This window comes from Electrona antarctica (genome assembly GCF_951216825.1).
Source record: "Electrona antarctica genome assembly, chromosome: 3".
Lineage (NCBI taxonomy): Eukaryota > Metazoa > Chordata > Actinopteri > Myctophiformes > Myctophidae > Electrona > Electrona antarctica.
In genome coordinates, this window is record NC_136808.1 from 14,795,210 (window position 1) to 14,939,388 (window position 144,179).

The following is a 144,179-nucleotide window of genomic DNA, read 5'->3' on the forward strand; positions in this document are numbered from 1 at the left end:
TCCATGTCTGACTGCTTGTTTCCACTGTTTGGAAAGTACATTTACTCAAGTACTGCCCTAAAGTACAATCTTAAGTACTTTTATTTTACTTGACTACGGTATTTACATATTCCAATACTTACCTAACTCAGGGGAAGATATTTATTGTCAAAATCTCCAGAGTCGTACTGGGAAAGGCATCGGAAATGTACTGGAATTGTATAACTCTGAAAGTGCACAAGTTACGCGTTCATTTGGTTAAATTGTGTTACACGGTCAGAGTTACTAATGGATCATTTTTTACTGTGTACTGTGATGTCATCATGTCACAGAAGACAGTAGTCTATGTTGGGTGATTACACAATTTGGGACTTTGAAATGGATGGCTGGATGGATGGATGGATGCAGGCAGGCAGGCAGGCAGGCAGGCAGGCAGGCAGGCAGGCAGGCAGGCAGGCAGGCAGGCAGGCAGGCAGGCAGGCAGGCAGACAGACAGACAGACAGACAGACAGACAGACAGACAGACAGACAGACAGACAGACAGACAGACAGACAGACAGACTGGGGTTCAAACTCTACAAAGTACTATCAGTGATTTAACTCTGAGATCATAATTAGATTTTCATAAAGTGAAATTACAATAGACTTTATTTCTCTGCCAGAGAACTGTCTACTGTGTACAAAACAAATATGTATAGCTCCAGTCCCGTATCATTGGCTGGATGAATGGATCAGTGCACACTGCACAGTGCCCAGAGCTCTGTGCAGAGTGGACTTGTTGCTCTGGGCAATGGGCACCAATACTGCATGCAGGGTCACCACCTGGCTGCAACACTGCCCCCTTCTGACTGCACCTAGGTACTGCATACAGACCACTAGTTACACTTTCACATTAATGTTCTCTCTCTCTCTCTCTCTCTCTCTCTCTCTCTCTCTCTCTCTCTCTCTCTCTCTCTCTCTCTCTCACATACCATCGGAGTGATCAGACTGGACAAAAGTGATCTTAACAACTGGAGGGGCATCACACTTCTTTCTGTTCCCAGCAAAATATTCTGCAAATTCATCATACACGGTATTACACCAGTTGACAAAGTAGGCCTATACTCCGCGATGAACAAGCCGGTTTTAGGAAAGGAAACCGATGCGTGCCGTTGACCAGATATATCACTCTCACATTGGCCCCTTTTCCACCGGTTGGGAACCGGTTCAGTTCAGAACCAGTTTTTAGTCCATGAGCCAGACCTCCAAAATTGGAACGTTAATTATACCTATATTAAATTGTTTATAGGATCAATATAAGTAAATTAATATATGATAACCCCATTACACATTTTGAAATTTTCATACAGTACAGTAGGCCTATACGTGATAGGTGAACGGTAAAAATGTAATTAATAGTTATCACCATGAATCTTCCCCAGTTGATTACTTACACGAAGACAATCATTTATTGTATTACACATACCAAGACCATCTCAAACAATAACCTCCCTCAACATCACCCAACAAGATGACATGCACATAGTATAATCGATAAACGTAGGTGGACCTGGATTGGCCATGTCCTCAGAAAGGACATCAACGCGGACCCCCCAGAAGGCAGAAGAGAAAGAAAGGGAGGCCTAAAATGACATGGCGTAGGAGTCGGACGATGGAGAAGGAGCTCCAGCAACAACATCAGAGCTGGGGGACCATAGAGAAGATGGCCAAAGACAGATGCAAGTAGAGAACGTTTGTTGCTATGCGCCAGCCAGCGTAATGGGGATAAGTAAGTAAGTTAAAGTAAGTATGTTGTCTGATAAGGGATATATTGGTTGAAGGGGAACGAGGGGTCTGCCTTTGATAGCCTGGCTAATAAGCCAGACTCATATCACACTGTCCGCCGGCAGGCAATGTTTTTTGTCAACGGCTGATTCGCGTCTGTCTTATTAGCCAGGCTAGGCCTTTAATATCAAGCCCTGATCAAAAGCATACCCATCATCAATTTTAAAATGGGTCCATAATTTACAAAAACAGATATAATGCTGTGTGAAAGAAGACTTGAAATTAGAGATTGAAAATATAAAGCCGTTATGAAAAGGTTTACTCAACTGAAGGCCACGCTTGAGGATTATTAGTCCAATGGCAGGCAGTCTTTATGGACATTCTTACCAACGTTTCTACAGTACCGGTGTGGATACTCGGCAGAAGTTCAATGGAATGACTTGCCTCAAGTTGATCAGTTCCTTTGAATTTTTTTAATTCGCATTAAAAAGGTGATTGGCTGATAACATGACCTAATTTTAACCCATGTACTACTGACCTTTTAGAGTAGAATAGATACAAAAACTAAACAAAATCGTTTTGTTATGTTTTTCTTGACCCCTGCGGGGGCTACCCTTAAGTCAGACTTCCCGTTAGTCCGACCTGTGCTGCGGGTTACAAATCACCCGTGCTGCGGGTTGCAAATCACCCGTGGCTTCCTGTTAGCTCGGACTGGGCTGAGTTGGCTCTACCGAACTTCACAACGCGGGAACACGCATGCTTTAGTGCGCTTGGTGGTGTCTCTCATGGCTCACGTTCGGTAGAGACGGTGCCCCTCCGTCACAGTCTATGGGGAGGATTTCAGTGTAATATGTACAGATTTTGGGGTTTTAGGCGTGTATGTACGGAAATGTCAATCTGTGCTATTTCACTATGTTTGGGTGAGACCGGGTTGTTTGTATTGTTGCTCTGTGTCCCCTTTCCCCAAAAGGACCTCAATGGAAACAAGCCAGCTAGCTGTCTTGTGTCTGTATCCTTTTAAATTAATTAATTTTAATTTTAATTAATTTTACGGAAATGTCAATCTGTGCTATTTCACTATGTTTGGGTGAGACCGGGTTGTTTGTATTGTTGCTCTGTGTCCCCTTTCCCCAAAAGGACCTCAATGGAAACAAGCCAGCTAGCTGTCTTGTGTCTGTATCCTTTTAAATTAATTTTCAATAAAGTGTTCAATCAATCAATCAATCAATCACTAAATCAGGCTTAAAGGAGTAGTTCACCCCATGAAGCCTTGAATTCGTGACGATTTTGAATGTTGTGCTCATCAGTTGATTGGCTGAGCACGGAATGTGACGTATGATGATGTATGATGATAAGAGCGCCACTCACTTCACATAAGTGTGATTTTTATGTTTTTGTCGCATTCTGAAGCCAATCATTTGATGACCAGGTCATCAGTAGGAGACTCAGTATAGGAGACTGCAAGTCTCCTGCTACCAGAGACTCCGCCAGTCATAAAATGATTGGCTTCGGAATGCAATAACAAAAACAAAATCCATGAATTCAAGGCTTCATGGGGTGTATAATTGATAGAAAATCATTTTTTTAATTATACTCCTTTAAGTATATAGGGCGACTAAACGACAGCGACACACATCTGCGACAATCTTTTTTATTAGCACTGTGTAGTTGGCTGACACAAAAAGGGCATATAAATGCTGACATGGTAGATGATTGATACAGTGACCTCACAGCAACATGTAGCAACATGAACAATTTGCATCAGAGCCAGCAATTCACTAAATAAAAAATCACACCCGTGTGAACTGAGTGGTGCAGTGACGTCACACACTAACCATAGCAACCATGCTCACTGGTTGCGTGGCCCCACGTACAGGTACACACAGGTACACACATACATAGACACATACATAGACACATACATAGATACAGACAAAGCTGGTTGTTGGAGTGTTTTGCACCACTCAAAAATATATGTATTTATGATATCGTCGTCATCATCATCTTCATCATCCTATCTAGTAAAACAAATAAATAATAATTGGTAAAAAAACGTACTTTTACTAACATAAAAGGTCATATAGTTTTATTTAATGTAAATAAAAAATCGCTGGTGAAAGGTGAAATACAATAATAATGTTTTTCCCCAAAATATTGTCTGGTCCAGAATTATCGTTGTGTTTACCTCTGTAATCTGACAGCCTCCATCATCTAAATGATGTGTTTCTGTTTCCATTGGGTAAAGGACATTTTCCCTTAAAGAGATGCTCTGAGACATGCAGCCTTTGCACCACTACGTTGCAAACAAAAATACTGCTGCCTTATAGACTTTAATTAGGGAGAATAACTAACCTTATGCAAGAGTTGTTGACATCCAATGGCCAAGTGTTGCACCTTTAACAATTTGTGTGTGGAAAGAAAACAAAATAAATTAAAATAGAAAGTGGCACCACTACTTCTGGTATTAATTAATACGAGAAAAAACAAGGACCCTATCATCACAATCCTTGACACTTATAAAAAGGATCAATTCAAATGATTAAAAAAATCCTATCAATAAAAGATAATCTAGGTCTAGTTGGTACAGTTTTGGAATGATTTTGAACACAATAGCATATGGCTAATAAACCTGATACCATTTAACGTAGCTATGTAAATTGAAATATTTGGACACATTTCCTTTGTAGGGGAATTCTAATGGTGTTCACAGACCTATCTTAACTTCTAACTACACAGAAAATTGGGAAAATATGAGTGAACAAAACAAGAAAAATAAGTCCATTGTGAACAGGTTAAAATTAGTTCAGGAATGTCCGGGGAAGTGTGTAAAGTCCTAGACACAAAGGAGCATGCAACAACGATAAAGAGCTTGTAGTCTGGTCATGTCAGCCCAAAATTGGTCACAGACAGTAGACCAGCTACAGTGTAGCAATATATAACCTGAAGGTAAGCTGGATGCAGCAAGGCAAATTGTCATGCCCACTTCAAAAATAATGATAATTGTTACTTACTTACTTACACCTACTACCCCTTCTAGGGCATATAGGCTGTCAACAAGCGATCTCCAGTCATCTCTGTCTTGAGCTGTTCTCTCCAGCTGGTTCCAGGTCATCTTCAATGATGTTGTCTAATGATGGTGCTTGCGGGCTTTCGTAGGGTGTGGCCTATCCATCGCCATCGGCGTTTCCTTATCTCTTCTTCCGCGGGCAGCTGGTTTGTTCTATGCCAGAGTTCCATGTTACTGATGGTGTCTGGCCATCGGATGTGGAGGATCTTCCGCAGGCAGCTGTTAATGAAGATGATAATTGTGCAAGAGACATAATAAAATGGTATGAAAGGATACAAATGTGCAAGAAAATAAATGTTTTTAAAAAGCATAAAAGTTTTGCAAGAAACAGAATAAAAGAGGATACAAATATGAAAGAAAGATAATAAAAACCATCCCCTGGAAACACTGGAAACGGACGACAAATGATCTGGGCCTGGCAGAACTCCCTGTCCAGTTTAGGGCGGGGCGACACGGCTATGGAAGGGTGTTAAAAGTATCACGTTTGTCAAGAAGGAATTCCAGTTGGGTCCTGCTAACCTTGGTCAGTGTTCCTTGCCAGATTCTTCTGGTCGGTCAGTCGCATCCACATCCACCATTGTCAATGAAGATAGTTTGCTGGCCACGTGACCTTGTATTTCTATTTCGGTTTGTTTCGAAACGGAATTCCGAACTTCCTTCCTTGATGTTTTCATCTCCTCCACATTGAGATGCCAGTTACCACGGAACAGTATGGGCCTATTATTGAGTATATGCTGTACCGGTTCAGAGTCGTCAAACACCACAAAGCCAAAGTTAGAGACCTTCCCACCACTCCTGATGTTGACCTCCAGGACCTTACCAAATTGCTGAAAGAACTCTGTGAGCTCAGCCTTGTCCACGTCATGAGGAATGTTTCCCACAAACAGTTTTTTTGTTTTCATCACCTCCACATTGAGATAGTTAACGCGGAACTTTATGGGCCGCTTACTGAGGATCTGCTGTATAGGTTTTGAGTCGTCAAACACCACAAAGCCAAAGTTAGGGAGCTTCCCACCACTCTTGATAATGAGCTCCAGGACTGTACCGAATTGCTCAAAGAACTCAGTGAGCTCAGCCTTGTCTACGTTATGAGGGATTTGTCCCACAAACAGTTGGTGGTCAGAGTGTATCCTGACCTGAGCCTCCCCCTGCTTCCCTTCACACACGAGCCTGGGTTCTCTATGTACAGGTGGAGTTCCAGGTCGCTTATCTTTCTGTGTTTTGGGAACAGGGATGTCCAGCATGTCCTCTCTCACCACATTCTCCCTCTCCAGCACTGTCAAATTCCTCTTCTCCACCTCCATTACCATGGCTTTAGCTTTCTCCTCTTTATCAGCAAGAATAATTTCCACCTCCCTCAACGCCATCTCCCACTCATCTAGATTGTGTCCCCAATCCTTCAGTCTCTTTTCTTCCATGGACGCAGGCTTTGTCACCTTCTCTGCCTCCACTGAGGATCCAGGACTGGCAGCCGCCGCAGAATTCAACTCCTCCTGACCAGCACCCTGTTTGGTGTCACAGCTAGGTGTCTGTGCATGGGTTGATGAACCCTGTAGAGCTCTATTCATTGTTGACCTAGGTTTCATCTCCTCCACATTGAGACGCCAGTTACCACGGAACTTTATGGGCCTATTACTGAGGATCTGCTGAACAGGTTCAGAGCCGTCAAACACCACAAATGCAAAGTTGGGGAGCTTTCCACCACTCCTGATAATGACCTCCAGAACTCTACCAAATTGTTTAAAGAACTCAATGAGCTCTGCCTTTTCCACGTTGTGAGGGATGTTTCCCACAAACAGTTGGTGGGAGGTGGGTTTCATGTCTTCCGAGTCCCCGCATGCTGGCCTGGGTCCTCTATGTACAGGTGGAGTTCCCGGGTTCTGGTTTCTCCGTGTTTTGGATTCAGGGGTGTCCAGCATGTCCTTCTCCCTCATTTTCTCCTCCCTTTCTTCCAAATTCTGCTTCCGCTTATCTACCTCCGTTATCATGGCTTTAGCTGTCTCCTCCCTCTCCTCGAGGTTCACTGCCAGCTCCCTCAGTGCCATCTCCCGTGCATCTAAATTGTGTCCCCAAGCCGTCAGTCGCTTCCCCTCCTCTAGGATTTTCTCCTCTTCCTCCATCTTACTCTCCAACTCCGGTTCCTCTTTGACTTTGCCGTTCTGACTGGTCATGATGGCATAATCCCAGTACACTTCCATTGCATTTATCAGTTAGTTCTTCTTCTGAGTTGACACTCTTTTCTCGTGTTATCCTTCCACTTAGCTTTGATGCAGGGTGGGTGGGGGCTATATACAGATAAATTGTGACGTGCAATGACACGTCACCAGCTGTACCTATTACAGAGTTACGAGTTTCCATTGTACAACACATTATCACCAGTGGTGAAAGAGGTAGACCTACTCCATTATACTGATAAATGTACTTTGTACAGTAACTGTCCACCACTACTGGTGACGTAACATTATACATCACAAATGATCTGTATATGTACAGCCCCTGAGCCTTCAACTTGCATTCACACAACACAGAATTACGTATCACATGAGAGTTTCCAGGCATTGTCCGAATCTGGCACGGCACTTTCTACGGTTACAATTAGCAATCACTTGCTAAGCGTTGTCCTGCAGACTGGCACGGTGACGGCACTTTCAACGGAATCGAAGATTGGAAAAATTGGTCTACAATATCTTCAAACAGATGAGGAGGACCAAGAATGGCATGCGGCAAAAGCCTTCTTCGATACCCTCAAAACAAAACTCCCGCTGCCACCCAACCCGCAACATGCTGTTACTATATCCATCTCCCCTCAAACCCTGTTCAACATGGAGGCAGAGAGCAGAGTTTATGAGATGGAAGGGCTGGAGAGATACTTAGACTACCAGGTGGAGCACGAAGACAACCCTTTATTGCCAGGAGATGCTTTCCCATTTGTCAAGGCATTGATGTCGGTCAACGTACGGCTGAGGGAGATCTACCCAGACAGTGAAGAGTTGTTTGACATTGTCCTCCTGTCTAGCAGCTATTCCCAAGTGGGAGTCCGATTCATTAACAGCATTAGTCATTACAATTTGGCCATCGAGAGAATCTGCATGACTGGAGGGCAGAATCATATTGACTACCTGAGGGCTTACAATACCAACCTTTACCTCACCAAGGACCCAGAGAGAGTCACTGAGGCTATTCAAGAGGGCATTGCCGCTGCCACAGTCATGTCTCATGACCCTGATTTCGAGTTGAGTGACGTCCAGCTGAGAGTAGCCTTTGACGGAGATGCTTTACTCTCAGATGATTCTGAGATCACTGTGAGAAAAGCAGGTTTGGACAAGTCCTTTAAGCACAAGAATGAAAACGAGAACACGACACTGGCCCAGAGTCCCCTGATGGGTTTCCTGGACGCCCTGGGGAAACTCCAGAAGAGGTTCTATGTCAAGGACGAGCGTGAATTCAGTCCCATCCGCACCTTCCTGGTCACAGCCTGCAGTGCCTCCAGCTCGGGGAACCGTGTCCTGAAAACACTGCGAAGCTGGGGCGTGGAAATCGACGAGGCTCTCATCACGGGTGGGGCCCCCAAGGGAGTGCTCCTTCAGAACATAAAACCTCACATCTACTTCAATGACCTAATGATGCACATTCGGGGTGCCAAGGTACAGGAAAACCTTACTACGCTGGGATTGGACAGATTGCAAATTACAGATTGGGGAACCCCATCGAGCAGCCAAAGAAGGAGTGATTTTTCACTGGGGAAAGACCAAATTAAACAAAGCAATCTAAATGTACAGGGATTACGTGGTAGCTGAGAACAGCACCGTCGAGGAATCATGGTACTTGGAAAAGGATCTTACAATTTTTTTAACATTGCCCTTTAATGGGCTGTTTTTGTTGACATTTTTAGCACTTTATCTACTTTGTTTAAGAAGGTTGAAAGAAACAGATGTTTAACACTGAAACATGAAGTTATATCCTTTCATAAGTTTTGTGGTTCCTCAACGTCAACATGTAGAAGACGATCTGTGAGTCTGTATGTAAGTCACGTTGAGTGTGTCCACGATCTATGAAGTACTCCACACATTTTTGTTGACGTATTGTAAATGGCTTCTTTTTCATTTTTGTTATACTTTTTTGAGTGGTGTAAACCACTCCTACAACTGGCTTTGTTAGTCTGTGCTCAAAAAATGAGCATGGTTGCTATGTTCACCCTGTTCACCCGGGTGTGATTTAATTACGCCAGACATGATTTCATTACGTCAGACAGGCTATATAAGACCTTACACCACTCAGTTCACACAGGTGTGATTTTTAGACTACATTTAGTACTGGAAATAACTGGCAGTCTAATAGAGCTGAAAACTGCCCAGATATCGAGATGAGTGATGTCATAGACCAGGTGAAGTCCGCCGCCCCACAATAACTATTGCATAGCAAACATTCATGAAGATGAATTACAATGGAGAGATCTGTTTTTGCAATTAACATATATATCATGTCTTCATTTGCACTTATACATATTTGTGTTTCTTCCATTTACATTTTTTTAGGTTGGTTCAAAGCAATTAACCTTAGGGCACCCAAAGCAGCAGCCCTTACGGTGGAATACAAATACTGTATGTATCTTTTCATGTCCTCGAATCAAGTTAGTAATATGCCAGTTTCCCATTCGCTACACTGTCAATTACTGAAAGAGCTGCCCGGGTTGGGTAGGGTTGAGGGCAGACAAGGCAGTGCTGCATCATGTGGTTGGGTCAATGAGGCACTATAGTGCTGCATCGTATGGTCTGTACGGGACAGGTGGTTGGGTCAATGAGGCGCTATAGTGCTGCATCGTATGGTCTGTATGGGACAGGTGGTTGGGTCAATGAGGCGCTATAGTGCTGCATCGTATGGTCTGTATGGGACAGGTGGTTGGGTCAATGAGGCGCTATAGTGCTGCATCGAATGGTCTGTACGGGACAGGTGGTTGGGTCAATGAGGCGCTATAGCCCCTCTTATGCCCATCTTTGTGTGTCTTTGTGTGTATCACGGAAATGATTGATTGGCTGAATGTGATGTATGATATATGACGATGTATGATAAGAGCGCCCCTCATTTCACACAAGTGGGATTTTATTTTTGAGTGGTGCAAACCACTCCAACAACTGGCTTTGTACCTGTGTTTGTTCGTACCAAAAAAACGAGCATGGTTGCTATGGTAAGCACGAGCATGGTTGCTATGGTTAGTATGGTTAGTATGTGACGTCACTGACAGATGCACCACTCAGTTCACACGGGTGTGATTTTTTTATGTCCGCCAGGGCCCAAACAAGGGGGGAGGTTATGTTTCCGCTGTTGTCTGTGTGCAGGGCTAACTAATACAAACCGCTGGACCGATGAGTGGCATAATTATTGTACACACTGCCAGGCAGCATTTTTGAGGGGCTCCTTCAACATCTGGCTTTTGGGAATTACGTCATATGGCAGCCAAGTCTATGGACATTTAATGAAGTAAAAAAGATGAGCACCCCACGTGACGTCATGTGGCAGCCACGTCTATAGAGTTTTAATGTTTGTTTAGACTTTAGAGCATGATATTTGTAAAAGTAGGTAGGACATGTTTGTTTGAGGCGCCCCTCACTTCACATTTGTTTAGTTTGTTTTGTATTTTTTTAAATATTTATATTTTTAAAACTTAAAATTTAGGCTAGATATAATCTGATCATTTATGCATGGACACCGCCAGTGCAGGTCACGGTACCTCCACAAATTTGTATTTAACATACATTTGTACAATGGAAGTCAATATGGCTGTGATTGTGCTGGCATCTTGTATGGAGTCATGTCATATGTCAATAAACCATATACTGTGAATAGCAACACACAATGGATGCACAAGGCAAACCCATTTTTATGAGTGGTATTGTGCATATAATAAATTAAGCAAATAGTTTGCTAGTTACTTTGCAGATTTTGATTATTATTATTACATGAACCAATTAAGCCGTTTAACATATGAACATTTGTATGAAATGTATACAGTAGGTGATGGTGACTGGGTTGGTTGTTTCACCACCAGGTGGAGTCATACATCAAGATTGAATAAAGTAAAATCAGTACAGGGCTTATGAATGTGTCTAAATCAACATAAATCAACAGAGTAACTTATGAAATGCTTAGTTTAAAGCTCTGATATACATATTTGATATGCATAATTGCATATCCTATATCTACCTTTTTCTTATTGGATGAACATGGGGGGAATGCACGTGACATCATCATACCCGGAAATTATGCAGGAACGCCTACTGAATGGCCTTGACAGCCCATACATCCAAACAGAAAAGTCTTATCTGATTGTATTAAACAATGTTAAACAACATTAAACTCACTTTATGCATGCGCATACCCTCTATTGGTATAGCAATTACCGTCTACACTAGTCTATAACTATATAGCATAGAAGGTGTGGCTGAAGGATACAATTCAGGTTTGAAATAGATTTTTTATCAATATATCACGTTCCAGGCTTCAATTTGCTGGGATGATCGGGAAGTCCATGACCTAGATCCTAGAAGTAAAAGGCTCTCATGGCATCTACAAGAATCCAACACACTAAGCACTAAAAGAGAAGAACCTAAACGTATTGTTCATCAGCTGTCCCTACAGCCACATTCTTTTCTCTTTGAGGGGCCTATACACAGGTTTAAGTTTGTCTTTAGTTCAATGTTTGTTTTGTAAACGCCATTGACAGTGAAGGGAAAATGTACGTCATAATGTGCCTCATTACGTCATATTGTCTCTTTATTGTTAATGGCGTTTAATGTTTGTGTTGGCACATTGTTGTGTTTGTTTTACATCACCATTACATCACCTAATCAACATGAGTTAGACTTTAATATATTAGCGCCCCTCACTTCACACGGGTGTAATGTTTTAAATTAGAGGTTCAACATTTAGAGTTCAGGCTGCTACGCGACCCTCACACCTACATAGTACTGTTGTTCCAACTGATATGAGCATGACATCCGAGGCAGTGGTGCCGCCGGCACGTAAAAAGTGGGGGGACAATATACGAGATAGAGAGTTGAGACTAGAGAGCAACTGCAGTTACTGCACGTAGGGTAGGTTATATAGCCAGAATGGCACAAAAAGCACTAAATAATATACATATAGGTCCAGTGCTGGTTGATGTGTCTGTAAAGCGTTATACTATTAGTATTTATTATAGAGCGCCAAAGTCCTGACGTCACTCGTTCATCCCCTGGTTCTCTCTATGGAGAATAACATGGAGTCATCTTAAATCGTCTCATATAAGAATTGTGGTCCAAAAATAAACAAACTGTCTCTGTATTGTTTACGATAGTCAGTCATTCATATTGTTGGGGAGGTGTCTCTTTATCGTTTACTATAGTCAGTCATTCATATTGTTGGGGAGGTGTCTCTGTATCGTTTACGATAGTCAGTCATTCATATTGTTGGGGAGGTGTCTCTGTATCGTTTACGATAGTCAGTCATTCATATTGTTGGGGAGGTGTCTCTGTATCGTTTACGATAGTCAGTCATTCATATTGTTGGGGAGGTGTCTCTGTATCGTTTACGATAGTCAGTCATCCATATTGTTGGGGAGGTGTCTCTGTATCGTTTACGATAGTCAGTCATTCATATTGTTGGGGAGGTGTCTGTATCGTTTACGATAGTCAGTCATTCATATTGTTGGGGAGGTGTCTCTGTATCGTTTACGATAGTCAGTCATTCATATTGTTGGGGAGGTGTCTCTGTATCGTTTACGATAGTCAGTCATTCATATTGTTGGGGAGGTGTCTCTGTATCGTTTACGATAGTCAGTCATTCATATTGTTGGGGAGGTGTCTCTGTATCGTTTACGATAATCAGTCATTCATATTGTTGGGGAGGTGTCTCTGTATCGTTTACGATAGTCAGTCATTCATATTGTTGGGGAGGTGTCTCTGTATTGTTTACGATAGTCAGTCATTCATATTGTTGGGGAGGTGTCTCTGTATTGTTTACGATAGTCAGTCATTTATATTTGATACAGTCTGTCGCGTGGTCGCGACCAGAGGAGCGGGGATGTGGGTGAGCGCGGGGGAGCCCACGGCAACTGGTACGAGAATTAGTGAGTCGCCATTCAGACCCAAATGATCTGAGGTCCACCTGCCGTCCAGCCATCCCTTTAGCCAATTTTAATATAGGATAACTGTCTGATATGTCCATATTTGGAGATCTTTGTGTTATAACCACGCCACGCTTCTGTGGCCAACGCGGAAGTGCCTCTCACCTAGCTACAACTGCAGACTGTTTTTTGGTCGCTAAAGTTGCGAGCAAGTTGTCGTGCCGAACGTTGCAAAGTTTGATTGAACCGACTCAGTGCCGTTCGAGTGGCGACCCGATAGGGACAGAATAGTAAATCATGTTCTGGCGGGAACTGCTATACAAAGTGGCTACTGGCCAATCACAAAGCTTCCTGGCACAAGCCGTGTAGAGTTTCGAATGACACATACCTGTGAGTAACGTAAGTAAAAGTAAAGTAACAGTTTTGGACATACAAGGTTTCCACTCGACAGAGACGATATTAATCAGAGTTCAATGCAGTTCTTGTCACTGATTCTGAAAAAGTAAATCTGTTTTTTCAATTTCACCACCAGCGAACCATGGTGCCCTGAAATATGCAACCACCACAAAGAATGAAGCCAGAGCCGACTGTAATTGTTTTCAGTTGTGGAGAAAACAAAGGACACTTTCACAGCACAGTGATTTGTTAATAATGAATACCAAATTAGCTTCTCTGCTCTTCATCAGACGGGTGGTGACAGCTGATGAGCTGCTGCTGATGTAGAAAGGTAATGGGATATCTGCCACATGACGCTACGTCAGCACACACGCGCACGCACACGCGCACACACACGCACGCACGCACGCACGCACGCACGCACACACACACACACACACACACACACACACACACACACACACACACACACACACACACACACACACACACACACACACACACACACACACACACACACACACACACACACACACACACACACACACACACAGAGCAGAGAGGGGTGAAAAGGACAATATAACAAGAAATATCATATCACAATAGACAAAAGTCATCAAACAGTAAAACCTCTATAGGAAAATATTGTATGGACACCAGGCTAATTAATTAATTAATTAATTAAAGACTGTATGGGAAGTATTTGATGGTTAGAAGCGATTTTAGAACCTTCTTGAATTGATGAGAAGACAATTGCCATAGATGTAAAGGAAGGGAGTTCCATATTTTAGACCCTCTGAAGCACTATATTAAACTGAGTTTGAGACATACAGGCCTTAGGAGGTCTGAGGTGATTTGAGCTACGTGTTGGATAATTATGGACCTTATAGAATTATACCCAAATAGATTATGGAAAAAGGTGGGAAGGGTTTTCCCCAGTGAGCCATGAACAAATAGACCAATTTGAAGATGGTTCACTTTGTAAACACTGAGGACACCTCAGGATCGACTAAATAAAGCCTGAGAAGAATTCTCACAGCACCTCAGTTCAGAATGGCATATCATTAGCTGTGATTGGATTAATGAATATGTAACATCCTGGAGGGCCTTTTCAAACAAGTTTGCGAAAAACTGACACTGAATTCCTGTGTCAGATTTAAATTATTACAAAACATACATCTACCATTTTTATACTTCAGTGATTAGAAAATAGCTGATCTAATAAGTTCACATCATGACATGGTGGGAGCTTGTAGATAACTTATGAATAATTTTGAAATAATAGTTGCTGCGAGAGTGAGGTCTAGCCAACACCAACTCGGGATTCCTGGATCGCTGCCCTGTAGTGTTGTTAGCCAAGCTGTCGCGCCGCAGCACGTCTACATAGGTGGTACGCTTCTTTCCCCTCCTGGCTTTGCCCTGGGTTGGCTCCCATAGGGTCAATTTACTTGCCTCAAGTTCTGGGTGCCTGACGCAGTGCCCATGCAAGCCTCATCCTTCTCTCTCTGACTTTGTCCGTGACGCGTGGTAGGTGCCCATAGAGGTCCACATTTCTGATGCGGTCCGTCCATGTGACACCTAGTGCCATTCGTAGCATTCTTGTGGAGACTCCATCCAGGGCTTTTTCCTGTTGTACTGTGAGGGTCCATGTCTCGGCCCCATACAGCAGTACTGACTCCACAGTAGCTATATGAACAGCCGCCTCTTAAGGTCTTCTCCCGTGTCTGATTTCCACACTCTACTCATCCCGTGCAAGGCTTTCCAGGCAAGTGCTCTCCGAACCTTCAGATCCTGTTCAGTTGAGGCAGTCCAGGCCCAGAGGTACTTGAAGTCCTCGACTTGCTCGAGCACCGTCCTGTCTGCAGTGGCAATGGTTTTGTCCTCGGTGTTGACTGTCATTACCTTTGTTTTCTTGGCATTGAGCTTGAGGCCGATCTTCCTGCACTGCGCTCCCTTCCTTTCTCGACTGTATCTGCGATTAGGGCGATGTCGTCTTCATAGTCGAGGTCAGTGACCATGATGGGGTCACCCCATCATGGTCACTGACCTCGACTATGAATTGGATTGGATTGGATCCCGAGGAAGTCAAGGCGAGTACACCCCATTGGGGTGTACTCGCCTTGACTTCCTCGGGACCAGAGTGAACCCCAGTGCCTCAATATAATAATAATTTGAAAAAGTGAAATGGGACAGTCTGAATGATGAGCATTTTTACTTTTCCTACTTTAAGAACATGAAAAAGTTTGTGGGGAAAAAAAGAGAATAAAAACACACCCGTGTGACGTGAGGGGCACTCTTATGATCATAAATCATCTCAGTCCTCACCTTTATCTTCAATATGGTGTTGGAGTGGCTAGCGCCCCTCAAAAAAACAAATTATTATTCTTTTTTTTACACTTCTGAGCACTTTTTCCAACACTGCTTGAACGTATAAACCCCAGCAGCCTGCCTGTCTTATGTGTTTTGCCTCCAATGTCTAGCTTTCGTTAATACGTCATATAACAGCCAAGTCTATGGCTTTTTTAATGTTTGTTTTTTTGTCTGGCAATGTTTGTTTAAAGCACTTTAAACAAACAGAGTGGCAGCCAAGTCTATGGACTTTTAATGTTTATTTAGGGCACCTTTGTTTGTTTAGAGCATGTGGGGGTCACTAGACATCAAGCCAGGTCAGCGCTAGCCTCGGTCCCAGGCTTACTTATCTGCGAAAAGAAAAGCCTGGTCACAACGTAAGGCAGAGAAGCTATCGGCGGATGTATCGTCCGGAACATCCGTCAGATGTATTTCCCCCGGGTACGATATTTTCCTGACCAATCACAACACTTGTTTCATTCGCGGAGAATGTAAACTGATTTGTAAAGCATCAACGTCATTTCCTTGGGCGATACTTCCGCTAAAATCCCGCAACTTCCGCCCAAACAAATGATAGCCTCTACAGCGTAGGTCTTGCCCAGGGTGGGTCAGCGCCACCCCAAGGGGAGACAGTGGAGCCGCGGAGACAGAGCGCACGCAGCCCAGAAGACCACACCCCCACCGCGGCCACGTCATTGAGGAGCGCTACCTACCTACTTGCCTGCCCGTTAACCCAACTGTGTGTGAAATATTGAATAAATGCCCACTTGCGGCTTTCACAAATCTGCCTCCGTGTTTGGTGTTGTTAATTTCTCTACAAGCACTTTAAACAGAGCTAGAGTGGCAGCCAAGTCTATAGACGTTTAATGTTTGTTTAGACTGCACTTTAAACAAACTTTACCAGGGGCCCCTCACTTCACACAAGTGTGATTATTTCCCTCACAAGAGATGTAACCTGACACGGCCAAACAAGCTCATTTCTTCGGCTTCAACTCCTCAGCGGCATTTCGAAGGAAGATCTGGGGCTTGTCCTGGGGCTTATAGTACTCGTGTCCCTTGGACCAATCATAGCTGGAGGCGTAGGCAAATATCTTTCCGTTGCTGTTGAAACAGCTGGCAGTGATTGGCTGGTGTAGTGGGTCCGACATCTTCAGTTTGACGCGCTTGTCTTTGTCCCAGAAGTAGAAGCGTCCGTCTGAGCCCACGGTGGCTAGCGTACCGTGTTCAGGGTGGAAGGAGATGCCGTTTACAGCATAGATGTCCTGGATCAAGGAGTTGTTTGTTCCCTCAGGCGACCTGTGGCATTTGAAGGTGAAGTTATCATTCTGTGGGTTGGGAGTATCCATGTAGTGGATGGCAACGCGACCCTCGATGCTTCCCAGGGCAAAGCCTGAAGGGTTATTATTCTGCTTATCCTTGAAGATGGCGACGCATCGGTGCTGGAACTTGAGAGGGGGGTCTATTTTGCGCAATAAAGTGGGCTCATGCTGTAGCTGGTAGACGGACAGCCCTCTATCGGCTGTAGCCACTACTGCCATGGGGTAAACCACGTCGGCATAGTAGCATCGCTCCGGGAGCGACAGTGACAACATGGGTTTGGAGGTGCGGGTGTCCCAGAACTTGAGCGTTCTGTCCCAGCTGCCAGTCATGACGCAGCTGTAGTTGGGGGCTTTGATCCAGTGGATGGATTTGATGGGTGCGTCGTGTTGTGCAATCTGTATCGCCGTGTTGCTGTTCAGGTCCCACATCTTAGCCGTCTTGTCGCAAGAGGCCGTGAACACTTTGCTCCCGTCGTCGCTCCAGCAGACGTCCAGCACGGGGCCAGCGTGCATCTGATGGGCTTTGGGGACGGTCTGGCCGTTGTTCAGTACCTCCCAGCACCGCACGTCGTTGGCCCATGACCCGCCGATGAGGAAATCCCCTTGCGTGGATGCGGGACTGAACTCCAGGCAGCTGATGCTGTCGGTCGGGGGTGCAGTCACTTCGTGAACGACATCTGCTGTTGATGGGCGCTGGGGAAACAGGTTGGGCGCTGGGGATCGAAAGCCAGTATTTGACCCGAACCCAAAACTCATGGTGTAGCAAACTTAGTAGTTACCCCACAGTGCGTGTATATATTCCAACAACCGCACGATGTGTTCACATGTCTTACATAAATAGCACAATTATCTGACACTCTTATGACATGTTGATGGTGTCAGTCATCTCCATTTTTGAGCAAAAAAAAAACCTCTATAAAATCAATTAATGTGTATATGAGTGTGTATGGCTGACCTTTGCCATATATGGAGGTCTATTGCTGAGCGATGTTCTTGGACAACTCCGATCTCACCCACACCACTCCCTCGGGTTCCTGGACAACTCTGGTCTCACCCACACCACTCCCTCGGGTTCCTGGACAACTCCGATCTCACCCACACCACTCCTTCGGGTTCCTGGACAACTCCGATCTCACCCACACCACTCCTTCGGGTTCCTGGACAACTCCGATCTCATCCACACCACTCCCTCGGGTTCCTGGACAACTCCGGTCTCACCCACACCACTCCCTCGGGTTCCTGGACAACTCCGATCTCACCCACACCACTCCTTCGGGTTCCTGGACAACTCCGATCTCACCCACACCACTCCCTCGGGTTCTCGCCGATAAGCAAGGTGAGTTTGAGGTTGATCGGTCTGATGGTGGGGGGTGGGCGAACACAAAAATGTCGCACTTGGGAACGATGCAAGTTGGGAATTCATGCCGCATCCATGAGTTATGCAATACCCATCTGGCTTCCAGTGTCCCTTTTATCTCCATATATGGAGATCTCTGTATGGTCCATCTGTCCTTGTCCCTTTCTGCCCATGTATGGACATCACCATTGTCATCAGTATGTCATCAGTATGCAGATGCACATATATGGGCATATCGGTCGGTTTGGCAGTTCTAGTCAACTGGATCTCCATTTATGCCTATATATGAGCATATCAGTCGGATCTGCAGTTGTGGAGTCCAATCCAACCGACGTGTCCTTGGCAATACTCTGCACACACAGTTTGAAGTCGATCAGTCAGATAGGTGAAGGACAGATTTGCACACTGACTATTTAGATGTTGTCATCACGCATTTATAAATGTAGCCTAGTCTGGTTGCCAAGGCAACCACACTATAGTAATTGACTGACCTTATTATATGTTTAGGACAAATATCCTATTCCTTCCCTAACTGGGGCGTGGCTATGAGATCCAACTCCATCACAGCTGGTGATGTCACAGCATGTCACGTTTTATCCATATTTAACAGCCTCCACACATCACAGCTTTAAGTATTTTATGGGAAATTCAGAACGAGTTTCTCCAGTCCGATTACACATGGACGACTTTCAGACAGAACCGGTGGATTCTAAAGTGACACAATTCCAAGATGATCTGACAGAACAGACGCAGCATGTCAACATAGAAAAAGGAATGGGAGAATCATTCACACCCGACACCACAAAGAGTGAACAGATTTCTCTTGCTCCCTCGTCTGCTGAGGAGAGCCTGTTAGGAGAGGGGGATGAAGGATCAAAGGTGGACCTTCCCCGGGTGGGGAAGGGAGCAAAGATACGTAAGGATGAAGAATGGGAAAGGATGTTAGATGGAAACTATAAGTGTAAGTATTGCAGTTACACCAACAAGAAGGCTCGTCTGAAAGAGCACATCCGAATCCACACAGGAGAAAAACCCCACTGCTGCCACCTGTGTTCGTTCTCCTCGGCATACGAGCGCAACATCTCTCGCCACCACCAACGCTGCCACAAGCTTCTGCGCTCCCTGCCCTCCAAACGGAAGGGGGAGGTCAAGCTCATTGTCAAATTTACACCTCCAAAGAAGAAGCGAGTGCCAAAGTCAGATGACCTGATTGACCTCTTTAGCGATCTGCACCACCCGTTGAATAATGATGAGGACATGGCCCAAAAATCCCTTGAAAGCAGTTTAAGCACCAACACCAACGGTGTTTCAAGCCACGACCCACCAGCCCAGATGTCGACAATCACTTGCCCAGACGGGGTCTCTGAGGATGAGAAGCCCCCCATCGTCACACAGCATCAGGACTTGGGCTCACCGCTCGCTGTGGGGGTCCAGACACCTCCGGCTGAGGACTCCTGTTACCCAGAGGACAGGAAGTACAGCCCCTCCGGGGCGGGGCTCCTCCGCTTTGAACTCATTGAGCAAACTTCTCATATTTCACACAGCCAGCCTGGCACGCCCGCCCAAGACCAACCTCAGAAATGCCTCCACTGTGATGTTGATTTCGGTGATGACATCCTCTATACCATTCACATGGGCTGCCATGGATATGAACACCCGTTCCAGTGCAACATCTGCGGTTACACGTGCAGAGACAAGTATAATTTTGCCTGTCATTTTGCTCGTGGACATCATGTAAAGTGACACTCACCACATAGCATAATCGTCGCTCGGATATCAGTTACTATGACATCAGGGATACCTACAAGGGGTGGGAAACTGATGATGGAGAGGGCCAGATTTTGGTGCCATGTCATTATTATTTCCGACCTCCCATAATTCCGAACAAACACTATCCCAAACCCTAACCTCACTCTTAACCGGCCGCGTGGCCGGTTTTAAATGGCCCACATGTAGGTCGCTAACCCCATAGACATATATAAAGGCTAGATGGCTCAAGGCGGAGTTTCTGACGTAGTTCACCCGGCGGCCATCTTGCTTCGGGGCTACAGTACAGTATGTTCAATGGCAGCTCAAACAAAAATAGTCAACGTGGCTATGATTCAGGACGCTTATCTGCTTCATTTTATTTTTTATATGAACGTTGTATAAAATAAGTATGCGGACGTCTCTGACGTTTATAACAAACCAAACCGTTTGAAAATCGGTTGAAAATTTAGCAAGTTATGGTTATTTAAAAGTTAGTATTTAAAGGTTATTTAAAATGCCCCATTAGTCCGGGAGCCATGGGGGTGAACGTGGTTTCGTCAGATAAAGTTTTTTTTTCAACTGATTCTTGTAGCTTGGGGTCACATGTTAAAGGACCACTTCACCAATTTTCAACATCTCTTCATATAATTGGTCCTCACTAATGTTCATGATAAAATACCACCATTTTTTCCTACTCAGTCTGTGTCTCATAGGAGGGCTTTGGGCAGTTCGGACACCCGTCCACCAGTGACATCATCATTAGGCAGATTTTTTTTTAAATGGTGGTATTTTATCATGAACATTAGTTAGGACCAATTATAGGAAGAGAAGTTGAAAAGTGGTCCTTTAAGAATTCAAGAGGGTGCCTGGTGATATCCCTTGGGCATTTTTAGTTATTAACCCCTTAATGTCCAAAACACAACAAATACACCCAAATTAGAGTGTTATGGTATTTCATGCAAGATAATTGGTCTGAATGCATCAAATTAGCTTTCTACAGTGTTCATGAATGTGGAGATGCACAGTGTATTTCATTTATGATGAATGCATTATTAATTAATGCATAATAACCCCTTCATGCCCGAAAACCCTCAAATCCCATAAAATCGATATCTTTTGAGATCTAAATGCATCAAATTTACTTTCTGGAGTGTTTATCCATGAATGTGGATATGTACAATATTTGATTTCAGAATAGGGCATTTTTTACATTAGCCCCTTCATGCTTAAAACAGCAAAATCCCATAAGATACAATAATCAATGCAAATACATTCTAAAAAAATGCTTATTTGGAAGTGTCTGAAATTTGGTCATGTCCACCACATCTTCTTTCTTATGAATTAATTCTTTCAGGCCTGTCATGAGCATTTTACATGACCAAAACATCAACAGAACATTATGTGAATGACTATGTACACAGGTTTTCACTCTTACTTACAGCCACACTTTATAATTGCACAAATGTCATCTGGGGCAGGTTTATAATAGGGCAGGTACATTGGTAGGGCTCAGTGACCTGATAGATCTGTGTATTTCCATTCAAACTACTATGGGTCCCATGCTGGTGGAAGATGCCCATCAACATTTTACCACAAAGCTTACTTAAAAGTGGGCCCTCTTAACATTCTCAATGAATGATTGATGTGTTAGTGGTAGTAGTGCAGCTATAGGTTTGAAGTAGATGCATGTCCCTTCCCATTCTTTTCTCCCAGGCTAGTAGTCTAGTTTCCTCCATAGTGGAATAACGGAACAGGACCTGAAGGTCCAAGTAGCACTTGCCTGGAATGCCTATAGCACAAGATGAGGAGTGTGGAAATCAGACATGGGAGAAGACTTTGCAGTATCCCTGTCCTCCTGTTCCATCTCTTTCATGTCTGTCTCAATCTTGGAGCAGGTCCAAGGTCTTCAGGGTCTCTTGCTTCAAGGTTATTCAAATAAGTAACCCATCCTGCACTGTGGCCGTACCTCATGAAGGTGAACTGTTGGTCCACTGACCATTCCATGCTCCAGCAATGGGTGGTGTCACATAAAAATACCTTTGAACATATAGAGGTAGCTTTTCATATAGTAGAGGCCATAACATCAGGTGGAGAAGGCAGTCATCTCATGTTCAGACTAGATGTATGACATCAGCAATTGTAATCTGATTCTGACCCAAGGCTCACATTAGGTCCTCTGCCGCTGGAGCCTCCATCATAGATGGAGCCTCCATCTACGATCACTCTGTAGAACATGCTCAGCCATCAACTGCAGGGCACCCACACACATTCTGAAGGAACTTCTTTCCCATTCAACATCTTGGCAAAAACATCTGACAGTCACAGAACACCAGAAAGCCCACTTTCAGGTAACAGTGAACCTACTGTATAGGCATAACAAAATCATCAAGGCATGCATAGCAGGAAAATGTTACACATGTATGAATTGTGGTTATTATCTGTAGCCTATTGAATTGATAATATTCATAGCTGTAATAATATTTAATAATGATTTAAAAATGCTACTTTTTCAGCTGAGTATGTTTATTAATTTCAGTGGAATAATATTTGTGTTCTATAAACCAGTATTATTTAATGGGGTTAAAGTACTCTGTCAGTTCAAAACATTGAACATGACCACATTGATGAATACATCTTGGAGAAAGTAAATTTGATGGTTTGGATTTAAGTAACGTTGCATGAAATAGGCTATCATAACCCTATTTTTGGGGGAAATGTTCGGTGGATGTTTGGTGCAAGATGTTCAAGATAGATGGCCTGAAAAGGTTAATATGCCACCACCTGAAAATAAATATGCTACAGTTTCATTAATACAGATTGTAGAATGCAGATTTGATACATTTCACTTGATTATTGTGCATACAATCTCAAAAATACTCCACATGTCCCAAACTCTTCTCCCTTCTGGCTCCAAAACTATGGAATGCACTTCCCATCACAATCAGAACTGCAGCCTCACCCCCAATCTTCCACCGTAGTCTGAAAACCCACCTTTTCAGACTCCACCATGGCCCGTAGCACTTGCCCTAGCCCCTTAGATGTAGCACTTTATGTAGACTTAGATAGCATTTTAAACAGACTTATAGCAGGTTACGTAGACAGCACTAAAATTGCATTTTATGTAGTCATAGCACTTTATAGTACATATGTATAATATATAATATAGTATAGTTTACATATAGTTTCATGATAGATACTCCACTGTTACGTTCTTAGCTTACGCATGTTTCATGATAACTACTTTTTATATATGTGATGTATGCGATGCTTTTTGTTATTGCTTAATGTAAATCGCTCTGGATTAAGAGCGTCTGCTAAATGCCTTAATTGTAAATTGTAATTAATATAAGAGTTATTTTTTACATTTCCAGAAAAATAAAGCTTTTGGACATACAAGGTTTCCACCCCATAGCAACGATATTGATGATGCAGCAACTTGGGAGAGTATCCTTCCACCACTGAATGAAACACCCACACACGAGCTTGAAAACACGTAATTCATTTATTAAAAAAATTAAAATAAAGTGCTTTTATGTACAATATAATAAAAACAACAGTCACAATATTAATGTATGATACAAAAAAATACAGTTCACGACATATTTTTGTACACAACCGATTGATAAAAAAAAAAACATTTTCATGCAAGCATACAAGACCACATTTGTAATAGCTGTTCAGTCAACTAAACTCATGGTGATTTAGTGTGATGAGGATGATGCGGAGACAACGCTAACACTGTCTCTTGTCTGATCAGGAACATTTTAGAGCTGTGCTGCACAAATCAGTCATTTTCGGAAATACACTGGGAAAGATTCATAGTGCTCTGGTTTTGACGTCTAGAGCGCTCTGAATTAATGTTTCATGTTTAAGAATTCATTAAATTCAGCCCATGCATAAACAGGATTATTAACGTTTTCTTACATATGTTGAATACTGTCCAGACAAGAGTACCTAACAAACTGCAGCCAGCGTATTTTCCAGAAAACTTCGGGACACGATCCGGAGTGTACACACCGAGTTCTCCATGAATTTCCAACAGACCAGAGAGCACATCGGCACTCTCTGAGCGTATTTCCGACAGCACCCAAATTGGTTGTTTACTTGCAGTGCTAGAAAGTCCTCTAAAATGTTGCTGCAACATGGTTCTTGGTTTTGCATTTGTACGAAAATATACAGCCGTTATAGGCCATATCCATATATCCTTGCAGATGTTAGGCAAAATATGTGATATACAGAATATCTATATTGTAACCGACTTGGCTACATTCGTTACAGACAGTACAGTATTACGCTGTGGGAACTGCACAAGTATGTAATAGCATCACACAAAGCTTTATTGTTTTGTCTTTATCAGATGCGTCTTTGATTAAAGTCTTAGATATAATAAATTAAACCTTTAGTCCATATCTAAGAACTCATTTGGAATACAAAGAGTTGTAGCTTCAGCGTTTTTATAATAAGACTAGCCGGTAAAAGTTGAATTATCTACTAACCACTGTCTGTTCTGAAGGCCATTAACATTTCTGACACAAGCGCTTTTGAGAAATGAGACACTATTTTGGAGCAGCATTTTAAGCTCTTGGTTGGCAGGCAAAGTCGCACCCATTCCGGTGTCGCCCCAATGGAGAGCTACTACAATCAAGCCTTCTACCACACTGCCCCCCCGCTGGTGATTGGGCTTCAGTGGTGGACAGTAATGATTTAGAAGCTTGTGACTTTCACACCACTACATTCCAAAGACAAATTTACTTTTGACTTCACTACTATTATTTCGAGGAAGGGACCCCCGGGACCAAAACTTACAAATGTAATCACTTAAGCCCCATTAAAAAAAATAATCTTTGTTTTGAATACAAGAGTGTAAGACCACTTTGGTAGAGGTTTGGATTGTGTAGTTACCTTGCCATGATGTAACTCCAAATGTGGACAAGAAATTTAAAAAAATTGCTCCAGTGATTAGAAATTGATAATTCAAAAACTTCTACTCATTGACTTACATTGTACGCTGAAACAGCTGTCAAAGTCACTCTTTCAGTATGTTAACAACACAAAGTTGATTCAGACAATATAGAACATCACCAAACCTTGGTGATGTTCTATGCTGTACTGTTTTGTACCGGATCTTTAGTAAAATCAACAGGAAGTTAACATTTGTATTAAAAAAAAACACACGCGTGTAAAGCGAGGGGCACTCGTATCATCGTAAATTCTCCATTCATTGTCAATGGCATTTAATATTTGTGTAGCTGATGTTGACCTGGCTCTTAGGCCAGGTCATAACACTGAATATAGGAGGGTCAAAAAACAAACAGTACGAGGTTTGGTGATGCTCACTATATTGTCTTTATCAACTTTGTGTTTGTTTACGTACTAAAAGAGTGACTTTGAGAGCTGTCTCAGCATACAATGTAAGTCAATGAGGAGCATATTTGGAATTATCAATATCTAATCACTGGAGCAATTACTTTTGATTTCTTGTCCACATTTGAAGTTGCATCATGGCAAGGTAACTACACAACCCAAAACCTACCAAAGTTGTCTTGCACTTTAAGTTTTCAAACAGACATGAAGTACTGAAATGCAAATTTGACAGAGCAACTTTCATTTGTTGTCGAGTAATATTTGACAGGGAGTATATATACTTTGACAGAAGTACTGGGCTTGGGTACTTTGAGTACTTTCCACCACTGGTGTGGACACTGGCGCGTGAGCGAACAATGTGGCACATGGCAAAAGGCAAAAATGACACCTAAAAAGTCATTGTGAAAATGTGTTATGGTCCTCATCTATCAAGCATCTCAGAATAGGTGTGTTAAGTGGCATCAAACACATATTAACCCTGTTTTGGGCATGTCATTATGGGCAAACAATTGTAAAAAGAAAAAAGTCACAAACAACAAAATCACATGCGCTGTGATGCATTGTAGATCTGCCATTTCGGTGTGCAACACCAGATCTGCCATTTCGGTGTGCAACACCAGATCTGCCATTTCGGTGTGCAACACCAGATCTGCCATTTCGGTGTGCAACACCATCATATGACAAAGTATTAATCCTGCCTAAAGCCACAATCTGTAACTCTTATGTCCTACCCGGGATTTGAATCCGGGTCCCCGTGCAAACGACAACATTTATACTGCGGAGATAATACAGAAAACCTGTTCGGGTGGAGGATCTTCTGCGTTTTGAGCTTTGTGCAATACCACTAGTCAACCAGTATAATGTCCTATCTGACCGGAGGATCTACATTTATTAACTAGATTGCCTGACAATAACGGTTCTCAAACATTTTCCCCATGGACACCCGAGTTATATATCTGGCCGCAGACCCCCATTTGAAAAGGTTTTGTGTTAGGGACCTCCATAAGACATGTCAACATTTTTGGGAAATTGTGTTTAAACCACCTGGAATCCCCTCAAGGACTCCTGGGGGTCTCTGGACCCCACTTTGAGAACCAGTGCTCTGGTACAGCTAGGACATTTCTATTATTTGAATAGCAAATGGTTGTGTGGTAAAAGTCTGTCGCCTGTCGTTAACACATTATACGACCAAGGTTATTCACTGTGACAAAAGGCAAAGCTGGTGGCACTACTTTGAAATGCTTGATAAATACTAGCAACCTGGACAATCAATAAAGGGGCACTTAACCCATTTTCAACCATATCTGCATATAATTGGTTCTCACTAAAGCTCATTCTAAGATGGCATTTGTGGGCTGTGGGCGTATCATCATCGATGGGAATTCAGCCTCTCTCTTCATGGAAAGTTAGCATGCTAACATTTAAGCTATTGTTCTTGCACTAATAAAACAATAAAATACAAAGTTTGAAATGGTTTGAAATGACCAAAACTTGCCTATACCGACGATGTCACTGGTAGGCAGGTTTCCGAAATACCCACAGCCCTCTGAGCAGACAGAAATGGCCCAATATTTAGCATTAGAGAGGACCAATTATATGAAGATGAGGTTGAAAATGGGTAAAGTGTTCCTTTAAGAACATACTGATAAGTGTGCAGTGCTTTGTGCAACGGGAGTAATGTATGGTGTTGTACGCAATAAAGCACTATGAAAAAATAATAATTAAGAATCAGCAGTGTGCACTCTCTAGTTTCAAAACTATTTCTACAAGACATCTTGCACAAGGTCCCTTAAAACACGCAATATTAACTACACATTTATACACACACACACACAAATAAACATTGACCACTGTTGCGCAGTATGCTTTCTGTGCAATTACTTTGTCAAAATTGTAGCAGAGACACAGCGTTATGTCATCTCCTCAGTGTTTGATATACTGTAGCAAAATACTGATATTTTATATTGGACTCTGGAATAAATATTGATCTAATCAATACACTAAACTGGTGATACATTCCACAACATTAATGCTGCCATGTTGTCTTTATGGCGCTGGAAATGCGAGTTATATCAGAAGTAGGGGCCGTATCCACAGAAAGTGTTTTTCTTGAGCTGCTATGCATTCCTATGGTAAAGAAACACCGGAGCACTCTGGGGCGCTTCAAGCAGAAATACCGTAGTTCTACTTTTGGGGAGGAGCTCCCTCATCAATATCACGTTTGATCCTCATGGCTAGCTAGGCTATTTGTGGTAATAATGCAGATGACACAATAGTTTGAGCACAGCAGCGGTTGATTGGTTTGAACGTTGCGGGGCATCAATAAGCGTTCTGTGTGTTTAGTACTAAGCACTCTGGACATGACATCCAAAGCACTGCTACACTCAAACTAGCGTTCTGTGGACACGCCCCCTTACAGAATACTATAAATACAGTTTCCTACATCTTTGGAAAGTCTGTGTTTTAAGTCTCTACAAAATCTGAGCGATGTGGTTGCAATAGTGTTATATTGGCTGCAATGGTCCCTGTCATAAGAATTGATTTGATCGTAATCTTTTTTTTTTTTCTTCTTTTTTTTTCTTGATCAGTCAAACCCTCAGTAGTCGTGTTTCATCTTGTTAATTTTATTGAAATGTGCAAACCTGAATATATTCAACACCCCTGATCATCACTTGTGCTTTCGCATTACGGTCATGGCCTGGCAATTTAAATGATTCTGCTGAATGTACGGTATGTGGGCCTATGCATGTATTTATGTATATGAAACAGAACTAGGAATACCTGTGTTAAGGTATTATTCTATACCCCTGCATAAGGTACTAGCAGTCTAGGCTAAATAGATGAATAAATTACCCTTCTATCTGAACTGGATTGGGTTTAAAAAAAAAAAAAAAAAAAAAAAAACTTAAGCTATGTTCAGATTGGCAACATGCTTTTAACCAATCCAGAAAACCACATTGAAACCGATTTCCGCTAATCTGATTTTAACCACATTCCTGGGTGGTTTGCAATGTGATTCAAATCTGATTTCAAAGAAGATGCCAGATTTACACTTTGTTGATGGTGTCACGTGCGGAGAATAGTTGATCCACAAGCTCAATGTGTCACATTGTGTTAAGAGTTGCATCGCAAAACACATTGTGAGCTTGTAGGTCTGATATTTCCATCGAGTGACACGTGAGACAGAATATCATTCCTTCTAAGTCGTTTCGTTACGCTGTTACATTGGTTGCTGTGGTAACTTACTACAGCAACCAACGCAGACAGGTCAACAACCTGTGATAACAGTGTGGACAGTCAGTCATAAAGTAAAGATAAGATTTGAGAAACTAGTTGGATTTGCCTACAGTCTGAACAAGGCCTCAGATGAAATTACTAGAGATACAGTATGTCCATACATGCCACACATTTCCATAAGTTTGGAAGAGTGACCTTTATGAAGATGATTTTGTGAAAGCCGGTTCTGATCAAACTCCAACATGTGCTGATGGTGGCCAACTGGCCAGTGATCAGTGCCAACAGAAGGCGAGGCGTGAAGTGGTTGTGAGGAAATGGCACTATTTCAGTCAGATAAGAGTAAGACAATCAAAGATATTTTTGGCACAGTGTGCATAATGCTTTTGGTGTGATAATAACAGATGTGGGCATTCCGTCGTGTCTTGGCTTGTCTGTACGTCTCCCATAGCCTCCTAAGATCCTGTTTAAAGGAATGAGTCTCACTGTTAACGTAACGTCGTTTCCTTGGCTAATTTTTTGCTTTGAAGAGACGGTACCGCAGTCATTTCAATTCCATGATGACAAATGGTCTTATTGCCTCTACAGCTCAATGCTGAAGAACGTGGCTGGTTTCAGATGAGTGAACGTGCGCTCTGCAGACAAATCATCCTTTATTTCCGTCCGTAAGTCCATGGCACAGTTAACAGACGTCTGAGAAAGTCTGACTTGTATCATCAGTGTGCATTCAGGTCCTGAAGCCTCAGAACACCGTTCTTTGAGCAGATTTGACTACTCTGACCTGTTTTCATGCGACGGGTAGAGCCAGACCGATATCTGCGATCATTTGACTGTTTTTGACATTGGTATCGCTAAAGCAGATGTGTACAGAAATGTTGTTGGTTTTTTTACCACTTTCAACCTGGGGTCGAAAAGGTTTTAAAAAATACAACATTTTTGTAAATCTTTGTGTCTAAATAAATAAATTAAAAGTTCCAATTTATGTGTGTATTTTATATTTACTGGTTAACAGATTTAACTGGCTCGTTCACCAAAGATATCGGTCAAAACATTGGTAATCGGTGGTCTCTGACTCACCCAAGAATCTGGCATCGGTCGGGTCAGGTTCTAGAGACGGTCCTCTTCACTCCCACAGGATGGTGAGAGCTCCATCTATCCAATATGTGCTTTTTTCACTTGGGTGGCTTGATCTGATTCAGCTTCATGTTTGACCACCAAACTCATACAATCACAATGTGCGTCTGACTCCATCCCACTGTCAGCATAATGTGATGCTTCCGTGTCTCAGTGATTAGCAGATGCTCTTCCGTTATTCTAGTGGTATGCTGAACAATAGTAGACATTGTCAGCGGACTTCTCACGCACAGACACACAGACACACACACACACACACACACACACACACACACACACACACACACACACACAGGCTATGAGAAGGACTCGAGAAAATGAATCAGCTGCTGTTGGCTCAGTGATGCTGGGAGGAGCCACATCGCCGTTCTTGCGTCCTTTTCCACGCCAACACAACTTCTCCCACCCTCACACCATACGACCACACACACACACCACTGGTTTGGAGCAGAAACGGTTCCAGAAAAAGTCCTCCTCCGTGCACTGATCACACAACTAAAAGATGATGACAAACTAAAGAGATGTGCTGTAATGTGTGTGTGGGGGGGTCCCCTCTCCTCTACATCCGTGTCCCCGGTACAGATTCGGTGTCAGCATTTTTTAACCACATGAACCCTATCGTGTCCCTATTCTGGGGGAACAGTCGGCAAAAAGAACAGGTGAACATTCGGCAAAAAAGCTGATCGGCGAAGAGATTTGGTGTAGAGGGAAAGGGGTGAAAAAAGGAGTGGGGCAGAGTACTGACCCCTGAGGGAGCAAGTGTTCCCCCACCCCCCTCAACAAAGTACATAGGGTTTAAGTGGTTAACAATGCATCGTTCATACGATGGAGTCCTTGATCTCGGAGCCCAGCCTGACGCGTGGCCGCGGGCAGGTGGGGGAGTATTCCACGTGACTCTCCTTCAGGTTCAGCGGCCGCCGCTCCGACGACTCGGAGAAGCTCTTGCTGTTGTCGGGCGAGGACTCGTGTGTGGGTGTGCTGCAGATGTAATTGTCGTTGAGCGTCTGGTAGCCCTTGTGGTCCGAGGTGGACACGGGAACGGTGTTCCCGTTAAGTGGCAGGCTCTCGGCGGGCTTCCCCCCCACAGCGAGCCGCGGCTTCTTCTGTTGCATGCTGGGACATTCACCCTGCTTCAGCATAGACTTCATGCGGTCCCGGTTCCTGCAAGGGAGGTTTATGTTAAAACTTCTAAAAATAATGGGTTTTGGGTAAATTTTTGGGTCATGGGTAAATATCATTTACATTTTCAGAAGGTCAATATAGACCGAGAGCTTGCAAATAAATCTATTGATTGTGCACAGATCTGAGTGTGCGGAGCTTCCCTTTATTCTTTTCAAAGAAACATTTTCAAAAATCCCCCCACAAAACAAATACATTTTCAAAAGTATTTCTGCATCTTTTGGATCTCGAGATGAAAAGGTTTGGAAAATCCTGGCATGTTTTCAACAAGGCATTTCTTTTCTTTTATTTCAACCCAAGATCCCATTTTTGTTACCTAATGTCAATATTGTCTAAAATCATCCTGGGCGCTACACTCCCTCTGCCAACGTGGGGACGGACTGGCCTCATGCTTCCTCACAACAACAAGGCAATTCAATGTGCTTTTCATAATTCACATTAAGCAAAAGAAAAACATTATAAAAGCACATAAAAGGAAGGAAAAAAAGACAAGTTGAAATAAAAAAAGGTACTGTAATATAGTGCAGAAGAATAATTTAAAACATCTAAATAAAAGGCAGCGGCAAACAGAAAGGGTTTTAGCTATGATTTTAAAGAACAGAGAGTTGTAGCTGACCTGTAGACGACAAACAGCGAGAACACGACCAGCGAGAATGCCAGGAGACCGCACACCACGATCAGCTCGTTCCAGTAGGTCTTGGTGTGGATCTGCGTGGAACGAGACTCCCCGGGCAAGATGATGGGCTCCTCCCGCTCCACGTGTGGCGTCCGCGAGTGTCCAGTCAGAGTGGTGCTCTCCTGCCGCGGCTCTGCCCTCACGCAGTAATTAGCCAGCAGCTGGCGGAAGCCCTCCTCCTCCGACCAGCACTCGTATGTGTCCAGCCTATTGGACCAGGGTTGTCATATAGTTAACTCAAACTAGAATCGAAACAAAAACTGCATTTTGGTTAACTGAAATAAAAATATAACTAATAACTATAACGAATTGTTAAGGTGGTTGTAAAACTAACTAAAATAATAGAGAAGAATAATTAAGTTTTTACTCTGTCAATGTATTCCACATGAGCCTAGTATATCGGTTGCATGTTAAATCTTCCATTTGTTTAACTGTACCAGCTTTAACTTTAATACTTTTTCATGGTACGTTTTTAATGACTTCGGAATTAATTCAGTTTCAGTTTATTTTTATTTATAGTGCAACATCACCCCAAGGGGTCTCTGTGCACTTCACAACAATACACAGCAAAAAACACAATAACACAATAGCATGGAAACACAGTAAAGCATAATACAATGTGCCAATACACATGACTGACATAAGTACCATGCGATAGGACACAGCTATAGATCATCAACAGATAGGTGTAAAAATGCGTTCAGAAAATCCATTAATATAACAGGGTTTTAAAACCACAGGGCAGAGCAAGGTGAATATAGTGATTTCAGTGAAACTAGGGGGAACCATAATGCAGGGAAGAAATATGGGGTTTAAGTCCAGATTTAAAAATGTCTAGTGAGTTGGCATCTCTAACTGCTTGTGGGAGAGCATCCCAGAGACAGGGGGCACGATGTGTGAATGCTCTGCCCCCAACCGTTATTTGACCTTTTCTGACCTTTTTGAATATCGCCCTGGGCCCTGACAAAATACCCCATGTTATGATACAAAAAAGAAAATCTAAAACTAACACTAAAACTAATACAAATGAAAACTAAGCATTTTCACAAAATAAAAAGTAAAAACTAAAACTAGCAAACCCGCTAGTAAACTAATCAAAAAATAACATTTATTGATAAACAAAACTAAAAACAAAATAAGAATAAAAACTAATACTAAAACTAATAAAAACTTAGTGAACTGCTGTACCTTGTGTCAGACTGCGGTGGCGCTACAACAACAAGGTCTCCCTCAGCGGTGGCGTAAATGAACTGGCTGGTGTTGTCCCTGTAGTGCCACCTCCTGGTTGCCAGGTTGGAGCGCAGCTTGCAGGGCAGGACTCTGAAGGTGCTGGCTGGGATGGTGATGTGCTGGCAATGAGACAGAGCTGCAGGAAAGAAACAAAAACTATGAGAACTTTTTCCAAGAGTTAAATGGTCCATATTCTGGTCTAAATTTGACTCACGGGAGGGTTTGGGTCTCCATCTGGAGCTTTGAAAGGTTCTGTTACATATGGCTGAAGTGTCGGCTTCTTCTACATCCTGCTGCCAGTGGCTGAAACAACAACAAATAAGACGGCAGGTTTAACAACTGTAATAAAAGGAACTTTCAACATGCAAGGGATAATGAACAGTCAGCCGGTAATTATTGAGAAATTAACCCTGACAGGGTTTTAATCACCCCTCTTAATAAATTAAAGAATTGATAAAGTGTAATAATTAAACCATTAAACGTATTTAAATCGGATTGAACTGCTTATGGTGAAGAACACGGTCGGCTCGCAATATTCTAGAAGGAAGTGTTGATCAAATAGGAATCAATATTCTGTTACTGGTTTGCCTACTTCTATCAAATGTTTTCAAGAACATTCTTAAGTGTACTGTTTAGGCAGGGCCAAAAATTGCAGGGCCCCCCTGGGCTGTGCGGTGCATTTTGTTCTAATTTCGCTGTCATTTTGGGGTACCCAGCCCCCCCAAAAGAGAAAGGCAGGCAGGCAGACAGACTAGTCGCTGCCATGCACAGCAACATTGGCAGGGGTTTCTACAGCTACCCCACAACACAGCGTCACTGTCTGAGCAGAAGCTCTCAATGTTTTAACCATAATACTAAATGTACAATAACTAAACATAAATCTCACTTGAATTGGATTGCAATACTTTACAATTTCAAATCATTTTTTTGGAGGGCACCCCCCTGTCGGGGGCCCCCGGGCTGTAGCCCACCCTAGCCCAATGGTAAGTCCCCCTCTGTGTTTAGGTGTAAAATGACATTGTGTTTTCCATGTTCAACATGGTAAAAACCAAGCACTGCAGAATGATGATTGAATGATTCACTGATTGGTTGAGGCCCATTCATTGTAAGAATATGTTCATCACATTTCTGCTATCCAGAAATAACAGGACTGCTGAATGCCATGATTGACCAATCAGAATTGAGCACTCAACAAGCCGTATAATAAACATGCTCACATCAAACCTTCCATTTGCAACGCATACAGTACAAGTAAACACTATTTTGAGTGAGTGCTAATTTGAAATGTTTCAATTAACACTCTTACCTGCCAAAACGGAGGTCTCCGTCCTATCAAATAGTTAGTTACGCTCCACGCCCCGGATGGAGATTAATCAAAAGACGGAACATTAATCATTTCCTAACCCAGCGCACCAGTCTACAGGCTGGGAGCGTCGATTGGGCAACATTCAATGTCATTTGCGGTTAGGACGTCAAAAATCTTAAAAACGTGAATAACTCTTGATCTAAATCAATGCTTCCAATTCTGACCAAAGATTATGTTTTTGACGGCCCACCGCGGTCCCGTCGCTTGTCGCGTTAGAGAAGTAATCATACCTCCCGTTGTTGTCGATCCCCTCGGGGGTGTTTTGGCTACATCTAGCTACTTCTAGCTCCTTCCAAGATGGCGCGGAGCAACCTTGAAATAGGCTCTGAAGCTGCAAATCACTGATTTAATGGTTCCAAATACCCCGGGCGTTAATGGTGTTAACTATTGCCGAACCCTGTTCCACACAGGCTGGCGCCTCCGGGGCCACTCTGTAAAAATGTAAATACAAAACAACCCCCCTAACTCACCTGTCAGGCGGAGCCATTCTGACGTCGCGGCACAGCCTCCCTGTCCAGGCGCAGTAAGGGTCTCTGGACAGCACACACTCCCCACAGCTCAGATAGTTAGAACAGTTAGCTACAGGTACCTCCACCAGGCCAGAGTGGGACGATACGAACAGCAAGCCCTGTGCCCGAGACACAGAGACACAGGCAGAGACACAGACAGACAGACAGACAGACAGACAGACAGACAGACAGACAGACAGACAGACAGACAGACAGACACGTCAGTAAAGTGTGTAGGACAAAGTTTGTGCACATACACCAAAAGCTGGACATAGGAGGGGCTAGAGCCCCTCAAAAATGAAATGAAACGTGTGAAAACAAACAAATTGATACAAAAAAAACACAAATTGATGCAAAAAATTATAATTTAAAAAAGCACTTTATGAAGTTATTAAAAGTAATCCAAAGTTTAAATCATGACAATAAATATGCAAACTAACTGCGGTAATATAAACTGTCATCTGTTACCTGTTGTGAGTCATTGAGAGTTACATAGATTATGTTGCGGTCGTGTATTACATAATGGTAGATAAGAATGCGGTATGATTGTTTTTGGCCTGGCGAGGTTCTGCTTACGTAAGAGAGAGAGAGAGAGAGAGAGAGAGAGAGAGAGAGAGAGAGAGAGAAGAGAGAGAGAGACGGCCGCGGTGGAATTTAATTTCACTGGCCTCTAGACGATAATAGAACTTCCAGGAACATCTGATGGAATTCTTCCTAGAGAACAGAGGACGTCTGGAACTGTTCCCCACTTTGATAAATGACAGTGGTGGAAGAAGTGCTCAGATTTTTGTAATGAATGCATGTTTTGTAATAATAACCTAATAAGTTCTATAACTTGTATCTAGTTTCCATATAATTGCAGCGGAGAGATGCAGTGGCATATTAGTAAAAGGTATAAACATTTTAAATACTCAAGTAAAGTAAAAGCATCTCAAATTGTACTTATGTACAGTACTCGAGTAAAGATAATTAGTTACTCTCCACCACTGCATTTGATTGAGTGTTCCCTAGAGGACAGAGCACATCTGGAACCATTTTCCACTTTAATACATTTCCTTCCCACTTCCATAACCTTAGTGACAAATTAATAACTATGAAGTAATGTAGATTGTAGCACTATGAATGATGCTGCGAGTACACATGAAATAAGTTAATAACCAATACAGATTTATACTTCAGCTGTTTGTGATGATCTGCAAGATCACAATGTGTTGTGATGCGAGCCATTGTGAGCTTGCAGATCTATAAAACAAACAAACAAAAAACATATATATAATTATAACGTATATATTTGGAAATATTAGGAAAGGTTTTTGATGTACCCTCTGTGGGTCCAGTTCGATGTGTTGCACAGGCTCCGGCTCGGAGAACAGAATCATTTCTTCTATGATGTGCATCTTATCGTTGGTGTTGATGGCCTTATGCAGCTTTCCATCATCTGGGAAAACAGGTGGAACCATATATACCTTTTAATCATGCAAAACAATAACTGGCATGCCATTTACGTACTGTATATAAATTATTCTAACAATCTAAAAATGGCATTCTCCAACTTTTGTGTCCTGCCTTCGGTCTCCTACTGTGCACAAGAATGCTACGCACACCAAAGTCCTTGTAGTGGTGCCAGTCCACGGGAGAATAAATAATAGAAATTTGTTCTCCGCATTTGACCCATCTCTTGGAGCGGTGAGCTGCAGCGTGCGCCGCGCTCGGGAATCATATAGTTGATTTGACCTCCAATCCAACCCATTGATGCTGAATGGCAAGCAGGTTGGCATTCGGTCCCATTTTTACAGTCTTTGGTATGACCCAGCCAGGGATCGAACCCCCGACCTTCCAGTTTCAGGGCGGACACCACAATTTACAATTTAGGCATTTAGCAGACTTAATCCAGAGCGATTTACATTAAAGGAGCAGTCCACTCATTTTCAACATTTTACTATGTCATTAATATACCTTAGAGCTGCTGTGTGGAAATACAGAATGGGGGACGTTTTTTATTATTTTCACACAACAGCTCTAAGGTATATTAATGACATAGTAAAATGTTGAAAATGAGTGGAATGCCCCTTTAAGCACCACAAGAGAGAGACAATATTTTGCGATCACAGAATGAACTGTACCTGTTCCAATGAAGAGGACATCGTAGGCTCTCTCCATGCCCTGGATCTTATGCACGGCGATCTGTGTGTAGCGCACGCTGCGTTTCAGCAGCAGGGGGGCGCTGCGGATCACGCTGTCCATCAGGAAATGGTCCTTCACGAAGTTGAGCACCTTGTCAGGCATATGCAAGGACGACTGTATGCCCATCTGTCTGGCATGGTTGGTTACACACTGCATGAAAGGGGAAGAAACTCAATATCTTGGTTTCATTTATACAAGTAAACACTACAACTTACTTTACTTTAGTAATGGGACAAACACTGCCGCTGAATACAAGAGAAAGTGTAAGCATTAAAAACATTAACCATGACACATTAACGATACAGTATTTGGAGTGGGCATGGGAAATTCTTCTAAATTAGCTGTGATGCTTTGTGAGATTTGTACTGTAGATCAGGCACGTTATGTTTTCAGAATACATTTTATGTTGACAGTAAAAACTACTAAGAATTCCTAACTTTGATTAGGATTGTCAGTTATTGTAAATATATATATATGTTGGCAAAACTGATTTTTGCAAAGACAAGACAATAGTCTTGGCAGATGTAGTAAATTCTTATGCTTTGTGTTGGATTTTGGTTAATGTGCCCCGGCCAAAAAAGACAAAGAAAACATTAAGAGATCATGTTGGCCCCTCATCTGACCTGCAGTTAGACGTTTGAAAAGCACATCTAGAATGTAGGGCTCTTATCACAAAAGCATGTTAATGCAAGCAAAACATTTTTAATGTGTTGCATCAGTGATGTTGGCTTTCATAAGCCAGTGGTTGACAGCAGGCATGTGATCCTCATCCACGGGTCAAACAACACTTACAGTATACACGACTACACGTGTACTAAAATAGTTGTCGGGTAGAAACCTCATACTGTATGTCCAAAACTGTTACTTTTCAGTATTCAAATTCAAAAATAGCAAAGTAGGGTTTTAATCTTTTGTGTGACGTAGTATGAAGTAGGGAATTAACTAAACGATAAAAGAAAGTTAAAATATGGAAATAAGATGTTTCTGCCCGACATTAACAATTTAACAAAATGCTTGCATTTGTTGATTTAGTGGAGGGGACAGACAGAAAGACGGACAGACAGACAGACTCACAGCTCCGGGTCGTGGTTCAGGTACAGGGTGGTTGTAGGTGTACCACTGCTGGGTCTCTCTGTTCACCTCTCTGTAGCGTCCGCTGAACGCTCTCTCCACCTGGGCCATAGTGAACGCACACACTGCTGAACTGCCCGACGCTCCTTTATACCTGTTATGACACAATAACACACACTGCTGAACTGCCCGACGCTCCTTTATACCTGTTATGACACAATAACACACACTGCTGAACTGCCTGATGCTCCTTTATACCTGTTATGACACAATAACACACACTGCTGAACTGCCGACGCTCCTTTATACCTGTTATGACACAATAACACACACTGCTGAACTGCCGACGCTCCTTTATACCCGTTATGACACAATAACACACACTGCTGAACTGCCTGATGCTCCTTTATACCTGTTATGACACAATAACACACACTGCTGAACTGCCCGACGCTCCTTTATACCCGTTATGACACAATAACACACACTGCTGAACTGCCTGATGCTCCTTTATACCTGTTATGACACAATAACACACACTGCTGAACTGCCCGATGCTCCTTTAAACCCGTTATGACACAATAACACACACTGCTGAACTGCCTGATGCTCCTTTATACCCGTTATGACACAATAACACACACTGCTGAACTGCCCGACGCTCCTTTATACCTGTTATGACACAATAACACACACTGCTGAACTGCCTGAAGCTCATTTATACCCGTTATGACACAATAACACACACTGCTGAACTGCCCGAAGCTCATTTTTCTTTTTAGTAGAAGTTAGGCACAAAATCAGTGTCGGTTCACTTATTCAGGTACACATGCAACGACAACTTTGCATCATCAACTCAAGAACGTTTGCCTTGCCTACTTCCTTAAATCTTTTCACTTTTTTTATGTTCCCTTAAATGTTATTTTATTTCTGTTGCTCCTTTATACCTGCACATTGCAGGAGAGATGATTTTACTTCAGGTTTTAACTCATTTCAACAATCCAAGTATAATGTGCTTATCTAGATTCGAAGATTTATTTCTCCAGCTGAGCAGTTTGAAAATGTATTGTCAAGTTGTGTTCATTGTCAACCTTTTTCCAGTGTGTGCAATGCATACAGTAGGCTATTCATTGTCTGGGTTCTATGATAGCAGCCACACTACTGTAGGGCAGAAAGACATTGAAACTGTACACACTGTACAGGTATTTGCAGTGGCGTGCACAGACATTTAAAGGGGCAGGTGCTCAAGTGAAAAAAGGGCACCTAGTGCAGCGCGTGGAACCAGCCGGTTGCCTTAATAGTGTGAGATTTATAGAATTTGGGGCCTAAATAATATATTAGAAGCTTAGAAGCCACTGTACAAAAAAAAGTTATTATTATTTATTTTTTTTCAAAAGGGCACATTACCAAAAGGGCAGGGGGTGCTCTAGCACCCCCTAGTGTCTATCTGTGCACGCCACTGGGTATTTGTTTACTTATCACGGGACATATCGTTATCGGTATTCAACAATCTTATGGCATATGGCCCGTATTCCTAATATGGTGTAGTCCTAATGCTTACCACTGGGAGGTGAAGACCCCATAGAACACAGTGTTCTCCCAGCTGTCTCCGGTGGGCTTCAGAACAAACATGTCCTGGATGATGTTGAAGGGAAAGCCGTCATCAGGGAGAGAACACAGCAGCTGAGCCTTCAGGAAGGTGGTCCACTTCTTCTGCAGCACGCGCTCTCCTCCCTTATCGCCCTGCGAGGACACAAGGAACATGATACGTCAGACACTGATTCTCAAACCTTTTAACTTCAAGTACGTTAGGACTTTCTATCAGCTTGGAATCCCCGTCGATGATGTCATTGGTAGGCAGGTTTCTCAACTGAGAGAAATGACTGCAGAGCAGAAGGCCTGCAACACTCCAGATTAGATTAAAGTCTTTAAGGTGCACGGCAAAATAATATAATATAAGTGAGGAAATAGCCAGCACATGTTTTTAAGTGGTGCAGCCACTCCAATGTCTGTCTGTCTGGGGTACCAACAGGTGACAAAGTGGCGCTGTTGAGCTTCAGGTGTATGATGAGAAGGAGTTTTTAGCGCACACGCACACACACACACACACACACACACACACACACACACACACACACACACACACACACACACACACACACACACACACACACACACACACACACACACACACACACACACACACACACACCCCAAGAGAGGGGTCAGGCGGAAGGGCTTACACACACACACCCCAAGAGAGGGGTCAGGCGGAAGGGCTTGTACAGTACAGTACAGTACAGTACCACTCAGTTCAGACTGGTCCGATTTTTTTATTGACCGCTCATGGGCAGAGGTTTCTCAATTGTCTAAATCAGACACAGAGTGAGCACGCAAAAACTTAATGAGCATTAATGAGGATCAATTATATGAAGATAAGGTTGAATGAGTGCTCCTTTAAGTGGTTACGGTGTAATGAAGTATCTATCTCGGATTGTAAGAAACTGCTATGGAAATGAATGGGAGTTGGAATGCCTGAATGCCTGAATATTGTGAAATCTTAAACATGTGTATCTCTGGACTTCGGGGAGTCACTGGGAATGTCTGAACCCCTGATAAAATATCTCAACTGGAACTGTCATGTTTACAGCAGAACCCTGTTTATCTGAACCCCAGCGAGAATGAAGGTCGTTTGGGGAATTTCAAATGTTCAGTCGTCCAAAACGTGCATAAGATTATACAGTAGCACAGTGTTTCTCTATCTATTACATTTCAAGGACCACCAGTTTGATATACATTGGGCCACAGACCCTAATTTGATACGATTTGTTATCTACCCCAATCTGCACTGTAAAAGCCTCATTATTGATTTAACTTCTGCTTAAAGAAAACTGAAATATGACTGTCACAGACAATATGTCTAAAGTTCAAAGTTTAGATATAAAACGTTGTCCATGGTGCCCAGACCTATGAACTGAGAACACAATAGTAACATAAATATCTCTTTTTTTGTCCCCTTTTTAAAGATTTGTTTTTGGCTTTTTGTTATTAGTGAAGACAGATGTTTAAGTGGGAGGGAGAGAAGGGGAGAGACATGCAGCAAAGGTCGTCATGAATGGGTCCCGAACATAGGCCAGAGCCTATATGTGGCAGGCGCCTGGACCACTTGCCCAACATAAATACCTCTTTTAACCAGGAGAAGTTAATTCATGTAACATGCAATTGTACTGAACACCAGAGGCTGTTGTGGCCTTAAAAATGTAAAACTACAGGGGCAGAACGCAGAAAAACAAAAAACACAAACTGCAGGTCTTCACATAAAATATGCTTTTAGACTACATTTATTTGAAAACTTTGTTACAAATCACTTTGTAGATAAGTGCACTAGACTAGTGCACTACAAGCACAAACAGGTTGTGAGCTCGCAAAACACAATCTGAGAACATCTTCCACCATTGTACAAAACACCAGTGTTAAGTGCTGGCAAACACTTTAGGACATTCCTCCGTTATGATGAAAAACTGTCCGGAACAATGAAAAACAAGAGGAGGATTAAACACCAACAATGAGACTCGCCGAACCACAGAGCGCCTCGCCCCGGACCTCCAGGACACACCTCAGTGCTAACACCCTCCCACAGCACCCAAACAACACACACACGCATGCACGCACGCACGCACACACACACACACACACACAGTGAATCACCAGAGTGATTCTGTCTCCAGAATCTGAATGAAAACGTGGAGAAGCAGTGTTCAGTTTTTATGCACCACAATATCTGGAACACACAAAGGAAAACATTTCTGTTTTCTGCTTCCTTTTATTGAGATTTCTTTCTATCACACTTCTGCACTGTAATTTCTCACATCTTATTTTTATTCAAATGTCCTTTCATAATGGGTTTATTTATGCTGCCTTTATACTGCTTTCTTGATATTTGAGGTTGCATGTAAAGCACGTTTACTTGCCTCCTTGTTGAAACGTGCTATACAAATAAATTGCCTTGCCTTTTCAGTGGATAATTCAATGCACAGCTATTCTATTCTGACTTTGTCCTCCGGGGGTCACTATTAAACCCAAACAATCATCTTGTTGACCAGAGAGGAGAGGTGAAAGCACATGGGAGAATAGCAGGCCCTCCCAGCCAATTAGCAGGCTACAGTAGTAGTAGCACATTCCTGCTCTCTCAGCTGTCTGCATGTCGCCATTGTTGCTGCACTGTTGGACTTGTGTACTCAATCACCCCCCATGCCCTAACCCAGTGGTTCCCAAACTGTGGTGCGTGCACCCCTTGTGGTGCACGAGCACCTGGGTGCGTGGCATGAAAAAGCTAATGGTGGTGCTATGGTTTTATTTTAAATATATTAACATACGTATTATGCCAATATATGGCAAGTATGCAGAATATAGCCTATGCTGCATATACAGTATATCTCATATCCAGGTTCATATATGTGCATACATGTGGATATACTGTATAGGAAATATGTCTCTATATAGCTTATGCAATTTTCATTTCCATGTGGGGGGGCGTCAGCTAGGTCGGGAGGTAACAGGGGGTGCACGGCCCAAAAGGTTGGAGAACTGCTGCTCTAACCCACCCCACCCCCACACTTCCATGCCCAATAATAATAAAATGTGGCATAAGTTACCGTTTATTTAATTTTTATAATTTTCTTCATCCCACGATTTTTGTAAACCAGTGTCAATAATTGTCTACACTCCCTCTGCCAACCTGGGGAGCGGGCACCCCCTACAGAACTATTCGCCCCTGGCATGAGGAATCCAAGCCGCTTCTTTTCAACGGCTGGACGTAGCGCGTGGAAGGAACACGTTATTCCAGCCATTTCCTTTCCCCTCCATCAGGCGCCCCGGCTGGCCAGGGGGAGGTTTAGAGACCTTGATGTTGTATGTATGTTTTCCCCCTAGGGGACACGGGGAGAACATGCAAACTCCACACAGAAAGTCCCTTTTCGCCAACCCCATCTAAGGTATGGGCACTGATGACGCGGTGGAGAGAACACGCCCCAATTACCTGCAATCAAACCCAGGAGGCGATCCTGTGCTACCGACAGTAGTGTTTAAAACGTTCCTCATTTTGCTGCGGAACCCCTGGAACCCCATCAAGGGCCCCATCTTAGGGTGGTCCCTGGATCCCACTTTGAGAACCAGTGCTCCAGAACACACTAGCCTGCATGAGACCCACAATGACACGTTCAGATTATTCACAATTTCCGACCTGAAAAGAAGTGGCAAACAATTCAAGCCCCCGAAAAGCTAGGGGGAAACCATGATGTGCCACTTATTGCTGGAACGGTTCACAGTCTTCCGTATGTGCCCCCACCCCCACACACACACACCTGAATAAACAGACGAGGGGAGTGGAAGGGAGGGGGACAGCGAGAGCAAGGGAGGAGAGACAAAAACAACTTGTGGAGCTACTTGGCAAATCTAACCCAAAACAGTAGTTAGAACACCATGAAAAGAAACATATTTGAGGTGAGAACAAAGTACTTACTTAAATCTTACTTAAAGTAAGTAAGATTGGATGCTCCTGGTCAAATATTACTCAATTACAACAACTAAGTGAAAGTTGTTTTGTCAAATTTGTACTGGAGTTAATATTACCAGTATTACCAGGTACATTCCTATAAAGGGAATCAATGCATTGTCGTATATATTCATTCCTTTGTAGTGCATGGGGTTTCTTCGTAGAAATGTAGTTCAGTCTAAGGATACAATATTCGTCTTTGAAATGTAGTGGAGTGAAAGACATACATTTCCAAAAAATACAAAATATACTCAAGTAAAGTACAGATATTCCAAAAATGTACTTCAGTACAGTTCTCAAGTACATTTGTGGACTATACTGTCCACTACTACTGGTTAAAATAGTGTGTTATTTGTCGTTATCTTCTTCTTCTGAAGTGTGAGTTGTTTGCATTACATAAATCAAGCACACCTCAAACTGTTCAAATGTTTGCAACCAAATTCAAACATATCGTCGCTGTTTGGCAGAAACCAAAACCAAAAAACAATTTTATTGTACAACAGTGACGCACAAAAGTAGCGAAAATAGTTGATCTGCGAGCTCACAATGTTGACACGTTGTGGGATGGCAGATCAGTTATTTTTGCTATTTTAGCAAGCATTTGGAAAGTGAAAGTGATTAAGTGTGTCTGTTGTCTTTATAAATACTGAACCAATGACTAGTTAACAAGAGCTTGTGACTAAATAATGACTACACAGAAACACAGGATATTTTCTCCCCCATTTCCTGAAAAGCTACAGATTTGAACATACAGGGTTTCCACCCGACAGCAACGTTGTCACTACCGATACATGAAACGCCTCACAAGTCATGCTCTGAAATGTATGTGACTTTGGTCACATAAATCAAGCACACGTCAAACTTTCCAAATATTTGCAACCAAATCCAAACACATGTTTTCTTTTTGCTATGGCCTGGTACAGAGGTAGCGGTGGGTGCAGGATTCCTTCCGTCCGCCGTCAACAAAAATGTGTTAAACATAACAGGGTGGGGTCCTTGTAGCTCTGTGCTATACACAGTCATATACGACCTGACTTTAAATCGTGAGAACCATGAGAAGTCCATGTTTACTGTTGTTTGAGGCTCAGCTAGGCTATTTGTGCCAATAATGCAGATGACACGTCTCGTAGCATTGCAACGCGTAATGAGCTTCTTAGATCTGCTGTTTTCAGAGGCTGGGTTGACATGCTTTGCCTGCACATAACAGCGAGGGGAAAAGCATTTCCTACAGCCAGTTAGAAGCACCCTAGAATACCAATGAAGCCTGCAGAGCGCTCACTGTCTAACCAGTAGGATGGCTGCAGACGGGACGGACGCAGCTGACATTGTGAGGGAGATTGAAGGAGATGTACACATGACACTGCGGAGGAAGGCGCCCGAGACGGACGGACGGACGGACGGACGGACGGACGGAGGGGGGGGTCGGGGAAGAGGAAAAGTAATGTGGAAAGTAATGTTTCAACCTCCTGCTTAGATACGAAGACCCAGATGATTGAACCTTGTGGTTGAAAACAGCTGGCCTGTATTTATAGCAACAAGCTGACAAGCTTTTTTTTGGTTGTTTTTGATCATTTGTGAAAGGAAAATGATGTTAGAAAATGCCCAACATAGGGACGCCAGATTCAAAGTGGTTAAAGTATTATTTTTTCAGGGAATAGAATTTGATTCTGTATTGGGAAATGAGCAAAAGCAATACAAAAGTCATACACTTTTGTATATGGCAACTGCATATATTGTGGTGGCAGTGGCTCAGGAGGTAGGAATCGGAAGACTACTGCTCCCGATATAAGCAGGTTGTAATGCACATTGTAAAATACTTGAATGAACATGAATGCACCATTTACATATCAAATAATGCAATAATAATGTGTGGTTGTCACAAAGTCCCCAGGCACACCTGAACTTGTCTCACGGCACACCAGTGTGCCGTGAGACAACTTGATACATCGTTGGATTAGAGGATAAGTCAAACAGAGCTCTACTGTACTTCAATGTTGTCTTGCCGTTATGCGTCGCAACCGCGCCCCCTCCCCCGCAGTTCTTACCTTACACACGCGAGCGATCCTCGACACAATGGTGTTGTCAAAGAAGTCAAACTCCTTCCCAGCCTCGCTGAAGAAGAAGTAGATCTTGTCATCGTCACCCACAGAGTTTCCTACTGGCTGGCTCTCCTCGATGTAAGCTGATCCCACAAAGGACGGGTCTGTACAAAAAACACAGACACACCGACACACAGATACACACGTTGGTGTCAGGAGAGAGAGAGAGACTCTTATTACATTGTGCATCGCATTTCGAGCACGCCATGTAAGAGGAGGCAATTTAACGGCTTTTACTGAGGTTTTGCTGAGAAGGAATAGCTTGATACGAACAGCATCCCCCCCCCCCCCCCCCCCCCAATGTCATTACAGTGATGGAAAGTATCATTACATTTACTCAAGTACACATTTCAGGTAATTTTACTTGTACTATTTACAATAAAAAAAATCACACCCGTGTGAAGTGAGGGGCGCTCTTATCATCTTACAACATCGAGGAGGGAATACAACAGTTTTCTGAAAAACCCCTGTTTCTATGTCAGTCGTTCTCAAACAATTTCATGTCAAGGACGCCCAAAAATATATGTAATTGGCCACCGACCCCCATCTGAAAAGTTGTTGTTCCAGGGACCCCCCCCCAGAAGCAAAGATATGAGTTAGCTTTATGACTTTAGTTCGGCTTTCAACACTATCCTGCCTAGTAAACTCCACAGCAAACTACCCTATGTAATTGGGTTTTGGACTTTCTAACTAACCGCACACAACATGTCAGAATTGGCAAGCACATCTCCCCCACCCTGCCCTTTAGCACCAGGGCCCCCAAGGGTTGCGTGCTTAGCCCACTTCTCTACACACACAACTGTTGCTCCTCCTCTCCATCTAACCTTAGTTAAATTTGCAGATGACACAAAAGTACTTGGCCTCATCACAGGAAATGATGAGACCTTATACGGGAGGGAGGTCGAGGGATTGGTGGCATGGTGCGGCAATCACAACGTAGCTCTAAATACATAAAAAAAGGAAATTGGCTGCAGGGAGGATCATTGGGACCAGTCTTCACAGTCTTCACCTTCCGCTGCCTACGCCGTACAAATAACATCCTACAGGACCAGTTCCACCCAGCACACCATCTTTTCCAACGTCTACCCTCTGGTAGGAGATATAGATATACATATATCCGGTCCAGAACCAACAGCCTCTGAATGAACAACCTGCCCCCCACCCCCCCCCACCCCAGAGCCTCCTCTATAGTACTAAAAGGGTACTGAAAATGGACTTGGTCTTTGCATTGCACTTTGGACTATGCATTGCTGAACTATTATGACTTTGCACTATTACATTGCACTAGCACTATTGTACACAGTATTGTACTTACTGTACTACAGTACTTGAGTAAATGTACTTAAGTGGCTTTCCACCACTGCGGACGGGGCTGTTTTTGAAGTGCATGTGCTGCCACTGATAGGACCCAGAGCTCCCCGCCATCTAAAGCCAGGCTGTCTGCATGCATCACAGCACCAGCTGGCATCACTAATGATCACCACAAAATTGGAGCTTATCTCTGCACTGTGGAGGAGACCCGTGGTTCCCAAATGTTTTCATACCACGGACCCCCAAATTGACAACGCCAAATGTGTTAAATATTGAAAATTAGCTCTACAAAATAATGTGACGCGTTGTAAGCTTGTACAGTAGATGTTGTGTGGCGTAGGGCATTAAGCAACTAGTCGACTAGTTTACTAGTCGACTAGTAAATCCATTAGTCGACCTTGTTGGTACTAGTTGACTAGTTGATAAGAAAGAAAAAAAAATTCCGATTTTGTAGGCCTCAAGATCAGGTAGATTATAGTTATAGTCACCATGTAATTTATTTAATTTTTTACATAATAGGTAGTTAAACAACTAGTCGACTAGTAAACTAGGCAACTAGTCAACTAGTAAAAATGACTAGAAGTGAATGCCTAGACAGGCACAGGAGGGGGAGAAACGAACTGAAACGGGTCACAGAGTTCAGTACGACAGGAGTATGTTCACCTTGCAGCCAGTTGAGAGAGTTCTCCGTCTTCAGGGCGGTGCTCTGTCCCAGGCTCTTATAAATGACCGGCTCGTTGCCCTGAAAGTTGCTGACTGTGCCGCTGTACAGTTCACCGTCTGCAAAGAAAACAATAACACGTACCAGAGAGTATATAACAGCCAGTGGTGAACAGTAACAAACAAAGCATATTTACTTGAAGACACTGTGGTGGTACAACGTGGGGAAGAAAATATACAAAACACACTCCGATATCATGTTTATTATGTCATTGAAATAGGATTTGGGTGCCCCCCATTTAGATTTCAATTCCTGGCGTTTTTGCTATGTCCAGTATATACTATATAGCAACATACATGTTTGTAATTTCTGAATATATATTTGAGTTTTTCTGGAAAGAAAAAGGATTTGGAAGGCTTTTACACTCGGCTAAATGGGTTATTAAATGGTGCAATCCGTAATGTTTATGTCCTACCCAGACATAAAACGTTTTATTGTTCTCTGCAAACTACTGTTCCTGATATTGCTGCACAGTGTATTAGTCGGTAGAGCAGAGACTCTCATGGGTTTGGCCCCACGTTGGGCACAGTTCTTACAGGTATAAGACCACAATGGAAACCAGTCCCCAGGACCTTTTGTGTTTCACTGTACCTCTGTACTGTTTATAGTTTTGACTAATAAAGGATTCAATCAATCAATCAAAACAAGTGACATAAATGAGCACACACACACACACACACACACACACACACACACACACACACACACACACACACACACACACACACACACACACACACACACACACACACACACACACACACACACACACACACACACACACACACACACACAGATCTTAAGCGAAGGCATAATAAACATGAGTTCTATTTAGGTCTCTCTGAAGTGCACTAAAGAGGAGTTAGTGGGTTCATGGGTTGAGTAGAGACCACCCTCATGCTAAGGTCTCACAGGGGTTTAACTTGCATCGTCCATCTTCGAGTATTATCTCGCTCAGTGTTTGACAGCGGTGGGAGAAGTATTGAGATTTGAGTAAAACTAATAGCAATACCACGATGCGATGCATTGTGAGCTTGCAGATCAGCTATCTTCGAATAGAAGACGTCTAAAATAGGTCTTAATTGGTTAACCCATTTGGGCGGGAACTCCTTTTGGTGTTTTAAACATTATGTTATCATTTAGCTATTGAAAAATAGCAGATCTACAAGCTCATAGCGCGCCACCGAGTGGCGCGCTACGAGCTTGTAGATCTGCTATTTTTGAAAAATCGAAGAACGACTGACATAGAAACATAGCTTTTTCAGAAAACTGTCAGGATGTAGAAGACATTTTTAGAATCTGATCTCAGGTCAAAATGGGTTAATGTATGTTTTTGCATTAATAAACTACATCAACTGTAGTGGAGTAAAAAAAGTACAGTTAACTTTCCACCACTGGTCAGTGGTCAGTGTTTGAGCCGTACGTGGACTGGTTTGTAAAGTAATCAGATGAGTTCAAACAGTGGCTGTACAGGAGCAGTTGTCCTAATGAGGACACAGAGCTGAACGTGGTCAACAAACCAAACGTGAACTCCTCATTACGTGAACCCATGCTGGCCACATCAAAGTGACACATGGAAAGTAACATTGTTTCAATGCTCTTGTGTGGCCCCGTCCCGGCAGACAGCCACGGAGTTCAGCAGTAACACGACTAACTAACTGCTGGATATGGTCAGGGGAAGCATTAAAGATGCAATCTGGAACTTGTTTTAATGAATACAAGTTGTTGTGTTGTGCCATTCGTGCCCTAGGTCTCATGTGGTATTAAGGTACTACATACCTACTATGATGGCGGTGGATTTGTACTCTTAAGGTACTATACATAGTACAGGGGTGGGCAACTGTGACCATGGAGAGGGCCACTATATTTCGACACTCACTCCCTAGGGCCATTACTGTCGTCGCAAAAATAGCCGATCTACAAGCTCAAAACGCGTTGCACTGCGACGCATTTTTTTATTGGAATCCTGAAAATTAACATTTTTATGTAATTTCAAATGCCTTTAATTATACTTGTGTTGAGCAATGAGCTACTAATTTAGACTGAAGTAATTAAAGCGGGTCATGTTTGCATGTTGTGGAATTGTAACCGCTGAAACCAATATTATATCAGTATTCTGACATTAACCTGAGGGCCACATTAAGTGAAGGTGAGGGCCTCATGTGGCCCCCAGGCCGCCAGTTGCCCACCCCTGACATAGTACATACCAACTATGATGGCGGTGGATTTGTACTCTTAAGGTACTACATAGTACATACCAACTATGATGGCGGTGGATTTGTACTCTGGGTTGAAGGGACAGCGGCTGCGTCCGTCCTCCATCAGCACCTCCCCCGTCTCGTCTCTCTCCAGAGTGAACGTTGACGTGTTCTGCAAAACGTACAGAGTCAGAGGCCAAATCATCACCAATTAAATTGCAGTCAGAGGCGGTCAAATCCCTCTGCTACTGCGACAATATACTGTAACATTACTTAACAACCTGACTTTGACCACTTCAACCCTAGCTTTCCTATTCTGGGATGAAGACATTTGCTGTAGAACATGGAATGCATAGCAAGTGTTACTGTACAGTACCTAGAGAGAGTTTTCAGTGATTCGATTGTGAACCAGAAAGCACCATCCTGACAATAAGAATCAACCTGGGGACCACTGCTGTGGTTGGGTGGGCATATAGGCTAGTGGTGTTGTTGTTGTTTTGTTTGTCTTGGGTTGCATAGTCTGTGTAATCGTGCCTAGTGGTGGACAGGCCAGGGACAGAGTCATGTCATTTTCTGGCTCCAACCTAGCACTGTACTTATTGTTCAGGTATGTCAGTGTAGGGGGAAAAACACTTAAAAAACAATCAAAATTCAACAACAAAAACACAAGGAACTGTGTTTCACACATGTGCCTCTGTGACAAATCTATAATTGCCTACATTACCGAATGCATGGCCAGGGACCACATGCAATACCTTCATGGATCACCATTTGAAAACCCCTGCATGGTGTAGGGGGTGAAAATGAGTGGGGACTGGCTAGTATAGAGACCACAGTCCCTGGGGGACCCCGGTCAACTACTGTAAATTTATAGGGTTTAAGTGATTATGGAGTTGAGACTTTGGCTTTAGTCTGGCTAGAAAATCTGTCATTTCGATCTAAATCATAATTTAAGAGGTTTAATTTTCAGCCCGTTGGCTGGCACCTCACAAGGACCGGTGTGCTGTGCACCATTTGCCTATATTGATTTTCAATCTTTTCATGATCAGGGTTGTATTTTCCTCATTATATTATTATTTTACTCCCCTTTTTAAGTCATGTCTGGAGTTTATTGTTTAACCCTCTTGTCTTATGTTTATTGTTGCAAGCTTGTCCATGAAGCCCTTTCAGGCGCCTTGTAAGGCACATGAAAACACTGTTTATTATTATTATTTAGCAATCCTCCATGTATACTGTAGCTGGTAGGAATGTCCAGAGACGATACAGACGGTCTTGTGTTCTGGAGTCCAGAGAAGAGACAGACAGTCTTGTGTTCTGGAGTCCGTCAAACATGATAAGTGGGAAGACAAACAACACCAAGCAACAAAACAAAGACACTGACCACCAGGGGTCCCAAATGGAACCCTAAGGATCTTTAACTCAGAGCGTACAAATGGGTCTGGGTCTATTTGGTTCTAGTATAGTTTAGTTACGGTAGGCGATTCTCAACCTTAAATGTTTTTTTTTTTTTAAATCACTGAATAATACGCATTAGGCTGATACCATACGATTTGATACCAGTATTTATTTATTTATTTTTTATCTCAGGGAACCCCCAATCTCCACTCTAAAAGCTTCAGTGTTCATTTAACTGCACAACACTCTCAGAGTTACAGACAGACCCATAAGGGTCCATTTGGACCCCGAACTTGATATTGAGAAACAGTGAGCTAAGAAATGCCTGGAATCTCAGTTCAGGACCCAGAGTGCTGCCAGGCCTGTCTCCTTCCCAGTAGAGAGATATTATTCTTTGGACGTGACGTCATTAGGGAGAGCTTCATTCCCGGCATCTCTCTCCAAGTGCACTCGCCCTGCTATCACAGTGTCACTCCGTTTGGATGCTGGCTGCACTACCAACACTCCTAAAGGATGAGCTTCCATTAGACCAAACACACCCAGGATCTGCTGCTTCTCACTGAGAACAACACAGTATTCGGTCAGGCGAATATATAACACAGTAGCATAGACTGCAGTCACACAGATTTGTGAGTTTGTTCTCACAATGTGTTGAATTACAATGCCTTGTGAGTCTATAGATGGGCTATTTTCACTATATACTTTTTTTTGTTTTTACTTTTCACCTATACTGGCACGCCCAAAATCGAGATGGATCATTACTAGATTATTTTACAAAAGTATTAATTGTTTTAGGTTAAATAGACTAGTTTGATACAATTGGCTTATGAGAGTGTACATCACACCAGTTAAACTTAATAAGTATAATTGTAATATTCCAGATGTATGCACCAGATGCTGTGAAGATAGAGGCACATTGTTCCACTGTCTATGGTCCTGTCCAAAATTGATGGAGTTTTGGGGGAAGGTCGGGCAGGAAATACAGAAGATTTTGTCAATAAATATTGTACCAGAACCAAAGTTCTTCCTGCTCGGTCTATATCCAGAGGGACACAAGATAAAGCGTAATGAACAAATGTTTATAGATATATGCCTTTTACAAGCTAAGAGAGTGATAGCATTGACCTGGAAGAGGCCAGACAAACCAAGTATTACACAGTGGTTCAGGGAATTGTCTTTATGTTTACCTTTGGAAAAGATTGCATACATTCTTAAGGACAAACAAGAGTAGTGCTGTTGTTGTTGTTTTTTGTTTTGTTTTGTTTTTTGGTTATTGTTGTTTTGCTTTCTTTATATCAGTAATTGTCTTGTAATGTTCATTGTTTGTTTTTTTTGTATATTTGTATTGTCATTTGTGTGCAAAAAAGGAAAATAAATACATTGTTGAAAAAAAATAGTTTGATTTACTGTTGCATCCCCCAAGATAGGACATGTTTTCGTGGGTTAATAGTTACAAGATCAAAAGATAAAAAATATTGACGACTTACTATGTAGGCACAGATGGGGCTGAAAGCATAGGTTCCACACACATAAAGATGAGTGCTGTTTAACCGCAGAAGAATCTTGATGTAATTGAAGCAATCCGTCTGCAAAGAAAGCAAGTGAATGAGAGTTCTGTATGAGAAATTCGTCACAACTGAGAACAATAGAAGTGAAAGAAACTGTACTGTACTGTTCATCTCCTCCTCGAGATCAATGTCTCATGAAATACAGTATTTTTGACCAGTGGTTCTTTTTCAGGTCAAGGTCCCCCAAATGAATATGCATTTACTGTAGCTGTGGATCCCAAACTGAAAAGATTGGTGCCATTAGGGACAAAGGATTTTATACAGTATATACCACACTTTGAGAACCACGGTTTTAGATCAATAAAGCCCAGGACTCCACAGTCATTCTGTGTAACGTTCATTTCAGTAGTCTTTCTGGCAACAACTCTGAATGCTGCAGGGTCCTATCACTGACGATATTATATATATCTAGCACTGCTAGAAACGATATGTATTAACTTTAAAATACATGAATAAATAAATGTTCTGTAACTTTATGGCGCCTGCGTCATTTAAGTGTTTAAAGAGGTTTTTTGTTTTGTTTTTAATTGAAAGTTACACGGTATAACTTGTCCGATCAAATATGGAACTTGGAGCATCACACGACAACAAATGCAGAGTGTGCTTTGTCTTTGTTGCACTGTGACTGTAAGGTACAGTTAGCAGCTTTTGTTGCCTTTGGATACACCGCTGGCATAACAACAACGTAACAGTCAATCAGGGGGAAGAAAGTCACTGTTGCACAAACAAAAATAAAAGTGCAATTCCCCTGGAAAGTATACACGCAATGAATCTGGTTTTCACTTGTTCAAAGGTTTGTCAACACAGAAGTATTAATGGGGAAATGCCAGTGGAATAGATCTGTCACAGGTCTTAGCCACTTAAGCCCTACACACTTCATTGCACAAGAAAGAGTTAGATTGGCTATGACATAGATTGGCTATGACATAGATTGGCTATGACATAGATTGGCTATGACATAGATTGGCTATGACATAGATTGGCTATGACATAGATTGGCTATGACATAGATTGGCTATGACATAGATTGGCTATGCGTTATAGCTGAAACCTCATATCTCCATGTTTCAAAATAATGTGAATGAATGCCTTACTTCATCACACCCAAGTGTCACACAAAAGTAGTGAAAATAGCAGATTTACAAGCTTACAACACGCTGCGATGCGACTTGTTAGCTTAGATCAGCAATTTTACATACACTTGTTTTCATAATTTAAAAAAAAAGGAACAATTTCAGACATACAAGGTTTCGACCTGACAGTGATGATATAGACTAGGCTACTCAAATAGCATGAAGACGATCTCATAGTGACTGAATTTGGTCATTTCCTTTAACTCTGTAAATGAGGACGAATATTCCTAGAGAAGTGCATTGCAGGCCAGGCAAAGTAGGATAAACAGCTGCATCTAATAAAATGAATAATAAAATGCAAGTAGTGACAATAGTAGAGTCAGTGCTTGCTCATTGGCAAACCTAACTTTAACCACACCCATTACATAAGTAGCTGGATCAGCCTAGCATGTTTTTTTAGATGCATTTTCCACAAAGCGCTGAAGACTGCCATGGGAAGACAGTCACAAATTGCACTCACTAAAGGCTCATTCATAGTCTGGATTTTCGGTGGTGAGGTGACCACCGAACTACAACATGACGTCACGAGCCGCGGTGAAGAGCAAACCACCGCCACCGCCCCAGCCCTTCTCTCTGTTTTTACTCACCACCGCTCAATGTTATTTCAGCTCCGGTGGTCACCTCACCACCGGAGCGGTGGTCACCTCACCACCGAAAATCCAGACTATGAATGAGCCTTAACTCAGTCATTCACCTCACTCACTCAGTCACCTCACCTCCCTCACTCAACTCACTCACTCACTCACTACCTCACCTCACTCACTCACTACCTCACCTCACCTCACCTCACTCACTCACTCACTCACTCACTACCTCACCTCACCTCACCTCACCTCCCTCAACTCACTACCTCACCTCACCTCCCTCACTCAACTCACTCACTACCCACCTCACCTCCCTCACTCAACACTTCATTCACTAACTCACCTCCCTCACTCAACTCACTCACATAGACAGTGTGTACATGTTTATTGTTTACTGATGAATTTCAGGAAATAATCTGTGACGATCGACATACATTGCATGTTAGATGGCGCCAAAGTCACAAACGTAGCTCAAAGTCTCAAAGTTACTCTTTGACATTCACTGTTGTTTTTGTTTCTGATAATAAACATTACAGAATCTCCTACCTGTAGGTTCTTTCCTTTGAAGCTGCACTCCTCTCTCTTCCCAGCAGGAGTCCCCCATGTAAGCTGAAGATGAAAGAGTCAAACTCAGTACAATTTCAGCATTGAGTCCAGAGCGACTCTGACAAGTGCAGAGATCGGAATAAGCAGAGTAAGCATGAACTCTAGTTGATGCACAACAAGGTAACTAATATAATAAGGTAAAGTTGAAGATTTGTTGAAGACGGTTAGTATTCGAGTAGGTAGCATGCAGTGGACAAGTGGTAACATACCACCAGGTTCTGTGACGTCCACATACTGTATTTATTTTATATACAGTCAATGTTTTAGGAGCTCAATAAAAAATCCCTGCGACCTCGCGCTTATTATATTAGCATGTCTGACGAAAGAGAAGTAACTAGCGGCCACCCCTGGAAATTACTGCTTATTACTGCCGGTTCAGCGGATCAGCTTTTGGGGTCTTCAAAATAAGACATTGTGGCTGAAAAGCTTGGAGTTGAAAAGGACTATGAATTAACTTAACCTTGGCAGTCAAAGTGTTTGAAGGTCTGCCGTTTCCGGCGCACGGCACCATCATACGAGAGAGCACTTAAGTGGAGCACGGCACTCACGTTCTTCTGCAGCTTGGTCTTGCTGATGTCAGACAGACTGAGGGCGAACAGTGCCTCCCGGGCGCCCACATACAGCATGTCGTCGTCCTGACTGAGCAGCAGAGACGTGTAGTTCAACACTCCTCTCACCGAGAACCTCTTCGCTGTCCTGTCCCTCGCATCTGCAACACAAACACATGGTGTTTAACCCTATGTTTCTATGTCAGTGGTTCTCAAACATTTTCATGTCAAGGACCCCCAAAAATATATGTAATTGACCGCCGACCCCCATCTGAAAATATGTTGTTCCAGGGACCCCCCAGAAGCAAAGATTTGGGTTTAAAACATTGATTCAAAGATTATATTCAAAGATTTTTTTTTCAAAAATAGCAGACCTACAAGCTCGTAGCGCGCCACTCGGTGGCGCACTATGAGCTTGTAGATCTGCTATTTTTCAATAGCTAAATTATAACAATGTTTAAAACCACCAAAATGGGTTCCCGCCCAAAATGGGTTAAAACCACACCACACGTCACTTTTCCTTTGGTGAATAAAATGTTATTCTGTCCAACCTGTATGGTAGAGTATGTTAATACAATATACAGTAACTAACACAACTGTGGCGTTTGTATTAGGTCTTCTATTGAGACATTTGGACCCTGTGGTACGGTAGGAGTAGGACCACCACTGGTTAACAAGTGGTACTGCCGGAAGGTAAAAGAAAATAATGTTCTCCCCTGAGCAAGTAGGCATTCTATCTTTTGGCTCAGTGGTAATGCATTCAGCACATGAGCAGGGAACCAGGGTTCCAATCCCTGGTAGAAGGTTACAGAGTGCTGCTCTAATATTACATCAGAACAAGATGTTAAAGAACAGAATGGAAGTGGAACGGAACACTTGCTCCAAGCTACAAGTGTGCACACTGTAAATCTACGCGCACACACACACACACACACACACACACACACACACACACACACACACACGCACACCCAAAAATAATAATGGCCAATATTATTGCATTATGCAAAACAAATTATGTTCCGAAATTCTGGTAATTTATTATAAAATGATAAACTATTTTTGCATTAACAAATGAAAAAATTATAACTTAAGGCTATAAGGTTATTGCGAGTTATTACATTATTTCCTGTAATTACACACGTCCCAAACTCTTCTCCCTTCTGGCCCCAAAACTGTGGAATGCACTCCCCGTTGCAATCAGAACTGCAGCATCACTCCCAATCTTCCGCCGTAGTCTGAAGACCCACCTTTTCAGACTCCATCATGGCCCATAGCACTTATCCTACCCCCTTAGATAGCACTTTTTAGACTTAGATAGCATTTGAAACAGACTTATAGCATGTCATGTAGACAGCACAATAATTGCATTGTATGTAGTCATAGCACATCATAGTACATATGTATAGCATAGTATAGTATATATGTATATTTAATATGTATAGTGTCATTATATAGATATGTTCTAGTTACGTTCTTAGCTTACGCATGTTTCTTGATAAATGCATTTTATATATGTGATGTATTCCCATACTTTTGTTCTTGCCTAATGTAAGTCGCTCTGGATTAAGAGCGTCTGCTAAATGCCTAAATTGTAAATTGTAAATTGTAAATTGTACATTAGTAGCTGCTACAAATCCAGATATGAAAATGTATTAAAATGTATCCTTGTTGGCCAGAGTCCCCCAGGGGTCAATACAGGGCCATCTCCTTTGCAGGAAATAGCTGATCTACAAGCTCAAAATGTGTCACTTGTGAGCTTGTAGCCTTGCAGAGTGGCTATTTTCACAGAATGTTCACCATTCAACCTTATTTATTGTATTATCATCATCATCATTTATTTATTTGACAGGGACAAAGATCATTAATCAACATGTCAGTTTTCACCTCAATGTAAATGGGCCAGTTAGCCAAAGCTACATTTCATCTGTAGTCCCTGAGCAGGCTCTTAAAAAATGAAAGATAAAAGAAAGACGTGCCAGCACACAACACCATGCTTTGATGCCATGTGTGCAAGCACCCAACACTATATCCATACTAAAACACAATACAATACAATACAGATAAAAGAAAGAGAGTGTATAGTGTGCCAGCACACAACACCATGCGTTGATGCCATGTGTGCATATGTGCAAGCACCCAACACTATATCCATACAAAAACACAATACAATACAATACAGTACAATACAGGAACAGATAAACATGGTACAGGGGACAGAACAACTGCAAAGTGAAGTGAAAAATGACACCGGTGATACATACTAAATAGAGCTGATAGTTATATTATCATTATTATTATTATTATTATTGCAGATTAACAAGCTTGTAGATTGTCCATTGTTACAATTTGTCATATGAAGTAGTATAGAAGGTATGTGCGTGACATCATCATCATACCTGGAAGTAATGCGGGAACGCCTACTGAGTGGCCAAAAACTACTTTCTGGCCTTGACAGCCCATACATCCAAACAGAAAAGTCCTATCTGATTGCATTGAAGGACCACTTCACCACTTTTCAACCAATCTTCATATAATTGGTCCTCACTAATGTTCATGATAAAATGCAAAAAAAAATTCTACTCGGTCTGTGTCTCATAGGAGGGCAGTGGGCAGTTCAGAAACCCATCCACCAGTGACATCATCGATGGGGAATCCAAGCTAATAGAAACTGCAGGCTTCCTATTCCTGACAAGTTGCAATGCGAAAATGGAAGCCATCGTTCTCACGATAATACAAATCTAAATATTGTTTAAAAAAATCTTCCTAATGATGATGTCACTGGTTTCTGAATTGCCCACATTCGCTGTTCTATGAGACACAGACTGAGCAGGAAAAAATGGTGCCATTTTATCATGAACATTAGTGAGGACCGATTATATGAAGATAACTTGAAAAGTGGTGAAGTGGTCCTTTAAACTACATTAAATTCACTTTGCCACTCGATGTGCCACCCACTTTATGCATGCGCATACGCTCTATATAAGGCTTAAGTTGTTAAGTCTATTTAATGATAACATTTTTAAGATTGTTGGTGCAGTATGAGTGACATAGGATAAAATTGTTGAATCAAGTCATGCCCCTGTATCATGCACTAAGGCAGCCACTAGCTAGTAGCATCATTTCCATGTCACCGAGCCATGTAAACACTTTCCTGTCCTGGCTGGTGCTACTGGCTATAAGTCAAACCCTTGCACCTCTACTCCCAATCGCTTCAACAGCCCTGCTTGATGAGATGGGATTTATTATACATCTAGTTTTCCTATTAGCACTTTACATAGCTTTATAAATAATCCAGAAACCTGTCTACAGTGGCATCAGCATCCATCCATCCATGGTGAAGATGAACTGGAGTCCTGTGTTAATCACTTAAACCCTGTACTTGGTTGACCGGAGTCCCTCAGGGCTCTATACTAGTGGCTTTTACATTACATTACATATCTTTGCTGAAAATAGAAGTTTTCCCCACTATTATGGAGGCTGGTGCAGACAAGTGATTGTTCATGCGATCTTTCTAGTGGTGAGAGTAGGTTAGAGGTAAGAGTTAATCAAACTAATCAATCTAAATTATTATAAAAAATGATCAATAAAAATATTAAGCCCTAATTGACTATTTTAGGCGAAAGGTTTCAAAACATTTAAAGAAATTCAGAAATGGTGAACTTCGATCTGCAAGCTAACAGCTTTTTTTTTTTTTTTTTTACAGTTTTTGCACAAATTTGTTGTGTGATGAAGTATACAATAATGCTTAGTTTGTGGATTTACTGAAAACAAAAATTGCAGCACTACATCGAATTGAGGTCTACATGCTGACTAGAGATGAAAATAAGCTAAAAAACTGCAGCCACTTACAGTATGCGTGTATACACACACACACACACACACACACACACACACACACACACACACACACACACACACACACACACACACACACACACACACACACACACACACACACACACACACACACACACACACACACACACTATGCCCTTTGCATTTTTACATCTCTGTAAATGTTTATCTACTCGCTGCTATTCCAAACATATTAAAACACAGTGCGTCTACGTGCTTACCAATCTACATGCCATGGGACACACACTCCATTCGCTGTCCAAATAACATTCCTGGCTTGTATCTGTGGTCGTAAACACCAATATTGGCTTACTTTACTGTCTTTCAGTGGAGGAAGAAATTCGCATTAAAGTATTTATTTTATTAAGAAAAAAGGAGTAATGCTAAAATGCAGAAATACTCTGGTATAACGTTGCTGTCCATATTCGAACTTTGTGTTTTTTTCGTAAATGATCATGTTGATCATACGGCATAAAAGCATCAAAAGTAGCAGATCCACAAGCTTGCTTTGTGCTGCGTTAGGAGCGTTAGGAGCGTTAGGAGCTTTACAGAACATCTGCTACTTTTTATACTTTTTATACTTTCGAATTTGAATCGTGAAAAATAATATTGTTTGACTTTGACATATGAAAGACCATAGTAAAAGTCCTGCATTCACAATTTGACTTGAGTAACAGCTTGAGGAACGGAATATAACATGGCACCACTTCTCCATCGAACTTCAGTTCTTAATGATGTCCACGTTCCTTAATACTTGCAAAATGGCCTATTTCACAAGTCAAGTTGTCAAAATCTTAAATATTGAGCCCAAGTATAACACAGGGATGAATTGGTTAAGGTATGTTTTGTAATAATAATAATCAAAATCTGCCTAAGGAGTACCTAAGGTTTTCATATAATTGAAGTAACAGTCATGAATACAAGTCAAGTAAAAGTAAATGTGTCTACTGCCCCGGGTCACCAAATTTAATTCAAATTCCAAGACGTGATTGTAAAGAGACGATAGGTTTACCATGGGCGCTCCAGGTGGTGGATTGGATCGTAATATAAATGGAGCCAATAAAGAGCAGTAAATGTTTACAACTCAGGACTTAAACTCTTCAACATGCTCACAAACAAATGGTCGCTGTCAGGTGGAAACCTTGTATGTCCAAAATCTAAATCCCAACGTGTTCGGCTATTTTCACCACACAACACTCTTGTTCATCGATGAAGTTGGGCGTTGGCGACATTTTAAAACATAAAAAGTTGAAATATGGAGATACGAGGTTTATGCCCAACAGCAACGAAACGCATCATGGAACACTAGAGGTACTTAGGCTGATGTTATCTCCCCCTTATAGGAGGCCAGGACAGCTGCACTGCAGTACACAACACTATCTAGTCCAAAATCACATCTTAGGACTGCAGTGGTGTTAAGTAACTGAGTACATCTACTCAACTACAGCAGTGGCTCTGAAACCTTTTCATGGCAAGGACCCCCAAACTGTGTTTACACCCACCTGAAAAGGTTTTGTGCCAGGGACCCCCCAGAAAAGACAATTTGTGTTGTGTATGATATTTTATATCTGCTATTTTTGAATAACCAACATGAAAATGGAGAAGGTGGTTAAAATGGGACCTCCTGGAACCCCTGGCCCAAACTTTGAGAACCATTGAACCACTGTACTTAAGTAAAGTGTCCAGGTACTTTTACATTTTGCAATTAAAGTTTCTTGATAATACACAGCAGCAAGATTTGTGAGCTGCTGACAGGAGAAGGATTGGAATACGACCACCTTAAGGACTAATAATTTGAATCAATGTCTTTAAGTTTGATGTATTTATAAGAAAGATTTAGAAGGTAAGACCTTTACTGGGAACTACACTGTGGAATTGATACTTTTACTTAAGTCCAACATCTGAGTACTTCTTTCACCACTAGTTTAAGACTGTTTCATCTCTCTCTTTCCCTCGGTGTGTGTGTGTACAGTGTGTGTGTGTGTGTGTGTGTGTGTGTGTGTGTGTGTGTACAGTGTGTGTGTGTGTGTGTGTGTGTGTGTGTGTGTGTGTGTACAGTGTGTGTGTGTGTGTGTGTGTGTGTGTGTGTGTGTGTGTGTGTGTGTGTGTGTGTGTGTGTGTGTGTAAATCGTTGTGACATCTGGAGGCCATGAAGACGAGGTCTGTCATTAAAATCACAGGCCGAGGAGAGACTGGATACAAAACTTCCTATTGTCATTCTGAGGTCATCATAGAAAAAACAAACGGAGAAGGAGAGAGAGAGAGAGAGAGAGAGAGAACGTTTTTCCTGTATGGAGGGTGAAATGTCAGTGCGGTTTCGTTTTGAGGCAAATTATGTCTGCCGAAATCACCTTAAATGCTGTGGAGAGGTTCAGGTTTAATTCAGCTTATAAAGAGAGCTACACTTTGTCCCAGTGGAGGTTGTCATTGGCGGACAAAAGCTCTCTGTCTGTGTTCTCAACAGGACTGTCAACACACATCCCCCCCGGGGGGCTTCACTATAAACCACTGCTACTCAAAGTGGGCTCCTTGAGGGGAGGGACACACACACACTGTGAGCTTGTAGATCTGCTATTTTCAAAAGATCTTGATTTGAAAAATGTTATGCTATATATATATAAACATTGTGTGGTTGTCCATGGCCAAACTATAATACAAAATGAACATAACGTTTGTAGATACACTATTTACCGCACATTCAATCCTTCTGGCACATTTAATGAAATGTACATGGCACGTACATGATATGAAAAGGTTTGAGAAACACTGTTCGAGGGCAACTAGCAGTATTTTCAAAACGAGTGCGTGTGCGCGGGCGCGCATGTGCATGTTTTTTCTGCGCATAATGCTGGGCTTCTAATTGGAGCTGCAGCAATTACAGTCCAGGCCTGAGATCTATTCATCAACTCCTCATTTAATCTGCTGCTGTCCCCCAAGCTGAGGCTAAAGTCAAGCCAAGCCACAGCTAAAACAAAGTCAAACTGCTGCTAAAAGCCTCATATATATATCACACCTATCAATATGGCAACTTCGCTACCATTTTATAATGTTTCTTGTCTATTTATGTAAGTTTAATGTTTTATTGATATTATGTTGCTTTGTTTTAACTTCATGGCTTCCTATTCCTATTTTGTATTGTATTGTAGCACTATTGAAAGGTACACTTAAGGTAAAGTAAGGTTTACCTGCTTACTGATGTTAAAGGGGTATTTCACTTTAAAGCACTTTGGGGGTCATTTATTTTGTGATTAGTATTTTATTGGATTTTCTTATTTTTTCCCCCACAACACAACACCAACAATACAAATCGACAGTAACAACAAAACAACAAAAAAGGAACAGTTCAATACAAATTGACAGTAACAACCAAAAAAAGAGCAGTTCTATGTAACAACTCATAATCAAAGTGCAATAAAAAATAAACGGAATGGAAAAAAGGGAGAGAGAGAGAGGTAGGCTGTTATATACATGATGAAGACATGTGAGCAGGCAAGGATCTATAAGGGGGGCCAGTAGTCTGTCATTACGAAGTATTATCATAAAGAAGGAAACTATCCCACTTCAGGTGGAACTGATCTATTCTACCTTTCATAGAGAAGGATACTCTTTCATACGAGTGGGTCATTTTAACGTCTACTCTGGCATTTGTGTGCACCCAAGACAGTATGTAGATATTTGATATTAATTTGATCAGACAGACAGGCCATAAGTCAGTAATATTGTCCTAATGAATTGGGACACCTTCATTTTTGATTAGTTAATTCCCACATGGGCTTACAGGACTCCCTGATACAATTACATTACAGATCAGTCACCAGAGCCAAGGACGGGTGTTTTCAATAAATCTAATATGGTTTGAATTGGACTGGGCTTATAGGAGGGGGGTGTGTCTGATAAAATTGATCTAAATAATTGAATTAAGCAACTTAAACATTGGGGTGCACACAAAAGCCAGGATAGACATTAAAATAACCCCAGAAGTGTTTCAGGGGGCATCCAGACGAGGACGTATTTTGAGTTACCTGGGCAAGTATTTAGCCGATCTGCCCTTTTTGCCACACGGAGACGGCATTTTGGGGCACTTTGGAGACGCGACTTTCTCGTCTGTGTGTGTAGAGCAAATGCCGCCTAATTTGCTGAAACGGTGATGTCATAGTCCCTTCGCCCCTAATGGTTTATTTCACCATAACCACTTACAGTGGTAAGTTAACCACTTACTTAAAGTGATTAAATGAAATACCCATTTAGCACGCACACGCATACACACACACACACACACACACACACACACACACACACACACACACACACACACACACACACACACACACACACACACACACACACACACACACACACACACACACACACACACACACACACACACACACACACACACACACACACACACACACACACACACACACACACACACACACACACACACACACACACACACAGGCTCTGGGAGCTGATCTAGGTGACAGTGTTTTGCCCTGGAATCCATCCATAGTCCATTTGTTATGTACATGCACAGAAAACACATCCATGGCCCACTTTAGATCCCAGACTGTGGTTTATATGAAACACAATTCAGACAAAAACAAACGAAACACTGCAATGCTTTGAAGAAAAACCTGACAACTGCACCACCTCGTTCTAAACTTAGCACATTATAAAACAAGGAGTGGTAACACAACTCTGAGAAACATTTGTACATTCTCAAATACTCAAAACAGACACCGTCTACAAGCTTACAACGTGTCGTGATACGTCGCATTTGTGAGCTTGTATACCTGCAATTTTTTGCCACCTGGGGCAGCCGTCGCTTAGTGGAGAGAGAGGGGCAGTCTGATATCAGAAGGTCACCGGTTCCTGCCCCCCGTCTACGTCTCAAAGTGTCCCTGAGCAAGACACTGAAGGAGCTGAAACTCAATTTCCCCTGTGGGGTTAACTAAGGTCTGTACATTATAACTATAACATTCATGTTATAGTTGTATTAACAATGAAGTAAAGTCAACGGCAAATGATACCCACTCAGCAACCAATTAGAGGGATTTAAAAGATGCTGTTCAGGTGGTTCTCTGTGACACCAACACAGCTGTGAAGATCAGAGGTTGTAAAACAAAGCAACTAGGAAATAAGAAACATGAGACCAGCCGCACGTTGAGCGCAAAGCAGTTTGTTTTGACGTTTTGGGAAATCAGGCAAAGCCCTGAACACGCGCAAAACGTCTCTCTCTCCCCCATGAAAAATGTTTTAGAGCGACGCAGAGCAATTGGCACAGAATAATATCGCTGCTGTCAGTCAGAAACCTCCCATCTCCATATTTAAACGTTGTGTTTAAAGTATCAAAAGTGGCTTGAAACGTGGAGCGAAAAGTAACATCTGAGGTTTCCAACCGACAGAGACGATATGTTAACAAATATGCATGTTAACCCATTTTGGGCGGGAACCCCTTTTGGTGTTAGCATTATGTTATGCTTTAGCTATTGAAAAATAGCAGATCTACGAGCTCGTAGGTCTGCTATTTTTGAAAAATCGAAGAACGACTGACATAGAAACATAGCTTTTTCAGAAAACTGTCAGGATGTAGAAAACATTTTTAAAATCTGATCTCAGGTCAAAAAGGGTTAAATAAATGAAACAGAATACTGCTGAGACGCCGAAGTGGCATTAATCAGAGTCATCCTGAAGTGCCGCCACTGTGACGTGCACGTAGCGTACTGTGACGTGCACGTGCATACACACCACAGTATGTATGAGCGAGACATCATTAGAGCAGAGCTTCTCAAAGTGGGGTTCGGGGACTTCCACGGGTCGTTGAGGGGGTTCCAGGAGGTCCCCAGCAAAATGTGTTATTAAAATATAGCGTTAAAATAAGTTTAACCACTTTAACTATACGTCCCTGTGCCAGGTGTCCCTGCTCTGCCACAAAATATTTTCAGATGAGGGTCAGTGGCCAAATACATTCATTAACTTTGGGGATCCTTGACATGAATGAGTTTGAAAACCAACAAGGGTGCCAACTTACACACACGCCAACATGCATGCCAGTCTAGTTTGGCAGGCGTCATGTTTTAGGGTGGGGGGGGGGGGGGGGGGGGGGGGTCTGCGTCGTGTAATTGTTGAGTCGAAGAGTGAGCCAGGGAGGGAGGGAGGGAGGGCTGAGCCTCCCAGGCTTTAAAAGGCCCCAGATTAACTGAATGCAGGACAAGCCAAGTCACAAGACATGGGGGCACTCGGGACAGAGAGGAGTGTAGCGCCCAGGATTACATTAGAGAATTCACACTGGGTGAAGAAATGGGTTACAAAAATCGTGGGATAAAAAAGGGGACAGAGAGGAGAGGAGAGATTGCACAGGCAGCACAGCTGATATTAACTTCAAATCACTGAATCATACAAACACAAGAAGAACATTGATCCAAACTCTGTCCAGTACAAGCACACACACACACACACACACACCCAACAACACACACAGACACGCTCCAAGGCTCACAGTTTCACATGCAAGGGTCATTTAGGGTTACAGATTATACTATAAAGGTTTAACAAAATTGTATACTCTGTCATACAATAACTCAGACTTAACCATATGAACCCTAGCCTCCCTATTCTGGGGCAAACATTTAGCAAAAATATCCCAACTACAAGGTGACCTTGTAGAATGGCTTTTTCCAGTGGAGGGATTTGGTGTAGAGGAAAAATAAATGAGCCATCAACAAACGCCTAGGGCTTTTTACATTCACTTAAAGCGGGCTTCATTTATATACCCATATAGCCATATAGTTACTAGGAAAACCTGCAAAACCTGCAAAGCTGTCTCCATATATGAAGATCATGACACTGACCTCAACAAACCGTGGATAGCCATACATTGATTGGCTGATGACGTCACGTAAGTATGTTTATGTAAAAACGGTGGTTCCGAGGGACAACACCGACATATGGATGACTTAACAGAGGAAACTTAAAATATTTAGAGCCCATTGTAGTGGTGAGAGATAAGTTGCGCGCGTGCAAGTTGGCAGCTCGTCAGAGTGGATTTCTCAGCGAAAACTACAGTTCTCAACAGGCCCGGCCCTACCTGGGCCCTCATCAAACACTGTACACTCAAGACACTGCCCCGCTGCCACCCTTAGATCTCCATATCTGGATTCCATATGTTGATCTGACCTCATCAAGCCCTGTACACTCAAGACACTGCCCCCCCCTTAGATCTCCATATAGGGAGCTGACCTGTTCTGACATTCCATAATGTTGATCTGACCTCATCAAACCCTGTACACTCAAGACACGCTCCATATATGGCCAATACAGAATTCATTCCATATGTTGATCTGACCCCCCCCCCATGCCAAGGCACCAGCGCTCGCCCAGCAGTCTGCCATCACCCAGGCGGATGCATGCATGCGACCTCGCCCAAGTCGTTTCTCGCCCTCAGGGCATCTTACTGGTAGTATATATATTCCACGCGCCTCTTTCCCTAATGGGACTGGTTGAGGGTAGCTGGGACTTAGTAAGGACTTGATCACGCCGGGTGGGTCACCTGAGTGAGGGGTATGATGTTGGGTGGGTCACCTGAGTGAGGGGTATGATGTTGGGTGGGTCACCTGAGTGAGGGGTATGATGTTGATCACCCCGGGTGGGTCACCTGAGTGAGGGGTATGATGTTGGTCACCTGAGTGAGGGGTATGATGCTGAGTGAGGGGTATGATGTTGGTCACCTGAGTGAGGGGTATGATGTTGAGTGAGGGGTATGATGCTGAGTGAGGGGTATGATGTTGGGTCACCTGAGTGAGGGGTATGATGTTGGGTCACCTCAGTGAGGGGTATGATGTTGGGTCACCTGAGTGAGGGGTATGATGTTGGGTCACCTGAGTGAGGGGTATGATGTTGGGTCACCTCAGTGAGGGGTATGATGTTGGGTCACCTGAGTGAGGGGTATGATGTTGGGTCACCTCAGTGAGGGGTATGATGTTGGGTCACCTGAGTGAGGGGTATGATGTTGGGTCACCTGAGTGAGGGGTATGATGTTGGGTCACCTCAGTGAGGGGTATGATGTTGGGTCACCTCAGTGAGGGGTATGATGTTGGGTCACCTGAGTGAGGGGTATGATGTTGGGTCACCTGAGTGAGGGGTATGATGTTGTGAGTGAGGGGTATGATGTTGGGTCACCTGAGTGAGGGGTATGATGTTGGGTCACCTCAGTGAGGGGTATGATGTTGGGTCACCTCAGTGAGGGGTATGATGTTGGGTCACCTCAGTGAGGGGTATGATGTTGGGTCACCTGAGTGAGGGGTATGATGTTGTGAGTGAGTGAGGGGTATGATGTTGGGTCACCTGAGTGAGGGGTATGATGTTGGGTCACCTGAGTGAGGGGTATGATGTTGTGAGTGAGTGAGGGGTATGATGTTACGAGACCCGATCTATTCGTTCTATTCATTTATAATACCCCGTTGCACGACCGTGATAACGTGCAGTGTTCACTGTTCAGTTCTTTCTGGTGTTGAAACAAACTTTTCAGGATTTAAATTCAAAAACAGCAACATTAGCAACTCTATACAAGCTTGAAACACACCACAAGTGGATGTGCTACTTTTGATGCTTTTGTGTGATGCTGTAGGATGATGAAGTAGGACATTAATTCAATGAAAAAACACAAAATGTTAAAATATGGAGATAAGAGGCCTTTACTCTGTTTAAATTTGTACAGGCAAGTGCGTGCGCGTGTGCATGTGTGTGTGTGCCCGACGAGTATTAACAAGAGCTTGTGACTAAATAATATCTACACTGGAACAAAGATTATTTTTTACATTTCCTGAATAGTAACAGTTACGAGCATACAAGGTTTCTGTCCGACAGCGACAATAAGTATAGCCTGATGGAGCTGTGTGTGTGTGTGTGTGTGTGTGTGTGTGTGTGTGTGTGTGTGTGTGTGTGTGTGTGTGTGTGTGTGTGTGTGTGTGTGTGTGTGTGCATGTGACAGCTGCACCTTGCAGATAAGAAGCGATGATGATTGACAGTCTATATGTCAGTGTTTGCTGTGTTGGGATTATGCAGCAGAGAGGAGTTAATGATGACACATGTACACACAAGCACAACCTGACACAGACACACACACACACACACACACACACGTTTGTATTTTACAGTATATCCCCTTGGGGTTTTCAAAAGCAATTTGTACCATTTGTGTGTGTGCCATTTTTCACCTTACAGAATAAGAAAAGGCTCGCACACCGAGTGCTCCAATGCAACAGCTGCTTCATTTGCACCACAAATCGAATTTTCACCTTACCCCGGCCTAAACCCTATAGATGCCTAATCCTAACCCCAACATGAATATTTGACTACATACTGTATAACCGTACGTAAATCCTGTTTTTGACTGACACACACACACACACACACACACACACACACACACTCTCTGAGTGTCTCCTAAAAGCCTTCATTGTACTGTATTTGATGTACTTACCTCATGTTTTGAATAGTGTGTGTGTGTGTGTGTGTGTGTGTGTGTGTGTGTGTGTGTGTGTGTGTGTGCACGGCAGACACTCAGAGCGACCCATGGCACTATGAGCAGAGACAGCCGTGCTGTGCTGGTCTGTAATTATCAGCTCTTACAGTGACATCCCAGCATGCACTTGGGTTGGCGGCGCCCGCCCACCCGTTCAGTGCACTGAACTAGAGTGCTTCTGTCTGTCCGTCGGTCACCCTCCAAACATTACACTTTTGATATTTTTTTTTCAAATGTATATTTTTTGAAAAATTAACTACGACGGTGGAAACTCTGAACGGGCTGCAACTTTAGAAAAATACACTGAAGGAATATGTCTGGAATTGGAGCTGGGGTGGACTGCGGGATATTTCTGTGCATCTCTGTTATTTTGTTTTGTTTTGTTATGCGTTTGTTTTGTTATGCATTTATTTTGTTGTGTTTTGTCTATGTCTATGTCAGTTTCATATACAAAAGAAATTTAATAAAGTACAAATCATAAAAAAAACTATGACGGTGGAAAGAAACTGGAATATAGCTTATTCTTTTTAAAAATTATTCTACAAGAAAAGACTATTGTCGATTTGTTGACATTGGTGGTACAGTAGCCGAATTACGACGACTAAGGGAATTCCAGTATTTCCAAGTGTTTATTTTATTCAGTTGGATATCTAGATCACTCAACCACACATCACGCCAGGACTGGCTGGATCACATGGTGCTGCCAGGTGGACTTAACCTAAGATGTGTGTGTGTGTGTGTGTGTGTGTGTGTGTGTGTGTGTGTGTGTGTGTGTGTGTGTGTGTGTGTGTGTGTGTGTGTGTGTGTGTTTGTCCACACAACCATGTCTAAATCCACTCCTCTTACACAGGGCTTGCACAGGGATTTTCTGATGGCTGGAGTCATGCTGAACCACCTGGCAATGCATCCATCTGCCTTACCATCATTTACTCTGTTTGTGCGCACGCTTGCGTGCGCGTTACTATACTTGTGAGGACCAAAAATGTCCACACAATTATAGTAGAATTTGAGAAATAGACACTGAGGAGATAAATTGTTGCTTTATGGTGTTTTATGTGTTTACAATTAGGAAAAGATTCAGGTTGGTGATAGGGTTAGCATTACACATTTAGCAGTTAGGTTTAGGGGCTGAGGTTTAGGGGCGACGCGGCATGAGCTTGTAGGTCTGCTATTTTTTGCCAGGGATCTAAATGGCAAAGACAAACGGTAGAAAGTGCAAGTCATAAAAACAAATTATAGTATAGGCATAGTACAGTACAATGTATGTGTAATGTATGTACTGTCACTGTGTATGTGTATGTGCGTGCACAATTTGCACATCTTCAGTGCATGTGCAGAGGCAGAGCCTCACTGCTCTCTGTATGCTCTCACATTGGATTCGATTCAAAGTCTACAAAGCATACAAACACTGTTCTTTCACCCGTGTGTGTGTGTGTGTGTGTGTGTGTGTGTGTGTGTGTGTGTGTGTGTGCCTCTAGACAGGTGCTTTACTGTGAACTCAAGTCAGCACAAAGCGTGAGGAGGATAAATAAGGACTGGAGCATGATAATGACACAGGTCTGGCTGCTGGCTCTGCCAGGGTTCCTAGTTCCGACACTGTTTAGTCAGTCTTTTGGAAAGAATTTTATTTTGTTTTAGTCATATTTTAGTCTAGTCTAGTTTTAGTCGACTAAATGTCATGAGAGCGACTACAATGTATGTTGGCAGGTCTTGAAATATCTACAAGCTCACAACGTGTCACGGTGAGCCATGAGTTTGTAGATCTTCTATTTTCAGCACGGCCGAGTGCAACCCAACATAAAATGACTTGTCTTTTATAGCTCTACTGGATCTCTTCTCCACTAGTCCCTCCCTAACATTTTAGTCTAGTTTTTATTTGTTGACGAAATTGTCAATATATTTAGTCTTAGTCATCATAGCTTAGTTTTTATTTTGTTTTTATTTAGAAAAAAGGCAGTCAACGAACATTTTCATCACACAACCTGTATCACACATAGGGCTTTTACTCGACAATTCATTGTCATACAAATAATTGCGAAAAATGATTTCATCGTGTTTTTCCATTGAATATTGGAACATATAAATTGCATTTGTTTGTCTCTTAGGCTTTGTGAATAAAAGTTGCACAGAGCAGATATGAAAAACGTAAATGTACAAAGAAACGACTGACGATGACCGATAGCAATACTTAAAATGTACTCTCTCAAAATAGGTCATATTTAATCATTTTATTATAGTCAAATACCGTTTAAGAATAGCTCTATTTCCACGTTTTTGAAAATGTTTGAAAATGTATTAACATTAAAACATTGACGATCATGATTACGCAATGCGAATCATGCGATTAACTCAAATACTTATTATATTGTACAATTATTGTCCCATGCCGAAAATAGCCAATGTGAAAATGGATCTACAGGCTCGATTTGCAATGATCCATTTTTGGCTATTCCCTGAACTTAGGTGGTCATCATACTGTATCTGAATGGGTACTACTGGGTAGAGAGGCCGCCTGGGAAAGAGAAGGTCCAAGGTTGGACTCCCGGCCATGGCAAGGAGTCCCTGAGCAAGACACTCAAATTGAGTTTGAAACTCAACCCCTATCTACTACCCCTCCAGCCCCACCCCCACCCCCTCTCCCACTTCAGAAGCACTCAGCTGGGTGACGATGAAAAGTGAATTCCCGCCGCGGGATGAAATAGGTCTAATTATTTATTATTAATCCATTGAGACCTGGAACGCATCCATGTCACGTTAGCGTTTAACCACATTAACCATTAACCCATTTTGGGGCGGGAACCCCTTTTGGTGTTTTAAACATTGTTATAGCTATTGAAAAATAGCAGATCTACAAGCTCATAGCGCACCACCGAGTGGCGCGCTATGAACTTGTAGGTCTGCTATTTTTGAAAAATCGTTAAAATGTGCCTCAAATCTTTCCGAAAATTGTCATGATTTAGAAAACTTTTTTTTTTTAATTTCGACGTCAGGCCTGAATGGGTTAACTCGCATTCCTTCATGGCAGTCTTCAGCTACCATCAACTCTCCCCAATGAGTCCCATTCTCATCTAATCAGGCATTACATTTATCTAAATCTGCAACGCCTGCAGTCCGTGTCTGTGCATACTATACTGCATGTTCCCTGAAGCGAGGCTTTCTCTATGTGTTCATATACCTTCATATACGTTCCCTGAAGCGAGGCCTTCTCTGTGTGTTCATATACCTTCATATACCTTCATATACCTTCATATACCTTCATATACCTTCCCTGAAGCGCGGAGGAGGCGATGAAGCCATTTGTCTGAGACGCACGGTGCTTAGGCGCAGCAATTATGTGCCATTGTTGCTGCGGTTACGCTGCTATATTGAGGCACTTGTGACTTGTGCCACCTCAGCTGGAAGAACCAGCAGAGATGGGTTTGTTTTTTCTTTTCTTTCAGGAGCTGCAGGCTTGTGCTTGCCTGTCTGTAGGTGGGTACCGGAGCATACACTGGGGCTAAAACCTCACCAGCATTTGAACTGCCGCACACACACAAGTTCAAAATGCTTGTTGTGAACTTGTAGATCAGCTATTTCGGTGTGAGACACCAGCGTGCAACTTAAGTAGTAAATCGGGCATAACTCAAATGCCTGATAACTCAAATAACTCATAATTTGACCCCAACCTCAAAATAATAACAATAATAATCAGTTTCAACCATGAAACACACATTTATATTGTGAGGACCAGGACAATAAATTGTCCTCACAAAAATTCATCACACACACACACACCTTTCTGCTCTACAATCATCACACACACACACACCTTTCTGCTCTACAATCTACATAGTGCCAAGGTCAGTGGATTAGCATGCATGAAAGAAAGTGCACAATGTCTCCTGAAAGAGTGTGTGTGTGTGTGTGTGTGTGTGTGTGTGTGTGTGTGTGTGTGTGTGTGTGTGTGTGTGTGTGTGTGTGTCACTGGCCACGCTCTGCACGCTCGGTTTGCTGGTCTCGCTCCAAGGAGTGTTTGATTTATTAGTGTGAATGCAGTGAGATTGAAAACATTCCGTCCTGTTGACCTGGTTTTAAACTTACCACAGATACTGTATGATGAGGTGTCACACTACATAGCATTTCAATTCCATGTTATTGTTTGGCAAATCATTGCAGGCCATACCCTTCCTTTGGTATTTTTACTAGCTGTGTATATCTGAAGAAGCTTTAAATTCATTACAGCCTTACGGTTGCACTACGTACATTTTCTGTTGAACCCAGGGTCTCCTGCACAAAATGCTGAAATGTTTACCTGACTATATCTGACTGATGCCTGCTCACTTTGAGGAGAAATGGAATTTGTGTCAAACTCAAAGGTCATGTCTAACCGGATCTAAAGGTCTCAATAGAAGAGCAGGGAGAGATATACAACCATTTTATTCACTACAAAAACCTACATAATGCCGCTTTAAACCTGCAAAGAGGAACTTATTTGATCGAATAAAAGGTTATTTATATCATAATTTTTCGACCGCGGTCGAGATCATGGATTTCACAATGCCACGCCAGACTTCCCGGTCCTTCATTGCCATCCGCAGTTCCTGTTTACTGATGCATGTGTCCCTAGCGATGACATCAGGGAACAAAAGTTTTCTACCTCTGGCCTGCTTTGAGGCTAGCCTCGGAAACCCAGACGTTTTTATTTCCAGGGAGAAAAAAAAAAGTCTGGGGCCGAGTCCACTTCAATTCGGCATAGAGTAGCGCAAACGTCGATCACTCTCTCCTGATTTCTGATTGTCTGCACCTTTGTTAAATTGACGCACACCCGTACACACACACACACACACACACACACACTCCTCTCTCTGTCGCTCTAATAAATTAGTCTCATGTCGTGCAGCTGCGTCTAGATTCTGCATATGCCATAGAAAGCATAGGTGGACCCCAGGCTACTTTGAGGCTGGTTTCCAGAGAAGAAGCGAAGATATAACCTCATGATCAGCTCTGTAGCAGTGGTCAGAAAACTGTGTTCTTCTGGATCGGACTAGTGAAGAAACACAGGGAAGGTTGCCGTATATTAGAGAAGTTGATGGGTGACACTTTCAAGAGAGATTTTGCGCTCTCATAAGTGCCATCCAGCCGTTTCTCTAATTTCTTTGAAAGTGTCCATGTCTCAGAGGCATAGAGTAGAATCGGCTCGACGGTCGTCCTAAATATTTTACTTTGAACCCCTTACTAAGCCGGGATGACCAGATCTTATGCATGTCATTGCAAGCTGACCAGGACATACCCTTCCTAGTTTGAAAGTCCTTTAGGGAAGAAGTTAAGTGTTTTGATAACGTGGTTATTGTTGGATTTGCATATATTTACGTATTCAGTTTTTGTCTCATTGAGATAAAGACCAACACAGTCGGAGGCCTGCTCAAGAGACTGATGCAGAGCCTGAGCGTACTCCTCAAGCATTGACTGATAAGCGCGATGTCAACAAATTATCAAAGCAAACCTGGGCTTCCATAACACCTCAACAGTGACAAAGGCTGATCACCTCCATGCCACGCCACATTGACGAAATACTTTATTCAAAAGTAGCCCAGACCAAGTATTGACTGCATACATTAATATACTTTTCAGATGGTTGACATTTTTCGTTTAAAAAAACATTTTTTTAGTGGTCTCGTAAAATATTCTAATTTGTTGAGATATAGGATTTTTTGAGAGACATTTGATGCAGTCAGTGTTGGTTCTGATATGGGAAGCCTGACTTCTATGTTAAACGTTCTAGACTGGGATGTGAGCTGATCTACGGTAGGACAGAACAGAACAATGTGCACGTTGCCTACTGCCTCGTGCACTGTATCGTATACCATGATCTTTTGGGGCCGTTTCTCTCTCGCCCGTATAGTAAGAGCCATAATGAAAAACAGACGTGAAGTGAAGAGCCCTGCCTCACTGCAACGACCACAAAAGCTCCACTCATTACACATGGTAGATTAACTTGCTCATTAGGGAGAGGAGAGAGGGGAAGAGAGAGAGAGAGAGAGAGAAAGATGTCTTTCCAGGAAAAAGGTCATGGAGAAAGAAGGGACCTCTCTCTCACACTAAAAATGGGTCCCCGCCCACCTCATGTTTCTGTGGACTATACAAACCGACATGCATATTTTCAGGGGTCCCCACCCCCCTCATGTTCTTGTTGACTATATAAACCGACATGTAGTTTTCCAGGGGTCTCGAGGTCCCCACACTTTGCATGTTTGTGTGTCTGTCGCCTGGCATTAAATTGGAAACTGTTGTTAGATATAACAATACAAATCCCCTGGGGACCGCAACGCCCAGGTTGAGAACCTCTACTGTAGAATATAGACCAGTGGTTCCCAAACGTATTAGCCTGTGACTCAAAAGAGAGATTAGACGTTTTCCCAGGACCCCATCAGGGCCGTGCAGAGAGCACTGAGGGGGCAGGGGCTCAAACCCCAGAAAAGGGCACATGTGTGGGCGCGCGTAGTGCGCACCGATTTTTGGGGGTGGTCTTTTTGTGGGGTCCGTCCCTTGTGCCATTTCAGGTCATTGGACAATAAAATAAGCAATAGTCTGAAAATAAAACTGACTGATGGCAGCCAGCACATTAAAAGTATAATTAATTATGATAGTGGAATTATCATTACTTGTCAAATGTTCGACTTGAAGGGCCAATGGCACTTATTGGCCCCCGACATAAGCCCTTATTGGCCTCCCACACAAGCCCTTATTTGCCCCCCACACAAGCCCTTATTGGCCCCCAAATAAGCCCTTATTGGCCACCCACACAAGCCCTTATTTGCCCCCCACACAAGCCCTTATTGGCCCCCACATACTCTTATTGGCCGCCCACATAAGCCCTTGTTGGCCAGCTATTAGTGTAGATTGGTATACAGTGTACAGTGGTATAAGTGATATGAGCATGATGCATGGACTCCATGTGTTGTGTTGGCTGAAAGCTGAGGAAAACAATCCTTCACTCACTTTAATCTGAGCAAGAAATGCCAAGTTCAGACATGTAGTGATTATACCAAGCTCACCTACTGTAAATACATACAATACATGCAGTATTGCAGTTACTAAACACTGTGTATACAATACACTCACCTACTGTAAAACAGACAAAAACAGGTACTACGGAATGGACACAAGTCGTCTAAATCAGTGGTTCTCAAAGGATAATGTGTGGAGGAAAACTTGTGTGCCGTGACACAAGTCCAGGTGTGACAAACACACATTATCATTATTACAATAAACAATTAAACAAAAACGTGTGAATTATATATAACTACACAAAAGAGTTATGAATTTGTTTTAGTAATTAGTGTGCACTCATTTCCCAACACGGAGAACTGGCGCCTGGAAAAGTGCTGGCCTAAATGATGACATTTGCATAATGATTTCATGGTACAAAGCTGTCCAAATAAATAATAATATAATAATAATTGCAACATGGTATGCTAAAACCATGGTTATGTCTTTGTTGACATAGTCTGACTATAAATCAGGTTTCTCTGCAAAGCCACATCTCAACAGCTGCCTCCTTGTTTATCAAACTCCCACAATGCATCAGTGAAAGATGTTAGCCTGTTGATCGTAAACAAGTAGAGGAAGACCAGTGTCTTGTTTCTAAATTAGTCATAATGCCTAACCCAAGGTTATAGAGTAGTCTGGCTGTGTGTCTGTGTGTGCGCGCGTGCGTGCGCGTGCGTGTGTGTGTGTGCCAACATTAGGTGTAAAAAGGTCTATATCCCTGGCAGCCATGGCAGTGAATTAGCGGGTAAAGTTATTTGACAAACCATTGCAAGCATTATGTTATTCAGTGGTAAAAGGCAGCAACAACTCTACTGTGGGTTTCAGGGTGTGAAAGAAAGACATGTTTTGGACATTTGGTGTACATGCACCACAACACAGGTATAAGTCTGCATTGAGTGCTCCTAAATAAGCCCATTTAACTTTAAACTTGATTACTTTTTGTTTTTTTGTTTCTTTTTCAAAAAGAACAATACAAATAAAATAAATATCAGTCATGATGTGGCCCCCCTCGAAAATTAGATGCTGCATCTCAAGGGGCTTGTCTTCAAAATCAAATCAATCTAACGTGGTTTACATGGAGTTTGAGGTTCAATGGGTTTATATATAAAAGTGTGATGGTTAAAATGTGGATAAAATCTAAATATTGAATAAAGCAACTTTATTTTTTTACACAAAAACCACAGGTAGATGTTAAAATGACCCCAAAGTGTTTTAAAGGGCACGGTCACACTGCAGTTTTATTCTACCAATGGAATTCAAACTGCCCCATTCCCATTGAAATTCATTGGCAGAATCCACCCTGATAGGTAGAATAAAAGTGCGGTGTGTGTGTGTGCGCCGCCTCAACCACTTAAACCCCAGCATCCATATTCTGTGGAAAACACTTAGTACAAATAGTAGATGGACAACAAGCTGGTGATGCGTTGTGTTGTGAGCTTGTCCATCCATTATTTTCAGCAAAGACAGACAATACACTAGTATAGAGCTCTAGTCTAAAAGGACTCTGCTCAACAATGTATGGGCTCTAAGTGGTTAAGATGTTGTGCCAAACTCATATCACTCCATGTTTTTCTATGCAACAGCCTCAGGGCAGAACACTGTAAACACTTTTAAACACTGTAAATTCTTTCATTAGACAGCTTGGCAGCTGCCACCACAACATAGCATCGAGAATATTAAGCTGTCATTAAAAGTCCCTAGGGTACAACGTTAAAATTGCATGTATTCATCCCAACTTATTGATGAATAGTGGCCGCACTGTGCTTCTGTGCATGTACGCAGTAGATCTGCAATCTGGAAACATTTCAAAGGTGAAAGTAAAAGTGGTTACAGTAAGTGCGTCTGTGGGTTTTCATAAATATTCAACCAATAATAGTAGCCTATTAACTTAAGAGCTTGTGGCTAAATAAACTAAATAGCTACACTGGATCAACTGGAACACCGCTTGATCCACCATTTTGGTGTAAACAATGTTTAGAGTTAACAATGTTTACACCAAAATGTAAAAAGTCTGTTTCTCAGAATATTTCATTTCAAGGATCCCCTTTAATATGCATTAGGCCACGAGTCACGGACCCCCATTTGATAATTATTTTGTGTCTCCACCGGGCCGAAGGCATGGGGAGAGAGTATGTTTTGCACTCAGTCCGTCCGTCCGTCCGTCCGTCCGTCCGTCCGTCCGTGTGTGTGTGTCCATTCGTCCGTCCCTGTCCGTCCGTGTACAGCTAATCTCCGGCAATGTCAATTTTTTTTATATTACTCCTCCAGATTCTGTCCAAAAATCCCGCAAATCATAACACACTATCTCTATAGTCATGTGTTCAAGCCGGATCTGTCCGATATTTCATATTCCATCCTAATTGGCTAACATTGGCTTTCAAAGTTGGCAGGATTGGCTCGTTTTGAACACTAAGCCTCAAATCATGAACACAGCGTGCAATTTACGTGAAATCTTTCACAGACTTTCCTACTAGGCTGAGGAATATACCCCACCATTTTCACATTGGCCTGTTATTTAACTCTAAGTTATTTAACTTTGAGTGTACTACCTGTGCAGTTAATTACGACTGCACGTCGCATTTACTCTGAAATCGTACGTTTTTCAGTGTATCACTGAAAGCCCCCATATATGGTGCCCAGGTCTCGTGACATCAGTGATGTAGATCCCTGATGTCATAGTAAATGTGACCTGCTATCGCAATTAAGCCCATATATGGAGATCCCTGATGTCATCAATATTGGCCAGCAACTCTACATCTGACCTCAAACCCTTAGATCTCCATATATGGATATATGTCAGAACCTGTTCTGATTCCATATGTTGATCCTTACCCATCCATCCTTCCTCAATGTCTCTCTTGACTGATACCTGTCCATTCAAACTCTAGACCTGCCCCAACACGACACCACATCGACACCACATCGTCTGACTTACTGTAAGGGAAGCTGATACGAGGCGTGACATCATCCTCACTGGCCGTCAGTGATTGGAGGAGGCAGCTGGCCAATAGCAGCACAGCGCCCAGAGAGCAACGGACAGCTGTAGCAGACGTCCACATGGCGGTGGGAAGCCGTCACACGGACATACACGAACACGCACACACTGTTCCGCTCAGGACTCCGTGGAATTCATGAAGCTCTTTTTCAATACACACGTGTTTATCTTCTGGCTCCTGTCCTCCTGTGGGGAAGGGGGGTGTTCTCCCCCTACAGTCCTTACAGGCTGTTACAGTGCTTTTAAGACGAGGGCAGGGTGATCTTCCACCAATGGACCGTCACTGAACCCCGGCCATCATTGGAGACACCTGTGCAGAGGAGAAAAGAATGATTAGCCAGGGTTTGATCCAAGAATAATGTTTGAAAGACACATCGATGCCAAAGTTCTTTGCTGTAGTGTTTCTCAAATAGGGGTATGTTGAGGTACTACACATGGTATAAATGAAATAGATTTTATTATTGTTAAAACATGCAAAATGTAAATGCTATGTAAAATATGACATAGAAGCACCCCCCCACCCATCGGGAACGTCGTTCAAAAGAGCCAGTCTTTTGAACGACTCTTTGAAAGGAACGGATCCCAGAGATCCAGCTCCCTTCAAAGAGCCATAAATCCCATCTCTAATTGCGATTTGATTCTTCAAAAGGTGGGTTATCATTCATTCAAGGCATCATAATGATAACCTTGGTTTTCTCTTCTAGATTCTAAGTAAAATGTAATTAAGTAGACCAGTTGACTAATCATAACAGGAGGCCCGCCGTTATGAACTTGTGGCTAAAGTTTATATTTATGATGTGAAAACCATGCTCCTGTTAAACAATCTACACTGTTTGGAAGTGTGTTGAACTTGTTGGACCTCCGCAGAATTAGGCGAGTGGTGTTAATTATCTCATGCTGGCTAAAGTAGCGCGGTGGTGAAGAGAGACGTCCCCACACAGCTGGAGCTCTGATAAAAAGTTGACTGTGCAATTATCAGGAAAATCTCTGCCTTTTCTCATCATTAATTATTTTGTCTAGAGACTACTGGATCTGCAACAAAGCAGATTGTTGTCAATTAAAATAAGCAGTCTGCCGTCATGTAGTAAACGAATGAATTGCTTTTAGATGTTAAAATTATTATTCATGTGGTTCTGTTGCACTTCACTATTTAATGTGTTCTAAATCAGCACTGAAAGTTTCTGAAACACTTGCAATCGTAGCCTCCAATAAGGTCACAAAGACCTATTTTCTGTTTAGAAACAAATTGTTGATGAGTCGTAAGTAACCCATCTACTGCCACCTGGTGGACGCAGAGCCAAACGCAGACTGCCGAGCCGTTTGTAGTGTGACACACACTGGATTCACATCCTGTTTGGGCGGCGATCTTAGATGCTAAATAAATAGCGTCAATGCTAGCGAGCTAAAATGAAGCCATCCTTGCTCTAGAAAGCACCAATGTTCCCGTCACCAGATAATCAGCAAAGACCTCCAAAAATCGCGCGTTTTATCCAAACCATGGAGAGCTCCGTAGATTTCGAGTTTCAGCTCTTTTAGTCAGCCTGTATAAAGGGATGTGAACGGCAGCGCGGTTGCGCAATCCAGTCTAGGATCACTAAAGGAGGAAAGGCCAAGCAAAAAAAAAAGAAATCAGCGATCTGGTTCAATAGTAAAGCTTATCAGATGGAACGTTACGCCAGAAGCAGTTGCCGGTTGGATTCCAACTGGCGGAACCGTCCGTCAGGAGCAGTTAATTTGTTGAACTCCTGACTCCGATTTGACTCCTGAGTCGGGAACAGCTCTAGAAATGTGGGTTTGCCACTGCTAATGTACCTATACGGGCTCACCTGCCAGTGAGGAGCTCCCACTGGGAGGACGTAGTGCCTCCATCCTACTACTACTTCAACATTCCCGGCTAACAGGCTCCGTCCCAGCCCGTAGGAGTATGTGCAGTGACACATATCACTGCTTCCCTCCCCCAAGCAAAGCAAATTGGATTTGTATAGATGATCTGCCAAACCAGATTCACCACGGTGGATTCGAACCCCTGCCTAGACTATGCGGTGGTGTGGGGTGCCTTGACATTTTCACTTGCCCAGTGCCTTAGCCTCAAAATGTTTGAAATGCACTGGCATAGACATCAAACCTATACTATCTGATGAAACAACATAGTACTTATCTAAAGAACATAGATCAATCCAACATCAGACATCTCTTAAGCTTCTTACTGCCAAAATACTGGTCCAAATGCCAAACATTACAAAAACAATATTGATGTTCACCCTGTCACCACTCTGCCATGGAAACAAACAACAAATATGACCAGTGACCACTCAGACCATCAACGAGCAGACTCAACGAACTCACACATCATACGGTATCATAGGGTAAAACCACGCAGGGTTATGGCCGGAGAACACATCTAATTTGCTCTCTGCGAGATAAAAGCCATTTTCATGTTGTACTCCTGCATTTAATTAAGCTGTCATCAGCGTACAGAGAGAGATAGAGAGAGAGGGGGGGAGAGAGAGATATGACATGGGAGTTTGGATTCCATTTTGCGGCGACGTGGGGAAGCAAAATGAAAGAGAGGCTGACTCAAAGACGACTCTGTAATTTATCTGAGGACGCACAGCGAACGCAGCTGCTGCCTTGATTTTATTGGCTTTAATGCGAGTCTGCAGCGAAGGTGCCATCAATATCGTTGCTGTTGTGCAAAAACCTTGTATCTCCATACTTCAACTTTTCATGTTTTCTCTTCATAAATTAAGCAGTGAAAATAGCCGAACTGCAAGCTCACAATGTGATGTGATGTATAAATGATATGCTGACCTGAGTTCAGAGATGTTATTTTTTATATTTAAATGCTTCAAGTTCTTAGTGAAAAAAGAGAGAGAGAGAATATAGCTAAGGAGCACCTGTTCTGACTGTGTGCGCCAGACATTTTCTCTATAGGTCTTCCAACTATCATAAACGTCTCAACGTAGTCTAAAGCAGGATCATCTGCGTACAGCAGCTCTGGAACACATCAGAGAACAGGTACACCACTTCAAACACACCGTGGTGCACAGTAATGAGGTACATCATTTACTTCAGGTGGCTCCTTACTGTACACCACTGCAAAGAAGTAAAGGCATGCACAGTTATTGGCGAGGCCTGACCTACTTGAGTGGATGGGTAATGTAAAAACCTTGCTTGATTATCCTGTTGTCATCTTCTCTAAAGAACAGGATTTGAGCGCTGCGCTAAAGCGCGCGCGCGCACACACACGCGTGCGTGCGTGCGTGCGTGCGTGTGTGTGTGTGTGTGTGAGAGAGACAGTTTCAAAATGGACATAGAATGCTAGCCAACTAAGTATGAATGTATGGCTATGTCCACACCTACACACACATTGTTGGTTTAATCACATCCCGTCTGCAAGTCTGAGTGAATAGCAGTGTGGCTCTAGATGGTATTCATATTGAATGTCTTGCTAACTGGGCAGCATGGTTGGACTATGTGGGTGGCAGGATGGCAGTCGTCTGGGTAGCTTGCAGACAGTGTGACAGACTGATAGACGGGTATGCACGCGCGCACGCACGCACGCACGCACGCACGCACACACACAACTAGCGTGGAGGCTGGATGCTTGTCCCCAGTGGTGGAAAGTATAACAAAGTAGCTTTACTTCTACTCCACTATATCTACAAGGCACGCATATATTGTATGTTTTACTTGTTTGAAAACATTAGTTATCCGTTTCTTTACACAGATTTAATTCTTATTATAAAAACGTACAAAACACATTAAGACGTTGGTCACTCACGTTTTTATTCAAGCTTGCATGCAATCTGCAATTTTTGAAAAATATGCCACATTTTGAAGAAGATATTCTGCTTAGTGTTGATGTTAATACTTTTCTGAATACAGAACTTTTACTTAAAAAAGAGAGTACTTCCACAACTGCTTGTCCCTGCATGTATCTATTCTAGACAGATAGACAGTCAGACAGACAGAGGGGCAGACAGTCAGACAGATAGACAGACAGAGGGGCAGACAGTCAGACAGATAGACTCTGGTGCAATGAGTACGGACTCCCTACTAGGGAGGGTCATCTGGCCTCCCTGGCTGTCCTCAGTGTCCTGTCACACTGTCATTCAGCTTGGTCTCCATGGTAACGGCGACATCAGCACTCTCATTTACAGTCTCTGTCTTCTCCTCTACGGATCAGCGGGTCACACTAACCTCTCATCATCAGGCTTTTCCACACCACAGAAAGCCTTGTTTTTATTAGGAACCAGTGGGAGCCGGCATAAGACAGTGGTTCTCAAACCTATTTTATTTCAAGGACCCCAAGTTTGATATGCATTCGGCCACATTCGATACAATTGCCTAAATATGGGACCCCAATTCTCTGTATGATTGTCAACTCCATTAACCACAAGCGTTATTTTATACTACTAGATTTTCAGTCCGCCAAAGGACCGTCAAACCTAGTCCTATCATGTTGAGCTGATAAGAGTATAGTGGTCACTGAAGTATGGACATTTGAAGTGTTAAACACTGCTGCTGAGCAGCGATGCACCAGCAGCACCCATTCCACTAGCAATGGTGCGCATGTGGTCCCTGGTATGGCGCCGCGTGCCCTGGTCGCAGCCATAACTGGAGGTGTACCATTAAGCGCACGCAGCTTTACAGCTCTGCCTTCATTAGCTACACCTGGCCTACAGGGCACTGCTCCATGGATTTGTCTATTCTGATGGCAGACCCCTGACCAGTGATCCGAGCAACGGTGCGCCTCGCAGCGCCTGCATGTTAAGTTTGTGGCGCAACATCTGCCCGTCGTCGTCGAAAATCTACCAGCTCACAACGCACCGCATCGCTAGTTTCACTATTTTGGATCATTTTTTGTGTATGTTTTGAAACTATATGATTAACTCGATTGGATGGATTAACTGTTGCACCCCGAAACAGAGACACATATGGACTCTCTCCATGATGCAGTAACTGTGCTTCTTCCTCTGCCTACGCAGACTGGAACTTTCAGCATGACAACACTGTGTGTGCGTGCGCACGTGTGCGTGTGCGTGTGTGTGTGCTTGTGCACGTGTGTCACGCCACCACCGTCTGCATCTCCTTCCCAGGGTAGATGCTTATATAACTGCATAGTTATTCTTTTAACATTTAACGAGCTACAGAACGTCTCTGGGGGGCTGTAGTGCACTAGACATCTATTTTTTTTTGGGGGGGGGGGGGGGGGGGGTAGTGTTGTAAATTGGCATTATAACCACTTAAACCCTATAGTCCTGACGTGAGTTGCAATTGTTTTGGACTGCTTTTTTTCCCTTGCACACCAAAGCTATTTGCCGAAAATAGCAGATCTACAAGTTCACAACTCGTCGCAAGATCTACTATCTTTTTCCTAATGTCTCCCCCCGGGAATAGGCATCCTATTCTAAACAAAGCTGGGGTTCAAGTACCAATTAGATGTCTCATGATTCACACTGTCAAAATGTAATCATATATTCTGCGGCTGCCTGCTCTATAGCTCCTATCAGTAAATACACTATTCAATCAAATCATACAGAGAGCTGTCTGCCGTGTATGGCTAGGTATTATATTATAATAATATAATCTGTGTTGTGCCATGAGACTAGATATACATATTGTATGGGGCTTTGGGTAACAAATTACCATGATGATATTGGCACAATGGCACTTAAGACAAATTTTAAAACTGTAAAACAAATTAATGAATAATAGCGGAAAATGGAAATAGCCAATCTATAAGCTCACATTGCATCTCGTTAGATATGTTCACTATTCTTTGATTATATATCTTTTTTTAAAGATAATAATCGAGGTATTTGGTTAAAAATGTTATGTTCACATTGCCCAGCCCTACAGCCTACAGATCTAAATCCATTTACCACTTCCATACTCTTGTCAAAGACACCGGCTCAGTGGCCTTGTGGTTAGAGTGTCTACCCTGAGACTGGGAGGTCAGAGTTCAATACACAGCTGAGTCATACCAAAGACTATAATGGTACCCAACGCCTTCCTGCTTGGCACTCAGCATTGAGGGTTAGATTGGGGGCAAGTCCCTGTGACATACTGTACTCAGCATTGAGGGTTAGATTGGGGGCAAGTCCCTGTGACATACTGTACTGTACTAGACTACTAGTGTTGTGTCCAGGGGGTGTACTTGTACATCATGGCCGGGGCATGTACTTTCACATCCAGCTGCCTCACGCTACAGAAACAGGAGATAGCCTCCAGACCTATGGGCCACCACAGCTACTTACTCTGCCAAAGACAATAACGCCGATTCGGTTTGTCTCTAATATGCTGTCCAGGGGCTATTATCTTCATAAGAATGAATGGGTCAAAACAGAAAACCTGGCTTCAATGCCAGAATGCTCAAGTGTTTCAAAATATCGGTTTTAAGCAATTCATACATAAGTTACACGTGTGTTTAACAAAGGCATATTCCCACGTCTCGCATCTTTGAAAAAGGTCTTTGTGTTGCCAAGCCAGAGGAAGTTGGGTGGAACACTCGGTAATGAAAATGTGTGCAAATGTGGAGAGAATAAAAAAACTGCAACAGGTTGGGAAACACCCAGCAGGTATCTGGGGAATCCAGACCACAGAATGACGGGTTACTGTGAATGTTTATTGTCTTTACACGGAATCAGACTGAGTTCTGTTTAATGTGAGAAAGGAGCACGGAGGAGGGCAAGTCAGTTACAATCACTACAGCTCAGTGGTTTTCAAAAGTTTTAATTTACAGGACCCCATAACTCTGAGTGTGTACAAATAAATGGTAAATGGTGCATTTATATAGCGCCTTTATCCAAGGCGCTTTACATAGATTGTGCATTACATTTACATTCACCCATTCACACACACATTCATACACCGATTGCAGCGGAAGCCATGCAAGGTACAAACCAGCACATCGGGAGCAATTTGGTGTTCAGTGTCTTGCCCAAGGACACTTCGACATGTAGACAGGAGGAGCCGGGATTCGAACCGCCGACCCATGGATCATTGGACGACCTGCTCTACCTCCTGAGCCACAGTCACCGAACGGACCCATAAGGGTCCAGTCGGTTCAATTTGCACAGATCTGTAAGGGTCAATTAGGAACCCTCTCAATGAACCCCGTTTGTCCCTGAACCCGACTTAGAGAACTAGTGCTAGAACTCATAATTCCATTGCTTTATAAGTTTCTTATTGTTTTTCTGGTAGGTTCTTTCCCCGGGTCAAACAGGGGTGAGTGACTCACAGTGAGTGACCAAAAGTCCAAAGACAAAAACCCTAACATCTCCAAGGGAGATTCCTCTTTAGGCTAGCGCGGGAGACCCAGGTTCGAATCCCGGGTGTTAACACGATCATAACATCCCAGACAGTGGACCGGAGTGTTACTGTACAGATGGCCCTCCACGCGTGCCCGCTATCCCAGAACCCATCTGCTCATCTCACACAGGGTCTGCAGCTCCTTGTATGGATGGAAGGTCACTCTGGTGCCATATTGCTGCAGGACAGTGAGGACACAGCTTCATTAGTCTCTTAACCTCCCCTTTTCTATTTATATGTTGACCCACGTTGACGAGGGAGGGGCGTGACCACACTTGAGATTGGGTCACAGCAAGTTCAGCGGCGAGGGTCCTGGCCAGAATGCTGACCAGCTGGCTAACTCAGTGGACTTCCAAACATTTTAGAAATGTGTCTCCCAGGGACACAAAGTATCAAATATGGCGGCTGTGGCTCAGGAGGTAGAGCAGGTCGTCCAATGATCCATGGGTCAGCGGTTCGAATCCCGGCTCCTCCTGTCTACATGTCGAAGTGTCCTTGGGCAAGACACTGAACCCCAAATTGCTCCCGATGTGCTGGTTGGTACCTTGCATGGCTTCCTTGCATCGGTGTATGAATGGGTGAATGTAATAATGCACATCTATGTAAAGCGCCTTGGATAAAGGCGCTATATAAATGCACCATTTACCATTTAAATGGTTAATCAGACTAATACATAAGTCAATTATAAAAACATCTATTAGAATATGTTTTGTGACGAAATTAAAAAATAGCTACGAAAATAATCTAGTTTTTCAGTTGCAGCCGCCCTACTCCATATATTGTAGATACAGTACATTGGCTTTGTGTTTGTATATTGGCTGGCTGGCTGGTATATCATCTTATAAAATGACTCATCTGTTGTTTAGTCTTTGGCTTGGACTGAGGCACTTCAAGAGATAATGGGCCACTGGGCCAGGCCTGCTGAGAGGAGTTATGTCACTAGAGGTGGACATGAGGGCGGTCATCCAATCCTTTGCTTCATGATGAGCCAATCAAAGCACAGGAGAACTAAGCTATTATGTTTAATTGAGACTGCAATCAAAATGGACATACATTATGCAATATCGAACACAAACTTTACAAAACAAAAAAAGAAATTGGTAGCTGTTTGGCATTTGATATTTCCCCCCCAAGAAAATAGAAATAGTTGATGATGCAGAGCAGCTGCTCCCAACAATAAACAAAGGTTTAAACAGAAAGGTATATTTGTTTAACATGGTGACAAATAACTGTCCTCGTCTAGCAGCATAGCTGTGACTGACATGTCAGTATTTGTGTCTGTGTAAAAAAGACAAGTGCATTTAGTATGCTGTGTGCGACAGTGTATGTGTGCTATTTAGTATGTGTGTGACAGTGTAAATACAGTGCATTTAGTATGTGTGTGACAGTGTAAATACAGTGTATTTAGTATGTGTGTGACAGTGTAAATACAGTGTATTTAGTATGTGTGTGACAGTGTATATACAGTGTATTTAGTATGTGTGTGACAGTGTATGTGTGCTATTTAGTATGTGTGTGAAAGTGTAAATACAGTGTATTTAGTATGTGTGTGACAGTGTATGTGTGCTATTTAGTATGTGTGTGAAAGTGTAAATACAGTGTATTTAGTATGTGTGTGACAGTGTATGTGTGCTATTTAGTATGTGTGTAACAGTGTGAAGACAGTATGTGTGTGACAGTGTAATACAGTGTATTTCAGTGATGTAAATAGGTTTTCAATGTACTTTAGTATGTGTGTGACAGTGTAAATACAGTGTATTTAGTATGTGTGTGACAGTATAAAGACAGTGTATTTAGTATGTGTGTGACAGTATAAAGACAGTGTATTTAGTATGTGTGTGACAGTATAAAGACAGTGTATTTAGTATGTGTGTGACAGTATAAAGACAGTGTATTTAGTATGTGTGTGACAGTATAAAGACAGTGTATTTAGTATGTGTGTGACAGTATAAAGACAGTGTATTTAGTATGTGTGTGACAGTATAAAGACAGTGTATTTAGTATGTGTGTGACAGTATAAAGACAGTGTATTTAGTATGTGTGTGACAGTATAAAGACAGTGTATTTAGTATGTGTGTGACAGTATAAAGACAGTGTATTTAGTATGTGTGTGACAGTATAAAGACAGTGTATTTAGTATGTGTGTGACAGTATAAAGACAGTGTATTTAGTATGTGTGTGACAGTATAAAGACAGTGTATTTAGTATGCGTGTGACAGTGTAAATACAGTGTATTTAGTATGTGTGTGACAGCGTAAATACAGTGTATTTAGTATGTGTGTCACAGCGTAAATACAGTGTATTTAGTATGTGTGTGACAGCGTAAATACAGTGTATTTAGTATGTGTGTGACAGTATAAAGACAGTGTATTTAGTATGTGTGTGACAGTGTAAATACAGTGTATTTAGTATGTGTGTGACAGCGTAAATACAGTGTATTTAGTATGTGTGTGACAGTATAAAGAGAGTGTATTTAGTATGTGTGTGACAGTGTAAATACAGTGTATTTAGTATGTGTGTGACAGTGTAAATACAGTGTATTTAGTATGTGTGTGACAGTGTAAATACAGTGTATTTAGTATGTGTGTGACAGTGTAAAGACAGTATGTGTGTGACAGTGTAAAGACAGTATGTGTGTGACAGTGTAAAGACAGTATGTGTGTGACAGTGTAAAGACAGTATGTGTGTTACAGTGTAAAGACAGTATGTGTGTGACAGTGTAAAGACAGTATGTGTGTTACAGTGTAAAGACAGTATGTGTGTGACAGTGTAAATACAGTATGTGTGTGACAGTGTGAGGACAGTATGTGTGTGACAGTGTAAATACAGTATGTGTGTGACAGTGTAAAGACAGTATGTGTGTTACAGTGTAAAGACAGTATGTGTGTTACAGTGTAAAGACAGTATGTGTGTGACAGTGTAAAGACAGTATGTGTGTGACAGTGTAAAGACAGTATGTGTGTTACAGTGTAAAGACAGTATGTGTGTTACAGTGTAAAGACAGTATGTGTGTGACAGTGTAAAGACAGTATGTGTGTTACAGTGTAAAGACAGTATGTGTGTGACAGTGTAAATACAGTATGTGTGTGACAGTGTGAGGACAGTATGTGTGTGACAGTGTAAATACAGTATGTGTGTGACAGTGTAAATACAGTATGTGTGTGACAGTGTAAATACAGTATGTGTGTGACAGTGTAAATACAGTATGTGTGTGACAGTGTAAATACAGTATGTGTGTGACAGTGTAAAGACAGTATGTGTGTGACAGTGTAAAGACAGTATGTGTGTGACAGTGTAAATACAGTATGTGTGTGACAGTGTAAATACAGTATGTGTGTGACAGTGTAAATACAGTATGTGTGTGACAGTGTAAATACAGTATGTGTGTGACAGTGTAAAGACAGTATGTGTGTGACAGTGTAAAGACAGTATGTGTGTGACAGTGTAAAGACAGTATGTGTGTGACAGTGTAAAGACAGTATGTGTGTTACAGTGTAAAGACAGTATGTGTGTTACAGTGTGAAGACAGTATGTGTGTGACAGTGTAAAGACAGTATGTGTGTTACAGTGTAAAGACAGTATGTGTGTTACAGTGTGAAGACAGTATGTGTGTGACAGTGTAAAGACATGTGTGTGTGTGACAGTGTAAAGACAGTATGTGTGTGACAGTGTGAAGACAGTATGTGTGTGACAGTGTAAAGACATGTGTGTGTGTGACAGTGTAAAGACAGTATGTGTGTGACAGTGTAAAGACAGTATGTGTGTGACAGTGTGAAGACAGTATGTGTGTGACAGTGTGAAGACAGTATGTGTGTGACAGTGTAAAGACAGTATGTGTGTGACAGTGTGAAGACAGTATGTGTGTGACAGTGTGAAGACAGTGGGCTCCATTTTCGTCACCGCTAAACCCCTTATCCCTAAACTTCTTTGCCTTGTTTTACTATTTTGCAAAACATTTTTGAATAGTTAAAATGGCCAGTCTACAAGCTCACAACATGTCAATGTAGATTGGCTAGTTGAACTATTCAAAAATGTTTTTCAAAATAGTAAAGAAAAGGCAAAGAAGTTTAGGGATAAGGGGTTTAGCGGTGACGAAAATGGAGCCCAGTATGTGTGTGACAGTGTAAATACAGTGTATTTAGTATGTGTGTGACGTGTAAAGACACTACAGCTGGGTGCCGATGGGGGTCGGCACCTTTCTCCAGAACAATGCATGGAGCTGTTGTGTTGTTGCCAACCGTATGTGAGTGACATGACAGAAACTACCCACTGAGGACACCGTTCGCAGGCTGAAAAACACAGGCTGTGCGCTCTGCCTTTTTTTTCTGGAACCCAGTATGTGTGTGACAGTGTAAATACAGTGTATTTAGTATGTGTGTGACGTGTAAAGACACTACAGCTGGGTGCCGATGGGGGTCGGCACCTTTCTCCAGAACAATGCATGGAGCTGTTGTGTTGTTGCCAACCGTATGTGAGTGACATGACAGAAACTACCCACTGAGGACACCGTTCGCAGGCTGAAAAACGCAGGCTGTGCGCTCTGCCTTTTTTTTCTGGAACTGCCATTCTCCAATTTCTCTTCAGTGTGCAACTGTCTGCAAATCATCACACAGACAGCCTGTCTGTCAATCCTGCCCGATCACACAGGAGTTGTCCGTCTCTAGAATCTAGAGACAGACAACTCAAGGAGATTGATCTGGGGTAGAGTCTCATAGATCAATCTCCTTGTTTGCCTTTCAATTCATAATTCATCTGATTGGACAGTGGGGCCCGGGGAATAAGCAACAGTGATCTGGAGCATGAAACTTTTTTTTTTTTAAAGCAAGGTAACGTACACACTACACATGCAACACCAAGGCAGCAAACTAAACCCTTCGTTCACACTGATATCAATTACAAACGCCCACAGAGACTGAAGCAGTGTGATGTGATCAGCCTCTGAGTGTGTAATATGATCTGCCTCAGAGTGTAATATGATCTGAATAATACCAACGGCCAGTGTGTTGGTTCAATTGAACCATGATAAATGGTTGAACGTATATAGAAAGGATTTTTCAGTCAAGTATTGCTGTAAACAGAAATACTGCACCACAGAACTATATGCCAACCAGTTGCCATTCACGTCTGCGTCTGTCCATGCTCATATAGTAGTACATGTAGTGAATTGAAACTTTGAAGGAATTCATGTGAGGTCACAGTGACCTTGACCTTTGGCCACCAACTTCTAATCAGTACAACTGAGTCCAAGTTTTTTGCCAAATGTCAAGAAATTCCGTCATGGCTTTCCCGCCCAAAAAACATGCCAAAAAAGAAATCTCCTCTGGGAAACCAGAGCAGGAAGGGGTTAAATGTGAGTCAGCTTCCAGTCTTCCTTACAAGCTAGGGACAGGTCACAGTACATGATTTCAACATATTGGATTCCCCATAAAATGTACAAAAAGGGGAGGCATTCATTCAGTGTCTTACAGTACATATATGCAGTCCTGTCTCCTATGTCACCTGGGAATGTGGTCTCTCCAGAAAGACTGTTGACTCACACATTTTTCAAAAAAGCGGAAGCGCTGAAAATGCAAAGACACTACAGCAGATGTCCCACCTCCCCCCTAGCAATTTGTCTTTACAGTCCTTGTACAACTCTAGCACAGCAGAAATGGAAATTCAAAAATATGTTTTAAATTTTGTTTATGTACTTCCATCCATTCAGGGCGCCAAGTTACAGACTCTATGTAGCTTGTAGAATAGTTGGCTTGAGAGACTACTACGCAGGGAAGGGGACACACAGACCAGGCCGGTTTCAACATCCCAGCAGGCTGCTCTGGGCACCAGGAGAGCAGAGTGATTCAGGGTTGTTGTGTTAAAAATAAAGTGTGAAGCTTCTGGCTGCAGCAGTGGTGACAGCAGCATCATGTGACAGCACCATGTGTTGCTCGTAGTAAATTCCTTCTCAGTGTGAAATCAGTGACATCACTAAGCCATCACCAGACACCAAGGCCAAGCCATGAGTCAGCAGCACAAGTGAAAGTGTGTCTTGACTAGCATGCAGTAAAGAATAGCAAACCTACAAGCTCACAACATGTATAGCAGATCTGCAAGCTCACAAAGCATCACAATACAGGCTCACGTACAGGCAATACAGGGCACAAGTATTTTGCCGTGTTGACTACGCATGGTTGATTTGTAGCTTTTGTTGCTGCTCGCATGAACGCAGCATTAGTTTTGTGTTGGCAGTTTTGTAGATTCTGTGACAAGCTCATGTGTTGTGCTTTTTTTATTTTTTATATATATTATTTATTTATTTATTTTTTAATTTATTTTGTTATTCATGTCCTCACTGTATTGCATTACTGCTCTTGTTTTTTAATGTTTATGCCTTGCTTTTCTTTTTTTCTCTCTTCATTGCTCTGTAAAGCATTTCATGTCATGAAAGGTGCTATACAAATAAAGTTATTGTCTCCACCAGGCCGAAGGCATGGGGAGAGAGTATGTTTTGCACTCCGTCCGTGTGTGTGTCCGTCCGTCCGTGTGTCCGTCCTTCCTTCCGTCCGTCTGTGTACAGCTAATCTCCGGCACCGTTAACCCGGTCGATGCCAAACTTTGCACACACACTCCCTGGATGCCAACGATGAACCTCTGCCCCGCATTTTCCAGAACGGCCTGTTATAGCGCCACCATGAGGCAGCTTTTCACATGTTTTACCTAAAACTGCACCGATCTGCGTGAAACGTTGCATGCACACTCCCTACAGGCCAAGGACAAACCTTTGACCTGCATTTTCCGCATCTGCCTTTTATAGCGCCACCAGGAGGCCGACTTTTGTAAAACACATTTTTTGATATTACTCCTCCAGATTCTGTCCAAAAATCTCACAAATCGTTACACAGTATCTCTATGGTCATGTGCTCAAGTCGGATCTGTCCGATATTTCATATTCCATCATAATTGGCTATAATTGGCTTTCACAGTTTGCAAGATTGCCCCGTTTTGAACAAAAGCCTCAAATCATGAACGCAGCATGCAATTTACGTGAAATCTTTCACACATTTTCTTACTGGGCTGAGGAATATATCCCACCCTTTTCACATTGGCCTGTTATAGCGCCACCAACAGGTTGATTTTTGCTAAACACATTTTTGGAACAAAATGCCTCAAATCATCCAATTGCCATCAAAGGCAAACATGTTTATATTACTCCTAAACATCTCACACAGTCCTATCCTCCTGGTGGAGACCTGTGCCCAGAAGGGCACTTTTTCTAGTTATTATTATTATTGTGTTGTGATGCATTTTTATCCTACATTTTATCAGTCGGTAATTGGGTTTGATCGGTTTTGATATCTCTTCAGTAAATTACCCAGCCATACTGTGAGTGTGAACACAGCAATAGCAGGCATATATGCACATGCATAAAGTGAGTGGCAAATCAAGTGGCAACGTGAGTTTAACATTGTTTAATGCAATCAGATAGGACTTGTTCTGTTTGGATGAATGGGCTATCGAGACCAGAAACTGAGAAAGTAGTTTCTTGACACTCAGTAGGTGTTCCCGTATAACATGTCACGCGCATACCCTCTATAGCATGGGTGGGCAACTGGCGGCCCGGGGGCCACATGCGGCCCCCACCTTCACTTAATGTGGCCCTCAGGTTAATGTCAGAATACTGATATAATATTGGTTTCAGCTGTTACAATCCAACATGCAAACATGACCCGCTTTAATTACTTCAGTCTAAATTAGTAGCTCAATGTTCAACACACATATAATTAAAGGTATTTGAAATTCAGGATTCAGGATTCCAATTCAAAAATAGAAAAAAATAATTCAAGATTTCAATTCGAATATAGCAAAAATAGCCGATCTACAAGCTCAAAACGCGTCGCAGCGCGACGCGTTTTGAGCTTGTAGATCGGCTATTTTTGCTACGACAGTAATATCTGGCCCTAGGGATTGTGTGGAAATATAGTGGCCCTCTCCATCGTCAAAGTTGCCCACCCCTGCTCTATAGTTTCAAGTTGTGAAACTTTCCATGGAAGCTTGCAGCGGGCACAGGCAAGAAGTTAACGAGTCACCAGCACTTTAGTGCAGGAAGTGAAAAGCCATTAAGATATGGCAGACCTGATTATTCCTACAGGCAAGTAGGTAAATGGGTCAATGTTTTCTTATGAACTGACTTACGTTACGTTTGGCAATAATAACACCATCAGAATACAATCAGCAGGATATCCTCTGCTAGACACTTACACTTTCTATAGTGTACACCACATCATAACTCAACAAGCTGCCCTGTCCTTCCATCAATAAAGCACGTTTAGCAGACGTGACGCCATTGTATTTTCTAAAGGAAATTCCATTTGAAAGTGGGACTGAAATGTTGATTAATGAAGAGCGAATTAAAACAACAAAATAATCAGAACAATTAACCGCTTAAGCCCTAGTTTATACTTCTATTTGGAAAGGTATACGGAGAAGCAGTTTACCAACTCGCCACGATTTAGTGCATTTTAGTTTTACTTCACCTTCATTTAAATTGCATTGAATTGAGAGAGAGAGAGGATAGTTGTTTAGAGTTAACACTAGAGAAAGTAGGAATGCTAAAAGTTTAAACACCAAAGTACCGAAACAATGTAATTAATTAGTAAACAATATCCTGAAATGGTAGGCCTACTTATCATTGGTATTCACATACTCAACTTTTTATAATCATCTAGCTGACCATTTAATTGCACAAAATAATTTGATCACTTTAGAAATACACTGATGAAGACAGCATGTTAGCATAACGATGAAGACATTGATGAAGAATTTTCGCCGCGGCGACTTGGTAAACTGGCGAGTTCTCCGCTATCCTTTGGAAATAGTCGATCTACAGGCTCACAACATAACCTATTGAAACGCGTTGTAAGCTTGTACACCCTTTATTTTCAACTACTTACTACTAATAAAAAGCATTTTTTTAACAATCATTTGATTTTTATCTTCACATTTCAAGATGGGATCTATCCATGTCAGGCTTAGGGCCGTACTCCTATTTTAGAGCCAAATAAAAGTCGGTTCGGCTCTGTAGATTCATTTGTAGATTAATTTGAGGTTCGGGGGGACGGGTACCGTCCTAAAGTCGGCTCTTCGGTGCTACTGAAAATCTCTGACGAGCCGAAATCATTTCGGCACTACAGCGCCGAAACAGCGGTAAAATAGGAGTATGAATCGGCCCTTAATGTGGTTAACAAAACTTGAGTAGAAGCCAGCACAAAAACAAAAATATCTTGCTTTTTCTTTCCAAGTTACTGAGATATGAAAGAAAAACACACTCAAAACCACAGAAAAAAAAAAATCATATTCCTCTGCTCCAATATCATTTTGTACCCTGCAGGGTCCACTGCTCTGTCCACAAGTGAACCGTCTGGATGTCTGGACACGACACAAGCAGCTTCTGGTCTCTAACACACAACATATGGTACTCTCTATGCCTGGAGGCCAGTGTTGGAAAACAACTCAATACATTTACTCAAGCACTGTACTTGAGTATGACCATTTTTCTATACTTAATACTTCTACTCCACTACATCTCAGAGACAAGTATTGTACGTTTTACTCCACTAGAATTAGCTGAAAGCTTAATTAGTTAATTTACATATTTAGATTAATATTACAAATAATAATAACACTAAGATCGGGAAAGCATCTTTGTCTTATCTTTTCTTTTTTTGCATTGGCTATTCAAAAATAGCAGATATACAAGCTCATTGATTGCCATTTCTTTTTTTTGTACATTTTTGAGTGGTGCAAACCACTCCAACAACCAGCTTTGTCTGTACCCGTGTACCTGTACGTGTACCTGTACGTGTACCCGTGTACCTGTACGTGGGGCCCAAAGAAATGAGCATGGTTACTATGGTCACTGACATTACGTCAGACCACAGCTGATCAGGCTATATAAGACCTTGCACCACTCAGTTCACACGGGTGTGATTCTTTTTTAAACTTGTGAAAAAAAAGTGTGAGAACTATAGCCTGGAAACCAGACGACAGGGAAAACAAATTCCCTGGGCAGATTGGTCTGGCACTCCTCAGTTTGAATTACATTTCGCTCACCCCAGAGTTGTGGGTGAATTTCAAAGTGAGACTTCTTTGCTGTGACGTTAATCTGTTTGTAACCGCTCTTTAAAAATACATCTTCCACGCGGAAGTTCCAGACTAATATCTACGCAGTGATATTAGTCAGGCCATGTCAGGATATGAGAACAACTGTTTTAGACGGAATGTGAAGAATCAGCCTCAGGTCTTAACCCATTCAGGCCTGACGTCGAAATTTAAAAAAAATGTTTTCTAAATCATGACAATTTTCGGAAAGATTTGAGGCACATTTTAACGATTTTTCAAAAATAGCAGACCTACAAGCTCATAGCGCGGCACTCGGTGCCGCGCTATGAGCTTGTAGATCTGCTATTTTTCAATAGCTAAATTATAACATAATGTATGTAACCACCAAAAGGGGTTCCCGCTCAAAATGGGTTTAACGAGTAAACGTTGGCTATTTGAGCTTCAAGTAGAAAATCTGACTTGCGGAATAATGTGTTTTGGAAAGGTTTTGAATACAGGACTTTTATTGTAACAGTGTATATGTCTACATTGTGTTATTGCTACTTTTAGTTAAGTACATGTGAGCACTTCTTCTACCACTGCCTCCCTGGAGGGAAATGGTGAGTTTGAAAACATGCGTCGTTAACAATGAATGCCACAGACGAAAAACAGTCTAAGTCCACACTATTTATCCATAATGTATAAATGATAGATAAGGGGTCAGGACAACGAGGCCTTTTCGTGGAGGGGTCAGAATGAAATGTGGACTTAAGACTGTTTTTCGTCTGTGGTACTCTAGGGCCCAGTCATTGAACATACTCCACTTCCAGGTTAACAAAACGTTAGCTTTGATGATGCTAAGTGGCTGACACACAATCACCATTATGACTTGGACGAGAGTAACTGCATTCTACATCAATTAATCATTGAGACTATGAGCAACACAAAACTGATGGGAAGAAGAGACAGAAAACACCAAAGTCCTGATCCTAATCGTTAGGATGAGTAAATGCATTGGACAACTTTGTGTACAGTGTGGTAGAGCCAGACCAATATATCGTTTTGATCAATATGTCTGTCTGTCACAACGAGTCGTGTTGCGAGCTTGTAGATTGGCTATCATGTTTTAACCCATTTAGGCCTGAGGCCGATTCTAAAAACACCTCTAAATCCTGACCTAAGGTTTCTGAAAAACTTCAAATATTTATATAGCAGCATCAAAGATTTTACATTTTTGAAATACTGTACTGTACAGAACCCAAAAGGGGTTCCCGCCCAGAATGGGTTAAATCAAATCAACGTGTATCAAATCGCCATTTTCACCATTTTTAAAAGTTTGTGGGAAAATTGTTTAACTATTTTAGGGAGGTTATACGGGATATGTACTCGCGATCTATAAAACACCCTATGTTTGGGAAACATTGTAGCCCAGCCTCTAGGAGTCACATCACGCCACACTAAAACAGCAACAAGAAGGAAAAAAAGAAAAAAAAATTGCTTGGGGAAATCATCAAAAGACAGTTCCCAGAGACATCACCACAAGTGACGTGTTATTCCTCAACTCTTTGGATGATAGTTGGCTCCCAGGGGACCCGTCATGAGTGCATTATTGATGTGCAGGTGTGTGATATACCACAGAGATGATATGAAGCTAGTGAGCTCTTATTCATTATTCATAGCATCCTGTAAGCATTGATCAGCAGTGGCTGGAATGGATCCTGCCGTGTTGTGTCCCTCGCTTCTGCACTCAAATGAATACTGTATATCAGCATCTTTGAATCATTTGAATTGCTTTAACCTATTTTGGGCGGGAACACCTTTTGGTGTTAGGATTATGTTATGCTTTAGCTATTGAAAAATAGCAGATCTACAAGCTCATAGCGCGCCACCGAGTGGCGCGCTACGAGCTTGTAGGTCTGCTATTTTTGAAAAATCGAAGAACGACTGACATAGAAACATAGCTTTTTCAGAAAACTGTCAGGATGTAGAAGACATTATAGAATCTGATCTCAGGTCAAAATGGGTTAAACACTTTCAACCTGGCCTCCCTACGTTGGGCGTCATGTCTTTATATAGGTGAAAAATGTCAAATATATCACATCTACAACCCCACAAACGCGTGATACGCGTGCACACACAGTGGCGTGCAGACATTTAGAGGGGCAGGTGCTCAAGTGAAAAAAGGGCACTTTGTGCACACACACACACACACACACACACACACACACACACACACACACACACACACACACACACACACACACACACACACACACACACACACACACACACACACACACACACACACACACACACACACACACACACACACACACACACACACACACACACACACACACACACACACACACACACACACACACACACACACACACACACACACACACTTTTAAAGTGAAGATTTTTAACTCATCCCTAGAACAAAATATTTTGAGATGGGGGCCAAATACATTTTAACCAAATACATTTTGGGGTTTCTAGAAATGAAAAGGTTTGAGCACCACTGATATAACAACATAAGCTTTCAGAAAACTGTTAGGATTTAGAAGACATTTTGTGGAATCAGCCTCTTAATGGGTTCATTCAGTTCGTCAATCTGTTCAGTCACTACACAGAGATCCACATTGGAAAACATAACGTCACTATCTCAGGATTCAATCATCCATTTGTCAACGTTTCTTTATATATGCAAATATGAAGGGTAAACCATGTGCTCCAATTGGGTTGCATTATCATATTGTCGCTGTCGGGTGAAAACCTTGTATGTCCAAAACTGTTCCTTTCTTTTTTTTAAAGGAGAAAAAAAGCCTGTCCCAATGGATCCAAATGTATGTATATTAATTGTCATTTAATCTTAAGATCTTGTTAATACTTTCCATTTGTTCAATATTTATAAAACAGCAAACTTTCAACCTGGTGTTCCTATTTTAGAGATGTCATTATAAGCGAAATGTTACAAAAGGTATATACGTCTAAATCATACATGGGCAACTGGTGGCCTGGGGGGCGTGCGGCCCCCACCTTCACTTAAAGTGGCCCACAGGTTAATAAAGGGTTAGTTCGGATTTTTGGACATAAAGCTATATGAAATACTTACAAATATACCATTAATATAGTGGTTGGAAGGTATTAATTGATTGCCTTTTGAGTCCCGTGGTGGGAGTTCTGGTCTGGTTTTGGGGAATATCAAGTAGTTCCGAGGGGCACTGGGGGCCACGCATTAAAAATAAATCAATCTACAAAACTATAGCACCATTTGTATTGTTGACCTATTTGTACTATATAGTGCAATTTTCGTTCAAATTTGACCTCTCTGTCACATGGAACAATTTTTGTGTGTGTTCAGTATCACTGCGCCCCATAGAGCAACATAGAGTGTGTTCAGCATCGCTGCTTCTTCGCCTGGAAAGGAGCCAGCTTAGGTGGTTCGGGCTTCTGGTTAGGATGCCTCTCGGGCATCTCCCTAGGGAGGTCCTCGAGGCACGTCCCACTGGGAGGAGACCCCGGGGCAGACCAAGGCACAGTTGTAGACACATCGACTCACTGGCCTTGGAACGTCTCGGGATCCCCCAGGAGGAAGTCACTAATGTTGCTCTGGAGAGGGAAGTCTGGAGCACTCTGGTGGAGCCGTTGCCCCCGTGACCAGACTACGGATAAGCGGTTGAAGATTCATGGGTGGATGCTTTTTCCTGTGGTGTACGTACTAATGCAGTCAGGATCAAAATGTCATTTCAAACAGATAAGAGTGAGTGAAGCTCAACTACTAGGAGAGGAGATGAGTGCTTATAAAGAGAGACGGGGTCGCCGCCTTTGCCTCGAATTATTCAAGGCTGGTGACGAACAGTGGGGAATCGTTTCTTGGAAAGCTCACAGAGCGTCAATAATGAGTACTAAGTTGTCCACCATCGTGGAGTCTAGGGGCACTCATAACGGCTTGGCCGATAGTCTTTATCTAGAGAGATTACAGTAAGCAAGGTAATTTGGTAAACACATAAATCAAATGCAGAGGCAGAGACAGCTAGTGCCTCAGCATCAGTCTAAATAATATAATATCAAAAACATTATATTCTGCACATTGAAACTATTGGATGACAGGTAAACAGATCTAGAACGTATAGCATCTATCTAAATAACATGCTATCTAAATGACATTTTAACCTTTGCATGAGACTGCATGTTCGTGAAGGTCAAGTGCGACAGGCTAAGGAGTCTGAAGATGAAGTGACTGGAGTCGGACATGGTGAGTCTACAGATTACGGCAGAAAATTGGGAGTGAATCTGCAGTTCTGACTGCATTTGGGGAGGGAGAAGAGTCTGGGACGTGTGGAGTGTTGTCTCGGATGTTTTAGGGAAGGTTCCGACATATGAACACTGAACAGTGTTCAGGGGAGGGAGATTTGTCACTACACTTACTCCTACAGGCTGAGGCATATCCTGTTACCGTGAGTGTGTAGGATGGAATTGCTGTGTCCTCCCGGTGGGGGCTCCTCACTGACAGATGAGCCAGTAGGCTACAACAGCGGTGCCAAGCAACTGAGAAGAATGAATTGGCATGACAACTAAATTGGGAGAAAATGGAGTAAAATTATGTTAAGCCTAAATAATAATGACAATGGATCCATAGGTTATTTTTTCCATTTTCTGAAAAGCTTAATTTTTGGACATACAGGGTTTCCACCCGACAGCGACAAATTGAAAAAGACGGAACAAACCTCAGTGGACAAAAAGATGGCACTAATCCGGTATTGTTTTTCACGGGTCAGGGAGCAGCACACAGGGCTATTAACCCAATGGCTCATTTTGGAATAAAGATGTGCATTTATCAACTGGAAAATCCTCATGATTAGAGCCAAACATTGTTTCAAATCGTCGCCATCGGGAGGAACCCTCATATGCCCCAAACTGTTACTTTTCAGGAAATGGAAAAAAGAACCTCCTACGTTCCAATGGATCCAATGTAGCTATTATATATAGTTGCAAGCTCTTACTTTTCATTGGTTCGATATTTATAAAACCCAGACACATTTAACCACTTTCACTTCAACAACATTGCAAACATTTCAGATCTACAAGCTCACAACACATTGCATTGCAAGGCGTTGTGAGCTTGTAGATCGGCTATTTTTGCGACCTATATGCGGCACTGTAGTATCACGAAGTATGGCATTCATTTACAAAAGAATATGAAAAGTTTAAATATGGAGGTCCGAGGTACAAGGATTCTGCCCGACAGTTTTTTTTTTTATAGAGTTATGTACGTCTGGGTCCCAGCCTCCCAGGGGACTCCCTTCCTAGAACTATAGTGGAGTCGAAAGTACAATATTTGTCTTTGCAATGAACTGGAGTTAAATTCATAAAACAAAAATAAATAATATAATAAAAAATAAATAAAACAGTCTCAAGTAAAGACTCAAAACAATTGTAATATATGGTTACCGTCATGACTTTCTAATTCCTAGAAATAGTCAACGGTCGTGATGTGTGCCAACATCCCACTCATCTCCAGTCTACTCTGTGCAGTAAACAACGCGACATCTGAGAACCGACACGTAATCGCAACAATGGTGGCCTTCATGAGGTGGGAATCACTGCACGCCAGCATCACCGTTAGTCTAATTACGCCGTTGAAACCCCAAGTCTTGGCCCGCCACAAGTGGGCTAAATTCTTCTCATGAATTATACATGGGCGTTGTGGCAGCACAATTAATCCCTACAAGCTTAACGCGTTTTGAGGACTCATTTCTTTACGCGACAAGACAAGCAGGGCGAGAGGGATTAAGAGGTGGGGGTCGTATCAGATGACTGTGTTCGGGTTACTGTGGCCCTCGCTTCACCTCCAACACAACTGTTCACTGCAAGTTCATCAACGTGTTCAGATACAATGTGACGTCGTTACTATAGGGTTGGGATCTTCTAGGATTTTAACGATTCCGGTTCCTTAACGATTCCCTTTTAAACGGTCCAATCCCTTAATGGACCCATTTAACGATTCCTAGGTGGTTCCAAATGGACCAGTAGAAGTCTGTAACCCTGAGAGTGTACAAATGAAACCAAATCCATCTGTTCCATTTGTACCCTCTCAAAAGTTATGGTGGTCCTTGAAATTAAAGTTTGAGAACCACTAGTATTGTAATGGAAGTCCACATACCAGCTCTTGGCAGTGTGACAAAACTGGTTCCGGAAACAGTTCCAAATGTTATTCTGCTTCCTCAATGTTGGATCCAGTTCAGGATCACAACCCTAGTTGTTACCAGTGGTAGAAAAGAAATCACACCCGTGTGAACTGAGTGGTGCAAATCCCCCAGGCAACAGTGCAGCACTATCTCTCTCTCTGTTTCTGGCACAACAGCGCCACTTTTGGTACTAATTGGTACTCATAGTCACACACAAACATGAACACGGACAGTCACATTGCTGTTCCTTGGAGTGGTTGCACGGGCACCACTCAAAAATGTTGTACTGTATGTAAGCAATGTCATGCAAGTACAAATACTGCGATGTGTTGTGAGCTTGTATCTGCCATTTCTGAAAAGGTTTTGGCATTTTGAATTTGACCTTGAGTATTTCTACATTGTGGCATTGCTTACTCACTAAAATACCTGAGCACTCCACCAATATTAGGTACAATGTGATGAAGTTACCAAATTAATTTCAATGAACCCAGCTATAAATAAAAACAGCAACCACAGAACTCTTCACATTACCTATTATATTATCCCGAGGGGAAACGTGACACTGTGTTGGAGCTGTGTGGGGTTGTGTGTGTGGAGGGGTGTTTGTTTGCACTCAAACTGGTGTCTACTTCAAAAGGAACAAAGTGCAGGGCCTCCAGTGTTTTTGTACAGATGGGAGACTCAGGCTGTGTCTTTGTTAGAGACAATAAGACATGTAATAAATATGTAATAAACATGTCAACAGTCGCCTCCTTCTGGACATGCTGCTGGGGGCTTAATGGAAATGACAGACAGCTTAGCATGCAAGGGTGCAAACTAGACCACTTTTTAGCTAAAGAAGACCCAAAAGAGAAAGTTTGCCCAGGACCCTAACCAGTGAAAATAGTTTTTTTTTGTTCACTAATACTTCACTAATGTTCCAATGGATCCAGGTAATATTTAGTCACAAGATCTTGTTCATACTTTCCATTGGTTTAAAATAAAACTTACACACTTTAATTGTCGTGAGCTTGTAGATCTGCTATTTTTGCTACCTTTGTGTGAAACTATCATACGACGAAGTAGGGCATTCATTTACAAAAAACACCAAAAGTTGACATATGGAGATATGAGGCTTCTGGCCGACAGCAACAACGTACTACAGCTTTGTTTAGATATCGTATACATTTCTTTATTTCCTGTCCTAATACACGATGTCCAAAAAGCCAGGGGCCACAAAACACAATCTAGACTTTCATATCACTGAAACTGAAATATCAGATGTGCGTATCAGCAGATTCACAAGGAAAAACATTCCAGAAATGCAACATGTCTGGTTTTCATTTAGGTCTACTAGACCCCTGGCTCTATCTCTCACTGTGTGCGCATGTATTCTTTTCCCTTGTTGTTTCTTTCAAAACAAGAGAGGGGAAATTGAGAGTACATTTGTTTATCATCTGAGATTTCATATTGGACAGGGGACACATTACATAATATCCAACTATAAATGTGTGAAATCTCTCACGTGTGCATGTGCAGGGTGGGTGCAGGGCTTAAAGCCAAAAACAATCCCAAGACTGAAAATGTTGTTTTGCAAATCTGCACTGATCTCATTAAATGACCCCTATGAGATCCTCATGACTGAAATCAGTCCCCAGGACTGAGAACTTTAAGCCCTGGCAGGGTGTACCGGTGTAGCTGTCCTTCTCATATCTCAAGAACCATCAGACGGATCAACTTCAAACTCGGTGCATGTGTGTATCGCCTGGTCTGATGCACGTCCACATACGCAAATAATATCCATATCAATATGACCTCATAATGAATACTGTATTAAGTACTACAACTACTACGACAACAGGTCTACAACAGGTGTTCTCATGTGAATGTGTAAAACAGATACAATGGGCAACGGGTGCTCACTGCTCAGATACAACCGGCATTGCATAACTGGACGCCATGCGTTCCCAATAGAGGTTATGCAGCGCAATGAGCGCGTGCATAAAGTGAGTGGCAAAGTGAGTTTAACGTCATTTAATGCAATCAGACAGGACTTCTCCGTTTGGATGTTTGGGCTGTCAAGGCCAAAAAGTAGTTTTGCCACTCAGTAGGCGTTCTCGCATAACTTCCGGGTAGGATGATGTCACACGCATACCCTCTCTATGTCCATCTCCTAATCTAGATCAGCCATTTTCACTATAAAAAAAGTCATTCATCGTAATCGAGGCAAACGTTTGACATAATGGTGATATTGATTTGAAGTCATATCGCCCAGACCTTCATCCTATCAGCCAAAGACAGACAGAAGTCAATGCACATGGTCCTTCCTTCAAACCAACAGGGAACCACTGGTGAGCAGCAGGGACACAGATAGAGGTCAGATTAGACGAACATCAATGCCTTTCATTAGCATAGAGCCAAAAGTACTTTACCTGCTGTATTCAATTCAATGGGGCTTTGGCATGAGAAAACACACATTTACATTGCCAAAGCAAGCGTATTCCACCACCCCAGTACTGTTGTTTCTAAAGCCCCGCAGGCAAGTACCAGTCTTTCTACACCACTCCAGAGTCATGCTGGCATAATGCATTTATATAGTGACTTTCTCCGTTTACATTCACAGTTCACACACATTCATACACTGACGGCAGAGGCAACGATGCAAGGGAAGGCACCAAGCAGCTCATCAGGAGCAGACTTTAACCCAGACGGGGTATTGAACCAGGAACGTCCGATTCACACGCCGCTGCTCTACCTCTGCCCCAGACAAAAGCAATGGGTGCAAACACAGAGACAGCCAATGAAAACAAATAAACGTTATCATGAAAAGGTACTATAGTATGTAAGATTGCCCTGTGTTTACTTAACAAAACAATAAATATTTGTTTTAACCACCATTTCCCTATACCAGCAGTCATCATCACTGGAATAGTGTGCTGGTATTTACCATGTCCTCTCACTGTTTTTTGTTTTAACTTTGTTTGTAGCCCAAAAATGTCCTCGCTGGTATAAAAGGTAAATGATTGGTAAAAAATCACACCCGTGTGAACTGAGTGGTGCAAATCCCCCCCCCCCTCTCTCTCTCATTAGCAGGCAACATGCAGCACTATCTCTCTCTCTCCGTTTCTGGCACAACAGCGCCACTTTTGTTACTCATTGGTACTGGTCACACACATAGTCACACACAAACGGACATTGCTGTTCGTTGGAGTGGTTGCACCACTCAAAAAAAACACACAGGGCAAAGTTGCATGGTATGCCTTAACTGTTCAGCCGGCATGTGTCACTGTGAGGTGTGACATGTTACATCTGCACTGATAGAGGATTCTTGGAAGAAACGCTGCTGCTCTGGTCAAATTATACTCCAGAAAATCTCAGAGAAAACTGTGATGTGGGATGATGTTTACACCCTTCACATATGTTTATGTGTGAAGACTTAATGAGGGCTAAAAATCTTTAAGAAGTTTTCCACATCATTATATGGAAAACATTGGCAAACCTTACATTTTCACATCGTCGCTCTGAGGTGGAAACCTTGTATGTACAAAACCATTACTTTTCTGGAAATGGGAAAATACTTTTAGTTGGTTCAATATTTATAAAACCCACAGCCCACTTTTTCAACGCGTTCCAGGCTTGTAGATGAGCGGTTTGCTACAGCATTAAGTACAGCATTAATTTATGAATACAGAAAGTGAAATGTGGAGATACAAGGTTTCTGCACGTCAGTGACCACATAATTAAGCTAGAGCATGAGAAGTTAAACCGATGATGATGTGCTGGTGGCAAAGCATTTACATAACAGTTCATGGTGTCCCCGTGGCCATGCGTGCCGTGAGCTAAAAGGGTACAATCTGGCCCCCTAAAGGGTACAGTCTGGCTTCATAAAAGGGTCTAATCTGGCCTCATAAAGCAGTGGTTCTCAACGTGGGCTCCGAGGACCCCCAGTAGTCATTGAGGGGGGTTCCAGGTTCCAGCTAAATAAGTCAGTGGTCTGTTTGGTTACATTTGTACACTCTCAGAGTTAAGGTGTTCCGTGTCCAAGGATCTTTGTAATGAAAACGTTTGGTTTGGGAAAACATTGTCCAAAGGGTCCTCCTGGGTGCAGAGAGGACAGTTTTCCCAGTGGAGGGGAAGGAACGACAAAGGGCCTCTGGGCCTCTGAAGACCCTGCAGTTCACTTCATTCCCATCACATTTTTTTCCCCTTCTTTTGCCCGCTGTCTAAATACACACATGAGCTATACCACCAGTATGTTTTGCAATCATAATCTAAATTCAACTATTAATAATTTAAGTTTGCAAATAGTTGTAGTGGAGTAAAAAGTACAATATTTGCCTCCGAGGTGTAGTGGAGACTGGAGAAGGATAAAGGTCCCTCACATTTTTACTACTTGAGTAAAAGTACTTAGTTGCTTCCCACCAGTGACTATAATAACATTCTGGGGGTTATGAGGGACCACCCCCAGCCCCTCCCCCACACTGACCAGGACTCAGTTGTTAAAGTGGGTGTGGCGTTTCAAGGTGGAGTGTGTTTGTTTTGGGTGGGCGTTGGTGCGTGCGCACGTGTGTGTGTGTTAGAGAGGAGACCCCAGGCCAACATGCTTTATCTGAAGAAATTGTTAACATATGAATCAGTCAAAAGAGGGATAGAAAAACACCAATGATAGCCTGTTAAGAGATACTGTATCTCTGAAGCTTGTTTCCAGCACATTCTAGTTCGCATTGTTTGACATCCGTGAACTGAGCTTGAAAAAGTGTGTGTAAGTGTGTGTGTGTGTGTGTGTGTGTGTGTGTGTGTGTGACGTGTGTGCATGCGATGTCGGTTTATTGCATGCCAAATGCTGCTGATGTTTCCATGTACAGTAAGTTAAGCTTTTCAACTTCAGTTATTGAGCCCTGCATGAATAATACATTAATACTGAGGCACAATTCAACGCAACACCAGGAGATATGACAAGAATGACAAGAATGTTAGTGGAACTAACACAAGTGTCATCGTCATTTGACACAAGAAGGGAGAAGTTAGGAACAACGTTTTTCATTGAAATCATGCGTCCGCACTCCGCACCACACAGCCTGCTCGCTGCAGTCACTGAGTTTTATAAACACTAAATGGTTAGCAGCAATAACTTTGCCCATGTTGCTTTAGGACAAAAATAACAAATAATAATCACCACACAATCAAGTCATTTATAGCGCTTTAAAGCATTGGTGGACAAAGCACGACTCTTCGGCTACTTGAGTCAAAATTGTGTGAGATGAAAAATTATACTTGAGTTAAAGGGTTAGTTCAGATTTTTGGACATAAAGCTGTAGGAAGTAGGAAATACTTTCCATTCATAAATACTTGCCATAAATATAGTGGTTGCAAAGGTATTAATTGATTGCCCGAGTCCCGTGGTGGGAGTTCTGGTCTTGTTTTGGTTAATATTAAGTAGATAGTTCCGGTCAGTTGGTGGGGGTCTGCAGGCCTTGCATTAAAAATAAATTAATCCACAAAACTAGCGTAATTTGTATTGTTGACCCATTTCTATCCATATAGCGCAAGTTTCACTCAACTTTGAACTCTGTCTTGCACGCTGCGTTCATGATTTGAGGCTTTTTGTTCAAAACGGGCCAATCCTGCAAACTTTGAAAGCCAATGTTAGCCAATTAGGATGGAATATAGAATATGAAATATCGGACAGAACAGTCTTGAGCACAGGACTATAGAGATACTGTGAAACAATTTGCTGGAGTTTGGACAGAATCTGGAGGAGTAGCTAACAAAAAAAATGTTTTACAAAAGTCAGCCTCCTGATGGCACTATGGCAGATGTGAATAATGCAGGTCTAATCCAAGGTTTGTCCTTGGCTTCTAGGGAGTGTGCATGTAATGTTTCACAAATTCACACAGATCGGTGCAGTTATAGGTAAAAAGCTGCCTCATGGTGGCGCTATAACAGGCCGTTCTGGAAAATTTGGGGCAGAGGTTAATTTTTGGCATCCAGGGAGTGTGTGCAAAGTTTGGCATCGGACGGGTTAACGGTGCCCGAGATCACACGAACACAAACACACGCACGCACGCGCGCCAGGGAGGAGGGCTTGTATACACTAGTAGTACAGCATCACTCAGTTCAGACGGGTCTGATTTTGTTCTTGTTTTTTTTATATCACTGCATTGCTGTATTGAGATTTACAAGAAGTTAAAAACTAAAATCTAAACAAAATTCTGACTTTTTGTATTGTGAAAATAACAGATCTACAAGCTCACATAAGTTAGATATAATAAAGATAATGGTTAATTCATTCGTACACGTTTTATTCACTGTAACTGTTCCAGGACAGATGAGACAAAAGTAGCCTACAATATCACTGAAATGTAGTGCAGTGAAAGTCATATGCCTAAGTTTCCAAAACAAAAACGAAATACTACAAATGTGCTCAAGTAGCCTATAGTCAGTGGACCAAATCAAGTAGTAAAAGTAATTTAACAGTTCACCGCTGCTTTACACGGATGATCCCCCTGGTCAGAGCAGATCAAAAATGTAAACAGTAGACATCCATTCCATCTGGTTCTGTTCTCTACCTTCACAATGTGATGCAGTGATATAGGCGAGACGTATTTTAGTAGGCTACTGACGTCCAACAAATCTAGCCTACCCGGGTATATCAATGCAGTTCATCACAACAGATATAAAGCTGAACTTGTATTTGCTGTTCCAATGGTTCTATTAATACTTCCACTGTTCCACACTCCACTGACAAACACAACAGGCATTCCACGTTGTTATTTAAATGTAATTTAGTTAGAGAAGAACTGGGTAGCCATACCTATGTTCCCAAACGAACACGAGACCCATCCCACATGCCTGTCACTGTGGGGGCTGAGGGAACATCACCGTCCGTATTAACTACATGGCACATTCACAAACTATAGTCAAATGCGGCACAAACTTAATCCATCTAAATGCCATTTGAAAGCAAACGAAAGGGCGCAATGAAAAACAAAAAAGCAAACTGCTGCCTTACCGAGTTACCGTGGTCCAAACACTGGGAAGAAAAGAAAAGACATCTATCTCCAGGGTGAAATAAATAAAGCCGTTTCAGTTCAGCTGCATGTGCATCGCTGCTGCTGTGCCGTCCATAAATGGCTTTAAATCCACAAACCCGCAGTATTCCTTTTCCATGCAATGAATTCACCTTGTCTGCCCGTCCACCATCACAACGCGTGTGCGTGTTTTTCTTATGTGTGTGCGCTTGTGTGTGTATACGTGTGCTTTCTCTTGCTTCTGCTACTACTAAATGTTTGAGCGCTTTGGGGTGTACAACTTAAAAAAGCCCCTCCTCCTTCTCCTCCTCCTCCAACACACGCACGCACGACACACGCACACACGTTGCCTCTTTGATGGTGGAGACTGGAACAACTCAGGCTCAGCCCCTCCCCCTCCTGCTTAGTCGGCTACTCACTCACATCACATGTAGGCTTTATTTGTTTATTATTAATCAGTATATCAAACTTTTTAATGTCAAGGACCCCCACATGTAGGCTATATGTATTTGTATTATATTGTATTTGTATTCAGATTCTTTGTATTGAGGTTCCCAGATCACCCTAAAAGAACTACAAGACAGTGGGGCGGATGGTATTCTAAATTAAATGAAATTCACAGACCTCAAATTCCAACTGGCCATATTAAAACTCCTAAATATTGTGCTCAGCTCTGGGACTTTCCCCAGCACATGGAATCAAGGGCTGATAACGCCACTCCACAAAAGTGGAGACAAATATTACCCAAATAATTACAGCGGGATTTGTGTAAACAGCAAACTCAAATAGCCGATTTGCTCGTCCACATATGACGTAAATTCTCCATTCATTGTCAATGGAAATTTAATGTTTGTGTAAGATGAAAATCTACACTAATAGCTGAATATTGGAGGGGCTAGCGCCCCTCAAAAATCACACCCGTGTGAAGTGAGGGGCACTCTTATCATAGTACATCATGTCGATTTGCTCAGACACATATGACATAAATTCTCCATTCATTGTCAATGGGAATTTGTGTAGGATGAAAATTGCCGATTTGCTCAGACACATATGACGTAAATTCTACACTAATAGCTGAATATCGGAGCCTTCACAAAAATCACACCCGTGAGATGATGTATGATGATGTATCATCATACAATACATCATACATCATCTCATTCTGGCCAATCACAATTTGCGTCCTCACCTTCGTTTTCAATGTTTGCGTTTACACAAACCCTCAAAGCGGGACATAGAAGGGGCTAGAGCCCCTCTAAAAGAGAGCACTTAAATTCTACAACCACCTAAAAGGAAGTGACCCAGATGCCTTCCATAACAAGGCACTGAATTATTGTTTTACACATTTTATGAAATTGCACATTTAAATATGCAAATTAGGCATTATGTAGGAAAAAGCTACATAATCTAGGTATGGTTTTGCCCACTCATAGGAATTAACGTTCCAATTTTGGAGGTCTGGCTCACAGACAAAAAAATGGTTCTGAACTGAACTGGTTCCCAACCGGTGGAAAAGGGGTCACAGTGAAACTGCCTCCTCAGTCAGCTGGACTATTAAGCCAAATTAAAAAACAGCAAACGGAAAGCTATCTGACACATTGGAAAGAAGCAACACAAAAGCAGAGTAAACTAGAATGCTATCAACTGTTGAATAAAGGAGAGGATGTTACTCTATTCATTACATGTCTTAAATTGACTCAGGCTTAAAGAAATAAAGCAGGGGTTTTCAACAGGTGGTCCGTAAGATATGTGGTCCCTGACCATGCATTTAGTAATGTAGCAAAGTATTTTCTTCCATGGAACAGTGCACTAAACTTTTCTGCACTGTTCCATGGAAGTGCGTCAATGTTATCAGAATTGCTGGAAAGGCTGAGGTTAAGAAATTCCAAGGAAAAGGGAGATAGAATCTCAAGAAGGGTAAGTGTACCAGCTTGCCTGATTGAGCCATCATTATTAGGAAATGTGCCCATTATGTGTCTGCTCTATCAGTAGCCTACTGTACATTAAACTGCTCTATCAGTAGCCTACTGTACATTAAACTGCTCTATCAGTAGCCTACTGTACATTAAACTGCTCTATCAGTAGCCTACTGTACATTAAACTGCTCTATCAGTAGCCTACTGTACATTAAACTGCTCTATCAGTAGCCTATTGTACATTACACTTTAGAATGGAAAGGGTAACCGTGGGATAAAATAGATCAGTGTTTCTCAAATAAAAATAAATAAATAATAATTAGTTAGTATCATGCAATGATAATTTTGATAATTTTATTAGCTATTAATTCAAATATCTTCTTACATTTTATGGACTTTTGCAATACTGTATTATTTAAACATATGCTAATACATTTATCAAAGGCATTTTATTTATATTTAGAGAGAAATCGTCGGTTGAGAAACAGTGGTGTATAGACATGGGATACATTGCATAGAAAACACTAATCTTAGCTCATATCCCATACCAACACAACAGTGGTTCTTAGTCAGGGTGGTGGTCTCTCGTTCACAATCAATGGAAATAAAGTAAAGCTTTTTGTTAAATAAACATTTAACATTTAAACAACTCTTATTTAAGTTATACCATTTTGGAACCGAAATAGGGATACCGGAATTGATATGAAGAACCGGAATCGGTACCGGACTCACAACAATCCTAACGATACCCATCCCTAGTCATGTGACAATGACAGTCAATCAGGGTTTTGATACTTGCCTGGAATTGCCTTCACAATTTGTGGGTGCGGCCTATTTTTATTTATTTTTTTACCAAAAAATACACCATGTATCATGAAAGCAACATCCATGGCCAAACTGGAATTGCATGTTTTGGGAGTGCACCTAACCTCCTCATAGATTTCCACACAGAGGAAATCCATTTGTTCTGTCTTCACATGGGCACCAGTGATAAGCCCTCTCTGTCAACACGGGGCGTCCCACTGTCACTGCGTCTTATTTATCAGACGTAAGCTGTACAATGGAGGAGAACTGAGAAGGTCCACCACAATGAAAATGACAAGAGATTATTAACAAAGACATAAAAAGCTGAACACAACCCGACTCAGTCATTCATGTCACCTCTTTGTGTCCCAAAGACATGAAAAGAATGGTTGAGTCTAGACGACAAGTTCTTCTTTCAGTCTCAAGAACAAAAAGGATCGTCTGTCAGTCTGACCTCTCTGTTCTGTCTGTCTCTCGGTCCCTGGGTCCCTGGCTGGCTGTGTCCGAGCATGAAAATAGCGTTTGGTTGGTTTTCACCACCAAGTGTCACTGTTGCGCAGCCTAACACACACACACACACACACACACACACACACACACACACACACACACACACACACACACACACACACACACACACACACACACACACACACACACACACACACACACACACACACACATGATATATGATGATTTCGGGTGTGACAGTACAGTACAGTACAGTAAAACCCCCTGGGGACCCCCACACGGTAACTCATTTCGGATGCGGAGCGACTCGCCGGAACCGGGCCAGCCCTAGGATACCTGGGGTTCTGGGTGTTCTGGGGACCCCCCGGGGACCCCCACACAGTAAAGGTGGTTGCACACCGGCCGCGTTTTTCGGAAAACCGATGGAGAAACGCCGCTAAAAATCCAAATTTACATCCGATTCGCGCCCGGTGTGTGGAGACCTTAACTCTGTCATTTCTCGACCGTTTCGGACGCGGGGCGGCTCGACTTACGGGGACCCCCACAGGAAGTTGCACCACTCACTTCACACGGGTGTGATTTTTTAAAAACTTTTTCACTAATTATTTGAAAACTTTAGTTAAGTTATATTGAATAATCAGATTATTATTATAAAGATCAAGATTCAATTTAATTAATTTAAGCAGGCAGGCTCATTTAACTCAATGGTAAAAACAAATTCAGCACTTAAACCAGGTTCAAATCCGTGGAAGAAGAGGAAAGGTACACAGTGCTGCTTTAAGTAAACAATCTGAGTACTTCTTTCACCACTGAACCCACAACTCAAATTATCGTCATTATCATGTTTTTTGTAGCCTCTCACAAAACCATCTATCACAACCAGAGGGGGAGAAGATAACAGCAAAGTATAGGCTTAAAGTCCCTTGTTTTCTGTGAAGTGAAACATTGGCAATAATTTTGCAGTGACCTCAGAGAGACAGGATAACGGTAATCAATCAAAGACGATAATCAAGGCTTACCCAGAATGTCCCCTTGTGGGAGAACAGAGTTTACCTTGACCACGGGGGAGAATACGTTTCGGACTTAAGTAAAAGTTGCAATACCACAATGTAAAAATAGTTGGTTACAACAAGTCCTGCATTCAAAATATTACCAATTCAAAGTACAAAAGTATTATCATCAATTTATATATTCTTGTTGTTGTTTGTGTTTTTCAATATTTTTCTGAAGTACTCATTATGCAGAATGCCTCATTTCAGAATCATGTACAGTTATTCATACAATACAATACAATTATTCATCATTAACCACATAAGCCCTATTTTATACTTCAGATATTCGAAAATAGCAGATCTAAAAGCTGGTTTTATCAATTTGATTAATTGTGAATAATCTAAATATGCTAACTATAAGTGTCAAATAAATATAGTGGAGTAAAAAGTACCATATTTGTCTCTGAGATGTTGTAGGGTAGAAATATAAAGTTATGAAGACATGCAAATGCTGAAGTAATGTAAAAGTACCTTGAAATTGTACTTTGACTATATACTTGAGTACACCACAGACCATGACCTTGCTTGAGGCCATTTGGGAGCCAATGCAGGCCCAGACAGAATGTTGTTTTATTCTGAGAAGATTGTCACTCTTCCAAACCAAACAGAGGAGCGACCAAATCAAAGGCTCTCTCCTTTAATCTGCTGAGGCTCTTGAATCATAGATTACTTTGGGGAGACGATTATAATCGTCCAACTTCTGAAAAAGTCAGGCTCAGAACAACGGGGAGCAAGTGAGTCCTTCAACCGAATTAACAACTGTTAAAAAGACTGTGTGTAGTCTACATTTTGATAGTAATTATTAGTGTTGTTCAGTAACAGGGGACCGTCTCTCCAATTCTTTAGTAAACAGAATTGTTTTATCCAACCAGGAGAGTGAACCCCACAAATATCATATATCATCTTCAATATAGTGTTCCAGTTCAAAATGTCTCTGCTCTATTTTCCTATCACTTTCTATTTCATTTGTTTATCCTGTATACTTTATGAGTTATCACTTTTATTTTTGACAAGCATTTCTACATTGTGGTGTATTGCAACTTTTACTTAAGTAAACAAAATCTGAGTACCTCTTCCACCATTGTATTGGGCACAATGTTGAATCACGGGCTCACTGTAGGCGGTATAGGTCTGCTACTGACTACAATCTTCCATACCTCCCAGAAACAGTCCACCTTGTAGTTTCACAGCTTGCTATCAGTGCAAATTAACTAACCCCACCACCAAATGCTGGGGGGGAAATGTGGCATCAAATCAAAGAGTGCGGTTGGTAATCTGCAGACATGAAGATGTTCAACGACACAGATCCGTGAAGCAGCGGAGGTTTGGTGGAAGAAGCACTTTGATCAACATTAAGTGGTCTCATGTGGGGGTGAGGAGATGTGTGTGTTCTTTTTAATTGGATAAGGAATTAATGTATTCGGTTTAAGACACACAACGACAGAAACACAGGCGTCTCTCTCTCTCTCATGAACGGGCAATCTATAATCCCACAATGTGTCACAATGATGTAGATCTGCACATTTTGAGAGGGATATTTGACGTTTTTGAAATGCCCAAAATGAAATGAAATGAAATGATTACTATATTTACCCAGGGTATCTGGGCTAAGCTCAAGAACTTGTTTCCAGCCAGGCCCTGCTCATAGAACATTTCATCGTAGTGGTTCAATGCCTTGTTCAAGGGCACTTCAGCGGTGGAAATTTTAACGTGTCGGACCGCTGATTCGAACTGGCGACCTTCCGGTATCAAGACCGCTCCGCAATCCGTTCGGCCACCGCTGCCCAAAGCAGGGACAAGGTGGACAACCAGGTTGAAAGTGGTTCGGACGCACTACAACAGAAACACTGCAGCTCTCCCTGTCCAGAACAAAATGATGTCCCCAGTGAAGACCACTCAAGACATCGTGGGTGCATGTACTGTACGTACACCAGCCATTAGTATTCTATTATGGTCTGATGTGGTGCTCTTATTGGGGTTAAGTATTTTAACAGACTTTAACAGCTCCCAGATGATCCAATCCATGGCCAGCTGTGGATTACCAGGATTAAAATGTACTTGTTTTTATTTATTCATTTGTGGTTAGATTTTACATTTGCATGACGTTTTGAATAGTTAAACCCTCAACTTATAATTACATTATTATATGCATTATAACAGTGATTAAAATGCATTACATAATTACTATAATGTATTAAAACTATCTATGAGAATTATAATAAAACAAATATAGTTGCAAGCAGCGATAAGACGGGACCAGTCAATAAGCCCTTTTAGGAGCTTACTGACATATGTGTTCCGAGTCAAGGCACATGTGTAAACAAGATCCATGCATGGGAGGAGACAGATTTGAACAGTTTTTCATATTATTCAAAATGGTGAGTGATCTAAAGGTCAGAGGTCAAACATCAGAACACAAAAGTTGTTGGGCATGAGGAGAAGCATATGTGTATCAAAGTTGTATTGCTGATGGTCAAACAGTTCATGAGCTATGCCTGTTCAAAGTTTGAATTTTCAATTGAATGCTATAGCGCCACCCTTTGGCCAATGGCCATGGGCTTTGCGTCCTCACCGTTTGGCATAGCCCTATACCATATTGCCAAGGTTTGCAAAAACCGACTGCGGTGTTAAGCCAGAACTGCTTGGTCAAAAGAAAACGTCTGTAGGGGGGCATAGCAGTCGGTAGCGCTGTTGCTTGCAGCTAGAAGGTCCTGGGTTCGATTCCCGCTGGGGACGCTTTGGGTGCTGGGGGCGTGTTCTCTGCTCCACGTCATCAGTGCCCATACTCTAGGTGGGGTTGGCATAAGGGTCTTTCTGTGTGAAGTTTGCATGTTCTCCCCGTGTCCCCTAGGGTAGGTAGTATACAGGTACCCTCACAAAAAACATGTCGTAATCCTGGTCTCTATACTGCTTCACCCTGGCGCCCGATGGAGGGGAAAGGAACTGGTTTGAATAATGTGTTCCTTCCACGTGTTATGTCCAACAGGGGAAACTCTCCGCTGTCAGGTGAAAATAAACGGCTTGGACTCCTCATGCATTGGAGAACATGAGGTCAGTCTGTTGCTCTCCCCAGGTTGGCAGAGGGAGTGTAGTGCCCAGGATTATTACACTAGACTAGACAATTGATACTGGGTGAAAAAAATAGGTTACAAAAATCGTGGGATAAAAAAGGGAAAAAAATGTCGGTAACACTTGTCTGTGAGTGAACTACCATTAAGTATTATGATAAGTCTGCATTCTAAAAGTCTATAATGTGTTATGATTGCATTATGATTACTTATGAGTGCTTGTATATCTGATAGTGTAGATTACAATGCTATAAGAGATTTTAAGATATATACGCTTATCGATCAAGGCTAACGTCAGGCTTGTGTGTGTGGCGGGGGCCTTAGTTAGCACCCACAGCCTCCAGCTCTAAGTGCGTTGAGCTGCACCCCAGGCATGGCTGTGACAATGACAGAGCAGACTGGGCCCTGTGCCTCCTGAGTCCTACTGCGTAACAAAACACAACGTTCTATAAAAGTCTGCATGACTCATCCTGCGTCATCGTCTTGTCCCAGCGGCCAGGCAGTCCCAAAAAAATCCACGTCTCATTCAGACCTCACCTTCTCTCTAACACAGGTGTGTGTGTGCGTGCGTGCGTGCGTGCGTGCGTGCGTGCGTGCGTGCGTGCGTTCGTGCGTTCGTGTGTGGGTGGGGTGGGGGGGGTGGGGGGGGGGGCTTTCACAGTGGAACATGATGAATTCTTATTGTTATTTATATATTCATACTGGGGGATGAACAGGGTTAATTTAAAGGTTGTTACTTGATGTCTTTGTTAGAATACGTGTTAAAGTGCTCTATGTTCTGGTAGCATTCATTGTAGAGTGTTCGTTCAGTAACAGAGTTCTCCCCGTCTCTCCAGCTCATTAATAAACCAAAAATAAATTTTCAGGTCTGGATACCAATGCCATTCCGTCTGGGCTGAGAACACTTACAGGATACAGGAGGATAGGATAAACAAGTGAAATTTGAAGTGATGAAACCAACGAAAAGTGTGAACAAGTGTGGCTCTTTTCCCCTGAGATTACCTGAAAAGTAATGCCGTTTGGACATACAAGGTTTCCGCCCGACAGCGACGATATGCAGCCAACACAGCAACAGTGACGATGAGTACAGTACAGTGTGTCACCACAGATGGCACTTCATGTCCTTATCACAGACCCCCCCCCCCCACTTCCAATTCCTGACTGTCCCCACTCCCCAGTCGACCTGACACGCACGCACACACACGCACCAACAGATTTGTGTGTGTAGTTGAGGTGACAGGAAAAATAATTAGGCAGGCAATACAGAGCATGTCATTAGCTCTAATTAGCTCTCTCACTTTCAGTTCTAACTTCTGACATATTGTCATCTGAATGTTCTTTTTTCTTATACTCCGTAAAACAATGGAGTCAAGGTTTAGAAGATTGCAGTCGTTTAAATAGAATCAATGCATTGCTGTAAGATTTTCAAGAAAAATGTGTTTTAATCTAATTTATTACAGTATACTTCATTCATTGTACCTTTTTTCCCTCCTAGAATGTCATGTAGGCCCTATCCAAAAATACAAATACTCAAGTAAAGTAGGCCTATAGAAGAGATACTCAAAAGATCTACTGAAGTACAGTATTTATAAGTAAATGTACTTAATTAATGATTGGTCCTACAGAAAGAAAGAAAGAAAGAAAGAAAGAAAGAAAGAAAGAAAGAAAGAAAGAAAGAAAGAAAGGGACATTGTGGGAGGGAGGCAACACGATAATAATGTTTAGTTTTTGGCATTTCTGTTGTGCTGCTCAGAATAAACAATTGGACTGGAAAGAAAAACAAGCAAGAAAAAGAAAGAAAGAAAGAAAGAAAGAAAGAAAGAAAGAAAGAAATGCACAGTGAGGTAGGGTGTACAGTAGTCCTACCAGGTCGTGACCTGACACATGACAGCAGAAGCATGTGGCACCACCAAACCATGAGCATTTACTTAAAGGGGTAATTTACTTTACAACACTTCTGGGGACATTTTAACATCTACTCTGGCTTTTGTGTGCACCGCAGACCAGACCGTTATTGCTTGATTCAATATTTAGATATTTGATATTCATTTTATCATACACGGCAAGTCCAAGTTAACCATCTTATCTTAACCACATCTTCTGGTGACTGATATTGTCCTTCTAAAGAGTGACAGGGCTGTATTTATTTTCCTTTTCTTTTTTATGCCCTTTTTAAATATAAAATAAATGAAAAATGGTTAAATTAAAGTTTTAACATGTCAGACAGTCTCCACTGGATATGAATGATCATACTGTATATAGGTAATTTCAAAAGCAGCAGCATAGAGTTCCTCTCCACCCTTAACAGCCCACTGCACCCCACCCCACATCATGTACCCTACACGCACGCACGCACGCACGCACGCACGCACGCACGCACGCACGCACGCACGCACGCACGCACGCACGCAATATATAGTGCTTAACGTGGAACTCTGTAGAACATTATAGTCTAATGTTATGTGGGTGTAAGAAGACATTCCCTGGAGAGTTCCCTAGCGGAACACAGATGATAGCACTGATGGTGGATGCAGTTTATTATGTGTGGATGTTACTGTGTGTCTGTGTTCAATACAGCTGGCTTTATATTCAGTGGTAACACATTACATTGAGTACTGTAGCAGCTACAGTAGGCTAAGTACATTTGTTTTGTATCTGTACTTTACTTGAGTGTTTGTATTTTTGGCAGTGCGTCGAGTGCGACACGTTGTGAGTTTGTAGATCGGCTATTTTCTCTACTTTTGGAATTTTCATGTATTTTCTAATTTTTTGTGGGGTAGGGGGGTCTACATTGCATTCACATAAAAATAAGAAAATGTACCTTTAAATTGGTATGTTTAATTTCTTAAGCATTTAAAAGTAGGGATGCACGATTAATCTGTAGCATAATCGGAATTGGCCATATCGGCCATAAAAATGCCATATCGGTATCGGAATGGTCTCAAAATAATACAGATTATTTAATCGGTTTTCAACAGCAAAAAATAAATAAAATTTAAAATCTACATTTAATTTGTGTACTCATCTCATTCAGTAGTCATTCAGTTGTGAATGAAAATATGGAGTGTTATGATGTCGGAACAGGCCAGCTCCATATATGGACCTTGGGCAGGCACACTGTCCAGAGCCCGGGCAGAGGACTGAAGTCATTCAGTTGTGAATGACTACACTTATTATGGTATTTATTGATTGATTGTATACTTTGGGCCAAGCCCCTATAGGGCCTAGGCTTGTTTCCATTGTGGTCCTCTGTATAATATCGGAATCGGTCAGAATCGGTATCGGCAGATATGACCCTGCAAGTTATCGGAGATCGGATATTGGTCATAATTTCATAATCGTGCACCCCTATTTAAAAGCATGTACGATTACTTCAAGTATATTTCTTACAGCAGGTACTCGAATACTTTAACCCAAGCACAACTTTGTAGTGGAGTAATAGCCTATTTGACCAGGAGTAGCCTATATCTGTACTTTGACACAAGTACTGGGGTTGAGTACTTTGTCCACCACTGGTGACGGTGGATGTGTGGATGTGTTACTGTGTGTCGGTTCAATGCATGGATTTATTCTCCTCTGAAGGAAGCAGCTGGGCTTCTACTCTACATCGTTGTTGTCGGGTGGAAACCTACCTTGTATGTCCAAAATCATTCCCTTTTCTCTCCCCATAATATTGTTTTAAATCTATTTTAAACTGTGAAAATAGATCTACAGTACAAGCTTGTAGATCTGCTATTTTCACTGCTTTTGCAAACTACTCTCGTATGATGCAGTTGAGTGGGGGCATTCATTTACGGAATAAAAAGCATGAAAAGAATTATATGGAGATACGAGATTTCTGCCCGATGGCAGCAAGAACAGGGCAGAGGTGAAGGTCCTGAGAAGGAGTGTGTGGGGGGTTGGTTGGGTGGCGGTGGGGGTGTGATATACATTTCTGACTGCCTCCGCCCTCCAGGCACTGTGAGAGTGAAATAATAATGAGTCGTTGATTATTAACGATATGTCTTGAGGTATGGTACAGAACTAAAAGGCAATACCGCTCATATGAAACGCGTTTTCAACCTGTAATATCCTTGTTTTGTGCACATCATTAAACAAAGAATAATATTATATATTTCCAACGTTTCCAAAACATTGTATTTTTTTTTAAATAGCCGATCTACAAGCTAACAATAATGTGACACATTGTGATTTGCATTGCATTGATCATACAAGAAAGTACATATAGGGCTTAAGGAACTCACACATTTTGTCATTATCAACATGGCTCTATAGCAAGCAAAGAGGTTCTAATATGAACATAGAACCTGGGGCTGCTCCACTTCTATGAATGGGAAGGTGACTTTGTGGATTGAATATTTAATTCAATTGGGCAGTGAACAGTGAACATATTTAAAGCAGCAATTCTGAACCTATTTTAATGAATAAAAGGTTATTTTAACCTACTAGAGCGGTGCCCATGTATGTTGTGTGATGTCAGAACAGGCCAGATCCATATATGGAGATATAGGGGTGATCAGGTCCAGAGCCCGGGCAGAGGTTTTTGTGTCTCTTTTATGCCCATACAGTATATGGAGATTTCTGTATATGTCTCTCTGTGTCCCTTTATTCCTATATATGGAGTTCTGTGTCAGGCATGCCCAAATATGGAGTGTTATGATGTCGGAACAGGCCAGCTCCATATATGGACCTTGGGCAGGCGCACTGTCCAGAGCCCGGGCAGAGGACTTTCTGGGGCGGTTCTGGACAACCGTGGGTCCGACCGACTCGACACCGGGGACTGCACTTCCTGTGGTGGTGTGGAACACGTGTGTCGGATTTGAAGTCGGTGGGGCGAACGGTTCTCGAGTTACGTGGATTACACACGTACAGACATATGTACAGAGACTTGGTGCATTTATAGATTTAACCTACAGTATGTGTATAGCATGTTAATACAAGATAACTATATGGCCTATAGGGAACATCAACCCCTCACTCAATCCACCCCAATTGTCGTCCCACAACCTGGGGCCGGCCAGCCTCTCTGCTGCTTCTTCCCCCACCACAGAGCAAGAGGTTGAGGACACCATCCATCAGCCAGATGAAGCCTTCCACCTGCACCCACAGGCACATCCAGGCCATAAGCCCCTTGGTCACAAAAGCAATAAACCACTCCCTACAGACTTTTTCCTTCTCAATTAACCCACCCTAGTCCCGGATGTCCATGCCAACTAAAAGCCCATCTCCAACATCCCGTTCCTCTCCATGGTGTTGGAGAAAGTTACTTTCAATGCCGCCCAACTGCAAGGCCATCTCAACAGCAATAACTCCTCCAATAACCCCGTCTGCTTTCCGCGCCGCCCACAGCAGTGAAAAAACATTCTCATGGCAGCTGATGCTGGCTCCTCTCCCTCCTCATCCTCCTGGATTTCACTGCAGCCTTCAAAACAGTTGACGCCTATATTGTCTATCCCTCCATAAAAAATAAAAATAAAATACAGACGAAAGCCACACAAAAAACATTAAAAAAAAACTGTTGATCACACCATCCTCCTAAACCGCCTTCACTAGAAGGCGGTTTTGTCTAGTGATGGTTTAGTCTAGTGACTAAACCATCGTCCTCTGTGACTACCCTGGACTGCTTCCGGTTCTAAATGTCTGGAAGAACCGAATGCGGTGCTAAATCTTTGAACCAACCCGTCTGTGGTGTACCCCAAGGATCTGTACTCAGCCACACTCTGTTCACCCTGTATATGGTCGGCCATCACCAGCAGGCATGGAATGTCTTTCCATTGCTATGCTGATGACACACACAGCTATAGTCTGTCGTTGTTCGTTTTACAATGGACCACAATGGAAGCAAGCTTTAATTGGCCCTTTTGTGATTAATCCATTTTGGCGCTTTTAATTGCCAATACTGTTTTTTTATCTACTCTGTCTGTCTGTATGCGATAAAATGGGAAAATCAAGAGATTCCAGAATTTCCAACCTAATCACAGGTTGATGTAGAGTAGGCTATTAACAGTGGAGACACATTTAGGTTAATATACCATACAGTATGTTGATATTTAGATTCTAAATTGTACTTGTTACAGCTCAAATTAGCCTATAAATAAGCAAAACTAACATTTAAATGATCTTCTTTGTAGCAACAATAACAATGTTCTAGCATGTTAACTAGTTAACACAGACCTCAGACTCTCCTCTGTGTTCATTTAACACTGACAGCTTACAAATGGATAAATGATCACTGAGGATTTAATGGACTTCATTTAAGGATTCAATGGGAAACTTTGGTTTGAATAGAATTTAAAATCAATAAACCATCTCAAGATGACCACGGTGTAACCTTTCAAGGAGCCATGTGATGTCTGACAGCCAATTGGAACCTTGAATCTTACTTCGTCATTGCATGTTGACCTATTGGTTGCGTCTGGGCCAGTTATCCTCATTAGTACGTTCTTTTACCGAGCCCTACAGGGGCGGTTTAAGACTCAAGCAGGCCCCTGGGCCAATGATCTTTTAGAGCCCCCCCTCCCACCCCCTAGTTGTCAACACTGACCCCATTGGCCTGGTCTATAATCTGTCCATCATCATGCACCCCTGAGTTTTATCTTGTATTTATTAACATCATCTACATATTCAGTTTTTGTGGAGCACAGCAAAGAAATGCGAGAAAAGCCAACTAACAAATGAGTAATGACGAATAATGGCAAGTGTATTCTTCTAGAATGAAAATCACAGACAGACTAGTGATTACTGATAGAAATAAGCCAATTCAAAGGCATGGCGAAGCTGTCTATGTTTTTCTTCTTCTTTTTCATCAAATAGGCGTAATTGAATACTACTGGTATACAGATTGTCTCGCATCGCAAGAATCGAGAGGCTTTATTTGTCACTCATGGTCCACAAGACCAACATCAATCCAACATCAATCCAATATACACATAGCCTACATATACCACAAGTAAGACGCGCAAACGTGGGAAGCGAACGCAGCTCGTAAATTGCAATAACAACAATTAAATAAATTACGTACTTTTTAAGGTTTTTTAAGTTACGTTTTTTTAAATTAAATGTTTTTTTAAGTTATTTTTTTAGTGTGTGTATGTGTGCGTGCGTGCGTGTTTCTTTTTTAGTTTAAAAAAAAAAAGTTTTTTCTTTTTAATTTTTTTTTTAAGTTAAGTTTTTTTTAAAGTTTTTCCTTTTTATGTTTTTCCTTTTTAAGTAAAGTTTTTTTTTTAAGTTAAGTTTTTTGTGTGTGTGTGCGTGCGTGCGTGCGTGTGTGTGTGTGTGTGTGTGCGTGCATGTGTGTGTGTGTTTTTGTGTGTGATACAGCTGCGCCCTCTGGTGGTGGGCGGGTGGTGTTACAGCGTGACAGACACACAGACAGACAGACAGACAGACATGATCTGCTGGGTCTCATAGTAAATGCTCACTGCGTTCGCAATAAAGTATACAATATTGTTGCTGTCAGACAGAAACCACCTCCATTTTTCAGGTTTTTGATTTTATACCCCATAAATCAATGCTATAGAGCACCGAAGTCATGACGTCACTGTCAGTAGAGGGCGTCAGTCCCCAGGTTTGTGTACTTTTTATTTGCATTGTAATCTCCATAGGGGGATTTTAGATCGCCTCATATAAGAACTGTGTTTGAAAAATAAACCGATCACCCCGGCCTTTTCACTCATATGGATATGAAGCATCGACTGAAGGTGGAACTGTACAAATATACCCAAAGAGTAACAAAATAAGCGTTAGAAACGATTCAAACAACCCAGAGACTACATTTCCGGGTAGGCAGGGTGGCTGCATCTGCCCGTCGCACAACAGAAACCGAATGTTAATTACGTTTATTTTTATTTTTATTTTATTGATATTTAATGTTTCGTGGTTAGTACGAGTCGAGTCACCACCAGTTGAGCTTACGTCAACGAGGTATCTCAGGAACGCAATGTGTTGACAGCTGGGCATGATATATGGTATATTAGCAGCGACATTGCCTTCATATGTAGTTTCAAGGCTTTTGCGGCCACATTAATTCCATTTTCTCCAGAAATTGGCTGTATCAAATATGAATGGACATCATTAACGACGCACAGCCACTCCCTTGACAGAAAGGCCGGGGTGGTCTGTTTATTTTTCAAACGCAGTTCTTATATGAAGCGACCTAAAATCGCCCTATGGAGATTTCAATGCAAATAAAAAAATACATGAACCTGTGTATAGGCGCCCTCTACTGAAAGTGACGTCAGACTTCGGTGCTCTATTGAACACCCTTTACATTTGTGTGTTGGTTATAAAAATTGGAACCAATGAAAATGTAAAATGAAAATTAAAAAGTGGCTTCGTAAAAACACCCAACTCCATTGGAGCCTCAAACTATCTGCTAATTCCACAACCCATGCAAGTAATAGAGCGTCGCAGTCCCGCCCCCTTTCATGGCGACGAGGAAATAATTCCCCATGCATTTTCTTCATTTAAAGATCTGTAAGCCTCGAACAAAGCCAACTCGGATCGTGACAAATCATGACAACAAACAATATTTTGGGCCGAACAAATAATTACAAAGAAGAAAAACAACAAAAAAAAGTGTCATGATTTGTAATTGTCACGATCCGAGTTGGCTTTGTCTGAGAATTACAGGTCTTTAAATAAATACTTTTTGAAATGTCTATGGGGAAAATGAATGGGGAATTATTTCCTGGGTCCCTCGTCGTTCTGAAGGGGGGCGGGACTGCGGCGCTCTATAGACTATAGGGCTCCATCTTGCGCCACCCTTATCCCTTATCCCTAAACTTATTTGCCATTTTTTACTATTTTGAAAATCATTTTAAAATAGTTCAACTAGCCGATCTACATCTACACGTTGGGAGCTTGTAGATCAGCTATTTGAACTATTATAAAAGGTTTTTTTAAATAGTAAAAAATGGCAAATAAGTTTAGGGTTAAGGGGTGGCACAAGATATAGCCCATTATATAAAGTCCCAATACCAAACTTTGATGAGGCAGTATTTAGGGATGTTCCCTTTTGCTCCCGATCCGATTCCGATAATTTGATTTTGAGTATCTGCCAATACCGATTTTTTTATATTTATATTGAACACTATAGTCACAATAGTACAATATCCAAAATCACAGACAATATCCAATCTAATATCATGATATGGATATCATTTTGACACTTTTTTTGCTCACGATCCGATTCCGATAATTTGAAAATGACATGATCGGGACAACAATCATTCCTAGTAGTATTACACCTCAGCAATACCACTGGATGGCACTGTTGCGCAGCGTCACACACACACACACACACACACACACACACACACACACACACACACACACACACACACACACACACACACACACACACACACACACACACACACACACACACACACACACACACACACGCCAGGGAGGAGGGCTTGTACAGTACAGTACAGTACAGTACAGTACAGTACAGTACAGTACAGTACAGTACAGTACAGTACAGTACAGTACAGTACAGTACAGTACAGTTGCACTGCAGTTCACACAGGTGTGATCTTTTAATTCTGATTTCCCTGATCTCCTCAAGCTGTCATGTGTGCGTCATGTGTGGAGTTTGCATGTTCTCCCCGTGTCCCCTAGGGTAGGTACCCTCACATAAAACATGCAGTAATCCTGGTCTCTAAACTACCTCCCCCTGGCCAGCCGGAGTGCCTGATGGAGGGGAAAGGAACTGGTCGGAATAACGTGTTCCTTCCACACACTATGTCCGGCCGGGGAAACTCTCCCCTGTCAGGTGAAAAAGAAGCAGCTTGGACTACTCATGCATAGAAGGAAGCATGAGGCCAGTCCGCTGCCCCCCCTGGTTGGCAGAGGAAGTGTAGTGGCCAGATTAGATAATTGACACTGCGGGTGAAAAAAATGGGTTGCAAAATCGTGGGATAAAAGTTATAAAAAAATAAAAAAAAATAAAAAAAAAGCTGTCAGGAGCCTGTGGATTGTGTTTGTGTCTGTCTGCGTTTCTACAGCTGACCAGTTGTCCAACTGCTTCGAAACTTGGCACAAAAACGCTCTTACGTCTGGGCTTTCAACTGGCTACTTCCCCCCTTTCAATTTGCATAATTATAATGTGTACACTTTGCACAAAAAAGCATTCTTTACACAGATTACGGATCAAGACTGTCATAGATTTATTTTATTCATTCTGATATTTGTGTGTCTATGACAGTCTTGGACATTTCCGAAATAGTGTTTCTGTTTAGAGTTTTGTGTTTAAGGCCTGTACATCTCCATAAATGTAGAATGTACAAATATAAAATATAAAGTGCTTACCCCAAAGCCACGGATGTTACAGGTGTGGGGCATGTGGGTAAATGGAAATAGGGAGGGACCTTCAGGTCTAAGGGGGCAAAACGCTTGAAGGTCACTGTTTTTCTATAGTGATCGCTTATTTTTATCCCACATGCATGTTCTACAACAAAAACATCTGGATGAATAAGTTATGAAACATGTGTGAGCTCGACTAACCATAATAAAATATTAACATTTCAACACAGCAGTTTGTAAAAGGCTATTTATGTGGTGCACTGCCACTCAAAATACATTCTGGCCAGACTGAGAAAAAGAATAATAATAAAAAAGGACCAGTGAGTCCATTCCCCAGTTCCATTATGGTTAATGTGTCATTTAGCAGTCAAAATGCCATGGAAATAATAGAATTACCTTTCCATGTTCGAGTCAATATCCTCAAGCCTTGCAAAGAGAAGGCTCCAGTGAACATAACGTTGCTGTCGGGGGGAAACCTTGTAACTTACTTTTCAGAACAGCCACATACACACTTAACCGCCGTCAAAATTAGCATGTTCAAAAACAGCCAACCTACAAGCTCACAACACGTTGCACTGCTTATTTGTGGCACTATGACTATGTGCTATATAAATACAGTTTATTATTATTATTATTATTATGACAAAGTAAAGGTATTCATTTGGATGGAGGTACGAGGTTTCTGCCGAGAGCAGTGATAATAGGGGCTGGTGGACAGAAAAGGCACTCTGCAAGTGTCACATGAATGCACAGACATCACACACACACACACACACACACACACACACACACACACACACACACACACACACACACACACACACACACACACACACACACACACACACACACACACACACACACACACACACACACACACACACACACACACACACACACACACACACAATTTCCTCCCTGACACACTAGGAACAATCTATAGCCACATAATTATACTGTCACAGCTGCTGGGAGCCTGTATGTTCAGTTCATACAGCTACCCCGAGTCACTCAAACGTAGGGGTGTAACCATTCTCAAAACTCAGCATCCATATTCTGGGGGAAACATTAGGCATTTTTGGCAAAGGGATTTGGTGCAGATGGAAAAAGCGATCCACGTACAGAGCCAACTCAGGCCCAGTTTACTAAGTTACTAAGAGGGTTTCAACTTTTTAAACCACAATGTTGTATTATTATTATTTTATATATATATATAATTCTAATCTTGGTGCCTTTTGCAGGTTTGGAAACTAAAGTTGCTGTAAAGCTATCAAGCTATTGATAGCAATTTAAACGCAACCACAACACAGACACACACAGACAGACACACACAGACACAGACACAGACACAGACACAGACACACGCGCACGCGCACACGCACACGCACATGCGCGCGCGCACACACACACACACACACACACACACACACACACACACACACACACACACACACACACACACACACACACACACACACACACACACACACACACACACACACACACACACACACACACACACACACACACACACACACACACACACACACACACACACACACACACACACACACACACACACACACACACACAAACCCAAGCACACACACACATGTACTTTACACACATAAAAACCATGCGAGATGAGGAGGAAGCTGACACAATCTGTCGCCATGGTACCCGGCGCCTAGGTGATGGGAATCTACGATGGAGCCCGGAGCAGAGACGCGTTAGACCACACCGCTCAGCATCCACACACACACACACACACACACACACACACACACACACACACACACACACACACACACACACACACACACACACACACACACACACACACACACACACACACACACACACACACACACACACACACCCTGCAGGAGCGAAGCAGAACAAGCTTCCTTTTGTGTGGATCATCAGGAGGGACTCACCCCAATTTTCCCCCCGTCAACGGAGAGGCGAGTGCAGGTGGAAGAGATGCATCCGCAGCACTGGAGGAATCCCCCTCAATGGCGTGGTGTGTAGTGTGTGTAAGAGTGTGTGAGAGGCAGATGGATGGAGCGTGTGTGTATGTGTGGCTGTGTGTAAGTTGGGAGGGGAGGGCTGGGAGGTGTGTGTGTGTGTGTGTGTGTGTGTGTGTGTGTGTGTGTGTGTGTGTGTGTGTGTGTGTGTGTGTGTGTGTGTGTGTGTGTGTGGAGGGGGAGCTGATCTAGCAGATGCAGACAGGAGCCACCAATAGAATGAGAGGAGAGAGGAGTGTGTGAGAAGAGGAGGGTCTATAGCAGGAGGCTGGGAGCATTACATCATGGGGAAACGGCAGGGTCTGCAGGGTGTGTGTGCGCGTGTTTGTGTTTGTGTGTGTGTGTGTGTGTGTGTGTGTGTGTGTGTGTGTGTGTGTGTGTGTGTGTGTGTGTGTGTGTGTGTGTGTGTGTGTGTGTGTGTGAACTTGTATTACTGTACTTTATATAATATTGAGAACTAGACATTGTGAGGACAATGTTTCTGTTCCTCACAAGAGTAATAGTGATAAATAAATAAAATAAAAGATGTCAGGTTAGGCTTACAGTGAGGAATGGTTGACATTAGGATTAGACATTTAAGAGGTTATGATATAGGGGTTAGGGTTAGAGTTTCTGTAGCAGAGCTTGTCTGCAATTATTCTAATTTTAAAAAGCTGTTTCAGCTATTCTGAAAGCTGTCCTAAAATGTGTATGTCCTTACAAGTACAGCAATGTGTGTGTGTGTGTGTGTGTGTGTGTGTGTGCGTGCGTGCGTGCGTGCGTGCGCGCGTGCATGCGTGCAACCAGTGTATTTTTCCTCTTCACTGCTGCAGACAAGATTTTGACACAGTGATGCTGCAAGCAGTGTCGTCATAGCCACCTAGGATTGTGTGTGTGTGTGCGTGCGCGTCCGTCCGTGCGTGCGTGCGTGTATGTGGGTGCCGACGGACACTGCAAGCAAACAAATTTCCATTTTAGATGGGTCGTGACTAACTGTTTTTGTGTGGTTTGACGCAAGCAGCTGTCAAACACCCTGTCAGGGAGCCGATGACGTCGCAGGTGAGTGTGTTCAGACCGGCTTGGACACACCACACCTGCAAACGCACCAACAATCACCTGTCTTTAGGACCCGGTTGTGTAGCCAAATGTTAGGCCAACATTTTAAACAAAAATAGCAGATTATATAAACTCACAATCTGATAATTTTGCTATCCTACTATAAATGCGCCACATCTCTGTGTGTGTGCATGTGTGCGTGCGTGTGTGCGTGTGTGTACGGTTGTAATGTACGTAATTCGAGAACCGTTTGCCCCACCGACTTCAAATTCGACACAAACGTTCCACACCCCCGCAGGGAGTGCAGTGCCCGGTATCGAGTGGGTCGGACCCACGGTTCTCCAGAACCACCACAAAAGGCTCTGGTCAGGCTCTGCCAGTGGGCCTAATGAGGCCAAGTACCCTCACCTGTGCAATTTCCAGCCTCTGCCTCAGCCAATTGATTGCCATGGCAACCCCACACCTGACAATTGATTACTTAACCAGTCCACTTTTCACAGTCAGTCAGTTTGCCCTCTTCACACACAGGCAGACAGGCAGATACAGAGATCTCCATATACAGTATGGGCACAAAAGGGACACAGACAGATAGTTAAAAGGGGTGCTTTGACAACGGGTATTATTAGGTTCCCAAGTTGCATCGTTCTCAAGTAGGCCGGTGGGCGACGGGCACGTACAGGTTTAGTCATTGTAAAAGAAGTATTAGTGTGTCTGTGAATGTGTGAATGCTTGCGTGCACATCCATGTTGGGGGTCTCAGGCTTGTCAGATGTAAGTGAAGAATCGTTAGACCCCTTGGGTGATGGATTGCTGAGTTGGAGTGCAACACCATCAGCTCCAGGCCTGGGCCGTGGCTCAGCGGTCCGAGTCCGAGTCTGGCAGTGTGCCGCGGGTTCGACAACCAAACCCGACGGCCTTTACTGCATGTCACTCCCCCATCTCTCTGCCCCATTTCCTGTCAGCCTTATGTCTGTCCCTCTATAAAAAATATAAAATAAAGGTGAAAGCCGCAAAAAAACATTAAAAATAAAACACCATCAGCTCCCAATACTTATTACAACACCTACAGCTCCCAGTACTTGCGACAACATCTACCATCAACTCCCAGTACTTACGACAACACCTCCCATCAGCTCCCAGTACTTAGCATACTGGGAGCAGTGCTACTCATACGCTGAATAGGCGATGCCTGGTATCGAACACAGAACCTTGTGATCTAGGGTGAGTGCTCTACTGACGGAGCAATCCAAACACCCTCCCCAACCTCCTCACTGGCAGGTAAGCCAGTAGGGTACAGCAGTGGAAACACAGAAAGGTGTGGGGAGGAATTAACAACTAAATTGGGGGAGAAAAAAGGCAAGAAATGTATTATTGCCAGAACATTGGTAGGAGCAGGAATACGATTACAGGAAATGGAGAAAATAACCTGCGTTACAATGGATCCAATGTATCATTTGGTCAAAAGTTATTTTAACCCATTCTGGGCGGGAACCCCTTTTGGTGTTTTAAGCATTATGATGTTATACTTTAGCTATTACTTTGAAAAATAGCAGATCTACAAGCTCATAGTGGGGCACCGAGTGCCGCGCTACAAGCTTGTAGATCTGCTATTTTTGAAAACTCTTGAAAATGTGGCGCAAAGTTTGAATATATATTCTTTCAGAGTTTCTAACTCAAATCTTTGCTTCTGAGAGGTCCCTGGAACAACATATTTTCAGATGGGGGTCGGCTGCCTATTACACGCATGCATGCACGCACGCACGCACGCACGCACGCACGCACACACGCACACACACACAAAATAAAAGAAAAGAAAGTCTCTGCCCAACAGCGATGATATGGAACTGGCAGAATCACTAAGGAGATAATCAAGCTATTCTCATTCTCATGGTTGTCGTTATTAATTTTCATATAAGCAAGGTCAATGCTATGTTGTTATACCCTGTGGGTATGGTGGGGCCTGTAAAACCAAGCCGTGTTCGACTCTCTCTGTTTCCAGCACAAATCTCTTGAAGTGGTGGGCAGTAATGAAGTACTTTTAACCATTCGATACGTATAGTACTTTGTATAGTACACAGTCATCAGCCAGGCTGTGTTTGAATGATAACGGACACAAACCTGTGTCCATGACTTCCAGTGAGGCGAATGCATTTATCATGCTACTTCAAAACAACATGGGGGGTGGGGGAAAAACAACAGTAAGAGGATTTAACCAATAGGAATGATTGATGACCATTCTCTACTCGCACCGTTATTGGCAGGTTCTGCTGTTGTGTGTGCGTTTCAGAAGCGCTGCCACTTGTGCTTTCTCCTGCCAATGTTGTGTAGTTTTTGTTGTTTTCGTTTGTGATAGTGAATGTTTGTAGATGTGCTTTGAGCCAATGATGTCTTGTTGGTTTTTGTGTGAAGGTTGATCACAGACATAATGAGTGACGGACTAAAGAATGTATTCTACTTATCTGCTTGTTCCTCTGCTGGAGTGAGAGAGACGCTGAGTCAGCTCACTGCATCCATCTACACTAGCATGCTGGAGCTGTCACACATAGTGGCGGACATAGTACTCTACTCCAGTACTTGAGTCAAAGTCAAAGTACTCCTGGTCAAATATATTATTCCACTATGACAGTTGATCTGTCAAATTTGTACACTAAAACCTTTCTTGGTTTAATTGTAAAAGTTTAATTGTTTGATCTGGACATTTGCTGACAGATTGACAGAGTGCTTGAAGCATTACAAACACGCTCGACATATATGCAATACGTAGGAAGATTGACAGGCAGATAGACGGGCAGTAGCAGCCACTTTAACAAAGTATCTGGTTCTTAATTTGGGGGAGTAAACTCTAACAGGAAATGACATCATCATGAGGTTTGTGTAATAATGGTGGGCGTGACGCCCAGATGTATCTGTACATCTGGGCTTCATTACAACACACACACACACACACACACACACACACACACACACACACACACACACACACACACACACACACACACACACACACACACACACACACACACACACACACACACACACACACACACAGACTTCCTCCACGTTATTAGCCTACACTCCATCAGAGCACGTGTGTGCTAGCAGCAGCCACCACCGGGCTCCGATTGATTTTGGTCAACTCAACTGTCATTGCATCTGTATGCATTTATAATTTTATTTTACCGGCAAGGGTGGGCGCCGGCGGCCGTGGGCCCCAAATGCCTCTGGGCCCTAACGCAATTGTGTTGTCTGCGACTCTGCGTCACGCTAGTTATCCCCCTGCTACCAGAGTACCAAACGTAAAGTACTGGTTAGCAGTAATGGTCACAATCATATTATTGAATTGTAATTAGTAATAAATTAAGTAATTAACCCATTAACACCGGGAAAGCATCCGTGTCATTTATACTTTAGCTTCGTGCCACGCTATGAGCTTTGAATATATTAAAACATTTAAGTGAAAATGTGTAACTGAAACTCATACAATTAAGTCAAATACATACAATTGTGGGGGTCCTTGACATGAAAAGGTTTGAGAACCACTGATATACAGTAGCAACATATACGTTTTTCAGAAAACTGTTAGAACTAAGACATTATAATTGGCCTTAGGTGTGTTCATCACGCCCAGGACGAAGTTCTTTGTCCTTTCTATTAGTAACGCCCGACACCCAGGACAAAGTATTGTCCAAAAGACGAAGTTTATTGATATGAGAACGGATCGCATGGCTCCACAGCTTAGAAGCGCCTGTTGGGAAATCCTCTGTGTTGCTTAAGAGTGAGACGTCATCGAAAAACTCCCTCCCCTGTTTAGCTGATGAAAACGAAAATCTTAAAACATTAATAACTCGCGATCTAAATCATGAAAAAAGATCCTGTGTTAGACGGCACTCTGCGGTCCAGTCGCTAGTCGCGATAGATTTATTCTTACCTCCCGTTGTTGTCGATCGACTCTAGAGTGGTGTGGCTATTGTTAGCTGCTACACACACATTCACAACAACATCCGGTCCGTCCGGAAAAGGCGTGTTTATAAATCGAATGGGCGCTATAATGTAATGGATTAAATAACCCTCGGCAATTGAAGTGTTAATGTTGCTGCTGCAGAAGCAATGACAACAGAGCGGGATGTGATGAACAATAGCTGATCTACAAACTCACAAGTTTATGGATTGTCTATTTTTTAGCATGCAACACCAATGAGCAACAAGTTAGTTGCTGCGAGAGTGAGGTCTAGCTAACACTAACTCGGGATTCCTGGATCGCTGCCCTCCACAATTTCCTATCCAACATCAGGTTCTTGAGCTCTGCAGTGTTGTCAGCCATAAGCTGTCGCGCCGCAGCACGTCTACATAGGTGGTACGCTTATTTCCCCATGGCTTTGCCCTGGGTTGGCTCCCATAGGGTCAATTTACTTTGTTCTGGGTGCCTGACGCAGTGCCCTGCCAGCCTCATCCTTCTCTCTCTGACTATGTATGACCCGTGGTAGGTCCCCATAGAGGTCCACATTTCTGATGTGGTCCGTCCATGTGACACCTAGTGCCATTCGTAGCATTCTTGTGTAGACTCCATCCAGGGCTTTTTCCTGTTGTACTGTGAGGGTCCATGTCTTGGCCCCATACAGCAGTACTGACTCCACAGTAGCTATGAACAGCCGCCTCTTAAGGCCTTCTCCCATATCTGATTTCCACACTCTCCTCATCCTGTGCAAGGCTTTCCAGGCAAGTGCTCTCCGAACCTTCAGATCCTATTCAGTTGAGGCAGTCCAGGCTCCGAGGTACTTGAAGTCCTCGACTCGCTCGAGCACCGTCCTGTCTGCAGTGGCAATGGTTTTGTCCTCGGTGTTGACTGTCATTACCTTTGTTTTCATGGCATTGATATGATAAATGATAAATGATGAATATATAAATATAAATAAAAGGCTCAAAAAGACAAATGTGGCAATACATTTGCTGAGAATTAAAGCACAGAATAGACAATGAAGCATAACATGAACAATATGTTTGTTGGTTTATGCTAATACCTCATGGATTTAATGCCAATATTAAGATTAATGAAATATGTAGATTACAAATGTATCATTTTAGTCAAGGTTGTCATGATTCCTTATTAACAATTTGTATAAACAGAGGTGGAAATGGTGGAATTAATTAATTAAGTACATTTACTCAAGTATTGTACTTAAGTGCAAATTTTAGGTACTTTACTTTTTCAATGCTTTAGACTGCTCATAGGCAAATATTCATATTGTTCTTTTTATTCCACTAAAAGTATTTGAAAACTTTGGCTTGCAAATGTTCATTATTAGAATAGTCCTTGGCTACTAATCGCACAGTGGCAGGAAAAGAAATGGGTTAATAAAGCGTATCATGTCACGTGGGTAGAGATGCTCTCTGGCCTGTGGCGTCTCAGGTCATGTCCTGACTGAGTCCCTCCGCATGAGCAAAGGGAGAGCAGGATTATCCTTACAGGATGCTCTGTACTCTCCTCCTCCAGCGCTGTGTGTAGAATAGATTATATCCATGGCAGGGAGATCCGATCCAATAATTCTCTCTACGTTTTTGATAACTCATTGGAGTGATTTCCTCTCAGCTTGCGTAGTGTTTCTAAAAGACCGCTGGTGAGGATGCTTTCGACAAGTCCTCCGTAGGCTAGCCTCGGTACCCAGGCTTTCATTTTCGTCGGCTCCGTAGGCCAGAGTGAGGGGCTGAGAGGACTGAGGACAGCCTTCTTCAGCATCCTAATGAAGTACAGCCACTGCTGTGCGTTTTTCACTGTTTCAATCCAGCTCCGATTCTTTGGCACATGAAGGCCAAGGAACTTAAAGCTGTCTATACCTGTTCCACCTCTGTCCCCCTTGATGGTCCCATTCCTTTAAAGCTGTCTATACCTGTTCCACCTCTGTCCCCCTTGATGGTCCCATTCCTTTAAAGCTGTCTATACCTGTTCCACCTCTGTCCCCCTTGATGGTCCCATTCCTTTAAAGCTGTATATACCTGTTCCACCTCTGTCCCCCTTGATGGTCCCATTCCTTTAAAGCTGTCTATACCTGTTCCACCTCTGTCCCCCTTGATGGTCCCATTCCTTTAAAGCTGTATATACCTGTTCCACCTCTGTCCCCCTTGATGGTCCCATTCCTTTAAAGCTGTCTATACCTGTTCCACCTCTGTCCCCCTTGATGGTCCCATTCCTTTAAAGCTGTATATACCTGTTCCACCTCTGTCCCCCTTGATGGTCCCATTCCTTTAAAGCTGTATATACCTGTTCCACCTCTGTCCCCCTTGATGGTCCCATTCCTTGGTTTTGTCCACATTGAGGACAAGGTCATTGTCCTCTCCGTAGCTGATGTTGTTGTTCACCTGTTACCTGACAGTACAGTACAGTACAGTACAGTACAGTACAGTACAGTACAGTACAGTACAGTACAGTACAGTACAGTACAGTACAGTACAGTACAGTACAGTACAGTACATCAATTGATTTGTAATAGGCAGTAGTTCTCAAACCTTTCAATGTAATTTGGGGGTCCCATTGGCCACAGACCACCATTTGAGGGGCGATAGGCCCTCCTATGTCCAGCTTTCGGTGTATGTGCAGTGTGCACAAACTTTGTCCTACACAAACATAAAATCCCATTGACAATGAATGGACAATTTTGAGTGTTTGTGTAAACACAAACATTGCATAACACAAACATTGAAGACGAAGGTGAGGACGGAAATTCTGATTGACCGAATTGAGATGATGTATGATGATGTATAATGATAAGAGCGCCCCTCACCTCACACGTGTGTGATTTCTTTTTGAACATATTTTGCTGGGCACCTCCTGGAACTCCCCTCAACTAAGGACACCTGGGGGTCCCCGGACCCCACTTTGAGAAGTACAGAATAAAGTACAGTACTGGTGCATTTGGGTCCAGTGTTTGTAATGCGTTGGCTGCATTCGGGCTGCATTCTGGCCCATTTTCTTCCTTCCTGTGTGAAAACAAACTGCTAGCCCGGTCGGAAGAGGTCATATCTAATGTCAACACTGTGGGCTGGGTTCCCAGGCTCTGGAAATCAAGAGGCAATTAACCCACTGACGTGAGCCGGGTCCACTGACCCAATGTGCTGAAACAGATAGGCTGCAGTGAGGCCCGGAGCAATCACTTTATTTATGGGCATTTATATTGCAGATGTTGGGCGGAAACCTTTCCATGTCAAAAAACCTTGTTTTTAAGGAAATGTAAAATAAATAAATAAATAAATAAATAAATAAATAAATAAATAAATAAATAAATAAATAAATAAATAAATAAATAAATAAATAAATAAATAAATAAATAAATAAATAAATAAATAAATAAATAAATAAATAAATAAGAATAACGATGAAAGAACCTGTGTTCCCAAATGTAGTTAAGTCCTTTAATCATTTCCATTGGTTCAATATTTATACAACTCACAGACAGACTTGAAGGAGAACATCACCTGTTTTCAACCTGCTTCTCAGTCATTCTCATTATAAGATGGAAAACAGCTCACTTCACGTTTTGGCATATAACTCTTGAACCGTAGCTCGTACAATCTTCTTTTCCCAGATTCCATAGATCATAATGATGCAGCTGTCTGTGCCAGATTACATTTTCTTCAAAAGAACACTGTTTGCCTCTCACCCAAATCAGTACACATTAGCTCTGTCTGGGGTAATCTCTCAATAACAGATTCCGAGCTGCGCTACTGAATCTGTCGGCAGGGGCATTCATAACGTTTATATTTGTTGTTAGTGGGAATGAAAACCTAGGCCCCCCACCGGAAGAGGAGGGCTGAAGGCAGACCAAACAGGACAACTATCCTGTTATCCATGCACATTCTATTGGGTGCTGCCCTTAGAGTATATATGAATAGAGACGGCACGGAGGAAACCCTGAGGCGCAATGGACATAGTGGCCGAATTTGGTATTGCAGCACTGGGCCAAGAACATGAACGCGCTGGTCCGTTGACTATCATTGCGCACGTTCATGATGACACGTGAACGCGGTTTCAGTGCAATGGCGTTCATGTCTTTGGCCCAATCAATCCCAGAATGCACTCTGTTCCTAACCGGAAGGAGGAGTGAAATCGCCTCATGCGCTTATGAGCAACTTAATGCAAGTGGATGGAAGGAGAACTCGGGTGCCGTCTCTATTCATATATACTCTAAGGTGCTGCCCCAGAGGCAAATGCAAAGGAAACAAACAGTAGAGGGCGCTGTTTTTTCCTTTTTGCCCATGGGTTCCCAGATTAGCTCTGGGGTCATGTGATTAAGATCTATAAATTATATTTTTCAGACACAAGTAGCTATATGACCAAATGTGTGGGCCTGGCCCCTGGGTAGAGAACTCAGGCGTGGGGCTGAAGTATAAATTGTTTTAAAAATAGAAAGGCCTATATACATTCCAGAGTGAGTAAATGCACTTAGTTACTTTCCACTACTGCTACTGTAGATGTTATATCCCTAGAGCCCCCCTGGCTATCACCGACTGAGGCATAAAAAAGCAGAGTGAGCGTTTTTGTTTGGGTTTTGATTGAAAATGTTATCAGTCAAAAATATAAATCACTTGGGCTAAAAGGATAACACAAAAACGTCCTGGGGACTTGTTTCCATTGTGGTCCTATGTATTCAATTCATCAACATATAGAGAATAGAATATTAACACATTAATACATCAACAAATACAAATAGCTATATACTTGCAGAGGAGAAAAGGGGAAAATGGCATGGTTTTTCAGGCCAGCCCAGTTTTGAAAGGAGCCAGTGATTCACATGGTTTAATGGATGATGTCAGGGCATTCCACATTATGGTGGCAGAGTAGCAGAGTGAATGTATGCCCATGGTGGGCGGTGGCTAGACCAGGGTCTCAGCAAATTATACAAACAGGATCCTTGAATTAAAACAGGTAAGAAAATGGCATTCAGAACGGTTGGATATTGCATACTGCACAAGATGTTGCAGTCAGAAACAAGACAAGCAGATTCTAATCTCTGCAGTGACACACCAACAATAAATGGTATGTTTTGTTGTTGTATGGGTGGAAACCTTGTAAGTCCAAAACGGTTACTTTTCAGAAAATAGAGGAATTGTTTTCAATTGATCCAATGTCGTTATTATGTAGTCACAATCACAAGCATATACTTTTCATTGGTTTAATATTTATAAGATCCACAGACACACAGAACCACTTTCATAAAAAAAACTGGAGATACAAGGTTTCTGCCGGAGATCAACAATAACTGGTACATTTGCTGCTGTCAGCCATAAGCGCTGCAATGTAATAACTCTCTGGCTAGAGTGTCACACTTCTTGATGAATTAAAAAACACTCATGGACGTCTTGTTTTATACTGCGACACTATTTTACAGGGGCCATTTGGTTGTGTACATACTACATACAGTTACAACAATTTGATACATTAACAGTTTTATTGGTCATCTTAATAGACATTCCTTTCCTTGAGCTTCCTAGGTAGTGCGTACTGTGCTTACAAATGTTGTCTGTCCTAAATGTTGTCCTGTATTTGTTGGTACTGGCAGAGCTGTGTAACATTATTTGGCCATTATTTGGCTCTTGGCCAGTTCACACTTGTAAAAGCGACGTTAGTGTCAATGTGTTTTTTTACTGGTTAAGTAAAGGTTAAATAGAAATAATAATAACACAGCTGCTTCTACCGTGTACACTACATCTGTGTGTGTGTGTGTGTGTGTGTGTGTGTGTGTGTGTGTGTGTGTGTGTGTGTGTGTGTGTGTGTGTGTGCGCGTGTGCGTGTGCGTGCAACGTGTAATTTGGCAATGTTCTGATTCCATAGTGTGTGTGTGTGTCTGTCTGTGTGTCTGTGTGTCTGTCTGTCTGTCTGTGTGTGTGCGCATGGCGTGCATGCGTTTGTGTGTGTGTGTGTGTGTGTGTGTGTGGGGAATAATGAATAATGTCACAATAAAGTCATTATTGTGACATTATTGTGTGTGAAATACATAGCTCTATATTCTATATTAAATAGCTCTATATTCTGAGCATCAGTAATCATTTCCAAAGAGTGTTTGTGTTTGTTCAGTAACAGGGGTGTCCCTGTCTCTGCAGCTCTTTAGTAAACAGAAAATACATTTTCAGTTAGGCATGCCAATTTCATCTAATCAAGAGACAGAACTTCTCTTTTGAAGTCCTGGATTGCAGCTTTAGAAACAGCAGCATGTACTTGTCCTTTCAGGCCTTTCAGAAGGTGCTCTGTGGAGCAGCTTCATGCTCCCTGCTATCAACCACCATGCCACTGTACTGTTCCCTGTTGCCACGACAACGGTGCGGACGGCCCGCCTCCTCCTCTCTCTCTCTCCTGCCACACACACAGGCTGTTCTGTTCTGGGTTCCTAACAGCTGAAGGAGGTTTCATTTGAGGTCATACAGAAAAGGTACAAACATGTCGGTCTGTCTCTATCCATGCAGTGAGACACCTGTCTGTCTCCCTCTGTCCATGCAGTGAGACACCTGTCTCCCTCCCTCTGCTCATGCAGTGAGACACTATAGGAGTATAGGTCAATACTTGGCCTTTTTTTACAGTTGTTTTTCCTCTTCTGTTTATACCCTTTTAGTAATGTTTTTATGTGCCTTTTTACGTATCTTTTTAAGGGGTGCTAGGCTTTTGGAATTACGTCATATGGCAGCCTAGTCTATGGACTTTTAATGTTTGTTTAGAGGAGCTAATATTTTGCATTCTGCAGTGTCACTTTCCTCAGACTGTGAATTGACTTTACAGTCCTATACAAGGACTTTGAAATCAATCAAGAGTTACATCAGCGTAGTTAATTTGTGCCTCTGCGTGTAGACAAAATGACTTAATAACGCTTACACCAGCAGGTGTGATATTAATCATTCTGTCAAGGTGAGCTGTCATAGAGAAGGGCCGGGGGATGCTGTGAATTCAGAGAAATGCTAGAACTGTCCAGTTTGCAAAATTCATTGTTTTTCTCCTTCCAGCTGACAACCAGATAACACACCAGTGCAGATTGTCTCACCTCACCTGATGCTGTGCAGAGGACAAGTTAGTTAGCACTATAGTGGTGGAAAGTAACTGCAACAACTGTTCTCTCTCTAGTCTATATGCTCCCTCTAGGAGACATCATTAGAAAGCACAACGTCAATTATCACTCATACACAGATGACACACAATTATACATTTCCATAGAACCTCACAACACAGATGCAGTAAACCACCTCACCGCCTGCCTCAGGGATATAACCGACTGGATGAGGGCAAACCTATTAAAACTAAACGAAAATAAAACAGAGGTGCTACTGGTAGGCCCTAAGATGAAAAGAGATCAGGTGATGAACTCTCTAGGACATCTAGCCGTGTGGGTTAAACCACAAGTAACCAGCCTCGGAGTGATAATAGATTCAGACCTCAATTTCACATCCCACATCAACAAGATAACCAAAAGTGCATTTTTTCATCTCAGAAATATAGCCAAGATACGACCCTTCCTATCACAACCAGATGCTGAAAAAATCATCCATGCTTTTGTCACTAGCCGCCTAGATTACTGCAACGCTCTATTCACAGGATTACCAAAAATGGCCATAGACAGACTACAACTATACAAAACTCTGCTGCTAGATTATTAACGAAAACAAAGAAAAGAGAACACATCACACCAGTCTTGCACACCCTCCACTGGCTTGCGGTCTCCCATAGAATAGATTTTAAGGTACTACTCATAGTTTACAAAGCACTCAACAGCCAAGGCCCTGCATACATAACAGATTTCTTACCATCATACACTCCATCCAGAACATTAAGATCCTCAACAGCAGGTTTACTAACCACAAAAGGAAAAAATAAACCACGAAAGAAAATAGGAGAGGCCGCATTCTCTTTTTATGCACCAAAATTATGGAACACAATTCCTCAGGAAATCAGAGAGGCCAACTCCACCAACATTTTCAAACAAAAACTAAAAACACACCTCTTCAGATTAGCCTTCTCCACCCTACCGTAGCACTTTATTGAGGCTTCCCATCATGTATTTTATTAGTATTATTATTATTATTAGGAGGAACTCTCTCAGTGTAAGCACACCTAAGATTCCATGTGCGGACAAAAGAAGCTGTCTGCCGGCGTCTCTTCCAGGTTTTTAAACAGCTGGTGGATGGAAATGAAGCTCCACCCACGTGGCAGATTCCCGCATCTGCCAGATTCCCGGAAAAGCTTGCCCCAGGGGCATTCTGCCGTGTGGGTGGAGCTTCATTTCCATCCACCAGCTGTCTAAAAACCTGGAAGAGACGCCCTCAGACAGCTTCTTTTGGCCGTGCATGGAAGCTTAGGTGTGCCCAGAGTGACTGCCTCACCAACAGATCCACTCTCCAGAGACGAGGAGAGGCTGTGGGCAGGCACGTTGGGCACACTGCCTACAACGAAGGAGTACAAATACTCGAGTACAGGCTGAGTAGAAATACTTACCGTTCTAAAACCTGTTCTCAGCGGCGCATTTATTGACATTGATTCACCTACCTGAGTTGGCTCGTTGATATCTCACCTGTGGGGAAAGAGATCCTAAAGCTAAGGCCTAATCTAAACCTGTACTTACCTCATATACTCACCTCTGGAATCCATTGCAGGAGTACCTACCCAAATCCTCTTTGAATGTAATCCATACTTACCGACGTTCAACGACGACGATCCTCCTTACCTTGGAAATGAACTTTATGTTGAACGCTTACCTTTGACTGCATTCCCGTGCAAGAAAGAAAGAAAGAAAAGTTCATTTCTGTTCTGAATTTATGATAAATGCCTTTGTGAATAGGCAAGCTTTTGATGTGGCAACAAAGCTGATTCTGATTCTAATTCTGATTCAACTCATGGTGAAAAATTGTGAAATGGGACATTCAATATGTGTAGTACATTTATGCTAAAACTTAAGCACTTATAAGTATATATATATATATTTTCATACAGGACTTTTACTTGTAACAGAGTATTTCTACATTGAGGTATTTGACTTTCATGTAAGACCCGTCTGAAGTGAGTGGTACTGTACTGTACTGTACTGTACTGTACTGTACTGTACTGTACTGTACTGTACTGTACTGTACTGTACTGTACTGTACTGTACTGTACTGTACTGTACTGTACAAGCGCTCCTCCCTGGCCTGTGTGTCTGTGTCTGTGTGTTAGACTGTGCAACAGTGACACTTGGTGGTGAACAAACGCTATAACGCTATTTTCGTGCTCCCAGGGACCCAGGGACAGACCCAGGGACACACATAGCTGTCTATTGGAGTGGTTGCACCACTCAAAAATCTGAGTACTTCTTCCACCACTGCACCCTCAAGAGGGTCAGTCTGTGTGTCTGTGCGTTTGTCCGGAGCGAATAAAAAACAAACCACAGGTCTGACCAGCACCACGTTTCTTGTGCACACTACCAGTAGGCTAAATCTCCAGTAAATTTCCATAATATTTTACACTTTTTAAAATACTTTCAAAAATACTTTCAAAAACTTTCATTTTATAATGTAAGTTAATTGGGTCTTGGATTGGGCTGAGAAGAGCAATCAGAGCAATCAACTTGAATATGAAGCCATGGGGGATAATCTTATAAATAGCATACTATGCATTATTTTCAGACTGGACCCCCTAGTCTGAAAATAATAATATATATCCCATGTCTCAGCTGCTACTGGTTTAATTAAGTGTCAAGGGAGAATGTGTCACTTCATCACTTTGTCTCCCTGACTGTAATTCA

At 42.4% G+C, this 144,179-nt stretch overlaps 4 protein-coding genes across 5 annotated transcripts; 2 read left to right on the top strand and 2 right to left on the bottom strand.

Moving 5' to 3' along the window:
- Positions 1-7,122: 7,122 nt before the first annotated feature.
- On the top strand, positions 7,123-12,915 carry LOC306919657 (cytosolic 5'-nucleotidase 1A-like; the record flags this gene model as incomplete). Its single annotated transcript, XM_079496212.1, has 3 exons — positions 7,123-7,200; positions 7,438-8,454; positions 12,859-12,915. The coding sequence occupies 3 exons, from the start codon at positions 7,123-7,125 to the stop codon at positions 12,913-12,915; spliced, it is 1,152 nt and encodes a 383-aa protein (XP_079352338.1).
- A 3,715-nt stretch (positions 12,916-16,630) lies between these two features.
- Positions 16,631-17,731, bottom strand: LOC306919659 (mRNA export factor-like; the record flags this gene model as incomplete). Its single annotated transcript, XM_079496214.1, has 1 exon — positions 16,631-17,731. One exon carries the CDS (start codon positions 17,729-17,731, stop codon positions 16,631-16,633), a length of 1,101 nt encoding a protein of 366 aa, XP_079352340.1.
- A 1,279-nt stretch (positions 17,732-19,010) lies between these two features.
- Positions 19,011-20,075, top strand: LOC306919660 (zinc finger protein Pegasus-like; the record flags this gene model as incomplete). The annotated part of the gene is made up of 1 exon (XM_079496215.1): positions 19,011-20,075. The coding sequence occupies one exon, from the start codon at positions 19,011-19,013 to the stop codon at positions 20,073-20,075; it is 1,065 nt and encodes a 354-aa protein (XP_079352341.1).
- A 3,489-nt stretch (positions 20,076-23,564) lies between these two features.
- On the bottom strand, positions 23,565-109,984 carry LOC306920764 (semaphorin-4B-like). Of its 2 annotated transcripts, none has more exons than XM_079497630.1 (17): positions 109,733-109,984; positions 79,094-79,463; positions 55,746-55,906; positions 55,138-55,200; positions 52,794-52,892; positions 49,972-50,083; positions 47,656-47,772; positions 45,628-45,785; positions 39,590-39,771; positions 38,032-38,182; positions 36,897-37,107; positions 36,096-36,211; positions 34,735-34,892; positions 33,113-33,201; positions 32,857-33,034; positions 31,609-31,875; positions 23,565-30,974 (listed from the first exon to the last, which is right to left on the bottom strand). In XM_079497630.1, exons 2-17 carry the CDS (start codon positions 79,215-79,217, stop codon positions 30,632-30,634), a joined length of 2,529 nt encoding a protein of 842 aa, XP_079353756.1. In that variant the 5' UTR covers positions 79,218-79,463; positions 109,733-109,984; the 3' UTR covers positions 23,565-30,631. The 2 variants fall into 2 exon arrangements, with proteins under 2 accessions (XP_079353756.1, XP_079353757.1); XM_079497631.1 differs by having other exon boundaries at positions 109,904-109,968.
- Positions 109,985-144,179: the final 34,195 nt, after the last annotated feature.

What these genes read in the sequence shown, in the direction of transcription:
- LOC306920764 (XM_079497630.1), bottom strand. Translation starts at nt 79,217, where the DNA reads ATGTGGACGTCTGCTACAGCTGTCCGTTGCTCTCTGGGCGCTGTGCTG. An exon ending in TCGTATCAGCTTCCCTTACA is followed by an intron (nt 55,907 to 79,093) that starts GTAAGTCAGACG and finishes TTTGTGTTGCAG; the next exon opens with ATGCGAGGGACAGGACAGCG. An exon ending in TCGAACTGGACCCACAGAGG is followed by an intron (nt 34,893 to 36,095) that starts GTACATCAAAAA and finishes TCTCGGGCACAG; the next exon opens with GGCTTGCTGTTCGTATCGTC.